Below are 142,915 nucleotides of genomic sequence, written 5' to 3'. Positions count from 1 at the left end.
CTCATGGTTTCAGTAAAATGAACTGAACGGAAGAATAGTGGAGAATATAACCGAGCTAATGATCAGAAGCATGTCCATATTGACAACAGTTTAAACGTTTCAGGTTATATTTTGATGTTTGATGCTAAGCCTCTCAGAATTAACGTTAGCTTAGAGTGCAGTTGACAGGTGTTAGCTGTTAGCTTGTCATCTTGCTTTTATGAACTTAAAATTGTATTTGTTGTGTGCATTTGATGATAGGTGTTTCACATTCTGAAAACCAAGACTTTATTTATTAAAAATGATACAAAAGCCCTCAAATAACCCAGTTTTCTCCTTAAGTATGACACTCAAGGCTTCATTTGTCCCAAGCTGAGGGATATACTCAGTCGCACAGAATCCCTTAAAAGGCTTCCTTAGTTAAGGAAAGATGTTAACGCATTTGCTGAGTTGAAAGAGATTTTACAGTGAAAAAAGTTTTCATGGAGATTGTTTGTTTTGCTTGGACTCAGGCTTGTGATGTCTGTTATGTCTCACAAAGTTGACTTATTATTGGATAGTGAAAAATGTAAGAAGAAAAGGAGACAAGAAAAACATGTTGGTCAGAGGAGGAAAGGATAATACTTCTGGAGGAACACAATCACAGAAAGCACATCCTACAAAGTAAACTTGATCCCCAAATACCAGATAACAGAAAACGATAATAGGGGGGAAAAAATTGTGATGAAAATTAATTTAGTCAAATCCAAAGTGTTAAATCAAAAGCGTATCCATTGGGTTCACCTGGGTGCAGAACACTGTTCTCAGGGTTGATTAGTTTTTGTCATTTATCACCATAAACTCGGACATTTTGCAGTTAGATAAATGTTCAAGATAGAGTCTAAAGTGTTTTTGGTTGCTAAGGTCTTCTGTGCAACAGTCTAGGGATTCCTTAAATATCAGACCAAGACAAATAGAAAGCCTAAAGTGACCATTTTGAGGAAACTTTAAGGAAAATCTTAACTGAAGGTGCTTTGTGCAACCCGCCCCAGATGTTCACAAAAATCCACAGTAGGATTGCAACAGTATGAAATTTTCACAGTGCGATAGCCGTCTCAGAAAATACTGTGGTGTCAGGGTGTCACAGTATTACAGAATTTATATTATCAGTCAGATTCATCCTGTAAGGGATGAAAACAGAAGGGTTATTGTTGGTTGAACATTTATTTTATTACTATAATTTAAACTTGAAACCATTTTGTTGATGGAAATATGTGTAAAAAAAAAAATCTCCCCTTAGAAAATATCTAAAATAAGGGAGAGATTCTCCATCCAGTTGCATTTACAATATTGTAGATAAACAGGGTATGATAACCATCATCTTTTAAAACTGGTATATCACTGCAACCCTTGTTCACATTTTTCCAGAAATGGGCTGAAGAAGGAAACGCCTATAGTATCACAAAACTGTCTTCCAGCACAGCATAGTTACACTATACATGCTGTTGATTAATTTTGTATCCTTAATTTATTTTCTTCAAAAACAGTCAGGACTGTTATTTAAAGTGATGGCCTGGGGTAAATTTAGGCAAAGAGAGGAAGTTATAGACAAGAGACTGTTCCTTTTACAAGAAGAGATGTATTTAAATACAGTGTCCAAGAGAAAGACAAAGCATTGTTGATATTTTAGTTGTTTATTACAAATTATGACGCTGCATTTTTCCCAGGGAAACATCTTTTTGTCGACCTTTTGTTGTCTGCTCTTTATAGCTGCTTTAAGGTCTTTTGGCCACCAGGTGGTGTTAGGGTGCAAACAGGCACATGAAGAAACCAGAACAGATCTTGCAGCCATTCGTCAGCATTTAACAAGGTTGTCTCCATCCGTCATTCTTTCCAGTGAATGGCCTTTGCTTTCAGTGTTTCTCTCAGCTTTGTACATTTTCCTGCTCTCCTGTCTTCTGCTGGTGTCGCTGGCCTGTTGTCAGTTTGCCTCAGCTCTTGTCAGATCCGCTCATCCTGCAGGTTTCATAAGCTGCTGCTTGGCACAACTGTTGCTCCACATGTGTCTGCTTATGTCACAGACTCTGAGCAGTCACTGTGCTGTGGATGTCAAGTCTCAGGTTCGCTGGGTTTTGAAATAAATACAAGGGCATCTTAACACTAAACATAATTTTTAAAAATGTGACAAAATAGAATATGAATTTTTCCAAAGAGTGAAAATGAATAATGCCGATTTAAAACTGAAAATAAACTAAAGCTGAACATTAACAGAGTCAACGATTTTATTAAAAAAGCAAAAAATAACTGACAGTATTTTTAAAGTATTACCAAACATAATGGATGTATGCAGCTCAAATATTAAGTAGATTTTAGTTCAGTTAGGGGCACTATGAGTAAGTCAAAGCCTAAATGCACGTTTATTTTCTTTGACTAATAATGTACAAGTATGAGTTATAAGCTGCCTGATCTGGAGATTAAACATTAACCAAGTACTAAAGATAGCATTTATTTTGATGTCATCCCTTATAAAAGCATGTAATTATAGGAGTTAAAGAGGAACAACATCGAAATAAAGAATACCAGTATATTATATCCATGGCCCAGGAAAGTTCAATCAATATTTGTGAACACGAGCTACTTTCTCTTAAAGCCAGAAACCGGAGAAGTAAGTCTCAAACTGGTGTATGGAGCTGCTCTATAGACAGTGAATGGGAGCCTTATTTTGTGGACCCACAGACTGTTTGTTTTCTTTATACCCAAATGAGCTTAATTCTGTTGTAGTGTACTCAGTTCTGAAACAGAAATGTGCCCATATACACAGAATCACCTTGACGTTGCACTTATTATTGCTTCCAGACAGACAACTAGCAATTGACCTTTCAGTAAGTCCTGCCCTCGGACGCAGACTGGCCAATCATAATGTAGCATCGGGCCGGCTCAGACCAGGGTCCGACAACAACACAGCTGTGCTCCATTGACTCTAATACAGTCGTTTCAGATATCCTTCATTTTCAGGCTGTTGTTGTGGATTTGGAGCTAAATGTTGTGCCTGGGGCACGTCGTGTATTAATGATACTCGTTACCTGGAGAGGTTGGAAAAAGATATACGTTTCTTCCCTGTTCCAAAACCAAAATCAAACCCTGAAAAGTGTAGGGTTAGCTAGCTAGCTACTGAAGATATAGCCTACTGAATGTATACACATGCTGCTTTTGCTTTTTAATGATTATAACAGTGAAACAAAGACCGACCCTGCTGTACAGGAACCAGTGAAAGGAAGCAGGGAAACTTTGCTGATATTCAACCAGCTCTGTGTCATCACATGAATGTTGTTTGACTTCCCCTGGAGATCTCTGACCGTCGAGCAGCTGAGGTTTGGGTGCTGGCAGTGGCACAGGGTCGAAGCCAAACACTGTTCATCTGCACACATTGCGATGCCACACAGCTGGTTCAATATCAGCAAAGTTTCCCTTTATATTCATTGTCTTGTGTGGCGATCAGCAGTGATGTGGTGGTTCACTTTTACACTGTGATCTGTAGCCTGTAGTTCGGCTTTAGCTTCTAACTATCTTTGTCTTTTTAACCTGTTGTTGCTGCTGAGTCAGTTTGACATCCTGGATATATCCTTCAAACACAGACTGTAGACCCCTCTGTCTGCTTCTCTCTGGAATCACTGTTTCATTTCTCCAAAAATATGATAATATGTCTTCAGGGAGTGCAGTTAGTTACAGAAATGGCGGGGCTTAGCAAAAGGTCACTTGGTTTCACAACCTGACACACTGACACAAGACCCGTTGCCTGACCTGAGTCCGCTATTCTTATCATAACCATGCGCTGCGATAATTTGGTAAGGAAGCACATTTAAAGTGATAATTTTGGGAGATGTCATACATGTGAAACTAAGAAAATAGATTTTAAAATGAAGGTATTTTGCTAGCATCTTTAATGAACCAAAACTTCTGGCACAAGAAGAGACCCACATAAAAAATCTCTATTGGTTTAGTATACTCTATATTTGGAATATTTTCTCTGCTTTGCTGTACTCACTAATCTATCAAGGCGACGGTGGACCAGCAACTCTTTAAAGTAATGCTTACGTTCCTCATTGGAAAGGGCTGTCTGACAGATAAGCTATGAAAATATTCTAAATATAGTGTACACTTAAAGGGATAGTGCACCCAAAAATGAAAATTCAGCCATTATCTACTCACCCATATGCTGAGGGAGGCTCAGGTGAAGTTTTAGAGTCCTCACATCCCTTGTGGAGATCCAAGGGGAGAGTGGGTAGCAACACAACTCCACCTAATGGAGGCTGACGGCGCCCCAGATTCAAACGTCCAAAAACACATAACTGAAAGCACAAAATATCTCCATACTGCTCGTCCGTAGTGATCCAAGTGTCCTGAAGCCCCAACATAAAAAGTTGTTTGGAAAAACATAATTTGAACTCTGTTTTTAGCCTCAATGTAGCCTGCAGCTCTAACTGCCTCTCTGTACACTGCGCTGACGTGTGTGCAAGCGCGCACACCTGATATTTTGTGGTTTCAGTTATGTGTTCTTGGACGTTTGAATCTGGGGCGCCGTCAACCTCCATTAGGTGGAGTTGTGTTGCTACCCCCTCTCCCCTGGGATCTCCGCAAGCGATGTGAGGACTCTAAACTTCACCTGAGCCTCCCTCAGCATATGGGTGAGTAGATAATGGCTGAATTTTCATTTTTGGGTGCACTATCCCTTTAAACTGATTATATGTACTTGACGCAGGGGGTTTTCTATAAGGAAATTATTGGAAACAAACATTGTGATTTGGTTTATACATTAAAGAAAACACACTTATCTTGTTTAATTTCTGTCAGTATGTTCCCCTAAATCCTACACACTGGACCTTTAAGTAGGGTTATAAACAAGCTGGAGAAGGACTTCATGTTCTGGTACTGAACTGAGTGTTTGTGGAGCTGTAAATCTTAACTCCATGTAGAAACACAGTCTGAGTGTTTGAGGAGGAAATCATTTCCTTGTCCTGATACTGAATGGACACCTCCCTCTGTCCACTCCCACAGATGTGCGTGCATATTGGAGTTGGATGTTTCTTTGTAACCACAGGCCTCTTACTGGATCCACGATTCCTCAGAATCTTCTTTTGGACTGAAATGTGTTTCTTATTGCAGGACACCTCCTCTGTGTGTTCAGCCTGGTTACAGAGTACGAGCTGCTGATTGGCGGATTTTATCCAGCGTTAGTTTGGAACAAAATGACTCCTCCTTGTTCCCTGAAGACCAACAGGAATGAAAACACACAGGGCAGGGAGGAGGAAGCACTCTTAAGATGCCACTGAGATAAATGCTTGAACTCTTAAACTGTGAAATCAGGGACTAGACAAAGGGTCACATGTGATTGTTTTGGCTTGGATTAAACTGCTTTTAAAGTTTGCTGCTGATCCCAACATGTCAGTGGAGAAATATGTTGTTGTCCAGATGTATTTGAGGAGTACATATTTCTTGTTGACGATATAGAGCCAGCAAAGAGTGTCAGAAGTGCAAAAGATGCTGTAATTATTTGGCATTTGGAATAAAACTAGTAAAAAGACACCAACTCTGACAGATGTTTGACCTCATCTGTCGCACACTTCACAAGCAATTAAGTCAGCATTATTTTCAGCCTCTTTGAGTTTCAGAATATCAGTTTGCTTGTTAACCTTCAATATAAGTCTGAGCTGGGTTGTGTTGACATTGGCTTTAGCTCTTACAGACAGGCTCCGAGTCAGGCTCAGTGGAAGAGAAATGCCTGTTTGCTTTGGACTTTACTCTGCTACATTATCTACTGACTCCATCAGCTCTCGACATGCAGTAAGTGGCACACACAAAGAGGACAAACCTCCAAACCTGGATGGGTTTCGGTGCTTGCTGTTCCCACCTTCCCCTCACATCTTTCACGTCAGCGAAAAAGTCACGACCCAAAAATAAAACTGCCTGATTGGTGCATCGCTGCGGTCAAAGTTAATCCTCCATAGAGTGAACTTCTCCCTAATTGATGTGGTCATCCGCAAGTTCCTGTTTGTGCTCGTCTTGGCAACATAGTTAGTGTTAAACTGTGGAGTTGCTGTGCTGCAGTTCTCAGGGATCACTTGTCAGTCTGACTGTGTCATGTCTCATTATTTACATTTTCAGCTGATGAATTTGTCTGAGTGGCATTTTTCTGTTTATTCCAATAAAACAGCTGTTTCTGCTGTAAAATGAGTCACTTTGGTTTGAGCCAGAAGATTTTTCCTTGAGCTGCAAATGTTAAAGCTTTCATTTGTTTAGGCACTCACTGAGTGACCTGGCTTTACCTGAGTTTTAGTGTAATTTAGTCTTATCGCCTATTCCTGAAAAAGACAGTTTAGAGGCTATTCCTGTCCAATTGTGGAATCCCAACTACAAGTTTGAACATTTTGAAAACATAAAAGTTTGCATGTCTGCAATCAAGTCGCTCTCTTCTGAGATATATACATTATGTATACATTATAGGCAATGTGTCCGTAAAAATTAACTTGACCTTGAGTCTCAGTTTGAGCAAATAGAGTGCCCTCAGGATGACATTTTTCTGTAGGCAGCAGGCATCGCCCTGGTTCCCTCAAAAAGCCTACGAGATTTTTCCATTGGATTTTGGCCCATTGCAGTAAAAAAGCTTGATGGCAAACAAACGTTTATGATACTTACAGGTTTTGTTCAGCAAGATAATCTTCAGAAATGAACATCACTTTTGGGATTATTTAGGCCCCACATGCATCTGCCAGGAGTAAAAAGCTAATGTTGTGTGTTCATGTTCGGCGCGGCTTGGCGCAATGACACTCTGTAGTCTTATTTAGCTAACTGTGTCTTTTTTAAGACACATAAAACCTTCAAAGTTCATCAGTATTTATTGACGTATTTTTTGTAGAACAAAATCTGAAAGTCTCTTTAGCTTGTGTGAACCACAGACCTTATTTCAACCATCAGGGAGTGGAAAATGCTAATTCATTTCCATGTTTTAGGACTCATTCCTGGGGCACTCTGAGCTACCCAGGAGCTAGTCCTAAAACCTGGAAATGAGTTAGTATATCAGCATTTCTGGTTGCCTCGTCCTTAAGTAATAATAATAATAATAATAATAATAATAATAATTTCCCCTCGGGGATCAATAAAGTATTTCTGATTCTGATTCTGAAGTCAATGGGTTTTTGGGATGTCAACAGTTGACTGTAATCGGTTAACCCCGAAAAATATTTTTGACCTGTTACGTGTGTCATTCTGTAGGTTAGATTTGCTATTGTTACTCTTCAGTTTACTGCACAGTGCCCCACCCGGTTCTCGTGGGAGCTGGCTAGCAGCATGGCTCATACAGTGTTTACTGCTCTTAACACTGTGCCCACCTAAAAGCGTTGAAAAAATTGTGCTCATCCTCTGGTCGCCTTGGTGAGTAAGCAGCTCACATTCGAGCCGCAAATCTCCCTCAGCATTGTTATCACTGTTAGCTCTTTTAGCACTGTTATCAGTTTCTGCACAGCCAGTGGTGCGGACATATGCTAGTTGAATATGATTTAAGGGTTTTGCAGCTCAATTAAAGCAGCCCAGTCACCTGGGCCACCTGAGGGGATATTAAAAGGTGGCCACCATGTTTCCCCAGCAACACCAATGCACCACTGGGACAGCGTTACCAGCAGTAACTTAATTGTGAATGAGAGGTGCTGCTAACTGGCTCCCATTCGACCCAGGTGATGCACAGGGCAGAGCAGCCAAGAATAGCATAAGCTAATCAATGGAGATCAGAGGGTGGGAAGTGAACATTATATTTCTGCATGTTAACACAATCTGTCAGCTTAGCAAATATAAAACAAAATATTAAAATTTCATCACTTCTTAAAGCGTGTTGACATGCCATGCTAAGGCTAACTATGTCAATGGAGTGTTGGACTTACATGAAAGGCCTCTTGTATTTCATGTCATTTTGCATTTTTCTTTGAAAAATGAACCGGTAAGTTACCACTTAATGATTGTCAGGTTATCGAAAATAAATAAATAAATGAAACTGACATACCTCCATACAGCAGTAACAAACAACACATTTTGTTACCATCAGGTTACTGGAATTTAGTTTGAATTTATTTCCACGTTCAAAACAAACTCAAACAAATTTGGGGAAAAAAATGCACCAAACTAAAAACAGGTTTCTCCGTTACAGAAACTAGGTTTTTAAAAAAAAAAAAAAAAAAAGATACTTTGTGCATGCGCTGTAAAAGTATCCTCTGAGATTCATCTGGACCACATGCAACATTCAGCCTGTGGTCACACGCAGCTGTCAGAGAGCGTTGGAGGTGGGTCCCCGGGGCCATATGTTGGGGTCAGAGGGAGAGTCAAACACAGCCCTGTCGCTGCAGTCGGTCCTGGAGAGAGAAAGACCTTTCAGTCAGAAGGACACACACAGACAGCTGGAACAGGGATAAGTGTTTTTGTTGCTGCGTGAACAGCTTGCTGTCCACTGTACTGTGCCTGTGTGTGCTGCCTGTGGTTTGCTTATGATATGTGCACACCAACATCCATTTAAATTTCGACAAATATTTTGATTCTTCTTACGCTGTGAAAACTTGTCATGATCAGGATCCATAGGCCTGACATAAACTCGTATGGCCACAGCTGGTCTTACAAAAGTCTCACAGCCATCTGTCAAGTCTGCAGAGGCTGAGAATTTAATACTCAAAACATAGATTTTTAGTGGGAATATTATTTTAATGTCAGTGTTGTAAAAAGTATAGGAGAATCTGCTTTATGTCACTCCCTGAGGCCGCCATCTGGCTGCACCCTGTTGCATATATCAGGAAGTAGTATCACCAGTGAGCTAGATAATTATCCTGAGGACTGACTTGAGCCTGGAGATTAGCATGTTGTTTCATAAAGTACCGATTGTTGTTCATACAAATACGTTCCTGTAACCTAATTAAAGCCTTTAAAAACATCCAACTGTTATTTTATTAGCTGTAGATATATTATCTTTTTGGGGACTTTGCTAAGTATTGAATAACAGAAAAAAGAAGACAGGATGTAGAGGAAGGGTGACGTAGCCCATATGACAAAGCTCATGAGAGCTTTAAGGCTCTGTGTTACTGTATGTTGTTTATGTAGATACTGTCGTTACCTCCCCTCGAATCATTAGCCATCATTAGTCTCCATGCTACATTCCACTCACAGTAGGCTGCTTATACCATGTAATTAGATTTACATTAACTCTTTATAGGAAGGTTCTTACACACCAACTTGACCGTCAAGGAAACATGTTTAGAGGCTGTTGGAAAAACAGGAACAGCACTTCATGATGTCATAACTCAACTAAGGATAATTTCTCTCATATTTAGAGTTATCTTGGTTTTTTCAGAGGTTTGTCAATTAACTTTCATACTTCCTTTAATTAAGTGGTTATTTTGGAGTCTTTAAAGAAGGTGTTCCCAACCCTATGCAGCTTAAGGCCCACTTCTGATTGTTAAAATGTTTCCAGGGACCACCTTGATTGATACCACTCTCATTTCCCTGCACTAAATATTAATCAAGAGGCAACAGTGAGTTATGTTTTTTTCCAAGAGTGCTTTGTTGTGTTCCGCCTTATTGTGCTGTAACTGGCTAATACTAATGTGCTCTAGGGATGTGTGTGATTAGTCAACTAGATGATTAAACGCTGCTACTATCTCTAGTCTGCAGCAGAAATACTAGTAGGGGTGTAAATCACCAGCTTCATCACGATACGATATTATATCGATTTGTTTGGATGATGATACGATGTTTGCCGATATCACAAAGTCTGTCACGATACGATTTTGATTCGATTCGATTCAGGAGCCTGCGATCAATACGACGCGATAGCATATGCCCATCTAACACAATCATTTACATCAACTCACAAAAACAACCAAAATATGATTTGACCATTTTATTTCTGAGCTCTGTTTGTTGTTTGAGCGGAGGCGTGCTTGCCCAGAAATGGTGACACAGACGTGCTATGTGAATTTCAAAATAAATGTATCTTTAAGATGACGATATGGATCAATGTTTTCATTTTGCATCGATGTAATCGGATTGTTAATCAATGAATCGATGTATTGATGTGGATCGATGTATCGTTACACTCCTAAATACTAGTAGTTTAAACTTATTATTAGAATTATTATTGTATTGATATATTCTTTTAAATTACATATTGTCATAATTTGCACTGAAATGTCACGTCTTCCTTGTCAAATGTTAGGCCCTGTCCAAATACCCACACTTGCGCCCTGAGGTCTTCCCTGAAGTGCACTTGCCGAAAGTGCAGTTGGGAGCGTAAGTGCGCAAGGGTCCGACGCTGTTTAAAAAGGAGAATTGGGACGGTTGTGTACACGTCACTTCCGTTTGGGTCCAGCTGGTCCGTCTCCTAGGAGACGAAATATGGCGTTAGGGGAAATAATGTTGTTCACAGCACTGCTGCTGCAAATGATAAATAGATACAATCAGCGAATGATGAGGAGGATTAGGAGCCACAGGAGAAGGCGGCATCTACATCAGATCCAAGTATTGATGCTGATGCCTAACCAGCAGGTAAATTAAATTAAATTTTACTCTTGAATTCACCTGTTAATAATGTGTATATTAGCTGTAACGTATTTTTTTTACTCTACCATTAACATAGCCTAGATTACCGTTATTCCTATTAAAACGTTTTTTGCTTGGATAAATTGTGATATAAAATAAACTATAAAGACATACAGTAATAAAATAATAATAATTAAAGACACAATCAAAACTGTAAAGTGAAGTGGACTGTCATTCAAACCTCCAGTCAACTGTAAACTGTATATTATTTCATTATTAACACCCTGTCATGTATTATTAAGTCCGAACAGCGTGTTGTTTGACGTTATGTTCCTCTAACGGTTGTTGTCAGTCAGAGTTAACGGCTCGCAGACTCGTCAGTTACCGTTTGAAGATGGTGAGTTGTACCGGCCAGCTGTGTAGTGTTAGGGCGTCACGACACTACGGAGGATTCTGGGTAAAATCCTTCAGCGAAGTGAGGTCTGATGCACACTTTCAGAACGGGTGCATAAAGGGCGCAGGTTTTCACCCCTTGATAACAACAGAAGACAATTGGGACACCCTACACACTTGTGCCCCTTAGCGGGAGCGCACAATTAAGGGGCACAAGGGCTTAAGTGTGGGTATTTGGACAGGGCCTTAGTTTATATAAGATGAGTATCTATTAGCATATAATAAAAAGAACACATTGATCTGTTCACTGGCTCCACAAGTAGCAAGGTTGGACAAAGCTGCGTCTTGTAGAACCGGCACAGTTTGGCAGTATTTTGATTTTATATAGTGAGGTAATGTCATGTTTTGTAGGATCACGTGCAAAGTTCATAAATTACATTGCAAAGTACCATACATTTCAGCAGCTTTTAAAATATGATCTGGTCCTTGGGCAGTTTTTAGAAGTGGGTCTGAAGTTACAAAAGATTGGGAAACTCTAAAAGAATCCAGGAAGTATGAAAGTAAATTAGCAGAATTCTAAGGAAACTAATTTTACTCTAAACCTAAGATAAATTATCCTTAATTAAGTTATGACATCATTGTTTTTATTTTCCAACAGCCACTAAACATGCTTCCTTTATGGTCAGGTTGGTGTGTAAGAGCTTTGCTACAAAGAGTTAATGTAAATCTAATTCAGTAATATAAGCAGCCTGCTGTGGGTGGAATGCAGCTTCAAGACGTGGCTAATGATTCAGAGGGAGGCAGACAAACTACAGTGTCTGCGGTTGTCACAGTACAGAGTAAAACAACATGACCAAGAGCCTCTCTTTTGCTTTGTCATAAAAAGCAGGATATTAGCTTAGCTTAGCAAAGACTGGAAACACAGGGACACAGAAGAGCAGTGGAACAGCACCACACAGGACCATCGCTCCTTTAACATCTGTTCATTTGCAGAAAAGGTCAAGCTCAGAAAACCCGAGAAAATACCAGGACATTGTATCTCAATTTATACCCAAACTGAAATATAAAAACAACAAGTAATGGTATTAGACAGTGCACAAACTATTTCTTGGCCAGGTGCAGTGACTTCTTGGAGACTGACGACAAGATTCCAGGGAAGCATGTTTCCAATGATCCCATCATGGCACAGCGAGTCAAAGTTGAACCAGAAGGTCTGTAGAGTGTGATGAATGTTTTCAGTGGACAGCTTGGGTAATTATTTTACCACTTTGTTGTTTTCTCTACCCAAAAACTTTGGCTGCTCGTGTTTCTTCCCCCAAATGACTTGTTAGCGATGTAGCCGACATCCCAGCTTGATGATGCCAGTATTATGGTGAGGAGCGATGGCCAAAAATAAGATGAAGTTGTAATAACCTGGAATTATCCTTTAAGGGTTCATACGGGTTAAAATAAGGGTTCCCAACCTTTATGAAACCAAATATATCCAGAGTGATATTAATAAGTCAAAGCCGGTCTATTCTAGTTTGCTCTGGTTGATGGTTTCGAGCACGGTTATGTAACTGTAGCACAGTTTCTCAGCCTTTTTACCATTAAGACCCAACACCACAGCAACCAGTGATTTCTGATGAATTGGAGTTAATTAACAATTCATTCCTCGGCTCACCACAGACCCCCTCTACTGAGCCACCTCCCCTAATCGCTGCCTAGACGCCAGCTTGCCTCTGGAGTCACCACACGGCTTATTTGGTTTTGTGGCCTTACCAGCAGAGCAGATGATTCCTCGGGTCCAGCGCCGAGGGAGACTTTCACCCTCTCCTCCTCTGTGAGAAATGCACTGCGGTCACGATGCTTTGTTACTCCCACCGGCTGGAACACTATTGTCATGGAAATCTCTGTTGTGTTTTCCTTGTGTGTGTGTGTGTGTGTGTGTGTGTGTGTGTGTACCCTGCAGTGGGGTGGGACAGACTAAAGACAGGGCCAAGAACAACATAGCGCTGGTCTAATATCACTCCCGCCCTTCTTTCATCCCTCCATCCATTGCACCTCATCCTTCTCCCCTCCTTCACCAACCAACCTCCATCCTCGCCATCCCCTCATCCCGCCTAATGCCCTCCACACACTACGAGGAGAGGCCAAGAGTCTGGACTGGGCAGGAAATCAAAAGGGTGGACCCCATCACCCATTCTTGAAAGCTGGGGGGAGTCATGCCCTCAGATCTGGGTTGTGTCGCTGCTCCGTCCAGCTGATAGGGTGGAGCTCTCCCTCCAGGGTTTATTGTGTCACTGCATTAAGCAGGGAAACAAATTGCATTAGTTCGAAAGCACACATGCATGAAAAATGCAAAACAGGTCTTGGTGTCTTTCCCAAAAAACAAAAAAGCTCCACACAGTGATGATGTTCTCCAAATTGGCAGGCAGCTGTTTTTACAATTTTTAAGGAGTTTGACTCTTTGTTATTCTTTGAAGGCGGGTTTGTGATTAAAGCTGTGCAAGTTCTCCATGTTGATTTTGGAGAATAAAGGCACCAAAACTGTAACCCGACCAGAGGAAGTGTGGCCCTGAGGTGGTCCTGAAGGTGTATGAGCAGGATGAGGCGGTGGTCAGATCGGGTCAGGCCGTGGTTCGGCACACACAGAGACGTGGTATGCAGGACCTAACTGGGAAGTTATTTTAAGAGAGAGCCCTTCTGGAAATTCACTCAGAGCTGTCTGCCTCCACTGCTTTTCATCACCAACGTTGCTATACAGGCCACCACATAACAATTTCAGGTCATACAGCAGATGGAAAAAAAATTGTATTCCTCAAAAAAAGTTAAATTGAACTTAAAAATGTGCACAACATGACAATTTACCAAACAGAAAACTATTTTAGTTTGCAGCCAGTACTGAATATACAACAATAAATGGACAGTAAAGAGACTCCCACCTAATTTTACATGTCAAAGTCAGTTTACTAGTCAAGGGGAGTTCTGCACAGCCTGTGAAAACTGTTGTATAATGTCTTCCTGTGGCTCTGGAGGAGCTTTGTGATGACTTTTGTAGTCTTAGCTTGGGCTTGGAAACTATTTTAAAGGATTTCATCCCCCCTCTCCCCAATGACCAGTATATCAATTACTCACCCTGTGTTATGTTGCATTTGGAAAGAAAATGTTTGTCTTACATGCCTTCAACGTCACTGAAGAATCCAAAGGGTTGTTTAAAGCGAGAGAAAAGAGTTTAAAGGTACACGATGCAGGATTGTTGGTTACTGTTCATAAACACGCTCCCCAGAGAAAATAAAAGTCAAAGCCAACCCCAGATTCACACTCGTTCGGCATTTGGCCAACCCAGTCTTCATCTGAAGTCATCAAAATCTGGGGCTTGGTCAGTGATTTCTGGCGTCACTCACGGACAAAAAAAGCTGTCCTTTCATGCCGGCATGATACATGCACCCAGCGCCGTCAGGGGGAAACATGGCGGGAAAGCAACGAAAGTTAAAGCGTCAGAAGTCCAAGTAGGGTGGGCAGGAGGGGTGGTGGATGTGTCCAACAACCACAGACTTTCACCCAGGAAGCCAGTGTTTGCTTCCCATAAGACTGTAAAGCCAAACCCTGTTCTTTTTTCCTAAACCTAACCACGTGCATGTTGGCTAAATGTAACCACGTGCGTAACATCTATTGGCGATGCCGTACCAATGTAGTGTGTTTATTTCTAAACAGACTGTATGTAAACGTAAAATTTCCTGTGTATTTTGAAAACAGACAATACATGTAACAGGCAGAACTTAACACGGCGTCCCTGAACATCAACAACCACACACCCAGGGTACCTTGCAGTTCGTGTCTCAACGTGGAAAGTCCATGACCAAATGTTGATATGTTACAAGGTCGGAGTGGGAATGTGTTGTATTTGGCATCACTATATTTTTTTGTGTTTTCGGTGCTGTGTCTCCACGATGCCTGCTGCTTACAGTCTGGCACCTGGTTGCTGCTTTTTTATAAAGCCCCTACCTCACTTGAGTCTCATTTATCCAGTCGTATGCTCAGTCAAACTTACTGAACTGAACTAAAAGTGAAACTTATCAATGCTCTCTTCAAAGCCAGACTCCATTGACAAAAACAACACAGGAGCTGCTGCTCTACTGCTGCCTTGATCACTTAGTTCTTTGTGTTATTCTTTAAACTAAGGTGTTTTAGAGCTCAGATTCACAGAAGTCACACAATAACACCAACAAACTAACTGATTTAGGCGGCGGTAGAGCAGCAGCTTCTGTGTTCACAGCGGTAAAATTACTGTTTTTGTCATTGGAGTCTGGCTTTGAAGAGAGCATAGATAAGTTTCAATTTAGTACGCTGACGGAAAAGGCTGTCTGTTTGGGAAGTACTGAGCGTACGACTGGATAAATGAGACTTGGATTATACTGAAAGAGTTGTGACAGAGTTTGTATACAAATGTGTTGATATAGTTTTGCTCTAATTCATCAAGTTTCTTCCGTTTTGGGATTCTCCATTCACTGTATGGATATGCATGTAAAACAGTGTTAACTTCAGGAATTCAGTATAACACAGGGTGAGAAACTGATATACAAATGGTCATTTGAGAATCAAATATTCCTTGAACAAACTTTTTTACACAACTGGCATAAAGTTTGAAAGATAATCTTTTAGTTTTTTACCCTTAATGCACTTTAAAGTACCGTGGTGGCAGCAAATGAAGCTGTAAACACAACATTGACATGTCACATGTCAAAAAAAAAAGAAAAAGTATAAATATCAGCAAAACATGAGGCATCATTTAATGCATTAATGAAATGTCACCAATGTTAAAAGCTTTTAAGAAATGAATGACTATTTTCTTGCACAAGTGGATAAACGAATCAAGGCCACGAGCTTCTTTGGTTTAACTTTTAAACAGCCGTGTCCGTCTCTGACAAGACATGATCGCAGCAATTGTTTTACCTCGTTAGTGCTTCAAGGGATACACCATGTTCACAAGTATATCCATGAACACTTCTACTGTAAGAGCTCTCTGGACATAACAAACATCAGCAATGTGACTTGTTTACAAAGTGGGTGGATGTTTTCCCTGCTGGCGTGGAAGACTCACTGGGATCTGTCTAATTGCTGGTGATATCTGTTCACAGTTTAGTCTCCAACCATCCTGGAATGCTTAAAACCACATTCGGAGGGAGTGTGGGGAAGAAAAAAAAAGTCACAGAGCTGCAGACCGGAGGGGAAAAATGTTGGCACGCCTCCACAGCCGAACAACCAAAGCAGAACGCTTTTTTTTTTTTTTATCCTTATCTCTTTCCCCTTGCTTCTTGTTTGAGCTCTGACATTTGCACAGGGCGTGATGTGAGCCGATTAACCACGTCAGCCTCCTGCGTTGTATGTGGCGTTCTTGTTTGATAATCCTATCTGGGAGTTGTATTTTCCTACTTTATATTTCACCTTTGAAGTGACTCTGTTGGCTTCACAGAAATGACAAAGCAGTATTAGAGAGTTTTGGGCTGGGCTGCTGGACAAGAGTTTGTAATTACTTTTGTTTTTGTTTTTGGCATTCCTCTCATCAAGCAATGTTTTAAAAGTCAGCGTCTGGGTGTAAATCCTATCTGGTGAAGTAATACCATTCACTAATGGAATATATGACTTATTGTAATTTTTCCATCTTTTGAGAAGATGACCTCAAAGTGAGTGCATCGCCTGACAAAAACTAACGATTATCTCTCAGATGCTAACATTCAGGGCTCTGCATTTCTCTCTTTCATCATCAATAATAAAGTAAATAAGCCAAAATGTCTCACGCAACGTCCCTGCCAAACACTTCCTTCTCATGCACTTTGACCAAGTTGCTGCCTGGAGGAAGCTGACTGGCACTCTCAGACTAAAAGTTCAGTGATGAATGATTTGTCTACGAGAGGATATGCAGAATTTCCTTCCAACTTTTAAAAGTCCACCATTTCAAACCTGAGTCACCCTCTTACCAAAACACTGCGGGCAAAGAAAGTAAAACACTCTGAACACGAGCGATGTTTTGCTGCATGAAATCATCTCTTTTGGAAATATGAAGCAGCACACACTGTACATCAGGGAGTGTTGAATCACCAAGGATGGATGTCTGTGTTGTTGGAATAAAACCTTTTAATCACGCTTGGCTGTATATGTTTCTACAGTCTGATGTTAGTTTTTCAGCGTTTCAGTTTGCTCTGTCCATTTCACGGACAGATTAGAGCGTCCCAGCGGTGGTGAGATGGGGGTGGGGGCAGTTTGTTATGAGACACATGATGGTCGTTCCCATGTTAGTTTAATAAATGCATTTTTCCTCCTAAACTGAACACGAAAGTAGAATTTTTATTGGCCTGTGCAACTATAACATATCTGCGGGGCTGTGTTGATCAATATCAGTGACCTGATGATTTTTTTGGAGCCAGTTTCTGTTTTTTGGATTTCAAAACTATTTTTTTTGGCCTGTACTCTATTTGAAAGCAAAACATCCTTCCCACTTATAGGACTTGAAGTTGCAGGACACAGTGTAACAAGCAGGCAACATGATGCATACCGTTCCAGTTATAAAGACATAGGCAGTCCAAAAAAAGCACGGTTTTTATTATTAGCATTATTTAGCATTGCGATTTGATACTGTCAGAACGACGGCTTTATTCAAACATTTCTGCAGTTCCTGTCATTTCTGAATCTGTCATTTCTGTCCCATTGTAGTCATGGCCCAGTTCCAGTATAGGCTACTCCTTCTCAAAATCTCAAGGCACTCCTGTATTTATATCTGTGCACAATAGCTTCTATGACGTGTTATCACTTTTATTACTACATAAGACAATAAAGATTTTGTGACACTGTGTTTTGTTTTGTTTTTTCTTTTGGTGGTAGGTCGTCTTCACTGGTGCTTTGTTGTAAATTGCTCTGTACAATAAAGCGATCCATTGTCCCACTCAAGGCTTTCTCCTTTAAATGTTATCACCCCTCACACTTGCTGCCAATCAGCGCTTTTGATGTGTCACACACTTAGGATTCCCACATGCGAACGGCAACAAATACGTTCCTCGTGAAGGTTATTTTTATTTAAATTTAATCAAATTACATTTTTTTGCATCTTTATTAGGAAATGGGTGCACACAGCATACTGATACAGTCAATCAAAAGTTCATTAATAACTTTTTGTACAGGCCCACTTGAATATTGCAATAATAGGCTAATGTGTGGTTATCACAAAATCCCACTGCACACCTGGGTTGCCATCACAGTACACCAGTGTGCCACGGCAAACCATTTGAGAACCACTCTCCAAACCATGAGCACTGAACAGACACAGAGTTTAATCAGGGTCTCCTGTGAAGTGTCTGAGGAATGGGACAGTGCATGGTGAAATCATTTTAACTGGACAGAGACATTTCTATGCCAAGTTAAGTATGTCTGACAGCGCTCGACAGTGTGAGCGTTTCACTCGCATTTGCGACTAAAAATAGGTGTGTGTGAACTGTAAAAAATATTTAGGGCCACATGTGCACATATAAAAATCAGCCGAAGCAGCCTATATTTTTGTCAATAAAAAAAAATGATAATCTAACCCAGGGACGGTTTTTGCTATGGGCAATGTGGGCGACCGCCCAGGGCTCAATCTATGTGAGGGCGGCCTCCAAAAAAAACAAAAAAACAAAAAAAACCAAAACTCGCCACTTTTCTAGACTACCGCTCATTTCCACGTCAAGTTAGTGGAGTGGGCACTGGGGTGCCCCCATTTATCACGTTTCAACCAGCAGTAGAAAGGAAAGGCGAATCCTGGCGGTTGTGGGTTGAACGGGAGTCACAGACAGGAATACAGCGGAGGCTCATAGTGCTCTGCGGCGCAAGAAAATGGCTTACCAGCGACAGAGAAGTCCGACTCCGGGTCCAGTAATTTCCTCTTTCATTGGTGTCATGACTGCCCAGTAGTACCTGGACAACCGAGCCATGGCGGCACACAGGTATGGCGCTGTTCACAGACATGGGTAATTTTGAAAACAGGATTTTTCCCTCCTGCATTCTCAAAAAAAAAAAAAAAAAAAAAAAATCCTGTCCACACAAGTGTTGGCCAATCAGAAACTGATATTCCTGGAAGGCCACCTGGAGCAGTGACCTCTGTAGCGTATTCTGACACCGCTGTGGAAGAGTGACTGTACATTTATGTGTTAACGTGCAAGAAGTCCTGTTAAACCCCTGTCCCACTGCACAAAAACCCACTAACACCCACTAACATCTGTCTTTTTTATGTAATGGGAAAGGTTTTAATCGGCATTCACACCGGATCAAATGATTCTGCAGGAGACACAGGTATTTATCAGCTCCAGCTTTGATCGGCATTGATAGGAACACCTGCGTGAACATGCTAATTTTAGCTCCTTTATTGGTAAGATGCAATTATGCACCACCACAAATACAGTCCGTCTAGGCCCAAGCAGCGCTCAAACATTGATCCAAATTAGTCTGTACAAAGTTTGAAAGAAACTCTGAATACATAAGAGATATACTCAAAGATGTGAAGTTTTCACAGGCCTCTATGCTGCTACTGTTAACCGACCTGTTCTCTGTCCGGCAGAGATGTCAGATGTGACACACCAAAATACTTTCACATACACAGAAAGGCATACTCATCTGCTGCAGATCTGTGTACGCAGCTCTGGGTCATTGGCATTGGGAAAGGAGTCTATCGTTCGTTTTTAGCAGGCTTTCCCATTTTCAGAAAACCCACATACATGCACTAGTTTTGGTGGAAAAGGGGTATTAGTAAAGTTAGAACCAGCACTATTTTTGGTCATGTCCACCATTGCACAAGATGTCACCTCATTTGAGACACCTCACAAAGGAGATAACGGCACCCACTGATTGAACATTGAAAAAGGAGTTTCTGAAAATCTAAAATCTGAATTGAGTTTTACAAAATCAGTTTTCAATATCAGCAACCTGAAACGCAATTTATGTGTGAGTGCTGTGTTTTCAAATTTACCCGTGTATGTGTGGAGATGACCTAAGGGGAGACACTGGCACTTGGCCCATCAGTTAATTCTCACACCTTTTTTCATGGAAGACATTTTGATGGCACAGGTGTAACTAATAACATTAATAATGGCTGCATTTTATTTGGGTGTTAAGTTTTACAGGCCCTGGTGTTTGGCATGCTGGCTTTGCTTACTGTGACACTTACATGGAACAAAGGCATCATTAATGTTTCGAGTTACACCTGTGCTGGTCCTGCTGTTACAAGGCAAAATGTGTGTTGTGTAAATGGCCACTTCAACTTTGTGCTGCTTCGGGCCAGTTTGGTTTCATATGTAATCACACTGCATCCAGAATTCAGTTTATATTCAGTGTCAACACACCCGAGGTTGTGGCTCACATTCCATTTAGCTTGTGTGAATGCTAGATAGGGAACATTCTTCATATCTGCAAGTTTCAGAATTGGGAAATTGAAATGCCAAGACACACAATGCTGTTTTCATCAGCTGCTACTGTGTGATAAACACAGATTGCAGCTGTGTCATTCATAACTTTCATTGTTGTGAAGCATTGTGTAAAGTCAGTTTCAACATCAACGCGATGAATGAATCATTGATCATTCTTCTGACATTTAATAATAATAATAATGATTGAGATTTAAATACGATGATGGTTTGTGATGATTTAGTGCGGAATGACAGCTGCTCTGGCGCTGTTGGAGAACTTGTTGATGATACACAGTCGGTGAAATTGCACTTTCTCTGCCGTATTTCTCATTGACAGGTCTAATGAAAAGTGGAGGATTACAAGTATCGATATGCAGACAGATGTTTAAGGGTGTTTCTACATCTGTGACAAACTGTGTGTGGAAATGGGTCTGGTGCATGTTCACCCAGCCCTACAGTTAAAGAGATTTATAAAACAGAATCTGACACACAGCTTTATAAATTTGACAGAAAGAATGCATATGCATATATCTGCCTTTATGTGTACAGTTTAAGTAGTGAATTTACACAGAGTTTTATGCACGTGGCCCCAGGAGAAAGAGAATGAACATCGCTCATTAGTGCAAAACCGTTTTCTCATTTCTCAAATGAACTCCAGACAACAGCCGGAGAAGCAGGTTGGAACTGTCCGGGGTTGCCCTTACACACAGGTAGCACACAACAGGAGATTGTGGCGTCAAACGTTTTCTCACTTGATGGAAGTTCTCTAGTTGGTTTCAGCAATGGTTGGTGCCCTTGAGGAGCGTGCCGGACACAGGAGGACATAACGCAAAAAGTACTGAGTCTCACGCCGTTCCTTGAATTTGTCTGACAATTTCAACATCAGCCCTCACCGAAAGAAGTTCCCGAATCTCATTGTACCAACTTTCTCTCAACTTTATCTTTATTGGGCAGAATTAAACAAACACACGTTTCCATTATTACGTCTTTTTTTTTCTTTCCTGAACAAGACACCAAGAGTAGTCTGTAAAGATCTCCTGTCCCTCTCCTCCCTGTTACATGCCAGCTTCACCTCGACTTTCATCCACACTTATATTCAAACCCACACCTGCTCATATGTGTCTTCATCCACCTCCTCTATCCATTGCCCGCCACCCCTTCATCAACTTGCTGCAGTTATCCAAGGAACAGAACCATCCGGAAACAGTGAGCTTATACAACCATTGGTTGCCCAATAAAAATAACACCAAAACATTTAATATATAAATTGAACATTATCGAACAGAATTGAACAAACAGGAGGAATGGCAGCATTCAAAATATGCACACAAGTCTCACACAAAGTCTGGTCTTTGGGGTTTTATTAAGTCAAGCCACCTTGACCAAGGTCAGTTTCTCCATGGTATATATTTGGTGGACTATCCAGTCTTCATTCGAGGGAGCCTTGGGCTTCAACCACTTGCGAGTTATGGCTTTCTTACATGCAGCCAGCAGAGTTGTCAAGAGCGTTCTACCTTTGGAGTTTATCTCTTGTGGAATATTGCATAGATATAAAACAAAATCTGAAAGAGATATTGGTTCCCAGTTAGACATTTTTGTTGGTGTCTTTGTGTAAATGGCTTCTTCACCCTTAGATGTTTTTATTCTTACAGCTTTGCACCGGTTGCATGGTGTATAGAAATGCATCAACACGCCCACCTGCTCATTAACACAATCAGACACTGACTTTGTATATTATGTCACACTTTGTCTGGCCAAACTGATTCAAACATTTGTGTTCTCACATACAGCTTCTCTGAGTAAAGTTCAGTTCTGGGTTGCAAAGGAGTTTAAGAGAGAAGAGAGAGAGGTGGCAGAGAGGAGGCTTTTGGATCGGACAGTGAGATAATGGTTTTTTGTGGCTTTTGTTTCCCAAAGCAGGAATGTTGTTTACAAGGATTGGACAGCGTCTCAGGAATGTAGACTGTGTTCTAAAGGAAATGGTTGTTGTCTCCAGAGGGAGCTTCTACAGCTCTGGCTGCAGACCCAGAGGGGAGAGGTTGACAGGGACTTAATGTGTAGCACAGGGAGCGTGATGAACTGTTCCTTTCCCATTAACAGACAATGTGATCATATGACATACCTGTTTACAGCCTCACACGACCAGAGCTCAGTTTTCATTGTGATATTTATGTGTGGGAGCTCCGTCTGACACAAACCAGATCAGCTAACAATGGATATTTCATCACTTTCAATAACAACATGACTTGTTTTCTCGTGGAAACATCATACACAGCTTTTTCAGGCAACGTATAAAATAAGCAAAATGAGCATGCGACTTTATGGCCTGAATGTTGGATTTATTGAGAAACTAATTTTTAAACTGGAAGCAGTGATAGCCCAGCAGCTGGTGTGACCCTCCAGTTGTAGGAACTGAAGGAAGGGCTCGTGTTTAATCGTAAGTGAAGAAGAAAACTGTCGATCATGTGTCGTTCAGCCTACTTGACGCGACGTCACAATCATCCGCGGTGGGTTTAGGGTTGGAAACGAGTGCTTCTCATTCTAGCAGTGCTCAGCCTCCTGTTGAGGATCCTTCTGAAGCAGTTGGTGGATAGACGAGAGCGGCGCTGGTTAACGGTTTTGCTGTTTAGTATCATTCTTGTAGATCACAGAGAAAAATAGGTGGTTAGAAGTCGCTGTGAATGAGCAGTTAATGACTGATGACTGTGAGGGCGCGTCCGTTTTACTAATCTGAATTCCCTGTAGCTCAGCGGGTACAGAGGAGTACCAACACAGCACAAAACTCCTAACGCTTTATGGCTCAGTGCCTTTTATTGAGGTCTATTTTAAACAGGATGCTTTAATTTCTTCCAGATTTAATATAGGGTTGGTTTTATTGTGCTTTTTGTATCTCAGTTGCCACTGAAACATACAATCATGAAATGATCTTTTTTTCCTGCACTGTGACTTTTGCATCTTGACTTCGTTTGCTAAACTGCACAATAAAGCATATTTATTAGACACATACTACCCCAGCATTAAAAAAGCAGTATATCATAATAGTTTAATGAAATCCACTTGGCTTACAAACAGTGAAATGACCCCTCGTCTCCAGCAAAGATTAATAATAGTCACTCCCTACTGTATTTTTCATCTTTGCAAGAGGCCAATTGCATCATTCGCCCTCATCCTCTATCCAGTATTTTCCTCTTGACACTGCTCTTTGCTCTTCACAAAACACACTTAATATCTTCTGTTTGTGTGTTTTCCATCATTTCTTTCATACATGATCAACCAGGGTCGAAGGCGTTTTTACGGCCACCTTTCATGCTGACAGGATGTGACTATTAATATCCAAAACACAAATCGTGGAGGCTGGCAGTTATATTAGATCCTGCAACACTTCATCACCTCAACAGCTCATTAGATGAGCATTCTCTGGCAGATGCTCAGACGCCTTCAGGTTGCAGGATGTGATCTGGAATTTCCACGACTTCCAAGTCTTTACTGTTGCCAGCAGTCCCAAAAATGTTAGAATCACTTTTTATGCTCATATTTGCTGAAATACATGGACCATGGCAACCCAACATGCATGTGCTCTTATATACATGCACCAAATGAAGCTCTGTGTGGAGGAATTTGGTTCAGTGGAAAACAACAGGAATATTCCAGCCCATTCTTATTTGCAGGGTGTGAGATATGGCAGTTTGGTCACTGGCCATTAGCATCTGATTCTGACAAACAGTAAAGAGTGGGCAAGTCTGTCAGGCGGGTAGGGAGGAAGAGGTGGTGGATGGCTGAAACAATCACAGGCCTTTCACTGAGGAGACCAGTGTTTGTGTCCTGTGTGAAACCAAAAGTCAATGTTCACATTCACATCACATGACATACGTGTCACATACCATCACACATGACACTTGACAAACTAGTTAACTTACTTTACATTAATTCACAAACTTACTTATTCTAACACAAACCACGATCTTTGTTCTAAACTTGACCAAGTAGTTTTGTTATCTTAACCTTAAGTAGTTTTTGTGAAGAAATCTACATTTTTATTTTGAAAAGACACTATGCATGTAACAAGTAGAAATTGAACCACCATCTCTGAACGTCCAGAACTGATGCTAGAGGGGTAGCGTCATAGTTTGAAATGTAGGACCGCTGACCAAGCATTTGTATTTGGCGAGTTGGGAATATTTTTATTCAATTTAAGATCCAATCGTCCTCCTGCTGAAATCAGGTGACAGTGAAACTAAGAAAACACTGCTTGGTCTGGAGTGAATGTCTGTCAAATATACAACTTAAAACTGACTTTGCCATGGTGAGATGACAGCGGCTGGCTCGACAGCAGTGTTTTGGGCTGGATTTGACTTTGGAACGAGATTTGCGAGCATGGGCAGTCGTCACACTTGCCACAGTCCACAAGGTTACAAAAAATGGGCCGTACGCAGATGTTCGCATAGGGACCTTCCCAGACATGGGTGGATGATGACGTTTACGTCACGTGGACTAAAGCGGACCCTCATGGGTTATAAATTAACTGAAATGAATTGGCCCTTACTGTTGTAATGTTTCGTACCCAAGTACACTTGTGTCATCATATGCGTTGCATTTTGTTGTGCTACAATGTAGAAAAGGGCACCACAGATGGGCACCATTGTCCCAGTGACCATCATCAGCAGGGACCAGCAGAACAGTGAGGCAAAGCTCTGCTCTGTCTGTTGGGTGCGGAGCTAAATGCAGGTTGAAGTCAGCAGCTAAGCCAGGTCTGGGTCTGTGCTGCCGTCTGATATAGAGGCATCAGTAGTAAACTGAGACCATTTCATAGCCGCTTAAAAACTCCTTGTAATTGCATTGAATAGTAGTCAGCTTTCATATTTTGGTACCGTTGGTGTTCACATCTGATGCGTACGGTACTGGAGTACACATGAACCATACTTGAGACAACATTTTCAAATGGACTTGTTCACAGATCGACCTAATGTGTCCACACTAATCCAACTGGACTTAAGGCTCAAATGTACCAGAATCTAGGCCCAGGTTCTTGATGTGAAAGCCCCTTTAGTCTTATAAATTACAGCTATAGATTTTTTTAATGAGCATATAACGCTGGAAAAATACAAATACCTCTACCGTTGCCACTGCTTGTAAACTTTTATGTGCATTTTACCAGTGGAGACATTGTTGTGACAATTCATTTCTTAATCCAGCAAACAAATGTGTCTGGAATAGAAATGTAGTTTAAAAAAGCAAAGGTGAAGGAACTTGATGAAGCTTTATAAAGATACAGAAGTGCTCAGATTAGAATTCCCACCACTGCAGTTTCCATGTGATGACACAGCAGTACTTTTGTCTTACTCAATTAGAGACTGTGGTGCGGATGTATCAGCAGCGTTTTGTGTCCTGGCATAATTCTTTACAGGCCTTGTATTTGTCTGATGTAAGCCTGAACTGTTCTCTTTATTTTCCCAGCAGCCCCTGCAATTTCCACAGCTACTTCATGTCTGACTCGCTTGCTATCTAAAGATCTTTGGATTTCACAATCTGTTCACTTCTGCAGAAACAAGTCTTTACCATGTGACCTCCTGAAAACGCTCAGCAGAGAAACTATTCAGGCTTACACATGAATTACCTGTCCGGGCCTGTGGCAAGGAAAAGATTTCATCACACACACTCACACACACACACACACACACACATATACATTCACAGCCCAATTAGACATCTGCAAAGTACCAGAATTAATGTATTGCATGCTTTCCTCCCAGCTACAAATCGTGTAAGAGCAAACAAAAGCAGAGATCACAGGGTGTGTGAATGTTCTCAGCATTTAAAATGCACTCTGATGTGACCACACTAAGGCAAATGAGTTAATGAGTATTTACTATTGCTATTCACAGTCAAAAACCAGTCAGAGGAGTTTGTCACACCCTGTGTTCTGATGTCAGCAGTGGTGGACAAAGCACTCTTTTCAGAGTAGAAATACACTGTTACAAGTGTGAGTCAAAAAAAGTAAAAGAAGAAAAGTATTGGCGTCCAAATATAGGCTGCTATTTGCATCAAAAGTAAAAGTTATCATCATGCAGAATGGCCCATTTCAGATTTGGGGATCCATAAAGTGTCATCTTCAGTTAATAAATAAATGTTGTGTAAAGTAAAAAGATCATATTTGTCCCTGAATTGTAGTGGAGTAGAAGAAAAAGTACCTTAAAATTGTAGTTTTTAAGATAAAGATAAAGATGGTCTTTTAATGATACTGGCTGTAGGGCTGCCAACAACTAAGAATTTTTGTAGTCGACCAATAGTCGTCATTGAGGGCCATTAGTCGACTAGACGTCTACATGTTTACGATATCAATTTAATTAATAAATTATATATTTTGGGTGGGGCAACACAATGGTTTGAGTTGAAGTTGTGAGAAAGAATAGTGTCAGTAACATTGTTAACACTAGGGCTGCCACGATTAGTCGACTAATCGATGACTAATCGACTATTAAAATAATCAGTGACTATTTTAGTAGTCGACTAATCAGTTTGAGTCATTTTTCATAGAAAAGTACTATAAAAGTACCCCAAAATACTCTTACTGCAGCTTCTTACGTTCAGATATTGGCAGCTTTACACACTCTCCCATGACAGTGAACTAAAACCCTTTGGCATGAGTACGAAACAAGACATTATATGACGTAATTTTGGGGTTTGGGCGAGACAGACCGACATTTTTCAACATTTTAACACATTTTTTGATGAAATGATTAGTCGACTAATTGAAGAAATAATCGACAGATTAGTCGACAATGAAAATAATCATTAGTGGCAGCCCTAGTTAACACTGTGCTACATTACAGAGAAATACAAAACCGTACTAATGAACCTTCATTAATATAGGCCTATATTTTATCTACAAGTGCACGTCACACACACTGAGCGAGCCGCCTGTTAATGACGCTGTGGGCTAATGGGCATGTAGCTACTTCCATGTTTCAGATGATACGTCATGTTTGTAGTCGACCAATGAAGATGAGTTTACATATCACCTACAACGGGCTTGCACAGACTTTTTTTTTCCAACACAAATCAACAGTGGATACAGAAATGCCATTGCAAAGTACTTTCTACAACACAAACGCTTAATTAAACAGCATATATGAGGACAAATTGAGGACAAATAACTTTGTTTACCATTCACAATGTGGCTGTGCATCTTCGTTGTGACGTCAATTCTAACGACTTGGTCTACCTGGACCTTGCCCGAGTTTGATGACGAGACCTCCGGGTAGGATGGGTGTTCTTTTGTACCTTTCTGGACCAGAAACCGTATCAATCCCGGTTCTGGCTACCATTAGAATGCAGCATAATAAATGCTTCCACTGGTGTGTGACGTGATGCAAGCTTGGCCATTTTTCCACAGGGAACAATATGGCAGCTGGATGGTAACAAACAATCTCAAATTACAGTTAAACAGTACACTAAAATATGTTCCTGAAAACATTTCAGGCAAGAAAGCAGTAACAGAGTCTTGGTTTATGTATTTGATCAGTACTGCTTAGTTTTACATTTTGATCTCAGTTTTTTCCGCCTCCATTTTCATAATACAGGAAACAGTTTGGCACCCACGTCCTGTTCACAAGCTCTTGTATTACAGCCAAACAGTGCACTAAAAAATGTTTCTGAAGACAGTTCCAGTGAGAAATGGGCAGTACAGTGGTTTAAATTTAATGAGCACCACCTAGTTGTACAATTTGATCTGAGTTTGAGAGAAATTTGATTAACATCTCTCTCCCTGGATTTGCTTCTTTACTCTTTGTGTCCATGTTGACAGGCATACGAAAATGCGGAAGTAGAGAAATGGCCCTAGAGCCGGCGAAAGTCTGCTGGAGTTGAGCAGGGATCTGGGTGCTGGTAAGATGAAGAAAAGTTCATCACAGTTCATTTAAACACACTTCTCACATTATTATGATACAAACTTGACTGAAAATTAGCAAAGTATCCCTTTAAGTTCATACTTGATTAAATGCACTTTTTTTCCCCACCACTGGGTGTCACATTAGCATACGGCCTCACAGGGAGTGATCAGTGGTTTAGGACTATTTTCACAAGTAAAATATGATGCTGGCTCATGAATTTGGTAAATTAGGCCATAAAAACAGTTTCCTATCTATTATCTGTGGAGCCGCTCCAGGCTGTACATCAGCCTGACTTCTTGGCTCTCTGGTTTTTCATTTTGCCAAAGAATTGTTCATGTTGATAAATGCTGAGTGGACCATCCTGAGAGCAAATCGATGAGTCAGGATTTAAATGTCTGTTTTTATTGTGCAGCAGGGAGAACAGAAAATGGGTATTTCGTGATACACCCAGTCCTCTGTGGTCAGCACTGATGTCACTGCTGGGTGACAACCATGTTGAGGCTGTTGTGACATGATCAAGTTGTCAAGAGACCTTCAGAAAATAAAAGTCCACCAGAAAAACATTTTATTGGGACTTTCCGGAAGAATGTGGAAGCATTTCGGGTCCAACCCACTGGAATGTCCTCACTCATAGCCAGGCAACGTGTTAGAGACCAGCCTTGCTTTGGATTAGTAAATAAGGTGTTTTTGGCAACTGTATTAGGTGTGTTTAAGAAAAACAAGTGTTAATATGAACCTGAGATGGATACTTGCATCCACAGTGCCCTCCAGGATTATCAGATCAAACATTCAGTGTAACAGTAAAGCCAGTGGAGACGTGACCTTTAACCTCAGAGTGCAGCTTTGATCTACACAGAGCAAATTCTGGGTGGTGATGCGTGTGAACTTGAGTTTTGATTATACAAAGCCAAACACACGCTAAGTGGGACTGTCGATGCCAAGCTGAAAAACCATATTGACCATTCAGTGGCTTTAATCTGGAATCTGGGTAAAATAAAGCACTTGAAATGCACTTTTCTGATCTGTCTGGACAATCAGATGCATCTGGAACCAGTCAGTCTGACGTCTGGGTCACCCCTCCCCCTCAACAAAGTGTGGGTGGAGGGCAGTGAGACAGAGAGGTGAAGGAGGGTAGACAGAAAGACAGGCTCAGACTTAAATACAAAGACAGTGATGTAAGAAAAGTGTAGCCTAGTTAGCCCACAACGAAAATTACATAATGTCAAATGGGAGACTATGGACAATGCTTACATGGAGGATGACTGGAAAGAAGCATTGGATTGTGTTAGAATAATTTTCCCGGGCAAAAGATTGCGAGAAATTCAATATAAAATTTTTCATCGGCTACACATAACCCCAGTCATCCAAAATTAAATGGATTTTAAGCTTCAGTGGAGCTTCAGTGTTTCCAACAGTATTTGTCAAATACTTGTGTGTCCCTTTGTATCATTATATGTCCCATCTCTTGTCCTCAGCAGCAGTTTGATACTGGCGGCATGGATAAATGATCAGTCGATCTGTTCACAGCTGATGAGATCAGATCAGCGGATAAGAGGAGCAGCTGCTGTGAGTGAATGCAAACTTTTTGACCCAGCAGAATCAACGGTAAAGTTTCACTTTTAATGCGCTTGATGTTCTGCTGCTCTGTCTCTGCCCCCAGTACACTTTGTGCTCTGACACTTTGGTGCCATAAATAACCAAACATGCTTACGTACATTCGAATACCTGCTAATGAACAGTCCAGGCTTGTTACTCTCAGTTATTTTAGATGTTACAAGAGATTTGGAACAGCAGCAAAGAACCATTTGCTATGTAAAATATAGTGGAATAATGGCATCATGAGCAGAGAATGAAGTCAAAATCCTTCCGTTTGGGTTGTAATCCGAGCGTCTCTTTTCTTTGTTTTGGTAGTTGGGCCACTCGCACTTACATGTTAGTACATGGGGTGTACCGCCATCTGCTAATGACATGCTAATTACTGTTGTTCTGCACTGTACTCATAAGGCAAGTGCTGCCACCGTGGGTCAGGAAAGGTAACACTGTTAGCTCTGTGAACATAGTTGCTGTTGTTAGCACTGCTAGCTGCCACCATTTTAGCTCAGCTACTGCCATGTGTGCTTGTGAAGTCAGAGGGGAGATTGGTGTGCAGGGAATCCCAGCTCAGACTCTAGTCCCCTGCATGCTGCCTCTACAAGGGGGGAATTTCATGCCATTATGCCACTTCATTGTTCTGTATAAAAGGCACAGCGGTGGAATGGATGGACAGGTGCGACGTTTTTAGGATGTGTTATGTTTGTGACCCACCTCGGTACATTTAAAAAGTAGGTGGTAGCGGTTAGCAGCTATCTCAAAAAAGAAAAGCAGTAGCCAAACAGGTCTGCAAATTGTTGTGACAATGAGGTTTGGGAGCCCCTTACCCTCGGAGCAGAGGACGAGATTAGCTGCTATATAATTGGGATAGTAAATTATTGTTGTGTTATTGGTTATACAGTGCTGCTGACGCATTTGTTATATTTCACAGTAGGGGCCGATGCTGTTGTGTCACACGTCATGTCTGTCACTCCTCTTTTGCTTCTGGGATGCCAGTATGCTGTGTAAAATCACACACTGGAACAGCATGATGCCGCCAATGTTTATTTTTTTATAAAAATGCAAAGGTGGCATAAAGAAGGGACTTCGTTGCCGCCCCATAGCACAATATCTGTGTAAAAAACAGCCTCTGAATGTCATATATAGCACCTTTAAGAAGAACTGGATTAGTCAATGCTCGTGCAAAAAAATCTGATTACATTGAGGGTTCAGCAAATGGGTGACTGGGAATGACTCTGAGTTCTCTTTCGGTGTTTCAGAAATTATTAAAAACACATCTCAACTCGGCAGTGGCCATGTTTTCATGAGTTAAAAATCCCCTTAACCATGTTGTTGTCATCTGTTAATCAAACTATTAGCTGACGCTGACTGTATTTAAACAACGTGAGTTACACTGGCTACAGCTGTATACTGTGTACTGTTTATTCTCTAAGGGCTTTGATTCAGGATGAAGAATGAATGTTCAAGTTAAGAAGAAACATGACTCATTTGCTGAAAGACTTACTTCCCCACACGTGTCAGTTTATAACAGTTTATAAATAGAAGTTCGTATTTTCTGGATCTGTTTCAAATTAGTTTCACAAGTGACAGGTCAGCGTTTTATAAAAGTTTCTTATGTCAAACAGGCTGAAAAATTGAAGCATTCCTATTGCAGAAAATCACACTTTATCAGAGTTTTTTTCTTGTGAAATATTTCTGCCTCTTCAGGGCTAAAAAAAATGTTTCAAATTAAACTGAGAGGCTAAAAAGTTTGGAACCTCTGCAGTAAGGAGGTGTCTGGATAATCCCATGTGTCTCTGCATAAAACCGAATTAGAAAAACTCTTACCATGACCTCTCTGGAAGGTCCAAATTAGGCTTTTACATGATTATAGATTGCCTATATCTGTACTTCAGCGAAGGGACAGTAATTACCAACAAAGAGTCGCAAAGTCAGGATTCGTCTTCCCCAAACTAACTCACAAATCTGGTTTGAATGTTGGCTTTTGGCCCTGCTGTGACGCTGGCCCCAGCAGCAGGGAGGAGGAGGGATTACCAAACCCACCATGTGTGCTGATTCGACCATCTGTTGCCTTTGTTTCCTTCACATGCTCGAGGAGGAGGACGCTGTAATCCTCTGCACCGTAGAGGTCAAGTCCATGTCAGTCCAGCCAGTCCACGAGTGAGATAACAGTCCTGTCTGATTCATGAAAGTGATAGCAATGACAGATATCCCTTTTACTACTGTACATACATAGCACATACTTCAGGGGAGTTTATACAAGAGAGTGGGGGAAATTTGAGGTTTAAAAAAGTCTTGTGTGATTCATGTCTGCAGACAGCTGTACTGCTGCTGGGACCTAAATGCTTCTGTGCTCTGGAGCTCAGACTGATTTTTCATTAAGGGAAACAAATGAGCACTCTGGGTACGTTGTGTCCTCTGAGGTATCCTGCCGAGGGGCTGGAGGCGCACTTTTTCTCCCCAGGCTATGCAGACATGCTCCTTTCCTTCACTCACCATCTTGTTTTTTTTTTTCTTTTATAGACATCTGCTGGCACTTTGGGCCATAACGCTTTTACCATGTGCCCCTGCAGCAGCAGCACTGCAGACCTGAAAGAAGAAATCCTTTCCCCTTAGACGAGCCAGGTGAGTTGCTTTGGGAGTTTCGGGCACGAGGAGAAGTTAAGAATGTGCTAAGTAATGTTAATGTGACTCGCAACATGACGCTCAAGCATGACGGGACCAGTAGCAACAGGACATTTTGAGTTTTTTTTTAAACAATTTTCGCACCACGCTGGACCTGTTTCAACAACTGTTCCCTTCTCCTGGAAAAGAGGTAGTTAGCTCATCCAGGCTTCAGCTGTGTCTGATGGAAAAAGCCTAAAAGGAGGCAAAGTTGACCGGTTTTCATCTCCCCCACTTCCTCACTCACACAATTTGGGTTGCTGCAGAGAAGTGCACTGTTAGCATTACTTTGGCAAGGCCTCAAGGTTTTGGAACTTTTTTCCAAGGTGTCATTTTACTGCCATTGAGGCCTTTTTGCTTCACTAATATCCTCTCATAGAAGTGTGTGGCAGACAAACTTAATTAGTCTGAAAATCTGTTTTCACCACTCTCATTAGTGCGGTGATTTATGCTTCAAATTTAGATTTTCATGCCTCTGTCAGTCTTGGGTTTCTGACTGAACTTGCTGACGTTTCCGTCTGGCACATATCATTTAGGTGACATCACCTCACCGCTCCAGTTGCATACCAAAACCTGAGAGAGTCTGAAACATACCATCAGACACAAGCTTTGGGTTCAAAAAGAAACATCTGGATCTTTTTTCTTCTTTAAGTTGAAAAGGTTGGAAGTCATCAAGTGCATCTGTAACTGACACTAATACTACTGACATACAGTGGAGCAGCTGCAGACGCTTTGCATCAGTATACATCAACACAACTGAGAGGAAGTTTGACTATAAAGGTACAAAACAGTATGAAGGCACCTGTCATAAGGGTTAAAACAGAAGAAGGAGCTACGTATAATGAGATCTATGCCAGCACCTCATTCACTTTAACAACAGAGCTGTTGATTCAAGCTGTCCAAATGAAATGTTTGCTTCCGAAACATCTGGAACAGATTAAAGGGAAAATCCAGGGTTTCACTTTAACGTATTGTGCTAGGCTACAGTTTGGCATCCATCAGCTGTCTCCAAGAATTAATGCAGCAGGAGGGCCTCACTCATATAAGGAAATTTTCAATAAAAATTTCCTTAAGCTAAAAGTTAATATCAGAATGGGTGTTAACTGTTTCTTGGAGGGTTTTCCTCAAGATCCTCCAGATTTCCTCAAAACAGCAAATATTGTGGCTTTTAGACAATAGTGACTAACACATGCTGTCTGATGAGTTACAATAACTAAGCAAGAAAATATAGGAAACAAGCCTAAGGGCCCGATCTTACACAGCAGCGCCCCTCACAGCCCAACTGTCATTGTTAGTTTCAGACCGATGAAGTTGTTATTTTTGGGGCTAGTGCCCACTTTGTGTAAGTAACAAATGTACTTACACTCCTCATTTGCATAAAGATGTCCATTAGGAGAGATGCTATGCGCATTTATGCACAAGAAGCAGCATAACTTCAGTGATTATTTCAGAAGCTAAAAGTTTAGTTCTGTTTCCTCTGTCAACTGTATAACTAGTTTGTAGTTTTGCTGCTTAAATGTCCAACGATATTTGCTGCAGTGACATCACTGTTCTTACTCTCAACAGAAAACCACCCACTTTGCAGAATCCACCATGTAAATTGCGGTGCGTCAGATGCAGACATACGTAGCTTTCAACAGAAGTGGGAGATGACCCTCTGATTTGTTGAATCTATGTAACATTCAAAACACACCTATGCATTTTGCAAGTGACTAAATACAACTCTTCCTGTGCCTTACTTTGTGCCCTGATAATGCACTGTTGAACGAGCAAAAGTGGAGCTGGACACAGCCTACATACACTGCACCATGCACTATAAACTACTCTCACTGGCCACTTCATTAGGTACACCTTGCTAGGAGTAGGTTGGCCCCTTTTGCCTTCAGAACCACCTTAATTCTTGGTGTCATAGATTCAACAAGGTGCTGGAAACATTCCTCAGAGATGTTGGTTCATATTGACATGACAGCATCACACAGTTACTGCAAAATTTGTCGGCTGCACATCCATGATGTGAGCCTCCACCACATCCCAAAGGTGCTCTATTGGACTGAGATCTGGTGACTGTGGAGGCCATTGGAGTACAGTGAACTCATTGTCATGTTCAAGAATCCAGTTTCCATGCAGACATATGACTTGTAGACTATAATCAGACTACCATCTGAATGTGGCAGCAGAAATCCAGACTCATCAGACCAGGCAACGTTTTTCCAATCTTCTATTGTCCAGTTTTGGTGAGCCTGTGTGAAGTGTAGCCTCAGTTTCCTGTTGTTAGCTGACAGGAGTGGCACCTGGTGTGGTCTTCTGCTGCTGTAGCCCATCTGCTTCAAGGTTGGACGTGTTGTTGGTTCAGAGATGGTCTTCTGCAGACCTTGGTTGGAACCAGTGGTTATTTGAGTTACTGTTGCCTTTCTATCATCTTGAACCAGTCTGGCCATTCTCCTCTGACCTCTGGCATCAACAAGGCATTTTCACCCAGAGAACTGCTGCTCACTGGATATTTTCTCTTTTTGGGACCATCCTCTGTAAACCCTAGAGATGGTTGTGTGTTAAAATCCCAGTAGATCAGCCCGTCTGGCACCAACAACCATGCCACCTTCAAAGTCACTTAAATCACCTTTCTTCCCTGTTCTGATGCACGGTTTTAACTTCAGCAGGTCATCTTCACCATGTCTACATGCCTAAATGCATTGAGCTGCTGCCACATGATTGGCTGTTTAGCTATTTGCATTAACAAGCAGTTGAACAGGTGTACCTAATAAAGTGGCCAGTGAGTGTATGTGCTATAGATGGTTTGAATAGGTCCTTTTTAAGAGTCTACAGCCATGCTAGCAGCTCTGTGAGGGTCTGCTTACTGTAAGTAAGTTAGTAGAATTAATTGTTTAGGGAACATGAATATCTGCAGCAAATTTCACAATAATCCATTCAGTAGTTGTTTTGATATTTCACTCAAAACCCAAACAGTCAGCCTCTCTGGTGGCACTGCAGGAACAGTCCGGATCACAAACCTCTGTAGGCTTCAGCTTGTGGCAATCATAAATGTCTGTACAAAATTTCATGGCAATCCATCCAGTAATTGTTGAGGTATTTCAGTCTGAACCGACTGTCTGACAGAGCAATGCCAGCCGCAGCATTACCATGGCTACAAACACAGTGAAAAATGCTCTCTGGTCAAAACATACAGATAATAGACCTAACAGATTGCCTCTTCCAACCCGACCTTGGATCTGATGTGAAGAATGCTGCTCTACTCAGACTTGTAGCAAGACGTGTGTACAAATCCGTTCGTGTGTCATTTATTTTGGTGTAACGTCACTGTGTCAGTATGTTTACGTGTACACAGAAATTTGGATAACAGCTCCTGGCTGTCCTTGTTTTGGTTATGTTCAGGACAAACTGTTTGTGTGTGTCATCACATCCTGCTAATAAATATCCTGATGCGTTAAGCATGGATAGAAAAAATACGCCATTGGTGCTCTGACTGATAACAACGGCTCGTGGAAAGCATCAGTGTTGCTTTCAGTTGCTTTTTTTATACCTTCAATGGGAGTTATGTGGGTTATTGTAAATAAAATATGACGCTCACATGTTCCAAATATAAAACAGAATACTTGAGTGGTCCAGATTTGTCTGCCTGGAAAGTAACTCACAGTGTTGCTGCACAAATCCACAAAGAAGAGACAGACAGTAGGCGATCACCATCATTACTTTTATTACAATTTTTAGGTCCCCTTCCCTTAAATCAAGTGACAAATTACTTACTGGAAAATCACCATCTGTTATTTCAGAGACTGAAACTAAAGCATAGAGCTCCTGCAACTCGCCCGGTCACACATCCATGTTGAGAAACAGTCACCTGTGTGAAATGCCTGGCATTTAACTTATCATGCAGCTTTGGAACATGAGAGGAGAGTGTCATTAGGAAACCAGACGGGGGCTGCAAGCGCTTCTTTGAAGGGTTTCTCACTCTTTCTGTTGCACCTTGCACACCTTTCTTCTGCCCAAAATCTGTCGTTGCCTTTGGTTTCCTTTATAGTTTCTTTGTGGAATGTTGGGTTTTTTTGTTTTGTTTTGTTTTGTTTTTTGGTTTTTCCAAATGCTCTCTTCACATTTTCCTCAGAGTAGAACAGATTCAATTACAAAACCAGAGAGCACATTCAATTTCACTTCAACCAAAACAGAGTAAAAAAGGAAGCCCGGTAGAAAATTTCTGACTTCTTTGGTCTTAGAGAAACTGTGATGAGTGCAAATGCTGACAGAACTTTCAACAAAAAACAATGCTGAAATATCACAAGCAAAGGTTTGTTCAAAAAAATAAACATAAACAACACCACATTTAGACTGCAAAGAGTTAAAGGCTGCAGATGTGGACTGAACAGTACCAGTAACTGAGACACTCATAAGTGAGTCACACACAAACACACACGCACACACACACACACACACACAGGGACCATTTGTTTACTGAGAAGCCTGCAGTCTGAATCAGCACTTTCTTTTGTTATGAGAGAACCATAATACACCTCTAATCTTTAATTCTGAAATTCACCAACACCAGGCAGAGATGTCACAAAATAAATTTTCTCACCCGCACCTAAACACACCACTGAGCGATCAAACCCTCTTCCATCAACACTGGAAATTGCTTCAGGAGAAAGTCACAAAACGTTTCCTACACTTCTTGAGGTAATGCATATAACTGCAATGCAGACTCCACATAAACCTCTAAAGTTAACACGATGCTAAAGATAGTCTCGTCAGACCGCAAGTTGCCATGAAATCTTTCTCTTGTTAAACAGGATGAGTAATGTTACTGGAACAACTCTTATTTGGGAATAAACACTCACTCAAGCCGTGAAGAGTGGGACTCGAATCCTCAGAGTCACTAAAATCTTATTCAGTGAGTAAAATTAGTGCACTCACAGGCGAATTCACAAAAAGATGGCGCAGCTTTTGTGGCCGCAAATAAGACTAAATGAAACCGTGAAATTCTAAAAGGGTGACATGCAGCTCTAACTGTGCCGAGCAAATAGCATGTTGGTGCTCCTGTGCTGTTGGCATGGATGTAAATTACGTAACATGCATAGAAATTTAGCCACCTAGTATTTCCTGTTCCTCTGTGATGGGGCACAGGCAGATCTATGACGTATCCCTGCTAGGACCTTAGCAGGTCCTTGACTGGAATGAGATCCCCTGACATGATAGACAAGTTATAATGATGTATCTGTCCACCAGGCAGTGCAGTGATTATGGAAGCTGAAGTGGTTTATTGCAGCTGCAATCAGCTGATGAATCAGCTGTCCTGTACATTCCACCAAGGCAAGAGTTTCAGTGCACTGGTTTTTGTTTTTGTCAAGGAAGTGCCATCTCATGGTGACACCCTGAGAATGAATGGGTGTGTTTACAGTGGAATCTAGTCACGAGATGTCAGGAAACAGAAAGAGCTGGGCAGATTCTCAGTGGATGGGAGGTGACTGGCAGCCGGCTGGCAGCCACAAGGCCGTCACTTAGGAGGGGCAATTCTAGGCGGCTACATCTGTACATTTGATGCCCCTTTTTACACAAATTAGCCTCCCTGCCAATTCACAAAGATCCGTGCTAGTTACAGTGAAAATATTAGCATCTTCAGAGAGTTGGTGATAACTGAAGCTCATTTAGCAACACATTTACTCATTCAATTCATTCGACCGTGTCACATATTGACGCTTGGTCGTGGACTTTCCACATCAAGATATGATGTTCAAGGCACCCTGGTACATGTCATGTTAACTTCTGCCTGTCCCATGCTTTGTCTGTTTTCAAAGTATACGTTTGTTTTCACGGGAAATGTACAGTTTGCACACAGTCTCTTTCAAAATAAATGAGCTAAGTTGGTACATTGTGAATGGACGTTTTTTTCCTTTTACAACAAACACACATGGTTACATTTAGCCAACGCACGCAGGAGGTTGGGTTTAGGCAACAAAAGCACGTGGCTGGGTTTAGAAAAAAGAACAGGGTTTGGCTTTACAATCCTACAGGAAGCGAAAACCGGCATCCTGGGTGAATGTCAGTGGCTGTTGGACCCATCAACCTCCCAAATGCCCCATTCAGACTTTTCGCCCTCTTCACTTGCATTGTTGTCCTGCCATGTTTCCCAATAATAATGATAATAAGGGATAATAGTAATGGCAGCAGGTCGAGTATCATGCCGAGAAGAAAGGACAACTTTTGTCGTCGGTGTCTGATGCCGGAAGTCACTGCCCAAGCACCAATATTCGATGACTTCAGAGCGATACCGGGTTGCATTTAAAAGGGGTGTCATGCCCAGCACTCACCCAAATACACTTTCTCTCTGTCATATCTATATTCCTTGCCTGAGGTTTAGAGGAATGCCTCCTCACCTTGCCAGTCAGGACCTGTCACTTACATTTTGAAAATTTCAGTTTTCTTTTTCTCTCTGCCTACTGTGTTCTTGGTGCAAAGGCAACATTTATACTCTACTCTACTATACTTAAAAATCAGATGCAAAAAAGGGCAAATTGCACTCACTTGTAACTCAACTTTATGGGAGTGTTTGTGCTGTAATATCGTTAGCACAATACTGTATCTTTTGAGAATCAGACCTTGAGACAGGACAGATAGCAAGTGATGCGTGGTTCATGGTGCCATCAGCGGCTGCAATCCATTCTTTGTGCATTCGCCCATAAATGTGAAAAACTAAATATAAAATGTGATACATCACTGTGATCACAGCTGAAGGAAGAGCAAAAACATGTAAGCTATGTATTATTATTTAAGGAAATGTTCAACATCTTTAGGAAATAAGCATATTTGCTTTCTTGCTGAGAGAAGATTGATGCCACCTCCATGTCTGCAGGATAAATTTAAGGCACAAAGGCAGTCACATTAGCTTAGCATAAAAGCTGGAAACAAAGGGAAACAAAGCTAGCCTGGCTCTGTCCACATGACTAAATCTGCATCCCAGGACATTTAAAACTCACTGATTAACACGTCATACTTCGTTAGTTTAATCCAAACAAAAAGTCAAGTGTAAGAGGACAAGTTGTGGTTTTACAGGAGGTGACGTACTGTAATATTGTCATGAGTCATAGCCCCAGGAAAAACCACAAATTGACATTTTTGCTCAGATTAAACAAATGAAATATAACATTTTTAATTGGTGAGTAATACAAGCTTTGAGCAGAGCCAGGTTTGCTGTGCCTGTCTCCAGGCTTCATGCTGAGCTCAGCTAACTATCTGCTAGCTGCAGTTTAATACTCAAGAAAGCAAATAAGAGTATTTCCCAAAATGTAAGAACAATTTCTTTAAGTTATTATGGGTACAGTGCAGAGATAATCTGAATGATATAATGTGGCTTTATATGTTGTGTTGTTTTAAAATACTTGATATGAACATTAATTTGTACTGTGTTTTGACCCAGACTACATTTAACAACAGGAAGAATTTGGTCTTGTGTCAACTAAAAGATTTAATACAAGCACTGAAATGCCAAGTTGACATTCTGCCTCTACAACCAGTCAATCCACTACAACTATGCGACTACGTTTCATACTGGCTGACTAGATAAACCCACTGCTACATAAAAAGATATCATTTTTTGTTTTCTGCCGTGGAAAAGGGAACTGATCAGCACAGTAGTCGACTCATTTCACTTGCTCGCCCACACATAAACACGCCCCCACACAATATGACCCACTAGTGTATAAAAACATGTGCAAACTTGTTTCTAAATGCAACTCATTCGAAATAGTTTCCCACAAGCCATGCTACAGACAAATGGTCCATTTAAAATACTCCATCAGAATGCCTCAGATCCTTAAAGGCACTTACTGCGTGACAATCATAAAAAAGAGACATCACTGAACTGAATTACATGGTATCAGTAAGTCTTCCACGTGGTGCAAAGTTAAGAGAGACATTTGTGACTTGCACTGAGAGATACCAGAGAAACTGATGTGAATTTCAAAGCAGTGAACACCTGAGCAAGATGAGCACTCAACAAGATGATGGTGAAACTCCACTTCAGTATGCAGTGCATACTTTCATTTCATGGTCTGAAGAGTAAAATCAGTGACATCAGTAAATCCTAAAATGCTGCATTACAAAAAAAATGGAATGTTAAATGGATGTTGGTAAATTCACCAAAATATTGTGTTTGTTTTCTAGAAATGTAGACATTAAAGGAACAGTGTGTAGGATTTAATGGCATCTAACGGTGAGGATTGCAGATTTCAATCAGCTGAAATTTATCCCGTATGCCAAGCATGAACTCCAGGTTAGGGGTCGTACGCATGCTGCACTTTTTGTGCCCTCAAACTCACCGTTTTCAATGTAGACGCACAACAGGCGCTCAAACAGTAGCTGACCTCTGAAATAAACCGAGTTCAACTTTGAAATGCAGTACCGCGCACCGCATGTCATGTGATGAGGAACAACCAGTCACAGCCGACAGATATCTTTCCCGTCTTATGTAAATATCAGTCTGCGATAAATATGGAAAAGTTGATCATGTTAGTGCAGAGCTACCAGAGCTTTACATCTGTCCCATCGACGACAGGCTTACATACTTATAAAGAGCACCTGGAAGAAGATCAGCTCTGCACTCAGGATCTTTAGGTAAACGGGCTGTGATATGGTGCTTGCTAAGGTTGCCTAGCAACATCAGATGCAACCTGCCACCGTGCTCTTGAAAGCTGGCTCCCAAAAAAGGCACAAAAGTAGCACCCGTTCCGTAGCACGTTTTCGAGGGGGTTAAAGACGTGGCATGTGTACACCTCTTACAATCACTGTGTTGTTTGTTGTTCAGGAGGTTTTTACCGGGAGCTGAATTATCCACAAAGGCCTCTCCAAAACAAATGGACGCAGGATTTGAACTGGTAAAAACAGAGTAAAGCAGTTTTGGCTCATTGCAGAGAGGCTGCTTACTACGGTGACCAACACTAAAACGTAGACGGCCCTATCCGGAGTCACTGTTTGGTTTCTCTGGGCTACTGTAGAAACATGGCACACTCCGTGGACAAGAACCCACTCCCTGTGTAGATATAAACGGCTCTTTCTATGGTAACAAAAACACAACGATTCTTATTTTCAGGTGATTATACACTCAAGAAAACATACTTGTTATATTATATTCCGTTTTTGCCAACATATCCCCCTAAATCCTACACACTGGACCTTCAAAGGTAACTTGAATCAGTCCCAGGAGAAGCCAAAGTGCATGATGTTATAGAGAAGGGGACATTTTCAGAACAGAACCCGTTTCATGGTGTCACACTAAAGAACAATCAACTATAGATTCGCTATGAATCTGAAACCTATATTCTTATTTTAATGTTACAAACACCTTAAATTATGTAAAATAAACAATATGCTGTGACACTGCCTATGTGATGTGTATTTCAGAAATAATAGGTACAGTAGGTTTTTTAAAAAAAACAAAAAAAGGAAACTTTGAATCCATCAAAGTGAAAGACTGACCGGCTTTGCACGTCTTTCCAGTAACTACTGTTTCATTTATTTAAGTCTTTTCAAACTGAACCAAACAAAACGCCTTGATAAGAGTCAAGACTTCGATTACTCCTTTTCCGTTTGTCCTGTGTTTTTTGGCATCTTGAACTGGGCAGCAGTTCGGCGTCCTTACAGACAGTCATACATGCGCAGGGTGCGCTCCAGTTGCTGGACAACACGCTGGTAAAAGGCTATCTGCTCGGTGAGGTAGGCCTGCATCATGTCTTTGAAGTCCACCTCTCGCTGCTGATGGAAGTGGGTCATCTCTGCCTGGAGGGCAAACCCAACCGTCCGGCAGCGTTTCCTAATGCCGTCTGCCTCGTCTTGGTCCATCTTCCCTTCGTCACTCATCCGCTGGCTCTCCTTCACCTTGGCAAAGGCACCTGAGTCAAGATGAAAAGATATATTGTTTTAAAAACTGTAATATTTTAAACACATTGGTGTCATTTTTACCTCCGTCAAGAAAGTTATGTTTTCGGTTTGGTTTGTTTGTCTGTCAGCAGGATTACAGAGAATCTACTGGCCTAATTTTCATGAAACTTGGTGGAGGGCTGTAGCATGGGCCAAGGAAGAACTCATTAAATTTGGAGCGGATCTGAACAACCTGGTCTCGCAGAAATATGTGAAATGACCACAACCTCTTAAAACCACATTTTAACTGAAAACACAATCTTTTTCCAAACCTTACCAAGTAGTGTTGGTGCCCAAACTCAACCGTGTTGCCACCGCGTAATTTCAACACAATAAATGCCAACACCATGCAATGTAGTGCTCAGAGGTCGGGGTCACATTGGACGAATCATAGGGCAGACACGTACTGTAAAACTTAAATTAATAGCCTAGGCTATTCTTTGCTGAAATCACTGAAATCAATGGGCCTGTATTTGGGACAAGCTTCTATATGGGACAGGCCTTTAATTTGATTTACACGCTGTTGCTGAGCAAAGATCGCGAAGTACAATGAAATTGTTTATTTACACCAGTATGAATATTACTTGTGTAAAAATGAGGCTTCAGATAATAAATCAGTTATGAATCATTTATTTGATCTCGTTCCAACAGACAGCACATCAGAGAGAGACTGAGTTTTGCCGCTAAAGGATTAGTACACCCAGCATACTGACACAACACACTCTATCCTGGTAAAACAATACTCACAACTTGGATTAATTTTTTAGTAAAAACCCTTGTGATTCTTTTGATCTGAGGACCCTCATGTACTAAAGGAATGTTAATAACTTACAGGGTAATCAAGGAATAGACACATAATTTGAGACAGCCAACAACCTGGTTTTGTACATCCGAAGAACTTCTATTAAAAAAAAAAAAAAAAAGAACTGCTTGGTAACCAGACCAGGCGTCTAATTGAGACTGAGAAATCTGTAGCCACACCGGGCTAGTAAGAGGGACCTGGCGTTTAATTGGGACTAGGCTTTTAATTGAAGTTTTACGGCCACTTTTCGTCAATATTGCAAAGAGGGCATTTGGCTCTGTCGCAGGTCTGCGCTTTATAAGTGCTTTTCTAGTTAGTATACTGTTATGGCACAAACAGTCAGCTGGTTTAAGGCCATCAAAATGACAAGGTTCACTTTAGGTGACGCAGATAGTTTCGGGTTTACTTCCTAATTTTTTTCTGATGTTTCTGCCTCCATCCAAATACAACAAAAACATATTTTATCATTTACATCTAGTTGGTAGGCATGTAAGAAGTTTTGGTTTCATTTTTTACTTCTCAAGATTTCTGCCTCCATCCTAGTTGTTTGTTTGTCTGTGCCACTGACAACATCGTGTCTTTACAGAAACATTATGTACTGGTTGTTCTGTATAATCCACTGAACACAACCGTTTTTACATAGGGACCACTTTCTACCAAAATATAGTCTTTCAGAGAGCTGCTGAAAGTGCAGCTGCTGACTGTTGTTAAATTTAACTTTTTATACAGTTAGCACCACAAACATTTCTATAAATCTGATTTCATAGATATTAAAGCGACAAATAAACTGGGCAAATATAACCGAAACCATTTGATCTAAGTTAGAAAATATGTTTGTTTTTTGCATCTGGTTGAACAGACATGTTAATGTCACCATCAACTAAAAATTCACTATTTTCAGGCAATGTAAAACTTATATAGCACGTCCCCGTAAGATGTTCGCAATGATAAGCTCATGTATGGAGTCACTAAAAAGCTGTAAAATGTGAAAATAAGGATAAAAATAAAAACCCTAAAACAAATGTTGTAATAAAATTTAAGTATAGTTAAAAACAGTCTCAGATTTTTATTGCTCTTTGGGCTTTGGGTGGGTCTGTGTTCATGTATGTTCTGCTATATGAAAAAAGCAAACTGCCACAGTAAAGTTATACCAATACCTCCGCCATGGTTCTCAGCAGTAAAGACCAACATCGTAACTTTTCCCCCACTGTAAAGCTTAACGCTTGATTACTTTCTGTTTCAGTGCATACCAAACGTCTAGTTTCAGTATGATGTTGTAACCACATTCATCCAGACTGAACATGACGTCACTTTCCAAGGAAGAACATGGCAGCCTAATGGCATGTGGCCGCGCTGCATTTCCCATCAGATTAGTGAGTCTCAATCTCACACAAGCTGAGCTTGATACCAGTAAGAAGACATGCACATAAGCTAACTAGCAGGATGAGTTTGCACAAGTTTGTTGTTATTTCTTTAATGTATCTGCTGCAGCGCTCAGGTTTTATCCATTAACTGTATCTGTGAGTTCATGCCGCCCTGGATTTTTCATGGAATTCCTGGCAGAAGTCTGGGAAAGCATGAACAGCACTTCCAGTCTGTTCCAGCAAGGAGGCGTGTGGACTACGGTCTGTGGCGGTGACCTACATTCATGTATTCTGTTTTCCACATGAGAGGAGAATGTGCATCACCAGATAGCATGTCTGTGGGACATAAAGGAAAGGCTCTCATGGTTGTGTGTATGTGTGCGCAGCGGGGGAATAATAGAGGGGGTTGAATCAACATTTTTGGATCTGCTATTGAAAAATCTCATCACAAAGAAAACTTGACATGTTCTCCCTCCCAGCTAAATCTGCTCTCTAAATTCATGCAAAACTATACTATTACAGCCACAACATACACGCCACAAAAAGACTAACTGTGGTTAAATATAAAGCAAGGCTGTTTAGGTTTCCTCCTATTCTAAAACCCACTTCTTCTTTCAACATGTTCGGCCCAACTAATGCAAAATCTCATCACAAAGAGACCCTGATGTGCTCGTCCTTGAAGCTAAATCTGCTCTCTGATGGATGCAAAACTATACAATTAAAACCGCAAAATACAAGCTGCAAAAAGAAAAGCTGTGTAAGTTTCCTACAATTCTGTAAACCAATCCCTCTGTCTCACTGTAGGCTCTCTGTGTCTTTTCACCGAGTTAACAAATGCTCTATGATACATGGCCAGTGGTCTGGAAAATCACCAGATTTGTTTATCTTGCCCAACCAGACTGGCTACCGCATGTTTTATGGCTGTGGCCGGAGAGAGATTTGAACTATTTCACATGTGACAGCTTCATGGGTCTGTGCTGGGAAGATATTAGCACTCTGTGGGGGATTAGGAAGGAGTGAGAGGAGAGGAGAGAAAAGGACAACAGTGTGCAGGAGAGCTGAAAACACAAATAAGGTTTCTTTAGCAGGGTTTCTGCAGAGTTCACCAAGTTAAATTTAAGACCTTTTCAAAACCACACAGAATGCATACTTAATACCTGTTTCATGATCGTACCTGCCAAAGTGTGAAAGACTGATGGAAAACCAGAGGGGAAAATATGGCTGAGAATTATTTATTATTATATCACTTTTTTTCAGTAGTTCCCAGCAGTAAAGTAGTTCCTAATTATATAATTAATCCAATCAATGAAACCTGGACTTGTTTCAGAGGAATGGATGGATCAACCAATTTAAAATGATTAATGTCTTTATGTTCATCAAGGGGACAGTTCAGATTTTTTTGATGTGGGGTTTTATATTATCTACATTAGACTGCAGTTGGCACGCCCCAACAGGCAGTAGTAGCAACACAAAAGCTGAGCAATGTACAGCTGTGGAGGTGGGGGGGGGGGGCAGTGGTGAAACATATTTTAGCTACCTAAAAAAAATCATTACTTAAGGTGTAGTGTATTTTCCTAGTCGACCAATGGGACCATTTAGGACCATTAGTCCACTAGTCGCCTGGTGTGAGAAAGAATAGTATCAGTAGTAGTAGAAATAGTATCAGATGCTGTGGGCTAATGGGCATGTAGCTACTTCCATGTTTCAGATGATACGTCATGTTTGTAGTCGACCAATGAAGATGAGTTTACATATCACCTTGGGTTCGTCCTTCACCTTCTCAAAATGATCCCACACTTTGGATTTCCTGCCCGACATGTTATTAACTAGCCTGTGGAATAACCGCAGGTACCAGCCCTGGAAATTAACCTGACTCCTGTCTGACTGCTGAGCGTGGACACTTCCTGTGTCTGTCCTTTCAAATTAAAGTCACACATGGTCCAGTCATATCGGTTTTGATTTATTTTGACAAGGCACAGCTCCTAACAGAGTTTCACGTTTGTTTGGTTGGTTGGTTGGTTGCTTAGTCGCAGAAAAAACAAAAACAAAAAAAACCCACAATGATATCTTGCAGGCTAATGACCTTTCTGGTCGGCTGATGTTTGGTCACCTATAAGGGGGCAGCCCTATGTCAGACAGCCCTTTGCGACAGGGAACTGAAGCCGCTATAGTGCTCTCTTCAATGCCACCAGACTTCAATGACAATAAACAGTAATTTTACCTCACTGAACACAGGAGCTGCTGGTCTACCACTGCCTGGATTGTTTAGATTGTTTGTATTATTGTATGACTTTGGTGACTCTAAACTAACTCTTTTAAACACCAAAGTTAGACAATAACATAAACAAACAACTGATTGAGGCAATGGCAGACCAGCAGCTCCTGTGTTCAGTGAGGTAGAATTACTGTATTTGTCAATGGAGTTTAGCTTTGATGAGAACATATATAAGTTTCACTTTCAGTTCAGTTCCCCGTCAGAAAGGCTTGTCTGACAGCAAGATAGAGTGGTGAAAAAATTATAAAAAAAGAGCCTACACTTAAACTCATATTCATTTTTTAGGTGACTAAAATACATTTTGTTACTGTCCCCGTCCATAGCAGCACATTGTTCAGCTTCCATAACGGGACTCCTGTCTACTTCTACAAACTGGGGTTGTGCCAACCACTTTAGGTAATATACTGACGACGGTTAAGTACCTAAAAAAAAATCCGAGCTATGCCTTTGAGTTATTGCCAAAATCAACATTTGTGCATTATGACATGTTGAGCTTTCTAGTGGGATATAGTGATGGTGTTTGCTACAGATCTGATGTTGCTGACTGAAACTTCCCACTTTCAGTTTAAGTATGTTCATTAAATTAGGCACATTTCTGCCTATGTCAAGCACGAGAAAATATTTAAGACTTTTTCATACCTTCTGGGCCTTTTCTGGGGAAAGTGAATTCAATGCTTTCAGTCTTTTTAGCCCTGCAGACACCCTGACTAGTTTAATAAGTCACACAGTATGTGTGTGTGTATGAGACAGGGAGAATAAGAATGAGGACGGTCGAGAGTCATTATGGCCACAACCCTCTGGGGAACTGAACTCAGGCATCTGCTAAATTCCCCATTACCACAGCCCGAGGTCACTGTGGGATGAGTTCAGGAAGTGCAGCACTTCTTCTGTACGTCTTCATCTATCTCCTATCCGTCTGACACAAACATGAAATTGAGAACGTAAGTCCCTCTTTAAGATGTGTGTGTATGTGTTTACAGCATGTGTGCTTGTAGTTAGTGTCGATGACATGACAGCCAGCATTATTTTTCTCCACAGATTGCAGATTCCTCTCAGATCCAAACTTTAGCACACAGCAGTTTTAAGACGAGTGAGTCTAATTTTAAGTTATTCTCATCTGGGACTGTTTCCAGTCACTGCCAATTAAATCATTCTTCCTGTTTAATTCCTTAAGTGGAGGCATCATTAAACTGGAGAGGAGCCTCTTTAGTTGAGCATAGTTTGTATAAATCAGCTGACCCATTATGTCTATGTAAACAGGTCACAGAACATACCATGGGCTGATAGGTGGTGTGCTAGTATCAACTTTAGACATGTCCTTTGGTGTAGTGGGTGTGTTTAGGAAGTTACATGTAACGTGACTTGGGCCCAATCCCAGTACACCCCTTGCCCCTACTATTTTTTGCCCCTCTGTTTTGTACATTAAAGAAGGAATGTGTCTCAAATCACATACTTCCATTAGTACACTTTAATGTGGCGCACTAATTTCAACAAGGTAGTGTCACACAGCCATTTTGCATTTACCAGAAGTGACAATGGCTTATTTTTCACTGCCTCTTCTTCTTCGTCGTTGCAAACAGACAGTGGAGCATTATCGCCAACACTGTCTCCACCCACACATAAACCAAACTTATGCTACAACGTCAATGCTCATAGCTAAGAGCAAGTTAGCTAGCTAGCAATTGCTAATGTTAGTTAGGAAGCCAACGTTAGTTTGATAACGAGTGCTAACATTAGCAAGCTAGCATTGGCACTTGCATTATTGTTTGTGGTACCAAATCATTACAGACCCAACAAACATAACTGATGGCTTCTATTTAACAACAGCATTGGTACTTAGTGCAAAATTGTTGTCCCAAGCCGCCATGTCAAAAGTTGATAAGTTTGCTACATCACAAAATGGCCACCATTGAGTGTGAGAGGTGTCCATCACAGGGTCGCCAACTCTCACGCATCTGGCGTGTGACACACACATTCACCTTCCATCTGACGGTCTCACTCTGCCCAACCAATTCTCACGCCAGCGACGAACGCTGGAAAAAATGCTGGCAGCTGTGTATTTTAAATTAATTTCAAACAGCCGTCGCACCGGGTGGGCGGAGTTGAAGTTTGCAGCCAGACTTCAGAGAGAGGAGAGGGGTAGACTCCGCCTGACCAGCATACCGATTGAGTGAAATGGAGTGCAGCCAAATGTTTCTGTGGAAAACAACTCTCTGATTGCCCACCTTCCTTGTCCCTCCAGGTCACCTTGGTGAGTAAGTGGCTTCATTTTGAACCGCAAACCCCTTTTGACAAAGTTCACTGCTAACAGTGATAACATAGTCAACAATGCTAAAGGGATTTTACATCTCAATACTGAGCCACTGACTCACCGGGGCGAGCTGGTGATACTAGCGATAATGGCTAACGCTTGCTAGCTCCGACCAGACCCAGGTGGTGCACAGTGCAGTAAACTGTCGAGTAGTAACCTACAGATCAGCATGTGTGACCGATGAAAAATAACCTCAGTGGTCAACTGATTAACCGTTAACTGCTGACATCTCTAGTCCAGACAATCGCAAAAGAAGGCATGTAACCCTCTAAAGAGAAATCACCACTGAAGAAGACACAAGTGTCTGGCAACACCTTGTTACATTTGTTTGTGTAAATGCCAGCATACCAATGACAAATCAGGGTCTTAAAGGGTTGTCCCATTTCATAGGGTAAGTTTTCAACAACCACCCATTGTAACTCTGTTCAGAGAGGCAAGGTGGCACTCAATAACGAGGGGTAGAGGTAAAAGCTGAAATGATTGGGCCCTGATTTGTCAAAATTGTCAACCAGATGAAAAAAATACTTTTTAAAATAAATCTCCAACTTGGTTCTTGCAGTATGATAGCTCATGTCAGTGCTGGAAATAGTTAAGTCTGTTTTCCTGGAAAGTAATTAGCCCTTTTAACCTCTTCCTGCAAAAATTATTATATTTTCAAAACAAAGCCATGAGGAAACTGTTATCCAGAATGACCTTAAATGACCCCATCCTGACAAATTAAGATATGCTCCTCCAAAAGCTGTACTTTCTCTTTAGAGGTTTAGTTGAGTACAATATCTAATTTTCCAAATCATTACTTATTGCTTCACAGTCCCCTCGAGGTGTGTGAGTCTGACAGTGAAACAGTACAGTACAGCCACCAGTGTGTAATGACTTCATTGCTGCAATGCAAACCGCAAAACACACAACACCCTTTTTTTCCCTTCAAGAGTTGGAACTGGGCTAAATTTCCCTCTTAAAAAGTAAAAGGAAAAATATTTGGCAGGTAAATTGCATGGCGCTTTTAAATATAAGATATGGTTTGGTAAACCAAGTGACTGAAAGAGACATTACTCATGTACATTGTAACACTAGAATACAGTCAAGTTTAAATACTGCAAGTCTGAAACCCTTAAACTGCTTTATTGTCCAAATACTGACGAGAGCGTGGCATCGCCTGGTATTCCATTTCCAGTTTGCGTAATCAGAGTGAGTCAGTGTACTGTAAAACAAACTAAAGACTTCAAACACAGGAAGGACTAACGTGACGGGGAAAGATTAGTGGATGTTTTCTGCATCGGACAGACGAGTAAACAGAAACATTTCTCAACTGAGGACAAATGAGGCTTGTCACCACAAAACACTGACCATTAGTAAAGGGCTGTGAGTGTGTATGTGAGTGTGTGTGTGTGACGTCTGAGTCAAGCACCACAGTGAACTGATGAGACTTTTGTTCTCTGTTGACCTCTCAGAAAAAAAAGTCAGTGAAAATAGCAACAACAACAAAAAAGGCTTCTTTCTGAAACATATTGACCTGGTCATCTCTATATTCCCAGGGTCCTGTGTTCTTGAAATAAATCATATAAGATTGGTAATTGCAAATGAATGAAGGGGAGATGGACATTTCAAATGAGAATTAAATGCTAAATATCTGTTCAGCCATTGAACTTTCTAAAGAAAGAAAAATGGTGTAGATTTCAAGAAGTATAACATCAGTAGCCTATAGCGTATAAGTGGGTGATTTCAACATACTGACCCAGGGAAATACACATTGTTGAGAACATAAAACCTTTTAAAGGTTTTGTTAATGCATCAGTTTAGGAGGATATAAAACTAGGGAACGTAGGGACCCGAGGAACATAGATAAACCCCCATATTGGCAATACAAAATGTTCCCTTAGCTGAGGTCAAAGCAGAAAGTGGCAAAAAATGCATCTGTGAATCTATGTGGAATGGGTGCTAGAGGCTTGCTGACATAAGTCAGGTTTCCATTAATTGTGCGATTTTTAAAGAGACCTATTATGCTTTTCCTTATTTTCTGTGATGTATATAATGTTACAATGTTGGATGTTCATATTTATCAGTTTCAAAAATGACGTAAATATATGTAAAAGTAATCCCTGTGATCAAAAACCTCAGATTTGAATACTGTGTTTCATATGTTTTCCTACTTTCCTCAGAACGGCTTTCTTTATATGGTCATCTGCTTATGTTGACATTACATAGCCTACATTGCTTCTTGTGGCTACATGCTAACTAGGTAAACAGGTAAACATGTGGTCTTTTTCTGCAATGTTGTTCGTTTCATCCTGATTTTGGATCATATCCCTGCTGGAATGTGCACGGTTGTGTTTAGAAGATTTTATTGGTGATTTTTCATGGTAGAAAGTGTAGCTATATTCTGTTACTGTCATTCCTCAACTGCAAGTACACTGCTACACATAGCTAAATGCTAATGTTGGGGAAATATGCAATCTTGGGGCCGATGGTTTTAATTTCTCCCCGAGTTCCAATCATATTACAGTTGTTGTGAAGATGTAAAGGCTTTTATTGTTTTGGGGGGGGTTTCACAACAGAAAGGGCCGCTGTGTAACCTTTTTGCTTTAGTTTCCAGGTTGAAGAACATTTTTCCTCGAAACAGTGTGAAACAGTGTGCAACAAGGTTTGAGGTACATTTTCTCGTTTGATGGGTATGTCAGAGGTTAGTGTCTGTAGGCAAACCCCAGAGATCTTGCCTCTGGAAGAAGAGCGGAAGAGCCCTGGTTTCCGGTTGTAGGCTGTTTGTAGTCCGCGTGATATTGACCAATCACGTTTGAGCCAGCTGCAGTTGTTGCCAGGTTAAGCGGTCCATGCGGTGAACTAACGAGGCGGAACATAATTGGCATCACTGCAAACTCTGAATCCATCGCAATGGTTCAGCATATTTACTTATATATAAACGGAAGTTGGAAATGGAAATTCGCCTCCTCCTCCCAAATCAAACCAGAATGCCAAAAAATCGGGGGTCTGCCCCCAGAGGCTGTATCGCCGTCTGCCGGAAGTCAGACGCCGAATACAGCCGATGGATTCCGAGAATGGTCAAAGGTGTACCCAATCAGAAGCAACGTTTTTACAAACCGAACTCTGGTAGATCGCTTCTTACTATACATACTTTTCACAACATTTTGTCGGGGCTGAGCGCAGCCCTGGAAGACCTGGAAATGCTGACCAATCAGAGCATACTGGGCTTTTTCAGGAAGAGGGCTTAAAGACACAAGCACTAAAACAGAGCGTTTAAGACAGAAGGTGAATCTTATGTTCCAGCAGAGACAGTATGAGGAAAAAGTGTTTTTGAAGCTTAAAGTAAATAAATATATTCTACTAGAAACCCAAATACAGGTATGAAGCTAAAAAGGAGCATCATAGGTCCCCTTTAAAAGTGGAAATGACTGGGCCTTCAGTCTATAAAGACAAGAGAGATCAAAGTAAAGAGGCCACTGACATAAAATCTTGATGGAGGAGAGGAATGGAGAAAAAGCAATGAGGGGAAAAAACAGGACGAGATGTGCAGAAAAGCTGAAAATCTGAAAATAAGAGAAAAGGGAGGCTTGAGAAGAGAGGAGAGGAAAAAGAAAAACTGAGACACAGCCTCAAGAATGCATGACAGGGTCAAAAGGACTCTGCGATATCTACCAGTGTTTAATGTGGGCCTTAAAAGCCCAGAGGATCCACAAACATGACAAAACCCACTGCTGAGTAAGCTAACAGTAATATTGTTTACACCAGCCAATCAGATACACAGATAAAAACAGAGCCGGAGTTTGTGTCCTGAGCTGGAATGTGCTCCCAGCCGATTTTTGCCATCTCAAATATCCTTTGGCCATTTATCTTCGGGGCTAATTGGCTACGGGACACTGAAACAAATATTTCCAATACTTTGATTTTTTTATATTACTTCAGGGTTGAGGAATGTTCAAAACAGCACCACCCTCTCAAGCCTGCACGGAGAATTAGTTACCAGAAATGCTTAATCTCAGTGATCGGGCAACTGTGTCTGCACGCTCGATAATTTTCTGTGCACATCTACGACTCTTTGACCGTGACTGCAACTGTTACACTCACAGGAATAAGACGTGAAGCTTCCAAGAGCTCCAATTGAAGATCCTAATTAAAGCCATGCAAAGAGATGTTCAACAGATGTTCTTTCTTTTTTAAATGTGTACAGTGAATCTGATCTAAAACTATTATATACTTAAGTTTCGCACAGATGGTGTTGTAAATCCACGCTCCTGTCAGACATGTTCCTATCAAGATGTATTTGTTTATGCTCAGCTCTGATCTTGAAGGGAAGCGTTATTAATCACCCCTAATAGCCACGCATTTATCTCAGCGTTCCTCTGCAAAGGGATTTATTTCATCCCTCTTAAGCTCAAGTTTCATACATTTGTACAAAAAAGAGGGTGTTGTCAGTGAAATCAAAAGTTGGACTCGATTCCAATAAAGAATATTTGAGATTTCCAGCTGCCATGTGAAACAAAATGAGCTTCATTATGTTGGCTTTTTCAAACTCAGCCAGCCTCACCAAGATCAGATATTTAAAAAAATCTGTCATCACACATCAAGTAAAAGAAATAATCATGTCAGCATTAACAGTGACATCATAATCCATTTGTATAACTTATCTTTATTACGCTAAGCTTTGTGAGACAAGAGTTGTGATGTCCTACAATCCCTCCAGGTCTTTAGGCTTTCCGTTCTGTTTCTGATTTGGACATTCAATTAATTTCAGTTTTGACTCTTTTGTTATGAAGCAGATGTATCATTTCCTCTGTGTGGTTGCTCTGTGACTTACGTCTAACTGAGGAGTGTTGCAAGAACTTGAGAGAGGCAGTAAAATAAAGAAAAATGCAAGATGTCCCTCTGATGAAAGATGTCTGGCTGATCAGACTGTCAGCTGTAATTGGCGACACAGTGCAATGTTGATATCCAACCTCAACTGACACGTCCTAACAAATGAAATACTCGGTCAAATGACAAGGGCTTTCCATTGTCCTAACTTTTACGATGGTGTTTTTCATGACACAAGACCAGAGAATGCAACAGCTAACAATGCTCTCCTCTGAAGGATGGCGTCTCCATGCCAACCACAAGCATCGCGTCAGCGCTACCATGACTACAGCTATGTTGGCAGACACCCAGACCCTCTCTGACAGTTTAAGCTTCATTCCTGTCGAGGGAGGGAAAAGATTAGCAGAGTGGTGGGGTAAATACTCCCTCTCAACTTGACACTTGTAGCAAGAGAGAGACAAGGAAGAAGAAGTTTTAGTTTAGGGTTATTTTAGCTGCACTGGAGTTCAACAGACAGAGCCAGAAAAACAATTACTGTGTGAGCTAAGTGGTGACAAGATGCCAAAAAATGGATTGATCAAAACATGAACAAATACAGATGCCAATGACTTCTATTTTCCATTTATTCACAACAATCCAAGCACTTGGAGACTTCCAAAAACCACTTTCCTGTTGGCGGGTCGACGGGGAGTGGAGCCTATCCCAGCATGCACTGAGCACTGCGTAAGAGGCTGGGTACACCCTGGGCAGGTTGCCAGTCTATCACAAACATATGGACTGGAAAAAACCCATTCACACCTGCAAAGCATCTTCAGGTTTTCCAATTAGCCTAACCTGCATTTCTTTGGGCCTGAGGACATCTGTTCAGACAGACAGAAATAATAACAACATAGTACTGACCTCTAATGTCTCATTTCCACTACATGGTTTATCTTGACTTGACTCAACTCACTTGTAGTACAGGGCTTGGGCATTATCAGAGTATTACGGTATGGCAGGGTATTAAGAACTTCTGTTGGTATGAATTTCAACAACTGAAAAATACAGACACTCCGCTTTCTATTAAACTGATACGGAAATGCTGTATTGTAGTGCACAGCACACACCACCAGAGGTCAGTCTCTGGAACAAGCAGCTGAACTGAGATGGATGGCGAGTGCAAGTGGTGAGGATAACGTTAAAAAGCCTGGTACCCCCCCAGTGTTTGTGAAAGTCTCAGCTTATTGCTATAGAGATGCTGCATGAAACTGGCTTCATCTTCAATGTGACACTGAATGCTTTCATCATCAACCAGAGATCAGCAACATCTGCATTTCGTCACATGAACAGCTTAGTGTACGTAGTGTATGGTGTCGTTTTGTGGGGTGCCATTTTTTTAAGTCTGAGCCGAGTGAATAAAAAAACTGCAGCTGCTATTGAAGACAGCTTGGCTGTTTAAAAATGACAGGTTTGTGAGGGATGTCCCGTGTTGGTACGGTTCTCTCTGACCAATCAGGGGTCTGCAGTGTTTTAACTCAACCCTCTATTACTGGCTTAGTTCACTTGGAACCTCGACCAAGATGGTACCAAAAAAAAATAAACAGGTACTGTACACAGCTTTTGTTAATGGAATACCAAGAAAGAGCGAGCCGAGTCAAGCCGTGCTGTACCATGCGGTGGAAATGGACCATAAGCGTACTTGGCAGGCTTTCAGACTGAAAATAGTTCTGCCTTTAAGCTGTATTAATTAACGTTTTGGCCACTGGACAAAACATCTGAGGTATATCTATTCACACATCAGACACAGAGCAACAATAGCATCCATTATCTCTGTTGGAATGTCAATGGTAAACTCTTAATCAGTTCACCGCCTAGATTACTTTTGACCAATTATGTATGTAAGTCTTTAAGGTAATTCTGCTACTCTTCAGTTTACTGCACTGCGTGTCACCGGGATTTATGGGAGACAGACAGACAGCTGCATTAACCGCCCACCCTCCAGTCTCCACTGGTTAGCTAGCCTTGGCCATTCTGCACTGCACACCAGCTAGGTTGGATGGGAGCTAACCAGCAGCACCACTCATTTGGTGATTACCACTGATAATGCTAACCCAACAACGTTACTGTATAAATATTGTGCCCACCCTCTGGTTTCCCACAAGGTCACTCTAATGAGTAAGCTGTTCAGTTTCAAACTGCAAGCCCCTTTTTAGCATCACTGTTAGCTCCATTAGCAGTGTCAGCACAGCTAGTGGTGCTAACATAATTAACAATGCTTAAGGGGTTTTGCAGCTCAAAGTTAAGCCACCCACTCACCATGGCAACCTGGAGGAAGACTGGAGGGTGGGTATTGAAGCACAAAGCATTAAAATTTTACCTCCTAAAAATGGATAGCACTTTGAATTGTGGTGATAAAGCTCACTAAGTCAATTGAGCGCTAGCCCAAAAGGAAAAGCCTTTTTTTTTTTTTAAAGATGTGTTTTTGGGCATTTTGCCTTTAATTGATAGGACAGCCAAGTGTGAAAGGGGGAGAGAGAGAGAGAGAGGAGATGGCATGCAGCAAAGGACCACAGGCTGGACTTGAACCCGGGCCGCTGCAGCAACAGCCTTGTTCATGGGGTGCCTGCTCTATCCACTAAGCCACTGATGCCCCAGTTTGCTTTTTTTCCCCTTAAAATTTAACAGCATAGCGGGGCACCCAGTGGCTCACTTGGTAGAATAGGTGTCACACGTACAAAGGCTAAGTCCTTGCTGCAGCAGCTGCAGGCTCAATGCCAACCCATGGCCCTTTGCTGCATGCCATGCCCTCTCTCTCCCCCCTCACGCTACCAGCTCTCAAAATATCTACTATCAAATAAATATGAAATAAAGACAAAAATGCCCCCAAAAAAAGAAAGGAACAGATTAGTTGATGGTTAATGGGTGTCTGGCTATCAGAAGCAAAATAAATTGAAACTCACATCTCTACTCTCCACCAACTTGTTCAGAAAAATATCTGTCTCTTTAACTTTTAAATGCTCCACTATTTTCTCCAGCTAGTGGCTAACTGTCTGTTCACCATTAGATGCTGGGCAGGTAGCCGGCTGAATGACACTGAAATGCCCTCGGTCCTACCAGGAATGGGTGCATACATGGACTTTATTGGCTAATTCAGTCCATGCCAAATGACGTTTCATTGTGTTGATGTAAAAGCTGAACATTACCCAACTTGGCACGGCTCAGGCACCAATGTAGTTGTCTCATCGAAATAAACAAGGAGGCTGCATTTGTAACCCAGGGCTGTTCTTTGTTTGGATGTGGCCTTGATAGCTACAGACTAATAGGTTCGGCTGTGTTGTAATTGAGGTCATAGCTTGTGGTGATGTTGCATCGTACACTGGAAGATAAAAGGAAAAATGGCTTTGTCCAATTTAAGTTCATGAGCAGGACAGAATATATATATATATATATATATATATATATATAGCTATTAGTCTTTTCAAATATAAAGACTATAAATATATATATATATATATATATATATTAGTCTTTTCAAATATAAGCTAACTCCTCTCTTACCTCATGCCTCTTTCAGTCTAATGACACTGTACCACACAATCTGTGGTTCTTTGAGAGGAGGAGGGAGGTGGCGGTGGTAAAGACCGAGTTCTTGGAGACATCTGTAATCTCCTTCAGTGTGAAACAGCAGTGCACTGGGGCCAACACAGACAGGAATGCAGAAGCATGTGGATACACAGTGTGTGTGAAGAAGAGGGCCTAGCCTTTGTCGAGATTTATGAGTACGCAAACAGGAGAGAGAAAACATTTGCTCTCCATAGTCACCACAGGCAGAGACGGGGACTGCAGCCAACAAAATAACATACAATCAATGTTCAAAAGGTGCCATAACTGGGCCACTGCACGCTCCTGAAACCCTCGACTGGTTTCACAGCCTTCCTGCTGACAGTGCTGTATTTTCCTGTGTGTTGTAACCAGTGAATGGAATGTTAATCTGTAGCATGTTTGTCAGACAATATAAATACAGCAGCACTTTGAAATATTAAACAATATTGAGAGCTGTTCAGACAAAACACACAGAGACACTCCACAATCCCAAAACATAAAGTAAGACGAGCCTCTGTTGCAAATCAAGGAGACATTCGACACATACATTTCCTCAGAGCTGGCGACAGAAAATCTTTTCCTTCGAACTGATAGAGCCTGCATGTGTGCTGCACTGTGTTGCCATATGGAGGACAACTAACCTCTTGTCCAGATTAAAAGTCTGGCTAGCGTGCTGGAGGCGTCCCAGGGGAGCTAGCTCATTCTCAAACTGAATAATGCTCTGCTCTGGATCACAGAAGGTTTTATCCCACTATCAGCAATAGCTGAAGTGAGAAAGACCACACTGTCTATACTGAAGAACAATCTAAATGCCAAAAAAAAATGAGTCAAGATAAAAGGAAAGCAGCTAAAGTTTGGTACATTTTATTTTGAAAAAATGCACTGCAGATTACCACAGCACATTTGTCACGACTTTTGTTTTGGTTTTATGTCACTTATGACCTTTTACTTCAGGATTCTAAACTGCAGTTACTCCAGTGTGGCCTTCTCTAGCTAAGCCACAACTTGAAGTTCAAATTTAATCATCTTGTTTTGAGTTATCCGCAACAAGCTAACTGTAATTGTTGCTGTACTTTCTTAAAGTGAACTCCAAGACTCAACATGTCATTCTGGGGGACACAGGTGATGCAGATCCAGGTCTCCTACAGAGCAAACGCCTCAGATTTCATCTTACACAACGTGTGATTAGATCAGATCAGACTGATACCCACACTGCAGGGCGGGTTGGTTTCACTCTATTGTGGAGCCTTTTGTGTTAATTCAAAGCTTCATGAGGTGGTTTTGTCTCAGATTTGTGCCTCAGTTGTTGCCAGGTACAAAAACTACAGAACATGATATCTGCCTCACTCTCTCGATTAGCTGACACATTAAAATTGCTGTCAACATAACTTTACTTCAAGAGAATACACGTTTAATATTTAAGACTAGATTGATTCCAGACAATGGGTATGTTACATTTGCACGATATTATGTAGCAGAGACATTAAAACGTGGTTAGGGTTAGGCACAATAAGCATGTGATTATGGCGAGGAAAAAAATCATGTTTTGGCTCAAAGCCCAGACACACCAAACCCACATCAAAGAACTGGTGGGGACAAATGCCGACTGTTGGCTTATGTCACCAGTGTCTTGGTCAAAAAGTTGCAACTGAACACGTCACAAAGACTACAGCCAACTAGCACCTATGTTCTGCGCCTGACTCTAGATAGCAGCAGGCCATGGTAGATGGTATTCAGTGTTGGGAAGATTACTTTTAAAATGTAATAGGTGACAGATTCTTAGTTAACCTGTTGTTACAACTAATGTAGTAAGTAATTTAACTGTTTTAAATACTTCATCAAAGTAATGTAACTTATTATGTTTGATTAGTTTTTGATTACTTTTTTAACAAATGTTGAAAGCTGAAAAGTCCTATAAATATAAATTTAAACCAGTCAGTGTGAACCTCACAACAGTGCTCAGCACTGTCAAACTTTTATTACTGATCAATGTAAAAACAAGATGGCAGCCATCTCTATCAAGTCTGCAGCCGATCTCGACACAAAAGTACTCTGGAAATCCAGAGTTCTTGCGAGAGCACAATTTGAATTTGCACAGCGAGTCACTCTGGCAATCAGTAATGATGCTCATTACCCATGCTGTTGGAGCCGAGCTGCACCAATCACATCGGTGTATCTGATACAGGCGGGCCAGAGGCGAGCTAAACAGATGACGACAGCACTGCGACAACAAAGTCCAGAATCAGTCAGTTTTTTGAAACGGCTTTGGCCGCTACAATGAACGAGTTAGACTTGGCTTTTTCTCTAAAAGAGGAACAGAAGACGGCGCTCGAATCTTTCCTTTGCAAGAAGGACGTTTTTGTTGTTTTGCTGACCGGATACGGCAAGAGTCTAATCTACCAGTTAGCTCCACTGGTAGCTAAGCGCTAAGTATTGTTCTGATTGGTCGTAGTGTTATCCAATTGCGTGCAGTATGCATGCTTGGTGCCACCCCTCGAGTTGGGCCATTTGCATTACTCATAGCCAGACCCTAAATCTTTCTAGATTTGGGTCTGGATTTCCAGGCTAACACAAAAGTGGACAAGGTCCAAAACCTGATCACACTGTATGGTTGAAACTTGTTGATTTTACTGTTATCCCATTTGAGGACATTGGGACTTCATCATGATCTTATTTGTGGACAATGAGACTTAATTATCGTTGACAACGTTTAGTGTTTTGTACTTATCAGGTCCTACTGATAACAAATTCGCTGGGAAAAATTAAAAATGCAAACCAAACAAAAGTTTGGGTCTCAGGAGGATATAATGAAGAATATAGATTGTTATAATCTACATATAAGCTTTTTACCCTAAGAAATATATTGGGGTGAAACCCTTGTATAATTGCCAACATTTTGATTAGTATATGTAATTTAATTACACAGTTTTTCTCAGTAACTGAAACAGATTACACTCACATTTATTTTGTAATGTAATTACATAACTCCATTACACTTACTGTAAGTAGTAACTCCCCAACACTGTTTGTATTCGACATTCAAAAAGGGAAACCGGAAGACTGACAGGATGGATTCAAGATGCTAGTTAGCCAGTTAGCAAATTAATACCACAACCCCATGCTGAAAGAACAAATATTATTTTCCGTGTGCTATCGAACAATAACACAAATAGTTACAAACTGCTTCTGCTTGAGGGCTTTAAAAATAATCTTACCCAATATAATGAGTTTGTTTTGATCTGACACCCTTTTGACTTCAGCTGCTTGTTTACGCTCCTCTTCTCTGTTTCTTTTCTCATGCACTGAGCTGGGCTGCCAATCAGAGTGATTTCATTAACCAGTGGGCTCCGCTGTGCCTGATGCAGACTCAAAATGCTGAATTGGCCAAAGAAAAGCTCTCAAGGGTTGACTTCTTTTTTTTGTTTTTGTTTTTTTGTTTGTTTGTTTTATATATACTTTATTAATCCCCCTGAGGGGAAATTCAATTTTTTCACTCTTTGGCATTAACACACAGGTCCGAAAGACACACACATGCACAAACAGGACCTAAGCATGCACAAAGTGGAGGGATGTCAGAGTGAGGGGGCTGCCTTGGTCAGGGGCACCAAGCAGTTGGGGGGTTCGGTGCCTTGCTCAGGGGCAAAAGGAGGTGAACTGGCACCTCTCCAGCCACCAGTCCATGCTCCATATTTGGTCCGGACGGGGACTCGGAGCAGGCGACCCTCCGGTTCCCAACCCAAGTCCCTATGGACTGAGCTACTGCCGCCCCCAATGGTAAAGGACACACTGCAAAACTAGGACAGATGACCATCAGCGGCCCAACACTTGGTCCTTTTCAGCCCTCTAAACAGACTCAGAGTAATGACTAGGCATATTTTTTGCGCATACGTGAACACTCCAAGAAAACTCTTTGCTTTAGAGACCCCTCTGAAGCAAACCAAACTCAGACCACCTCCCGAAGCGTGGTGTAACGCTTGCAAGGATGCAGGACAAGAAGTAGTTTTAGTTTGGTCCACAGAAGATACTGCACATCTCCAAGTGTGGAATGTAGAATACATCAAACAACAACAGTCTACAGCACAGAAACACTAAGGTTTTCCTCTGAGAGCAAGAGGCTTCATAACTGCACTGCATCAAAGTATAAACAAAACTACATCAATATATATTATATATAGTGTGAGTAGAAAGAGGGCTGAGGCCCCATCAGACCTGAAGTGGAGTCTCTTTTCTGTTGGTCCACTTTTTGGTCCATTTTAAGAGGACTGTGTTTGGTTTGTTTAAAAAGGGCTATATGCGAAAACACCCTTAGTGTGTCAGGGCCCTAAAAATACTCAGTTTTGGTGGCACAATTGTGGCAGGAAACGCAGCCATGTGAGTAAAGTACAACTGCTTTCCATGGCACTATACCCACTGGAACAACAGCTACACGTCATTTAAAAACACCCATGTTTGGTGGCTAAAAAGCCAGTGAATATGCAGCAATGTCTTGCTAACAAACAACTGCTTTTGTTGTTTGCTGGTCTTGGACAGTTGTCTGCAGCCTGGTAGACATCTCACCTGGGTGTCATGTCATCCACCATCCTCTCCACCTCAAGATGACAGTCCGCTCATGTACTGCATCACTTCAGAAACACTGATATGATGCGTATAATACACACACATGTAATGTATTTGTAGTTTGCAGAAACAACAATGCATATGAGTCAGCACAATAAATTTCAGAAAACAGGATTACCAAGGAGTAATTGTAACAGGCAGTGCAAGTGTAGCCAGCAGTGCTCACATCTGCTCACACTAAAGCATCAGAGGCCCTTTTTTGAATAACAGTGCTATGTAATGAACCCTATAGATCAAGACTCTCAATTGTATTCAAATGAGATCAAGGTCTATGGGATTAAGTCTGGCAGAGGTTCAGAGTACAGCAGAGCACAGCTAAGAGTCCACGCCTTTGGACCAAACTAGATTTACTTTCTCCATTATTGAAACCAGGGTGCTGCCCAGACAGACAGTTCTGATGTGGATGTCTTAAGGGGAAAACATGAGGGGGAAAGATGAAAAGAAGAAGGACGCAAAGAGGATAACAAAACAGACAGACCAGTAGATTGAGCAACAGTAGAAACCAAAAGAGAAGAAACTCAAAGATCTGCGGAGTAAAAAGCTGAAGTAGGACAAAGAGAACGAGATAAAGAGATGTATGAAGCACACCCTGACAATTTTCTGACATCACCCCAAACCCTTATCCTCCCCAGACCCATTTTATCAAGGCCACATGCAGCCCCTGCCCAGCACCACAGCTCAGAGACAGTTAACATTCCTGCAGTTCACATGCTCACCAGGATCACTGTTAACAAAAAAATCAGCTCCTATAGAACTCAGTGAAGGGAAAAATCAGGCAGGAAAGAAGCAATGAGGACATGAAGAGGAGGAGGAGTGCACCGGAAAAGGCTGACCTCAGTTCTGTGTGTTCTGAGTGTTGCCACAGCTGTATCTGGTTCAGCAGAACACAAGTCACATCAAGGGGAGTTATCTGGACCAGCAGGGAAGACTCAGCAGAGGGAAAAGGTCTCTGACTGCACAAAAACACTGCTGCACAACCTCCTCGGGCACTGTATTTGTTGTCTCTTTGCTAAGGTTGGGTGCCGTTTTACAATTTTTTATGCTGTTTCCAATAGCTTCAGCGCAGGTATGAAAATTATACTTTTCTTAAATACCTTGCTTTGAGGAATATATACATTTTATACAGTCACTTTTTTCATTTAACAAGTTAAGCTTTGAAAACACAGCCAGTTGCACAAGGTATCGCCTACCTTAAATAGTCCAAACTTGCCAAAATTAGGATTTAAGCTAGGGACTATTTGATTAAAGAGTAAGTAAACAACACCACTAGGTATTTGTTGTTGACTTTTAGTATCAATATAATGACCAAATGAATGAATGAATGCCAACTCTTTGAAGTAACAAGGTTCAATACACAGCCTTACTCTTGGCAAGCATATGGAAAAGCTAGAATAAAGTACTGGCCAGCTAAGTTGCAAAAACAAAAATGCATGAAAAAAAGCAATACATGACAGTACGTTAACAGCATTTGCCACAAGATTACCTCATTTATTAAAGTAGAGTTCAGTTGACTGTTCCCAGTTGGTCCAGCCACAGGTCCAGATTTCTCCTTAGTCATTAGTTTAGGTCCACACAGTTTATTATATGAAGCATCATACTTGCATTTGGCCATGTCGTCAAGCTAATTTGCTGTCATTGGTAAGTAGCTAACCCTTGGTCACTCACCACTCACTCTACAGCAGAAAATGGCACTTCAAAATAAAAGCTCTATGCCGGAAATTCACTGTACTTCATAATACATTTATTTATTTATTTTTTACATATGACACATTCGTGAGTCACTTGCTGTCCACTCAGAATGAACCCACGGCCCACTTTTGGCCACGACCCACTAGTATTAGATGTTGCAAACAATACCTTTGTTTTATTGGCATGATGCACACAATTGACCTGTACACACGATATATAACCCAATCTTGCAGCAGAAATGTTTGGATGTACAGATCCATTGAAATTTTGCATTTAAACAATGCTGTGGTTAATGCGTGGCTAAGTTTAGGCACAAAAAAAACCCTGAGGTGGAGGAGCCCTTCTGTGCGGAGTTTGCATGTTCTCCCCGTGGGTTTTCTCCGGGTACTCCAGCTTCCTCCCACAGTCCAAAGACATGCAGGTTAATCAGTGACTCTAAATTGTCCATAATTGTCCATGTCTGTCTCTATGTGTCAGCCCTATGATAGTCTGGTGACCTGTCCAGGGTGTACCCCACCTCCTGCCCAGTGTCAGCCCCGCAACCCCCAACAGGATAAGCAGTTACAGAGAATGAATGAATGATATGATGTATATGAAACGTACAAATGTAATGTATTTGTGATTAGCAAAGACGTACAATGCCAACATTTTCTTCTAGCAACCGGGCTGCAATATCCCTGATCATCTCCTTTAAAACACTTCTGTGCATCATCTTTTATGGATTAAAAAAAATTCCTTCGTGTTAATATAAATGCCCAACATGTTTGCAAAAACAACAATGAAATACCTAATTATACTTTATCTCTTTTCTCTTCCTCCTAGTTTTAATAATGTTCCCTTCTGCGACGCCAAGTGACTTTTGATGAACAGTGTGGCTACAATTGACTAAGTGAATGGTAAAACAGGCTCAGTAGTGTCAGTAACACAGCAAATTCCAACTAAAGTTTGCCAAAATTAGCCACCACAGGCTTGACTACATTGAATTGAGCAGGCATTATTGCTTATAAGCTGAACTTTTCATTTGAAGCAGAAAGAACATGTTGTTTCTTCTTTAAAAAGTTAGTGTTGTTTCAAAGTGTCAGTTTGCCAAAATTAAAGAGAGACATATTTTTCTACTTAACCCAGTGGTGCACCGCCAAGCAGATATTTTTGGGATATCCACCTTTGTCATCCCAATATAACAAGAACGAATGGAATTTCCTGTGTGGTGTTCCAAGCATTTAGAAATTAAATTTCAGAGCCAGATATCTCAAATCTTTGGCACGTCACAGCCTGACACCACCAAGGTTGAATAATAACATTCACTTTTTTGTGATTTGGGCAGACTGAGCTTTTAAGATCATTCAGATGGCTTTGTTTTGCTCATTTATCGGTGGTGGGAGTAACTGAATGTAACTAGCTGAACTGTATCCCAGGTGACCTCTGTGATAATGTTTGCCAGCTGTTTGAAGGAAGATAACATTTACCAGTGGTAGCAGCCCTTTCCTTCCTCTGTAACTAACTCCAATCAGCTGATACTGTTATTTGTCTGAGAGCTGACATAGAATGCTGATATGCCACTGCTCTCATGGGCCAATCTAAAAAGGCTGAGAGGAGGAAAAAGCCTGAGTTGCAGTGCAGACCTTGGCAGAGCTAATATTCCACCATGAGGTTTATGAAAATCAGCCGTCACAAACACAGCCATCACAAAGTATTCAAATCAGGAATGTACAGTTACAGGGAAATGCTGTGCTTTATGATTCTGATTACTGATTAAACACCAATATGCTTTTGAGAGTAAAATAAGCCACTGGCTCCAGTGAAGGAGCGACACTTTGCAACAGACATAACAAGTGAATTTCCAACATTGGCTGCTTATAGCATCTCTTGTCACTGTGGGCATTAATGCTATCATTCACAGATGTAAATACTGATAATGCTCAAAAGAAGCATCACCTTGCTAAATTTTGCCACATTTATATGTGAGAGGTATGTGTGATCTTTAAAGTAGGTTTGCAGGAAGTGTTGGAGACTCCAGTGTGACCTGTATCATCCTATAAAAATAGTGATAACAGAACTCTTTCTCGGTTCGTAGAAACCTTTGCATCTGCCCAAAACTATGTTTGGAGTTAAAGATAAAATGGGCATTTGGCATACAGTATGTCTTGACGATAAGACCACAAGGAGAAGGATAGAGATGTCAAGACAATTGCCTCTGAGAACCCCAAATTAAAAGACCACAGGAATGACAACTGAACACCAAGGATTTAAAAACAAGCTATCTTAAAGACAACTACTAGGCTTGGGAGTATCAAGGTATTATGGTATACCAGGGTATTTAGAATTCCTAAAGGTATGATTTTCACTACCATCAAAAATACAGACACTCCTCTTCCTATTAAACTGATACGGAGATGCTGTATTGAGATGATGTATTGTAGCGCACCACACATGCCATGACAGGTCAGTCTCTCGTGATGGAAAAGGCTGCCGAGCTGAGAACAAGGGTGACTGAGATTGGTGAGAATCTTAGTGTTAAGAACTCCCCTTTTTATTGTGTCTAGGAGGAACTAGGAATGGTCGTAGTTCTTAGGACTTTTTTAGTTCTTCTTTTAGTGTAGGTACTGTCCCAGCACAAGAGGAATCATGAGTGATCTAAGTGTAGGGTGATTGTCAAAAAAATTAGCGAATGTAGCACCAGCAACCGCCATTTTAAATGCTATTAAAAACCTGTTGGTCATGTAAACCAGTGGTTCCCAACTGCTTCAGCCACAGGTCAAGATTTTATCTTAAGTCATCACCTCAAGGTCCACACAGTTTAACACATTCAGAGTCATACTTGAGTTGGGCCATGTCGTCGAGCTAGTTAAGTAGCTGTCCGTTATTCTCTCACTCTACAGCAGGAAACTGCACTTCAGAATAAAAGCTCTGTGCTGGAAATTCACTGTAAATGAAGTGTGTTTTTTACAAAATTGACATGTTCACGAGTCACTTGCGGTCCATTCAGAATGGACCCGTGACCTACCCTGGAAATCAAGAGTTCTCGCGAGAGCACAATTTGAATTTGCTCAGCAAGTCACTCCGGCAGTCAGTAATGATGCTCATTACCTATGCCCTTGGAATCGAGCTGCTCCAGTCACATCGGTGTATCTGATATAGGCGGGCCAGAGTCGAGCTAAACAGATGACAGATGGCTTTTTCTCTAAAAGAGGAACAGAAGACGGCGCTCGAGTCTTTCCTTTGCAAGAAGGACGTTTTTGCTGTTTTGCCGACTGGATCCGGCAAGAGTCTAATCTACCAGTTAGCTCCGCTGGTAGCGCTCTGGATACATCACCCTGTGTATTGTTCTGATTGGTCGTAGTGTTATCCAATTGCGTGCAGTGATATTTACAAATGCATGCTTGGTGCCGCCCCTCAAGTTGGGCCATTTGCATTACTCATGGCCAGACCCTAAATCTTTCTAGATTTGGGTCTGGATTTCCATGCTACCCGTGACCCACTTTTGGAATGCAATCCACCAGTTGGGATCCACTGGTATAAACAGACAACAGAAAACACAAACAGCAGCTCATAGTAGGGAAGACAAGGGGTAGAAAACAAGGACAAATGAACTGAAAGTAAAGTATAGGCTTTAAATATATGTGGCGGGGGAAATACAACCTGATTTGGACTTGCAATACCATCAGTCAGCTTACATCACTTCAGCGTTCTTATTAGCGGTGCAAATGCAAACAGAAAAAAAAACCTTTGAAGGTATGTAGTTCTCAGGGAAGCTTCACAGTGAGTGGTTCCTCTCACGAAGTCCCCAGAACTATTTGGTCAGACAGTGCCTAATGTCACACATCCAACAATGACTTCTATCTCCAGCAGCTCAGCTTTTAGGCCACATCTTTTCTCCTAACAAATACTGTCATATACTGTATATCCCCAAGAAGTATCAGGAGGCTATATCTTATTCAGTTTCATTTTGAACCTTAAGATCTAACAGCAATTTTGAGGAACGCCAGCATCAGAGTGGCTAAGATAAGCTGATAACATATCTCTTACACATAAGCCACACCCTGTCCGTGTTACTCAGGTGTCCTTGTCACATCATGGCTGTTGGTTGTTATATTGCACTACAACAAAGCGCCTGCCTATTTGTCTCATCAAAGTTTGAGCAGAACGTAGAGCTATTTAAGGTGAACCCACAAAAAACCACACACCCAGTTTTAAAAAGAATATCAATGGTAGTTCTGCAGCATCGCTAATTCAGTAAATAGTTGAACTGAAGGAGGTGGAGCAGGTGACCTCAGATGCTGTAGGAAAACACTCTGACCTAATATTAAACTCTACACACACCATGTCTCTGTGTGTGTGTGTGTGTGTGTGTGTGTGAGATGCTGGAGGCAAAACCTGACCTAATCTGTCATCCATAACAAAATAAATCACACAGATTGTGAAGCAAAACGTGATCACGGGCCGTCAGCTCGGTTTGTTCCCATTGGCAGACACTTTGTATATTATTATTAGTAACTACTATTGAAGCTTTTGCAACACCAGCGCAGCTGCTGCTTGTCTCGACTGTACAGCACTTGGTTGTGTCTGGGTTCGTTGATAACCTGCTTGCCCCTCTGATAACTCCTATTTGCTGTGTCATGAAGAGCTTGTTATGTGGCCTGATGGCTAGAAAAAGGAATGAAAACCAGATGCGAGGCTGCGGATACATCCAAACATCTGTGTTGATTACGGATGTAATTATTAGTATGATTTTTTTTATAATTTCCCTGTAATAGCGTTTGCATGCACGATGACATCAATGACATCTCACACATTTAATCTACTGGTGGATGATTTTACCTTTCTGTAGATGAATAATGTCGGGGAAGTTGCCCAGCAGGCCTTGGTAGAGTGACAGCTTGTCCAGCATATGGAAGAGGTCATACTTAGGTTGCTCTGCGAACATCTCTCCAATGTTCTCGTAGGTGCGGCCTGTATGGGAGATGGCGTTGTTGAGGGCCTCGGAGCTGTGGGGAGGGTCCAGCATGAACGACTGGCTGATGGACTGGAAGGCATTCCCCAGCCGCTGGAACTCCTTCCTGAACCCACCCAGGTGTTTACGCACCAGCTCCGAGGCGACGTGCGTGAGCTGCATCACACTGTCGTCCATCTTCTTAGCGAAGGCCTTGAAGGTGTCGACGCGCTCCTCTACATCCTGAAGGTCCTGGTGCTCATTGGGGATCTGGAGGGTCAGCATGAAATGGGCACCCACCATCTCATCTTTCTCCGCTCGTCTCTTGCCCAATTTCCACTGCTTGTCGTCAGCGCACATCAGAAAGTGTTCAAAGCCTTCGTACTGGGAGAGGACTGGGTGACTGGTCATGTGGTTCATCCACAGTATCAGCCGTCTCTTACGTTTCTCGATGAAGTCTTCCTCGAATCGCCCCGTGGCCTGCTTCTCGGGCAGGTGAGGCACAGAGATCACAGTGAACTTGTGCAGCAAGCGGTTGTACAGCCAGTCAAAGTGTTTGTAGCGTCTGTAGACAGGACGCCCAGTGTGGCTCGGCGTGACCCTGTATGAAATGTACGTCTTGATGCCCTTGAACTTTGTCTGTTTTGTGGGGTCTTCAATGGAGCAGGAGAAAGGCTGTGGATTGTCCTTCCACACAGGCCCCACGGGACCCATCTCGATGGTGTATGACTCAGCTATCTTTGCCATCATGGGCACGTCCCCCAACACGAACGCTTCGACCCCTGAGCGCACAAAGCTGGAAAATCTGTTCAAGTTCCTGCCCACCATGCTGCCTTTCCTCGAGCTGGAGATGCTGTCCTGTCTCTCCATGTGCGGCTTGGCCCGGTAGTGCACATTGGGGTTGTTGGACAGCGGGCTCTGATGGGCATGTCCATTGGCTCCTGGGCTCCTAGTGTGGTCACCATCGTCCACCACCGTTGACCTGTCGTCCCAGTCGTCCCAGTCATCATCGTCGTCGTCATAGTAACTCTGCTGCAAATGCAGAGTGGTGTTTGGGGTTGAAGGGAAGTAGGAGGAGTCATTTCCTAAAGATCCCGCCGGGCTTATGGAGCAGTCAGTCACATTAGAGTTGGAGCGAGTGCGAATAATCTCCACATAGGACGCAGGGAAGAGACCCCTCTCCCCTCGGCTGTTCTCCCCCTGAAACCAGCCGTCCACCGACTTCTCATCGAAGATAACCAGTTCCTCATTCTCCTGGATGCTGATCTCCTCTTTGTTTTCACTCAGGAAAGTGTAGATCGCTTTGGCTTTCACTGACATCTTGATACTCCAGCGGGTCCGAAAGCAAGAAAACTTCTACATGCACATAGTGCCTAGATGATGCTGCTGCTGTCCTGATGCATGCTGTGTTGGAAACACTAGCTCACTGTAATATTTAAACTCATCTCAAATTACATGGCAGCTGTCAGATCAGGTGTGCAACAGCAGAGTATGACTTATGTAAATTTAATGATCTGACGCTTGGTAAGTCAACAGTTACGTAAAACTATTACACCAACAAATGAGTCTAAAACAAACCTCCTGTGCCCACGAGCATCCTCAGCCCATTGAGATTATCACTCTGTTGTCTTACTATCTAATATGTGTAAAAGTCTAACAGTAACTTCAGGCTATAAACGCTCTATAACACACAAACTTCCTCATAACACAAGGACGCTTCCTCCTTTCCTAACACAACAGGTTCAAAAACAAAACTGGTTTCACAACGGAGCTCCTCCAAAAGCACCGACGGTGGCTTTAATCCTCAAAAACCGGACTGCAGCTTCGCCTTGTTCCTTTACCGGACACTTGTTTCTCATCCCGGAGCCTAGAAATGATCCTCGGTGCAAATATCTTGAAGACAAAGTGGTCCGGTGTGGAGAAAAACAGAGGGATGAGTAATGGTATCCCTGTGCATTGTGAGCCCGCTCCGCATTCCCTCACACTGAAACTTGCTGCGTTTTCCTTGTAAACAGGTTCCTGCGCATCTTCAGTCGATCCTTGAAAGTGGAGGAATAAAAGCAGAGTCAGCACCCAGACAGTGTCCTCCTGCAGAGGATCAACACACAGCACAGCTCTGTATTGTTTCTTTGGGTTTATTCCTGAGCGCGCTGCAACAAAGTGACTCTTTCCATGACGTGACGCTTCAACAATTGGAGGCAAGTTCGCCTTTTTTTCATCAGCTCCTTTATACTCTTTGTGGAGCAGAAACTGGCTCAACACCGCCCTCAACAGGACAAACACGTTATTACAACCTGCAGCACAGATTAGGCTGCAGCTACTCAGGCTGCAGATGATGATCATGACTGCTGTATCAATCAGTCAAACTTTATTTATATAGCACTTTTCATAGAAGAAGAATGCAACACAAAGTGCTTCACACAACAAAAACAAAAACAATAATATTTTTCACCTCTTGAATGTAAATATTTATAACTGCTACTCTTATTCTATTCTTGTTTTATTCTATTGATGTATATATTGTAGTTAAACTAACACTTACAGCCTCAGCACAGTGACGATATATATTTTATTTTTTATATTTTAATATCTTAAGTACAAGGGTTAACACTGCAGCATAATACACCTTTTATTTATATTTAATGCATATTTTCATTTTTCATTTCTATTTTATTTTATTTTATTGCTTTATATTTAAATATTTCTTTTTCATACTCTTATTCTTACTTCTCATAATTCTCTATTCTTTACATTGGAGCGACTGTAACAAATCATAATTTCCCCTCAGGGATCAATAAAGTATTTCTGAGTCTGATTATGAATCAAACTGACTTCTTTAGTGAAATCCACCAGTATAATACTTAAAGTTATAGGCTACAAACTTTGTTCATATTCCAAACAGAACATGTTTAAATTCAACTTTAAATTTGTGTGTATTTTGCACTATTTCATATTCGTAATCAAAGTGCTTCTGAGGACAATGAAACTAAGAACATCCCTGAAGTACAGTTTTGAGGTACTTGTACTTAAGTATTTTTGTTTTATTTACATTTCAGAGGCAAACATTGTACTTTTTACTCCATTACATTAATTTAACAGTTCCCCTCAAAGTTTGAGGTTTTACAAATCATCTGATCAGTTTATAATAAGTATTATCACAATTAATAATGTATGTCTTGTTCTTGATTAAACCAGTGGTTCCCAAATGGTGGGTCATGGTCCAAAAGTGGGTCACAGATCCATTCTGAATGCACCGCAAGTGACTCAGGAACATGTCAAGTTTGTAAAAAAACACACTTCATTTTGAAGTCCAGTGAGTTCCTGGCACAGAGCTTTTATTCTGAGGTGCCATCTCCTGCTGTAGAGTGAGTGACTAACAGACAGCTACTTGACAGAGACAGCAAACAAACTCGACGACATGGCCAAACCCAAGCATGATGCTGAATATATTAAACTGTGTGGACCTTGAACTAATGATCAAGGAGAAATCTGGACCCTGTGGCTGCACCAGTTGGGAACCACTGGATTAAAATGTCCAAATGTAGATTATATAAAAGAGTTCAAATTAATTTTACTTTGACCAACCATGTTGAAGTAGACCCACTGCTTATAACTTAATACTTACATGACCATTTTGCACAATGAGTAATTTTACTTTTAATACTTCAATGATAACAATTATGTATTTTACAGGTAGTGTTTATTATGTGGTACTGCTACTTTTACTTAATGATCTGAGTAGTTCTTACTTACATACCTGCACAAACACAGTGGTGGAATGTAACTGACGCAACATGTACTCAACTACTGTACATCAGTACATTTTTGAAGTACTTGTACTTCAGTAATTCCATTTTACTTACTGGCCCACCTGTTTCTTTGTACTCCTACTCCACTACATTTTGAGGGCAAATATAGTGCTTTTTGCTCCACTGCATTTATGTGATAGCTTTAGTCAGAAGTTACTTTGCAAAATATGAATAAACTAACAAATTATGATATATTTTTATGGGTCAAACTACAGTGTTTAAAGTAATTAAAAATGAGTCCCAACTTAATGCAGCTGCAACATCATTGTCATTCTAATGTCCAATATATAATATGCATTGTTCTGAAAAAAGTAATTCTCCAATACTTTTGGTACTTTGCGAGTATTTTTACATTGTTATATTGCTACTTTTGCTTTAGTAAAAGATCTGAATACTTCGTCCACAGCTGCACACACATAAATGTAAGAAAACATAGAAATCACAAGTCCTTCAATAGACCGCTAACTCAGTATCTCTGCAGAAGTTCGCTCTGGCCAAACTCCGGGATAGTTCGCTGCTGCAGTCGGCCAACTCAAACTCGCCGCTGGTGGGAAAGATGACAGTGTGACGTTTCAGCAGCAGCCTCCCTGAATGTCCACGGTATCTATTTAACTAATGATGTTATTAATGCTTTTATCTGAACAAATCTGCTGTCTAATACGTGCTCTGGGCTTCATAATTATGTGTAGCTAGTTGGAAATTAAAGCGGTGACGCTAGTGTTGCTAACGACTAGCCGGCTAACTGTATGCTAGCAGGTTTAGCACGATGCTAGCTGCTAAGATGACTGGCTGACTAGGTGCAGCGGTAGCTAGCAGCCTGACATACAAGGGTCACTTTTATTATATTTTATCACCTATTTTAAAAGACGTTTGTTGTCTCGGCGTTTTACGAGTGCGGAGATTACAGCGAGGTGGCTAAAATGTCCTGTAAAACGGACAATTCGTTAACAGTTATATGATGTAGTACTAGCTACGTTACACTAGCTAAGTGTAACTTTGGGATTAAAACTCACTAACCAGGTGAAGTCCCCTGCTTCTTCTGTGGTGCCTAAACAGTATCTGAGGAGTTCCTGGTGGAGGGCACAGACATAATAAATGTTTTAAGTATATGAGTACATGATCCGATGTTGTCAAAGACTGAGAGGTTATGTGATTGCATGTTTACAGTAGCTCTGCTATATAGGCACACTGTATATTTTGATAATCAGTTCAGTTAGTCTATAAAGCTTTTATGGCTTCAGCTTCTCATGTCTGAGGATCTGCTGTTTTGTGTCGTTGTAAATTGCATGTAAATGGGTTTTACACTGTTGGCAAAACAAGTAATTTGAAGACATCACCTTGAACTCTGGGAATTTGTCACTTTTTTCCCTGACATTTTATAAACTAGACAAATATTAAAGATAATCAGTAAATATAATTTATTGCGGCACTGATTCATACATTAAAAGCAGTAAATGATATTCTGATATTCATGAACCTGTGTGCCATCATGCAAACGTCAGACAGACTGGCAAAGGGCTGAACTGCCTAAGAAAATGACACCTTTGTCTCAGATTCATAAAAGGCTATCATGTAGTATTGGTGCTTCGACAGCATCACTATTATAGTGCAGTATCGTTCATCCCATCCCTCGTACATATATTTAATTATGTCCTGGTCGTTTTCACGCATAATTCAAAGGAGTAGATTCCATCTTGTGAAGGATCATGAGTAAAATGGTCTCAGTAAAAATATAAAATGCAAACCTCTTTCAAAAACCTGTTGGAGTTTGTGCAAAATTAAAATGCCTTTATTTTACATGGCAGTATGTATTTAAAATGACCAGTGCTTTACAACAGATATAGGTCTTCTTCAGCAGGTCAACACTCTACAGATTAGATTAGATTATTATTTATTTTGAACATGTAAACAGAAATGTCATAAGAAACAAAGCAAACAAAAGATTCTCAACACAATTTCGCAATTTGGGTTTACATTTCCGTAAAGGAGTGGGAAAAAGTACATACCTACAGATGATAGTCTCCCCCTGCAATGAGCCCTTTACAAGATTGAATAAGCAAAGTAAAGTACACCTGAAGTATCCAAAGAGCACCTGTATGTGATCACACAAAGACCCAGCAGTGTTTCTGCCCTGTTGTCCTCTGGCATCAGTGCTGTTCCCAAAGATTATGAATAACTTTTGACACTAATAATGGCTCTGTTTTCCAATTCAGACTCGTGTGATACTTAATTGAATTCATCAACCACCTTTTCTCACAGTAGAAGCAGGTGCATTGGATTTACTGTCTCGATAAACTTACATGGTTGTATTGATTTTCCAGAGTCCCCATGGATGACCTGACCCAGGCCCTCTCGGCCAGCTTTGCTGTGTCCAAGGAGCCCAACAGCACAGCCGCCCCCCACCCTCGGCTGGCCCAGTACAAGAGCAAGTACAGCGTGCTGGAGCAGAGCGAGCGACGGCGGCGCTTCCTTGACCTGCAGAAAAGGTAAACATCCTCATATTTATATTTCAGTATTTGACTGTGGAGTTTTCCATTGTTAGTTCACAGTATGAAGCCTGTTCCTTCTGGATTGGAATTTCTCCAACCTCAAGTCACGACTCTAAATCTTATCTATCTAATCTAATCTTATTGTAATACATAATATAAAGGTTTTCTGCCCTTCACACATCTGTACTGTGCCATGAACACAGTAGTGGTGTTTGAATGACCAACATACCTTGTGTACAGGTAAATCACACAGATGTTTACGTCTTTAAAATAATGCCATAGCGCATGTATCTGAATGAGCCTTTTTTTCCATCGCTAATTTCAGTAAAAGGTTAAACTACGTCAACCATGCGCGGCGTCTGGCTGATGGGGACTGGACAGGGGCAGACAGCGATGGAGAGGAGGACATGGAGAAAAAAGAGCAGGGGGAAAAGGAGCAAGATGGCACCACAGAGGAAGAAGAGGGGATGGAGATCGAGAGGAGGAAGCTGCCAAAACATTATGCAAACCAGGTCGGTGTTTGATGTGTTATTACCCAGATATATTATTTGTATTCAAGTGTGAAAAGCTGCTTTGAGATTCGATTTGAGATTTGAGATTCCACGATAAAGCTGCAACAGCTTAGCTCTTTTTCATAGAGAATACAGAAAGCAAACAGTGGCGGCATAATGCCCCAACAGTGTGTGATTTTAGATTGTACACTGGAAGCAAAAGAACCAAGATGTGTAACACTACAACACCAGCCTCTAGTGTGGCATGCAACGCACGCCTCGGGCAGAGCTTTAAAACAGTAACAATAGAATAACATGGCAGTAACAATCTTTTACTGTCACTCAGTACGTTTACATGACACTTGAAAAAAATGAATTATTGCCTTAATATGACTATAACTGGACAACTGAAGTGCATGTAAACGCGTTACTCTTACTAATATCGGAGTTCTCCAGCTCCGATTAAGACACTCAGATAATGCGATTGGAATTCGATTTTCTCAGCATGTATACACCTTAATCGGAGTTAAACTAGACAATGCATGTGCGCATGCTCCACACCCCCCGCGCTGGCGTATGACCCCAGAACAGACAAGACATGCTATTGTTGTAGGCCTCCAACAGCATACGGCGTTCTTGTCTGCCTCTCGAAATCACCATGACCACGAGGGATAGCGTGCACCTTATCTGCACAATCAGTAACGCGTACATTACGTACGAGATGAACAAAGCTGTACGATTATCCATCTTGCTGTTGTTCGAAAATGCCGGTCTGCCACCTGACTCCAGTTGTTTATTATTAAGTGACATAATAGGTCAACCGGAAAGGGGGCCGTATTAATCCGCTGAAACGACACATATCGCCACCTAGTGTTGAGGAGGAGGACACATTCCCGTCAGTAATTCGATTTTCTCAGTTGCATGTAAACTGGGACAAGGACAGAAGTCCGATTAGACGCCAAAATCGAATTTTGAGCATAGCTCGATTAAGCTGTGCATGTAAACGTAGTGACTGTTATGTAGCAGCAGATCTCGTCTTCTGTGAGGAGGGTAAGGAGCCCCTGGACCTCATTTTCTTACCAATATGCTAGCTGCTAACTGCTGCTAGCTGCTTTTTAAATCTCCTGGCAGTGAGTCACACGCATAAAACACATTTATACTTGTGTGTCAGCTCTCTGCAGAGCCTATGCACGTTGCCTGCGCCGTTGTGTGTCTGTGTCACTCTGCAGTTACACCTCCAAAACATTAGTCGTCGATGGGGTTTCTGTGAAGTGCTTCAAAGTTAAGTTGATTCAAAACACACATTAAACACACATTAAACATGGCTTAATGGAGACAATTTCAAACACAAGTACACAAATCAGCTTCACTATAACTCACAGCATTCACAGACAAACACTTGTCTTTATCTGGACACATTTTCCCCACAAATACAACATCCTAACATTATTAGCATAAGCCTATGGCATTTTACTTTGTAAAAATTAGCCTAGCAGCTAGTGGACATTTCCTCTACTCATGAAGCCAGGGACAACAGCAACATTTAACAAAGGTAACGTTACAAAATTCAGCTACATTACAACTCACAAGGTTCACTGACAAAACAACTGTCTTATACTAAACACATTTTCCAAACAAACAACACGCTAACGTTATTAGCGCAAGCCTATGGCATTTCGCATTGTATAAATTAGCCTAGCGACAAGCGGAGATTTCCTCTGCTCATATGAAGCCAAAAATGCTATTTCTGTGGGGGCTTTATTGTCTTCACAATTTATTGTTTCTTATCTGTGAAATCAAAGTAAATAAAAGCTTTGTTTCCACTGAGGGAAATGCAATGTATAGTTTCATCTCTGGGGAGGTGCATGTCAGGTAACAGCGGAGGGTATGGCGCAGAAGTATAAATTCCTCATAACACATCAACAAAACCTCACACTCCTCCTGTCCTGCCGGCTGTCCCTTTTTACACAGATAGCAATTTTGAAGTGTTACTACCCCTTCTTTGTGCTTGAAGGCGAGACAACTCTGCCTCCCATTCCATAATTATGGCATTTATACATAACGGTAAGGCGGAATAACGTCACAACATTTCTGCCTTAGTTGGCCATGTTCTTTTCTATTGCATTCTTCATCTTAGCCAGCAGAGGGAGCCAGAGTTTACAGAATGATGGCCGAACAAGCTTGTTGAATGCCAACAGATTGGACATTATCATTTTTGGACTTTTTTAATGCAGTGTTGATGAAGATGAAATTTAGATTTGCTTTTAACAAAGTTCCTCTTCCTCCTCAGCTCATGCTGTCAGAGTGGCTGGTGGATGTGCCATCAGAACTGGACACTGATTGGCTGATGGTGGTCTGTCCTGTGGGGAAAAGATCTCTCATTGTTGCCTCCAAGGTGAGAACCTGTCATTGCTTTTCTATGATGTGTTACTGCAGCTCCTGAATTTCTGTATTCAGCAAGGAGTAACATGATTATTTTATGGCACCACATTGATAATTCACCACAGAGCTGTCAATCAGACACAAATGAGATTCTACAAGCTGCTTCTTACTGGCTTTTGAACTGGTTTCCATCTTGGCTGTTTTTTGATGTGTCATCTTCCAGCCCTGATGGAAAGTCTCACCACTTTCAAAAACTTGATTAACATAAACAACAGCCGTCAGGATATTTCGTAGTCTGGATGCACTGTCACGACTGCGCTGAATCAATATTATGAGAAGATTATTGTACTTTGCATTTATTGCTTGTAAATTCAGCACTGCATTCCTGGTATGGAGAGGAAGACAGGATGAGTTGTGCCTGTGAGTAAGATGAGCCATCCTGTCTACACAACATGAATAATGTGGGAAGAATTCTCCTGAACCTGTCGGAGAGAGCAGTGAACAGGAAGTAATTTCATTATGAAACCATAAAGATGTGCTCTCATAGTATGGCATGAATCATAACATTATTATTTTTTAATGTATTTTGAGTCTGAGTTGTGATGTGAAGCAGTTTCATTAAAATAAATCAATGCAGTTGCACATATAGCAACAGGTTGCAATTGTTTTCAACACTCAAGAACATCACTCTGCTACATGCCCACATGAATATAACTCAATAACAAAAACTGGTTGGCCGTGAATCTAAAGAAGTGTTGAGAAAATCGAAGAACAAGAAGTAGCCATAGTGCATTGTAGGGATGGGAATCGAGAACCAGTTCCTGTTAAGAACCGGTTCCAACTAGTCCAATTCATCGACATTATTAGCTTTTATGCTTAACGATTCCCTTATCGATTCTTTTCATTACACCGAATCTATGCTCGTCAGTCAGCAGCCCGTTCAACAACAAAGAAGATGTAATGGTGGAGAGACAGAAGCGGTCAAAACCGTAGCTTCACTTCAGCTGTTGTTAGCCTCCCTGGAGCTGCTAGCTCGCTGTGGAGCTTCAGCGCATCCCCGCTCCAGGTGGACGGCGGGCGGGGCGCTGTTGTTGTTAGCCTCCCTGGAGCTGCTAGCCCACTGTGGAGCTTCGGCGCATCCCCGCTCCTGTTGTCGGATTTCATGGGAACACCAAGGATGGTAAGATGAGGGCAGCTGAGTTGATTTGCGCGCTATTTGTTGTTATAATATGCTGGGCTAGCTGCGTTAGCTGCCTCACCTGAGTTAGCTGCACTAGCTGCGTGGTGTTGACACACTCAGGCTGGGGATGCTTTTTTTCAAATCTTTCTCATCATCTTTCTAAACTAGACCATGGCTTTAAGGCTCATAATAAAACGTTCTGAAAGCAGATGTATTGGGTTACAGACAACAGGAGGTGATATCATTAATTCATAGGAAGAATCGATAAGGGAATCGATAAAGAATTGGATCGATAAGCAGAATCGATAAGGGCATTGATATCAATAAAATCCTATCAATTCCCATTCATCAATGCACTGCATTGTGTCAGACCCAAAGCAACACAAATGTTGTAACACCTGTTGTATTTAGCCACAGTGTGTCTCGTCACTGATGTGGAAATAAGAGAAGTTCTCGTCATGCTGACATAACGTGAATTATGTCATTAGATTGTAATACAGGAACAAAAAGAAAGATTATCAGAAAGGGAAGGATTTCTGTCTCCGTGCTGGAAAGTTTTCACTTGTGTAATATTTTATCTCCCGCTCCAGGTGCATTCAGCCCACAGACCAAAGGGTTTTTCTCATTTCTGAAAGTGTTGTATCTGTAGCCCTTTTTAGATAGGAATTGTGCAAATTTGCAGGAAAGCCCAATCAGTCTTCGTTCAGCATTGGCAGTATAAAAACAAAATCAGGGAGTATGGCAAAATGGTGCCTACCTACTTTTGTTCATACAGAATGTGGCTTTTTCAGGGCAATGGGGGGCGTGAGCAAGTAACAAAACGTGTAGCTCAGCATGCGACGTAACCAGTGACATGGGAGGGAAGCCGCGGCTGGTCAGTCCTTTGGCGATTCTCTCGTAAGTTGGCCCGTCCATCACCGTCCCTGTCATCTGATGGTTAATGGCCTCTTCGTTTGCGAGGACAAGGAGGGCGCGCAATTCCTTGTCTCCCCAGTTGCTCATCTTTACAGTGTCTGTCAGGTTTGCGTTTCCCTCTTCCTACTAGCTGCTCACTAATTCCTGCTATCAGCTGTTTACTGTTTATCCATCGCCAGTGGGTCACACGTGCGGCGTCATCAACAGCTCCTCCCACAAGTCATCAACAGCCCCTCCCGTTGCGGAAGGCCGCCTCGGTCTGTTTAAACTAAAAGGGTTTCACCAATATGACTACCCTACGAGGCAGAAAATTGGGCACCTCGGATCAACTTGCCAGTCCGGCTCTGTGTGTCTAAATGCTCGCAGCGTGCCGGCAAAACGGCCCAACATTCGCCAGAAATCTGGCAGTGTAAAAGGGTCTAATAGCAGTGATTCCAGGGCTGTGGGCCTGCCCTGAGCTCTGAAGCTTTAAGGAAACAATATAATTTGGTATAAAGGCTGAATAATAATTATAAATTCTCTCAAAAAAAAGTTGTGCAGTAATTCCTTTGAATTTTGCACGCTCTGTCTGTTCTGCAGCTAACAGTTATTTTCGCTAAACCATTTCCCCCTACAAAGGCATATTGTTTTTAATATCTTAAGTACTAGTGTTAAACATTTTAGCATATTGCACATTTTTATTTCAGTTTTATTTTATTACATTATATTTACATACCTATATTTCATACTCTTATTCTTACTTCTTATAATTCTCTATTCTTTACATCAGAGTGACTGTAACGAATCACAATCTCCCCTCAGGGAACTATAATGTATTTCTGATTCTGATTGCTGCAGTGGCTAAATTATAGTATATATAGTTACTGTACTCTGCCTTTTTATTACCTTAAACAGCTTTATAGGTAATGCAAAGGTAGTAACAGAGAAGAAATTAAGCAGCCCCCAAGTATTATTCTGTAGTAATATTCATTTCATCAGGTTTGACCTAAGTTAAGAATATTAGACATGTTTATCACTGATCTTGCTCTGGTCATTGTTACGTCAGTAGTTATTTTGTCAGCATCATCCTCATGTTCACCATTAGCTGTAATGAGCTTACTGGGATTTTCCTCGGTCTGATAGAATCCCAAATTTCCAGGAACCCGAGGCCCGAACACAGCAACAACATTTACTGACGTTTGCCCTGGGCTTTGTTGTTACTCCCATTTTTATGCCATATTTTCTCTTTTAGATGAGAGATTGAATCAGGGAATTCTGTCACAAGATGAAACAAATATCCAAAAGTTTAAATTGAATCAATTTTAATCAAAATTGTAGTCACTGTGCTTGTTCAGCAGTGCCCAAGAGGCAAACTGGCGCCTCTCCAGCTACCAGTCCAAGCTTCAAACTTGGTCCACACGGGGACTTGAAGCAGCAACCCTCCGGATTCTAGGCCAAGTCCCTGTGGACTGAGCTACTGCCGCCAATTAGCTACTCGGCCTTCTACAAACACTACATTGTTATACAGAAACTTGCTAACATGAATGCAGAAAAAAACAAGATATTGAGGGTGTGAGAGATTGTTTCAGAGTTCCTTCAAAACATTTAACTTTTATTATTTTCTTAGTAGCCCCCAAATAACATTGAATTTCTCCTTACCCCACCAAAAAAAGTTGTAAATTTAAAAACGGCAGTTTGGATGTAATTTACGGAAGCATACTGCATTCACTCGACAAATTTAAAAAAAAAAAAAAAAAAAAAACAGTTTTATTGAGTAATTTTTTTTTTATTTTTTTATTATTTTTTTTTAAATTTTCTGTTTTTTCAGTGTGATTTTTTTTTTTGTGGCACCTTAAGACTTTGCAGTTGTTCAGACGAAAAGCCCATTTAGATCTGCTGGACATTGCAGTGTTTCTCCAGAATCAGGTGGACACATATGGCAAGCTCCATGGATACAAGATGATGCATCTGAAATGCATTCAGGCTGGCTACATGGTGACTCAAGTAAGGGGCCTGCGTAAACTCGACAAACTAATGATAACACCATCTATATGACTTAAAGACAAGAGTATCTCCCAGTGTCTCAAACCCAAAACAAAGTAAAACTGGATTAAACTAAACAAGCGGGTCATGTTTGCTTCCATTATATTGAGCTCTCAAGAAAGGAATGAAAGCATCTGTTGTTCTATTGCTCTCTTAACTCAGAAAGAAATACTCAGAAAAACAGAAAAAAATACCCCGAAAAACAAACAAAAATACCACGAAAAACAGGGGGAAAAAAATTACAAAAAAACAGAAAAAATTACTCAATAAAACAGATTATTTTTAATTTGTCAAGTAAATGCAGTATGCTTCCGTATTAATTCAATTCAATTCAATTTTATTTATAAAGCCCAATATCACAAATCACAATTTGCCTCAGAGGGCTTTACAGCATAAAAAAAAAGGAAAATAGGGAAAAAAAACAGGCAATTTAGTGGCAGCTACTCAAGCTCTGTGTTGTAGGGATGGGAATAGATGAGGATTTATTTATACCAGTGATAATTATTGATTCTGTTCTATTTCCTTTATTCCTGATCAGTTTTCTGTGTGGAAAAAAAATGTAGATCTTTAAAAGTTTATAGCATCAATGCAACTGTTTTATTCATCTTTTAAAATAGATGAAATGAGAGAATTTTTGTACAACATTCTTCTTCATGTAAGTTTTCTTAGTCAAAGAAAAAATCTGCTAAGCCTGCCTGTGACAGGATATTTACTCTTTTTAACAGACGTGCTGTTCAGCTGGGAAGCAGCAGCACTTGTGTGTAGTGTTAAATACAATTAAAGCCTGTGTTGTTGCAAGATGTGTCACCACATTGCTGGTGTTTCCACACTTACTTGATATGATAATTTTACAGACATTACGAGCAGCACTGTTGTCGTTACTCGTGAAATGAAGCCACAGTTCGGACCGTCTCTTCCTCCATGTCTCTTCCTCCATGACTCTTCCTCCGTGACTCTCTCTTGCTGCAGATGCATAAGATTGACGTCATTGTTTTGCAATGTGTTGCTGTCAGAAGAAAATGACACCACTGATAAAAAGGAATTGATAAGATCATTGACATACAATTCCGATGGATCTGACAATTTGTTTCTCAACTGGAGCCAGTTCTTGTTTCTCATCCCGACTGTGTTGCATCAGGAGAAACCTGTCAGTCAAATTAGATGCACCTCCAAACACTCCCCTCTTTCAGCCTTCCTCTAGTTTAGTTTCAAAATCATCATCATGACATAGTTTATTAGAAATGAAATTCTCTGTCAGATACCTTCTTGTTAAAAAATAAACCTGAGGTTTTCCAGTTTACGTTCTTACAACTCTGCATGTGTCTTTCTGTGGTGGTGTAAATGTAAACCAGTCGCCTCATTTACCAGGTATTGTGACAGTTCTGTGGTTCATGAGTAATGAAAAGGGTTGAAAATGCTTATCAGCATTAGATTACTGGTAACTCTGGTACAACATGCCCGTCTAGTCATACTGGCTGTAGACTGCAACTTTCCTCCGTGAGCACACAGGAACCTTTGTTGTAGCAGTGTCACTCCACACCCTGTGATGCAACCATCTGTATTATCATAATGACAGTCATCTGGTTCCTCATTTCATTGTTTTAGATCTTGACCTCATTGACGACAAATCTCTAGAACACCACAGCACAGCACTCGTTATTAAACAGAAGCAACAGATGGTTTCCGTTGCTCAAGGAAAAACTGAAAGAGACAGGTTTCATCCGCCTGTGAGCGCTCACATTTATTTGTCAGAGTTACCCAATGAGACACTGCGATCTTTGAAAGCTCCTGAGCAGCTCTGTGGGAAGTTAAGGCAAGAGGCAAGAGTTTGGGGTTTGACAAGTGTTCAGACCACCTACACCTAAAAATCCCATTATTCTCATGACCTGAGCAGGTATAGTCATCTAGTTGTCTTATGAATTTCAGTCACTCATTTCTATTTTTAAGTGCATCTAGGGAGCTCCAAATACAATATGGCATAAAATAGGATATGGGCTGGGCAATAATTCAGTAGTATTGTCCTCAGACTTCCAGTTAGAGCTCCACAATTAATCCATAAATTGATAACTGTTAAATTAATCGCCAACTAGTTTGATAATCAATCTGTTTAAGTGATTTCTTTAAATTAAAACAATTCGAAATTTTCTAATCCCAGCTTCATGGTTTATGCTTAAATATTTATTGAGTTTTAGTTTGTATATACAACCGTGAGTGTCATTTATAACAACATTCTTTCCACAGTCAGAATGGTAAAGGAAATAAATTAATACCTGTCATTATCCATTACTCAATCATTTGTATTTCCAAGTTACATAGCTTTGCAGTTATTAGCTATTGCATATCCCAGAATTTCTTTAATTGTAAGAGTCAAATATTTGGAGAATTTGTGTAGCCTGTGACTGATTCCAGCTTCTTAAATATGGATAGTTTCTGGAATCTCTGCTCCTCTATGACAGTAAACTGAATATCTTTGGGTTTTGGACAAAACAAGACACTCAAGGACTTCATGTTAGGCTTTGTGAAACACTGTTTTTTTTTTTACATTTTAATTGATAAAATAACCAATAAAAACAATCATTAGTTGCAGCTCTAGTTTCAGTGAGATCATGTTGTGATGATTAAATTCAGTTTAATTGCTTTTATGTCAATGAATACAATGAAATTCGATGCTCAGAATAAAACAACTCATTTTAAAGTAATAAATTATAAAGGATAAATTTTCATTCATTCATGCTCTATACACACACTCACACTGCCCACACATGCACACACATTTGCGCACACAAGCCAACATGTGTCGTGAACATAAATTAAGTTAAAATTATTCGCTTAGAAATAAATAAATGCACACAAAAAAATAAATAAATAAATAAGCATACGTGGCACTCAGTAACATGTAAACTAACAGAATACTTATTAAAGAGAGCCGCTTTACAGTGTGCTGAGCTGCTGCATGTACATGCACCACCATGTATCCCCTAATCAAGTAATCGTTTCAGCTCTAGTGGTGACAGTATCACACTGTTTTCATTTGACTAAATTCTGTTGTTCAAAGTAATGATTCGAAATCAATTGCAATTCAAAACTAAAGAAATGAGTGTGACGCAGTTTATAGAACATCACTTTCATAATGTTATATAATTTTTCCAGTGTTTGCCACGTCATAAGTCATCAGCCCTAATTTTAAGTGTTTTGGTTTCTGTGAACATTTTTCCAAATCATCAGTTTATCATTATTATAAATCCCCCATGACTGTTTGAGTGTGTGTATTAGGTGACCTTTAGTTGGGCTCAGTTGGCAGCTTTCAGAAGCATGTGTCACGGTGGTGTGGGTAGAGTAGGCGTCCCATATACGAAGGCGATTCTAGCCTTCGCCGCATGTCATCCTCACTCTCTCCTCCTTTCACACTTGGTCTGTCCTGTCTGACGGGCAAAAAGCCGCCCAAAATAATCTAAAAATAAATTAAAGCATGTTCACGTAGTTTCACAGTGTTGTGAACAAATGCCTTTATAAGTATGTGGAGCAGTTCTCCAGGTAGCACTTTGGAGAACTGTAGTGGGTACAGGATATTTTTTTGGAATTTTAATTCATAAAAATATTAGTCATACGTAATTCCTAAAATAATTTTAGTTTATATTACTGTATGTTAGGGCTGCCACTAACGATTATTTTCATTGTCGACTAATCTGTCGATTATTTCTTCGATTAGTCGACTAATCATTTCATCGAAAAACGTGTTAAAATGTTGGTCTGTCTCGCCCAAACCCCAAAATTATGTCATCTAATGTCTTGTTTCATACTCACGCCAAAGGGTTTTAGTTCACTGTCACGGGAGAGTCTGTAAAGCTGCCAATATCTGAACGTAAGAAGCTGCAGTAAGAGTATTTTGGGGTACGTTTATAGTACTTTTCTATGAAAAATGACTCAAACCGATTAGTCGACTACTAAAATAGTCACTGATTATTTTAATAGTCGATTAGTCATCGATTAGTCGACTCATCGTGGCAGCCCTACTGTATGTGCAACTTATCGAAAAGATGCAGTTCAAGATACCTTCAGCGTTGTCTTAGTGTTACTGCATGATGACAAGAATTTATTGAAAGTTTCAAACATACCAAAAGTTGTGCTGGTCGAGGGGTACTTTTGGTGGGGGGGGCGGATACGTTTGAAATAACCATCAGAAAAGTAGCACTGATGAAGGAAATACAGTCAACTAGCAGAAGAAAACAAATCATCCAGTGTTCTGATCTCTTTGTCACCTTTTTTAATATGACTGACACATGAACACCTCGCACATGAAATGTCAAACTCGGTCAGATAGTTCAAATAACAGGGTGGCTGACGTGGCAGGAGTTGTTTCCGGAGTCATGTAGCGCCTCTGATTTTGACCTTTTTTTTTTTCTCTCTCCCAAGGGTTCCACTGCAGCTTACACCAAAAGCGGCTACTGTGTGAACCGTTTCCCCTCCCTGCTGCCTGGTGGGAACAGACACAACTCAGCCATGGGAAAAGGTAGGAGGGCCTGTTGTATTTGGAGTGCAGTGGTTCACTATGGTGGCCAGTCAGGGTCATTTTAGCAACACAAGAACGTATTCCACCAACTGTAGGTTCTCCCATCGACTCCCACTCATCAGTTACTTGGAGTTTATGCAGTCGTGATTTTAGTGAAGAGATTTTTGCAATCTTAATGATGTTTAAAGCTACACTATGTCATTTTTAAGCAATTGTATAAAGTTATTTTTTATATACCTGTCACTATAGCCTCAAGGTGGCACATGAGGCAGATAATCTGTGCTCCTCTGCCTCCTCATAGAACTCTGAATGGCATTAGCAAGAATAATGAAAACAACCAATCAGAGCTGGGGGATCTCTAATGCTGCTGACAGTTATATCAGTCACTGCTTGTGAACTGTGGCAGTGCTGATCACATATGAAACAAGTAGGACTGCCCTCTAATAGTCGACCAAAGGTTAGTCGACTAGAAAGGTCTTTAGTTGGCGAGATTTCATTGGTCGCTTAGTTGCAGGAAAAAAAAAACTGAACAAAAGTGAAACTCTATTAGGAGCTGCGCCAGTCAAAATAAGTCACGTTAATTTCCAGGGCTGGTACCTGCGGTTATTCCACAGGCTAGTTAATAACATGTCGGGCAGGAAATCCAAAGTGTGGGATCATTTTGAGAAGGTGAAGGACGAACCCAAGGTGATATGTAAACTCATCTTCATTAGTTGACTACAAACATGACGTATCATCTGAAACATGTCAGTAGCTACATGCCCATTAGCCCACAGCGTCATTAACAGGCGGCTCGCTCAGTGTGTGACGTGCACTTGGAGATAAAATATAGGCCTATATTAATGAAGGTTCATTAGTACGGTTTTGTATTTCTCTGTAATGTAGCACAGTGTTAACAATGTTACTGATACTATTCTTTCTCACACCTTCAACTCAAACCATTGTGTTGCCCCACCCAAAATATATCATTTAATAATTAAATTAATATCGGAAACATGCCGCGACTAGTCGACTAATGGCCCTAAATGACGACTATTGGTCGACTACATAAAAGTTTAGTCGGGGGCAGACCTAGAATCAAGAGTCTATTACTGTGTTGCCTATTTCTCGCCTTAAATGTTTTCAGAAACATATTTTAGTGTCCTGTCGTACTGCAGCTGTAAAATGAGAACGTATTGGGCATTGCTTTATTTCGGCTCAGCTGTTTTCAACATGGCAGCCGGGTCACAAGCTTTCTCTACAGCTAAACAGGACGTAAAAATAAGTTTATGAAAACATTTAAGGCAAGAAATACTTGATGTAGTAAAATAGTCTTGATTCAGTGCTGCCTAGTTTGAGATCACTGACGACTGCTAATTCTGAAAATGTTCTGTGCTTGGCCAGAGTTTCCCGTCTAAAGCCTGCAAACAGAGCCAAGCTGAAGTGCAGAAGTCTGGTGTTCTCTCAGACCTCTTGAATTACAATGTGCTCAAAGTTTATTATGAGATTTCTGCTGAAAGATGCCAAAATTAGACTGCTTACCTGGGCTTTAAGGGGAATTAAAAGGAAAAAAACTGAAAATTAATGGGGTCAATTACAGCAGAGATATGACTCAAACATCAAGCAGGGAGTTGATTTTGTTACTATGATACACTTCAGTTTTTTTGCTGTTTTTTGACTTGTGAACAAGTTTGTTTTTAGTCGTCTTCTAGTTAAACCGTCGTCTTATTGCCTTTTTATTTAGTAAATAATAGTTGAGATAATAAGGGATTTTAAGTTAGTTTTATAATAGTGTATGCTGTGTGTCCGTAAATGGCCCTTTGTGTTTGCCCCATGCAGACTACACGATCCTGGACTGCATTTACAGCGAGGTGGACAGAACATACTACATCCTGGATGTCATGTGTTGGAGAGGCCACCCGGTCTACGACTGCCCGGTAAGACTGGCTTCTAATCCTCCAGCGATCCAGGAATGCTTGTCTAATTGCTTAAGTAGCAAAGTCTGGGCCACAGATGTGCTTTTTTTGCCACGTTGCCCATCTCATTGGCTCGGGATCCGAAAAGGAGGTTTTTGTTTACAGTACTTGTTTTCTCATCAACAGACTGAGTTCCGTTTCTTCTGGCTCCAGTCCAAAGTCCAGGAGACGGACGGCCTATCAGAAATCGCCAAGCGCAACCCCGTGAGTTACAGGAACAGAGCCTCTTCATGCCCCATTTTGTCCCTCCTAGTTTTCAGTGCTCAGTATTGTTATTTGAGACGCTGCAACATGTTTATTCAATCTGAGGTTTTCTGCATTTTGTGTTTGTTGTGCTTTATGCCTTGCTGCACCTTATTTCCACATATGGTATAAATAAAGTCCCAAACATGAACCTCCTCAGGGGGAAATGAGACAAAGGGAAATTAAAGGCAAACTTCCATTACCGTCTTTGGTACTAATTGTGCACTAAAGTGATTATTACACACAAATCTTAAAGATTACGGTGCTTTGGGGGAAGCCTGGGTGAACTTTGAGTCCAAGTTCCACCTCTTAATCTTCAGTGTTTTTGTGCGGCGGAGCCCAGCAGGAGCTAAATCAGGCTTAGTCCTCGTAGAGTAAATTCGCCATTGGAAAGCAATTTCTCACATTTGACAAGAAGACAAATTGTGTTTGGAACTAACAACGTGGTGCTCTGGTTTTGTTTGGTCCAACAGTTCCGGTTTGTGAGCCTCCAAAGTACAGAGTGCACAGCAGAGCTGATTCAGAAAGCCCTGGCAGCCGAGTACAACTTCAGCGTAAGAAATGTTCTCCTGTTCTGCAGCCATTTTCTGCTAACACATCACTGCTGCACCATGCAAGTGGTCTTAAATGCTAAAAATGCTGTGATGACTTTTTTGGAAGATAATCTTTTAATGAAACGCACACAGAAAAACATTTAATTCTGAATTTTTGGCTGCAGGTGGATGGTCTCCTCTTCTACCACCGGCAGACTCATTACACCCCCGGCAGCACCCCTCTGGTGGGCTGGCTTCGCCCCTACATGGTCTCCGACATCCTGGGCATAGAGGTTCCCGTAGGAGCCCTCACAGCCAAGCCTGAGTACGCCAGCCACCAGCTGCAGCAGATCCTGGAACACAAGAAAACATCAAGTGAAGTCCGCCCAGCCAACAGAAGCGGAGGTTATGAGTTAGAGTACCTGTCCACCCCGACCCAGGACGGTGGGGACACTCTAAACTTTTTAAATCAAAAGCCAATCAGGGAAGCACACATGGAGATCTGAGTGGGAGGCTTAAACGAGATGCAAATCACTAACTCCAAGTGGCGGCAGCCCACATATGGCTCTTTAGAATGTCTGCTGAATGGTGTTGCAGATCTGACCAATCGCAGAGCATGGCTAATTCTAATCCGGCACTGCACAGGACGCCCTCAGAGTGCAGATTAGTAGAGCTCTGCCCTATATGTGTTTTTAAATGGCTAAAAACTCTGTCACCTACATCATGTACCTGTTGAACCCCAAAACAGATCAGTTTCTTTGAGAGTAATTGCCCAGTATTCAGCCGCTACAATAACTCAGTCACGGTGTGTTGCAGTCTGTTACATAACACCATGGGCAGGCACATATGATCAAAAAATAGGACAGGAGGTTTCACATGAGAGATACACTGCAAAGTGCAGCATGGTAAATGTTGTGGTGAAGCGTTGTTTTACTGCTCTGCACTTTTTGCACTTAAAACACATCTCACACACCAAACGTCCACGCTGCTATCAGCTGTTGGCAGGTTTTCTGCATCAATCATTGTTGCTTACTCAACAAAAAATACTGAATTTTGGAGCAAACTACGACTTAAAGCAACAGAAATGAGGGCTGCACACAGTGATGTGGAAGGTGAGGTGTTGCTGACTGGTCAGACCCTGTGAGCTGCGATCTTTGAACAGCAGCAGTGACATGGACTTTTACAGTTTAATGTTAAATTGCTTTGAGGATGTTTTAAAGCGTATGTTTCTAAATAAATTGATTTTTTTATTCGCAGATACTCTGTTTACTGTTTTTTTCCACGATTATTGAAGAGTCCATCAGGGATCCTGCAGCTTAAAGCAAGATTTAAGACTTTTTTAATGCCACTTAGAATGACATTTAAGACCAATTTTACAATAACTAAAAAAAACATGGCCTGACATCAATTACATTTAGGGTTAGGATTAGGACGGTCTTACTCAAATATTTACTGGAAAATAAAACATGAGGTTTGGGGGGAATTACCTGGCAGTTGTTGGCAAATTTCCCAGCCATTTTGTGTTTCTAACTCTGCATATGGGATTCCACTACCTTGCTTCCGGCGAGCGGAGTTCGGAAAAACTTACTGCATGAAAATAGTTAAAAGACTTCAAGAAAATTGTTAAAAAATTATAGCATGCTCATTTAAACGGACACCTGTTGGACCTCTTGGTTTTGGAGGGGATGCAGTTAAAAGTATTAAACCACTTACAAATATATACATTTAGGAAATGAACATTTAAATTTGGTCACTCAAGTCCATTACTAAATTATGATTATTTGATTTATTTTATTTTATTTAACCTTTATTCAACCAGGACGAGATTGCGAGACCTGGCCAAACAAAACACATTTGAAGTGCAACAAATACATCGTATAATTAAAAAATCTACAATAAAACAACAACTATTCAAACATAGTGGCCTCTCAAGACAAACAAGCACATGTCTCTGTCACCACATTCTTTATGATGCCCTTCAATTCATCAAAGGATATGAGTTTCTAATCATTGATCTTTTTTAAGATTGTTCTGTGTCTAAGGTGTCCATGGTGATAAAGCAAAGTTTGATCCATAAAATAAGGCAAGAAAAAACTAAATTTCATATAATTTTTTTATACAGTAAAGTTAAGTGGAAATTAAGTTAAGAAAATCCTCTTCAAACACCTCAGACTTGACGGTACATGCTGATGTTCCAGTCTATGGTAAGATGTGACTCATTGCTGATACCAGTGCTCATCAGCAGAATTCATGAGCACCTCTTCCCCTCTGCGCCGAGCTTACTGTGCCATTTGCGTAACTGAAGAGCTGGGCGGAAACAGGAAGAGACGTGAAAGTGTCTGGCAGGGTTGTGAACTTGTGAGGTTTCAGCGACCTGTGCCAACACGTCCTCTGAGAAAGAACACCTAAGACCATCGCCTCAGGTTATCAGATCTGGGCTGTATGAAGTAGTTTACAATCTCTGAGGAAGGGAGGCAACCTGGTTTTCTTTCTCCCTTTTGTTGCCCTGGTTTTAGTGAGAATAGTAAAGTACTCAAGAAGTTGTTTGTGGTTCTCATCAGAAGTGAAAGTTTTTAAATTCAGTGAATCTGTCTCCACCTTCGACATGCTGAGGTCTATTTTTGTGCAATTAGTATTTTGCCTTAGCTGAGGAAGTGGTGGTTTAAAAGTAGCTGAGGAAGTAGTGGTAAATTTAAAGCAACTATCCACTCAAACTATTCTAATTTCTTTTTAGCAGCACGGCTCTACAGATGGTATCGTCAGTCGGTCAGTTCACTACTTTGGTCCAGACTGAAATATATCAACAACTATTAGATGGATTGCTGTGAAATCTTGTACAGACATTCATGGTCCACAGAGGATGAAGCCTTTGGACTTTGGTATTCCCTGACTTTTCTTCTTGAGCCAAGAGTGGATCCATGTTTTCACTTATTCTGTAAAATAATGCCAAATCAACTTGATGGGATTGGCACATTTTTTGTACCAATGTTTATGATCCATCCTCATGACTTTGGTGATATCCTGACTTTTCATCGACATGATATTTGTGGTTCTGGGTGAAATGTCTTAACAACTGTTGCAGGATTTGCCATAGCAGTGGCTACAGACATTCATGTCCCCCACAGGATGAATAGTAATCCCTTTAGTGATCCCTTAGCATTAGGGCTGTGTATTGGTACTCAATACCTTAAAGACAGCCTCACGTCAATGGAAACCAGGCTAATCGCTGTACGTGAAGAGCCTGGTTTCCATTCACTCTGAATTTTGTCTGGATTCTGGTTCCGGTCTAGAGAGCGGATCCGGAATTCACCAAATTCACCAAAATAAAAGTGTTCACCAAAGTAAAACTTTAAATTCTGGTGCATCATCGATTTACAATAAAAGAGAAAGGTTAACTTAATGGCTTGGGGCTTTTCTTGTAAATTATATTCTTTAAATTAAAAAGTTTCACCGCATTTTTATTAGCTTGGTGCTTTTATTTAGATGGAAAGGCGCATCCACCAAATTCCGGATCCTGTCTTTCTCGCCCTGGTTCCGGTTCCTTACCAAAATGGCCACTAAACGGCCCCAGACTACCTTAAAGATATCAGCCCAAAAAAAAAACATTACCAAGTAGTTTAAAAACATCTTTGGCCAAACGAGACCTGCATTTGATTCTTTATACACCAGGGGTCTGATCCCAAACCATCCTGACTCCCCACCGGATAAGTAAACCTGCCCTTGCTGTAGTCTCTCGAGCAGCTCCCCTCCTGGTGAACATTAAGTTTAATGTCCGCCTGATAAACACGAGGTAACAAACAGCAGTAGCAGCTGACATCCGACTCCGAGCCCCTGAGCGGTCCCAACAAACTCGCACCCTAACTGAAACGAAACTGAAATTTCTGATTATTTTATTCACTTAATCAGTATTCCTATTGTTTCTATCTGGCTGGTCATCAGTTACTTGAATGTGCTGTCATCATGCAGTTTGCAGCTCAGTCAATGTGACGTATCATCTGCTGTGCAGAGGATTGTGGGGCAGAATAGCAAGAAAAGGATGCTGGCCTGCATACTGCAAAATCGGACCAGATGTAGTAGAGCATCCTGGTATTTTTGGCAACCTGAATTTGACATACTCTTTATTGAGACATACTAAATATTTTCCTGGCATGTTATATATTATGGTAGTACGGGTATTGGAACGCACAGATATTGTTAAATGGGTGTACAATACGACTGAGAATGTGATCTAAGGGGTTAAAAAGGCCTTTGTCTCTTCATCTTGACTTCTGGGGTCCTAGTGTTGGCACTGGTGTAGTAGTTTTAAACGATACCCAGCCCTACTTTACATTTTACAGTACGTAGCACCAGTTTTGGCCAATGAGGAAATACCTGCTGAACTGACACCCCCTTCCACCTCGGCTGTACTTTAATTTAAGGCCAAATGATAGCAACACTCAGATAGTAAACATTATATCTGCACATTATACCTGCTTACAATATATATAATAATTTTATATATATTTTTTGTCCTAAGTGCAGATAAGACACATGCACTTCAGGACACACTGCTATCAATGGTGCGGAATTTCTCCTCAGGGGTATTAATAAAGTAAATAAACTTAACTTAAACTTAACTTAAAGATTTATGCTGGCTGAACGGTACAGGATTTTGTGTTTGATCAAAGAGTATGCACCTCTTTCCAAAAACATCAACATAAATGTCCAAAAATAACACAGTAAAAAACTGATTGTAGAAAAGGCGTAGTTATTTTACCACTGGCATCTTCACTGAAACGCAGACACGTACACGTTGTATCTTGTGTTCATGCCACTACTCACATTTTCTGCCCTGGAAAGAAAAAAATCTTGTGTTCTTTTGTTCTTGCTCTCATGCTGGTATCACTATTGCTCTCACCACCTACACGTCACATCGACAGGTGAAAATAACACGTTAACCCCCCCCCCCCCCCCCCCCCACCTCTGTGGGGGATTGTTGTAACTCATTCTGGGAAACGTAGGACTGAAGTAGAGGAAGGTGCACAATGCAACTGAAGGAAACTTTGCATACCACAATTACAATATCTGATCACGCGATAATTCCTGGAAAGCATCGACCATCACAGACTCATCTGTAACAGTAATAGTAGACAGTGTTTAGTAGTATCAGGTTATTTGCTTTTTGGTGACATGTCAGTTCAGCCTAAATGTAGAGAAAGCATGTGGTTTGTGATAGATCAGATTAAAAGTAGTAGAATTTCCTCTGGATGATACTCTAGAAAACACAATATGAGCAATGTTTCCTTGTGGTTTTATAATCTCCCGTTGTTTCAGCACATCTGTGGTAAAAACGTGCAAATACAAATTTCTTTAAAAAGCTCCAAAGTATTTTCGTCTTCCAGACATACAGTGTTTGAGAACAAGATGTTTGACAAATGCATTTCATCGAGTACAGTCAGATGTTTTTTTTTTTTTTCTTTCACATTCAGTCACAGCTAAACCGAGAAGCCTGTCAAAGAGAGCAGAGTCAGGCGTGTGGTTACTGCAAGAATTCAGCTATTAGTCAGCAGCAGCACCGATCACTTTCCAGGAACTGAGCACCTGTCAGTCCTCAGTTACACTCTTCAGAGAACGCTGTCTCCCACATAAGTATGTGTGTATACATGCATACGCACACGCACACGCACATGCACACGCATTTAATGTCTGCTACCACAGCCCTGTCACAAACCTTCTAAGGGGGCAGATTTGTGTTTCTCCTGTACAGACATATGATGTTTAGCTTACATGGTTGGTAACCACTCCTGGCATTAATGCTGCAGTCACATGTTCTTCACGTGGTTCCATTCCCAAGTTGGAAAGTCATACTTCCAATTTTGGTGTGTTCATGAGCTTTAAGTCATGATGCGGAAACAAAATGGGCCCTGCGAAGATGTATTTTATTGCTCAGAGCATTTATATTCATCCATCCATTTTTATCCGCTCTTCCGGGGCTGGGTCGAAGGGACAGCAGGTCAAGCAAAGTACCTCAGACATCCCTCTCCCCAGCAACACTTTCCAGCTCCTCCTGGAGGACCCCAAGGTGTTCCCAGGCCAGATGAGATATGTAATCCCTCCAGCGTGTTCTGGGTCTGCCCCGGGGCCTCCTACCAGTGGGACGTGCCCGGAACATCTCTAATAGGAGGCGCCCACTTCTCAGAGAATCGCCACCTTAACATGGTGGAGGGGTTTGCAAGCCCCCAACATACTGAGAGCGGTGTTGTCTGGGGCTAATAGGCCCTGGTAGGGTCTTCTAAGGCAAAGTGGTTCAGGGAAAGGAGTCAGACTAAGAGCGATTCAGGAAGACCTTGATGACACCGCAAATTCGGACACCAGGGCCCTCCCCTGGGGCCAGACCTTGGGTTGGAGCTCGCTAGCAAGCGTCTGGGGCCTTGGGCCACTGGGCAAGTTTGGGCTCAGCACCAACACAGACAGGGACAGGAATCGGGGTCTGGTGCGTTGTGTGTTGGGTGGCAGGCAGGGACGGTGCCTGGGCATGCTGATCCCTGGCGTCACAGACTGGCTCTGGGGAGCATTTACATGACACACTGATAACGGTTTGAAACTTTCAGGCTTGTGGCTGCACCAGTACATCCCTAAAACTAAAAAAAATATTTACCTGACTCATGCTAATATATAACTTTCTAACTAATCCAGGTCACTCTATGTGGACAGACACAACCTAATATTATATCACAAATAACGTGAGGAGCAAATTGACATGCATTAAGTGAATTAAAGAGGAACTTCACCCATTTTCAAAATTCATACATGTTATTCCTGTGGTCTGAGACAATCCAAAAATATTAGTAAATATGAACAACTTTCCCCCACATAGAAGAACCAGAGTGCTAAAACTGTGATGTCATGAAGTATAAAATCTGGAGCTGCTCTATAGACATGAATTTTGAAAGATGTTATAGATGACACTAGAAGCAGCCAGGGGGATGTTCTGAGTATATGAGAACATTTTCTGTTTCAGAACTGAGAACACCATGACAGAAAAAACTCATTTGGGTATAAAAAAGAAACAAAATTAGGCACCCATTCATTGTCTATGGAGCAGCTCCAGACTTTATACCCTATGACATCACAAGTTTGAGACTGACTTCTCTGGTTTCTGGCTTTAAGAGACAGCAGCTCATGTTCATAAATGTTGATTGAACTTAACTAGACCATGGAAATAACAAATTGGAATTCTTGATTTAAGTGGTGTTTCATCAACCAAACATTCACTTTGTCTGCCATGTTTCTGCATATAGCTCCAGAATTTTTGCCAACTTTCTAAGTTTTCTGACTTTCTGACTTTCAACTTGAAGGGGTGCCCATGTGAATTTTCCCAGTCAACTCAGGAACTCCCAGGAACTCATTTTCTGATTATTCTGACACCACATGGATGCAGGTAATGTCTAAAAACAGAAAATAGTATGATGTTGGTCTGTAGATTCACACAGGACTGTGAGGGTGGCAGGGTGGTGCAGTGGTTAGTATTGTCACTTCACAAGAGGATTCCTGGTCCGAACCCAGGGTGGAGTTTGCATGTTCTCCCCGTGTCAGCGTGGGTTTTCTCTGGGTACTCCAGCCTCCTCCCACAGTCCAAAGACATGCAGGTTAATTGGTGACTCTAAATTGTCCGTAGTTGTGAGAATGTGAGCGTGAATGGTTGTTTGTCTCTATGTGTCAGCCCTGTGATAGGGTGACCTGTCGAGGGTGTACCTGCATCTCGCCCAGTGTCAGCTGGGATAGGCTCCAGCCCCCCTGCGACTCTCATCAGGATAAGCGATTACGGAAAATGAGTGGATGAATGAATAAAAACTGAGGCACCACCTCATGCTATAATACTGATTAAATAGTAATTAAGATTAAACCACTTTCGTGTTTGGCTTGCCATTTTCCCCATTTCCCAATCTTTGTGCTAAGCTAAGCTAACCAGCTGCTGACTGTAGCTTTAAATTTAAAGTGCAGACACAAGAGTGGTATTGATCTTTTCATCTAATTCTTGGCAAGAAAGCAAATACTTCCCAAAATGACGACCTTTACTGTGAAGTGTTCAGTTATATTTTCTGGCTAGGAGTCTGGTTCAAAGCCTTTTCACACTGCCACAATACAATTCTGGGGGGAGTGATACTTAATTTGTTTTTAACTTTCTGGTCGGAAACAATTAAATTTAAGCATCTGTAGTCTGAGGTCCTCTTTAAAACCCACACTCTCAGACACCATACTGAGGACATGACCTCTTCCTTGTCCTCTGGTAGCTACATGACCCTGAGTCCACAATGTTTTGCTAACGTTTCTTCTTAAAACCCAGTCAAATGTGATTTTCATGCAGCCTTGGCAGAAATATTTTTAGACTTATATGATGCCTACAGTGGCTCTAGTTGACCCAGAGGCATCCACACACTGTACATTATTTGTGGAGCTATGAATAACTTATCTTCCTTCTCAGCTTTGACTAACCAGCACAATGAGCTCCAACAGGCCTTCATCTCTGTACATGTTTGATCCACTCAAAGATTTTTTGTCAGGGCTGACATGACATAGGCAGGACTACAACTTCACCAATCACATTTTCCCAAACGACATGATGTCAGAGAGTTTGACAGGAAGTCTATTGTTGTCCACTCCCTTTTCCCCTTCAGTTTTCAAGCCAGACTTTCTCACGCCTTAATATTTACAGTTCGTCTATTGTGGGATCTTTTTCTGTGTGTGTGGAAAGAAAATATAAACAGCATGTGAATGTACCTATAACTTCAGACCTTGTCTCAAAAGGCTTTTTCTCCTTCAGCTGCACGTATAAAAAGATACCTAATGTGAAGGTTAACACACCGTTTAGAAGGCTTACCAACTTCTCACACTCTCTCTCTCTCCATGTTTTGCATCAGATTACTTTTACAACCTCATTAAAAACACATCAAGATATGAATTGAAGGCCATCAATAGTCTTGCAGGAAGTGCAGTCTCCTCACTGCACTTGAACTAACTTCCCTTCTGAAATATATCAGCAGCATATAATATTTCTGTTGAGACCTGCAGGGTGTCTGGGAGTCATATTACAGTGACTTTATCGTACTGTTGGGTGTTTTCTGTTTCCTATGATGTCATGCAATTCCTGTAAAGTGTACTAGATTATGATGTAGCCTGGGGGGATGAATGACTCGAGAGTTTCACTAATTAAATTGCTATTCTTGCAACCAGCTATTGCGGAAGGGCCTGCTCCTATTATTAGTTATTTCCTCTCACTTTATTTCATGCATAAGTAATGTGCAGTGATAATTTGGAGAGTGCTGTTGTGATGTAGACTTATAGCTAATGCACAGATGTGCACACAAACAGTCTGTTTTAAATTTAGACTACAGTGGCCGATTACCAATATATCAAAGCTCCCTTCCTGACGTGTTTTAAGATGTAACATGCATTTGTATAATATGTTTAGGCATACCTATTCTCTCTCAACAAACTGAATACACAAAAAATGTTTACTTCCAAAAGTTTAAGTACTATTTTCCTTACAGATTCGGTCTAATATGTGCACATGAGGCTTTACATGTCTGCACCACACCTGTGTAAGTTGCATATTTGACCACATTTTGCTTCCAAACTTGCAGTGATGTCACAAAGGCATGCTTGTAAATGCATTTCTTAAACTGAGACTTAAAGCAACAGTTACACATTTTTGGAAATAACCTTATTTGCTTTGGGTTAGATGGAAAATTGATACTTCTTTCATATTTGTTTATTGAAGGTCTAGTTTGTAGCCATGGATGGATTACTGAACTGGCCAACTGGGCACCGGCCGAGGGGCCTTTACCTGCAAAATATTAATTGAAGAAACCCATACCAACCAAGAAGAGATTCAAAATGGTCACAAAGAGACACAAAATATCTAGGTGTCTCATTTATAAAACAGTGCATAGGATCCCCACTAAAATGTACATACGGACAAAGGCCAAAAATTTTAGACAGTTCCTACAATCTGGCTTCCACCTCACCATTTGCATCGCCAATTTCCCGTCTTCAAAATGTTCGTAAGCATGGGTCAAAGTTTCTCCCAGATCTCCTAGATCACAAATTTTCTGTGGAAAGTGGCGTACGCCTCTTTCAGGCCTTGTTTTATGCTTACTCAGTGTTTATAAATGAGGACCCCAAGCCGCTTAATTCATCCATGGTCTTTGCCCAGGGGCCCATTGTCTCCTAATCTGCCCATGATGCGTCGGATTTAGTGGCATCTAGCGGAGAGGTTGTAGTCTGCAAGTAACTGAAACTTCTCCTGTAGGTGAGCGACGGTGGCCAATGCAAAAACATGAAAATGTATCTCTAAATTGACTATCGGGCGGCATGGTGGTGTAGTGGGGTTGCCGGTTCGATCCCGGGCATGGGAGCCCTTCTGTGTGGAGTTTGCATGTTCTCCCCGTGTTGCGTGGGTTCTCTCCGGGCACTCCGGCTTCCTCCCACAGTCCAAAGACATGCAGATTGGGGACTAGGTTAATTGGTAACTCTAAATTGTCCGTAGGTGTGAATGTGAGCGTGAATGGTTGTTTGTCTCTATGTGTCAGCCCTGCGATAGTCTGGCGACCTGTCCAGGGTGTACCCTGCCTCTCGCCCGATGTCAGCTGGGATAGGCTCCAGCCCCCCCGCGACCCTCAAGAGGATGAAGTGGTTAGAAGATGAAGATGATGAAATTGACTATCTAGAGCCAGTGTTTGGTTTGTCCGTTCTGGGCTACTGTAGAAACAAAATGGTGGACTGGCAGAGGAGGACTGGTTATATGTAGATATAAACGGCTCTTTCTAAGATAACGAAAACAAGATTCTTAGTTTTAGTTTACTATACACGAATAAAAACAGAGTTATGACTATTATATACCACTGCTGCCAATATATCCTCCTAAATCCTACATACTGGATCTCAAATATAAAAATACAGCGGACTATTTCTTGGCTCTGAGCAGTTGCTAGGCAACCAAAGAAGACGACAGGAAGTTGTTAACGTAACTCCCAGTATAGAAGAAACATAGACTGTATAAAATAATGGACGTAGTCACCGTGACGTCATCCGTCCGTTTCTGAAGAGTGGATTTGAAGCTCAAAATACTCCGCTCTGGACGTCGCCATCTTGGCAGTGCCTGACTCCGCCCAACTCCCGGACAATCAAAAATGGGCAAAGAGGTGGGCCAAAGGAAGCCTGGCTGCCTAAACACGCCCACCTCGCTCGGCGCTGCTAAGTTAGCTAAGGCTAACGAGCTAGGCTAAGAAGCTACGAGGCTAAGAAGCTACGCTACTTTGGCTAGCCCTGTGGTGTTGGCTGCTCCCTTGGTGCCAGCTCCCTCACGAAACTTGAGGAAAGTTGAGTTTAGCTGAAACTAACGTTATACAACAAACTTTGAAACAATGATTCAGCTGTTATCTTAAAAAAAACGCTTTAACTTTTTTTTTAAATATATAACGCTAATAATTTATTACACTCATTTTACTTTCATATGCACAGCGTGGATCATTGGTGACAGCTATGTCCGGCGTGGTGTCCAGAGAGCTGCAGAGACCTTGGGAAGCACCCTCAGCATGCCGGGCGTCTGTGTCTGCTGGTTTGGCTGACTGCAGTGGGGAGGCCTTCTCTCCTTCTTTTCGCACTCCCTGCGAGGAAGAGCAGCACCAGATGTCCTCATCATCCACTGTGGCGGCAGTGACATGGGGAAGGTCAGCAGTGTCAAGAAGCTGGTCAGCATGATGAAGGAGGACCTGCACCAGCTTCACCTCCAGCATCCTGGCATTAAGATAATATTTTCTTCACTGGCCCAAAGATGCAGGTGGGAGGCTGGTGGCAATCCAGCAAAGATTGATAAGGCCAGGAAATGTGTGTTATGGCTACATTCATAGTTTAAATGGTGCCATAATTGAGCACCCTCACATCAGACACATTCATCTCACACCTAGGGGAAATTATATGTTTTTAAGTAAATTAGTTAATTGTCTTAAAGACCACCTCCAAACGCAGTGAACTGCTTACTGTTGGCAGTGTTACTGCTTTTGAATTTGGCCTTTAGGACACATTTTGTTAGGCCTGATCATAGCCCAGGCTATCATGGCTAATGTTGAGTTTTTGATATTCATCTATAACTTGTTTAAAATTTCAATAAATTCTATTTATATTTGCACTCCTTTTGTCTTTGTTACTGACTGAATGTTGTATTTCACAATCAAATCTGACTGTCAATTGAAAGGACAAACAAATCATATACTACAGACAAAACATTAAGCATTAATGTTTAACATTGTCACTGACAAAAAATTAAGCTGTCCATTTCTGTGTGGGCCTGATTATTTTAACTTTGTACTTGAAGATAACTAAGCATCTTACACCCAGCAGCAGAGCCTGAGAAGATTTTGGAGAGTAACCTTTGTTTGCTGCTCTGTTAGAAGTCTAGTTTTAACACAGAAGAATGTGACTGGATAAAGGGCTCAAAGTGAAAAACAAAGAATTAGCTGGACACAATAGTTTTGAAGCCCCCAAGGAGGTATCACTTGTTCGCTTTGTTGCCAACTCTGAGAGGGTCTTCCTCAGGCAAAGGTACTGTGACGTTTTTATAGTGAGGCAAGCAGAAAGATAATCAGCCAATTATGTGTTGCTGGGTTTTTTTTAGCCTCACTATATAAGTCTCAATACCGAGCAATACCCACAGAACCTTCTCATATGTCACAACGTCACAAATAAATAATACCTCCTACGGGACTTAAAACTATTCAGCGTGCACATATTTCCTTGTTTTTCACAAAAGGAGGAGACTTTCTCAGTGAATTTTCTTCATTTGTCTTAAAGAAATGTCCAAACAAAACCAGCACATAACATCAGCTTTTCATTTTATTTTATTTTTTTACATTCTGCTAAGATAAATGCAAACTTGGGTAAATGTTAAGACATAATTGAAAACATTAAGATGCCATTAATAACTATTATATTTTGTTAAAGGTTTAAATCACCACTATATTTCCAGTCATCACAGAAAACTGATGAAAGACAGCTTTCAAAAAAATTGCTTTTACTCTAAATTTTGTCTGATCCACTTTATATCACAAAAATTCAAACCATTTCACAAACAGTTTAACAAAATTAAGTCAAAGCTTGCATTCATGAAAACATCCATTTTAAAATGTTACAAAAAGTACACATGAAATAAATGAAAAGATTTATAACAGTAATTATAAAACCTATGGATTAATCTTAATTTCTTGTTAAACAACCTCTTTACTGTGAAGTAAATATCACATTGGCCGAGGCGTTGTAACTCTCCTCAAGTGTCCTACATGAGAGAAAGATAATAGGTTAAAAACACAGATAGAAAACATTGACTACAGCCTGTCTTGGTTAAAAGCCCACTCACCACCAAAATGATCTTACTGCTGAGTAAGTGGCTGTCATTCATAAAATAGTTTTGTGTTTAAGTTCTGTAGATATTCAACTTTATATCTGAATGTGATTTTAAATTTAACTGTACTATCAAGACAAGTGGAGTATGAATGTACAGTATGCAATTCATCCACATTAAAATAATTGTTGCTATCAAAAGGACACTGAACTGTTACCAAAGCTCACTGCCACTGTGGAATCATGCTATGTTCGGCTGTCTCATTATGAGAATATTTTTTCCATTGGTTCTTCACAGACTGTGTGTGGGGAAAAAGGTAGTAGTTCTCACTTTGATAAAGGGTCTTTGCATAAAAGGCACTAAAATGTTAAAGTTGGTAAATACGCGTCATGTTCCTTGATTAATAAAATCTTCATTTGGCCTTTTGCATCAGGGGAACACTAAACTGCACTGGTGTGTCAGTAATTTCACCTTATCAGGAATAGTACGGAGCAAGCTGTGCCCTAATTGAGTACTTAGTAATGTATGACAATTAGTAATTTATGTAATGCATTTAAATGTATTATGGACAATAATTCATCATTTTAAACTAATAAGTTTCTTGACTCTTTGTGAGGTACTGTATAAAAAAAGGTGTCTTTATCCTGGAGTCAGTGCTGAAGTGATGACTCTCAAAGTGTTCACTGCACAGATGGGAAGTCTTGTTTGGAGTCCAGTTCTGTCTCCTCATGTTGAGTGTCCACTGGTCCAGTCTGTCTGGGTCACCTAGAGGAAAACTTTACACAGACAAATAGGTATTAAAAGTAATATATGTGTTAGCTACCTACTTCACAGACAGCTTTACATGCAAACAATACAACTTAACTTACTTCAATGTTTAACAGATCATAATCAATTTATTTTAGCAAAACAAAAAGGTGGTGGCCATCACAGTCCTCATATTCTGTCTGTGCATTATCTATTGTTTAAGCACAGGCCTATATCATACACTAGTCTTCTTAATATTTTATATGTGACAGTCAAATGTCACATTAGTTTTTTTTCAATCACGTTACACAACTTATTGTAATTTCACACAGTTCGCCACTTTTTAATTTAAATACACAAGTATAGCCTTAATGTTACGTTAACGTTACACTGCTCATATGACAACGTTAACATTGCAACACGTTAGCTAACTAACGTGGTGGACCTTTATTTTCAAACCTCACACAGCCTCAGCCTTTTGTTCAAAATATTCTCCCCCTAAATGCCTAAATCCTAATACTTCTCTGTCAGGCTCTGACTTCGATGCATCCCCGGACTGGCGTCTTGCTCGAAGGCTAAATGTTAGCTGGCTGATTAGCTAGTTAACGAGCTAAGCTTGTGTTGTATCGTGTTGTCTGTGGCTCTGTAACTTGATGTGGATGTTGCTGCTGTGATACAGGTCGCATTTGAAAATGAGACCTCCGGTATCAACGTGATTTTACATGTATTAAATAAAGACTTAATAATATAATAATAAGCTGACAAGCTGACAAGCTAGGTGGTGACCGCTAATTAGTGCTAACATATAAACATAAATAAAATAATACTAGAATTTCAGAATTTCACTTACCGAAAAACCTGGAGCACAGACTTCTTGGACGGTCTGTTGGTATAATTAGTCGAACAGCAAGCCATATTACTCCAATATTTGCCTGAAAAATTATCCGAAAGGCGCAAACACGGCTGAGAGGACAGGTTCAATGCCTTGAACATGGGCACGAATTGGCTGAGATGACGCCGAGCAGACGGCCGAGTCGAGGCTCAGCTCTGCAGCAGAGCCAGCAGCTAGTTAGCATGCTAGTTAGCCACCTGTGATGGTGCGACCTGTCAGTCAAAGTGACCACGCCCTTAATTATGCGCAATTTCAAACCTTAATAACATTTAAACGGAAGAGTTAACCCCCAACTTAACTATAGAGACCAAAACCATTTTTTGTACCAGGCTGTAAACATGTTTATTTCTGCTCTAAAGTTGGGCATTTTAACATGGGGGTCTATGGGAATTGACTCACTTCCGGAGCCAGCCTCAAGTGGACAGTCAGTGAACTGCAGTTTTTGGCACTTACGCATTGGTCTCACTCGTCTCCCCCGGAGGTTGGGGCTTGAGAAGAAACAGTGACAATACACAGCCCAATAAAGTTGCGAATTGTTTTTTTATTTTATACCTCAGTTTTTTTTGACATTATTACGCAAACAAGATATATAATATTAGTAAGTGAGTTTTATAAGCGCTTGTCCGCGGGTTATTTTGCCTTTTGGCGGAGCCGGGTTAGCTGTTTCCGGTCGACAAGCTAAGCTAACCTTCTGCTAGCTTTAGCAAAGTTAGCTTTGTATTTAACTGCCGTTAACAGACAAATATCTAATCTAATTCTTGTCAAGAAGGCGTCTAATTTTTAGTTAAAGGTAAGACTAAACTCTGTACATAAAATTACATTAGCCTACACATTTCTTCACAGTGACTATTAAACATTAAAGTGAAATAATGTTAGCTAACGTTATATGAGCAATTTATATTTATTTTAATGTGTAGGAGTTTTAGTGTTAATGTTACATTGCAGTTGGTGTCCGTTATTTCCGTTTTACTTTATGCATATGGCGTCCTGTATTTCACAGCCCCCTCATGCCTCCTCCAGTTACAAACTGACACTCAAAATGGTGATTTTCCTGTTTGGTTTCCTATTTTTATGAATGAAGGCGGAGGTCGTGAGCTTTAGCCATTTTCTGGTGTTAGCCACCAGGGGGTAGAGCAACATGCAGAAAGAAAAGCCTCCAGTCTCTCTCGCTGTCCGGGGCTGTGCGTGTGTGTATGTGTCTCTCACAACATAAAGGCGACGTTCACGGCTTAAAACTTGCAATTCATGGCATGGAGGAGTTAGCGGGCAGCTGCAGTCCTCTGATCTGTGTAAGGTTAGGTGGTTTAGCAGCAGATCATGGTCTGAACCCAGTTATCATCGAGCCGAAGCAGATCCTCGTCTAGCTGCCCGAGGGTTGTCCTCTTTTTTCTCTTCCCTGTCCTCTTTTTCTTCTCCTCGGTGAAATCCGATACAACATCAACGGGGTTTTATATCTAGTTTTGTCTGGCAGATTCAGGCTAATTGTCTTGCATGTTTCGCAGTCAAACAGCACCAAGAGAGAGGAAACATTCAGCTCGTACTGCAGCGATTCAGATGCCTTCAACTTTGAGCGAGAGGGACAACCCCTAAACCCCGTTTTTACACGAGGGACAGACACACAGACATCTCCGTCATCTTCCACTTCATGAGAAGGACGCGTCTCGGTAAAAGGTGATCAGAGAACCGACGGGGGACCATGGCAGCTACTTTATCGGTGGAGGAAGAACAGGTAGGCCCTGAACAGTCTTTATGCTTTACACTTCTTCCTTTCTGTGTCTCACAGCCCTGAGTGTTTCCAGCCTCGGCCCTATACCTGGAGGTATTTTGGCCCTGAGCATTGCGTGTGTGCGCACCGCAGCCAGTGGCGATGGCAGTGCGCAATGGATTTGTTGCGAAATGGTCCTGAATGCGGAGCGGAAATATTGTATCGATTTCTAGCGCTTTATTGCTCTCGTTGCATCACTGTCAGTTCCTCTCCGGTGGCTGTTGAGCTCAAGTGTTGCGAAATAGGCCGAGCTCGCCTTTATCAGCCTCCACAGATGTAAAATAGTCATTCTGGGGTCTTAAGAGGTGTTCATTTGTGGGCACAGACCGTGATATTACACCGGGGAAGGGTTTTCGGGAGAGTTGGAAACGCTGTCTGGCTCCTCCGGGGAATGTATACAGAAGAAACTTGGTTTATACTGTCATGCCAGTAATGTGGCGTTTAAATATTGAGAGAAGTGACATATAGTCACATATTTAATCCAATTCCAAGAATAGGAAACGCACATTCCTTCTTTTTTTGGTCTTATCAAAGCCTACATGACTTTCACCCTACTTACTATAATGTGGGATGCTTTATGTAAGCCTAAAAAGCTGTAAACTTCATTTTGACAAGTTTCCCTTTTTGTTACATTCATCCATATAAAGATATTAGTATAAAAACTTAAAGTATACCATAGGCTTTTGATCTTACAGTTTTGTCAAGTCATCACATCACTTAGCTCTATATGTTTTAAGTTGTATGTTTCATTTGTTTGCTATCAAAGTTAATTTGAAAGAAAACTAGGACTGTTTTTGGACTTTTTTTAAAAAAAAAACTAAGAAAAATACTTAAATGATTGCTCAAGTGTTGCAGACTAACTGATATCTCTTCATCAGTTGAGTGAATAATCATTTCAGCTCTATACGTGCTTTATGTCTCATGGATTCAGGCCCTGAAGACACACTTTCTTTCTGAATTAAAAGACGACATCTGAATCTTCCAGTTAAACCCGTATTGCTAAACTTGTATTAATTAGTGTACTTTAAATCCACAAAGTAGCAAGCACCTAGCTATGACTAATGCAGTCGAATACAACCTCAATGAAGGTTTTAATTGTTGAAACTGTTTGTGCTGATCGAACTTCATGGTCGTTTTGGAGGCTGTAGCTTTCTGTGCTGCTGCATTGTGTTGTGTCATACTGAGGAAGTGTCTATAATATTTTGTACACCTCGTTTATATCAATGAGGGTAGACCACAAAGATGAATAAAAACCTCTCTAAAACAGTTTCTACAAAAACTGAACATTATAACCTTCATGAATGTAGGAGTCACTGCAGGACTGTTGTGTCTGAATCTTTCCAGCTAACCCAGGATTGCTAAACTTGTATTTATCAGTATACTCTAAATCTAGAAAGTAGCACGTCTATAACGTACACTTAGCTGTGACCAGTGAAGGTTTTAATTTTTGAAACTGTTGGTGCTGATCCAACTTTATGGTTATTTTGGAGGTTGTAGCTTTCTAATGTTTTGTCCAGCTCGTCTATATCAATGAGGGTAGGCCTTAAAGATGAATTAACGCCTTTCTCAAACAAAAACTGAACATAATAACCTTCATGAATGTAGGATTCATTGCAGGACTGTTGTAACAGACTTTATTAGTCCCTAATAAACTGGCAACTTAGTGGACACTATAGTATTAACCTTGGTTGTTTGACAAGCTGTACCAAACCATACAGAATCCAATACAAGCAAACAGACTGTAGTAACTGTTTCTGTGAGTTGTTCATTTTGCTCTTAACAGAAACAGGTACTGCAGGGAATTATAATCAAGTTTCTGTATCTAGATGTTGAAGCTATGTATGATTTTTTTTTTCAACTCTTCTTCTGTGGTGCTTTGGTCATGTGCGTGCTTGCCTTCTCTTCCCACTGCCTCCTCTCATCATCTGGCCAGCAGAAAGCCTTATCTGGCTACTCTATTTCCTGTGTGAGCCAGGGCCCCCGCTAGGGTACCGGACGCCCTCATTACATCCACAGCCTTGTGGGGGGTGTTTGGGTGGATTGTGTGTGTGTGTGTATGTGTATGTGTATGTGTGTGTGTGTGTGTGTGTGTGTGTGTGTTTTGCAGGGTGGCTCTCTCGGGAACATACACGGGTGTAGTGGAACTTCATTCTAAAGGCAGCTGTTAAAAGCATTTCCACTAGACTCGGGGGAAGGGGGGAGTTTATGAGTTACAGAGTGCGTTTCTGTGTGTCTATCATGTGCTTTAGAGAAAATGTGTGTGTTGTTGTGCTGCCTGTGTTTGTGTGTGTTGAGTATACTCCCAGGAAGCAGCGGAGTGAGAGAAATTGGGGAATAGGGAGAGAGTGACGTCACTGACTTCCTGTTTTGGTATTGACTCGTGCCAAATGGGACTCGCTGAAGTGAAGCAAAGCCGCTTGGCAACAGCAGTGCTACATTTGTAAATAGATTAGCATGGCATCTGTAATCAGATAGATTCTGGAAAGACGATGTCAAGGGCAGCCATGAATCCTTTTAAAATATAATGATAAAGAAGTGCATTAGCCCTGTCTGCAGGATGGAGGTGTAATCATGATGCTGCAGTAACCCCGCCACTTTCCATAACCTCTTAATAGAGTTTCTTTCTGCTGAGACATTAATACAGTCACCATGTACAGTATGACTCCTCCTGGCTGGAATGTGAATACAATAGACATTATGTCTATACTCAGACATTAATGACCAGTTCCTGTTACGTAGGATTATGATGGTAGTAAGTTAAACATAAAACAAATCCAGTTGTGTGCCAGTAAGCCAGTACGTACAGTACATTTCCCTGGTACTGATGCATTCAAATGAAATGTCGCTATTAATAAAAAAAGATTTACGCTTGTAATCAACAACCAAAAATATACACCATCAGGATGGGCTATAGCAGTGGTTCTCAACCAGGGATCTGGGGACCTCCAGGGGTCCTTCAGGGAGTCCTAGGAGGTCCCCAGAAACATGGGAAATAGTTTTATTTTCACTATTTAAAGGTCCAGCGTGCAGGATTTAGTGGGATGTATTGTCAGAAATGGAATATATTGTAATAAGTATGTTTTCTTTAGTGTATAATCGCCCGAAAAATAAGAATCATCCGAAAATAAGAATAGGCGCGTTTTCATTACCTGAGAATGAGCTATTTATATCTACATAGGGAGTGGGTCCTTGTCCACAGAGTTCGCCATGTTTCTACTGAATCCCAATGCTAGCCTTAGATAGGGTCATTAGTGTTTTCACATCAACCACTGTCGTGAGCAGCCTATACACAACGAGATGAACAGCACCAGAAATACATATTCAACTGCTATATTCAGTATATTTAGCGGTTTAAATCACAGAATGCTGAAGGAATCCTAACCAGGAGTTCATGCTTGGCACATGGGAGAAGTTTCAGCTGGTTGCAATCTAAATCTAATGCACTCCTTCTTAAATTCAGTGTAGAAGTATGCAACAGTATGAGTCTTCACGGTACGATAACCGTCTCAGAAAATATTGCGATTACAAGGTATTACAGAATTCACATTATTACCAGTCAGAATGACGCTGAAAGGAATGAAAACAGAAGGGTTATTGTTGGTTGAAGAAATGTTTTATTAATATAATTAAAACTTATCAAAAATCTCAACATGTAGATATTTGTGAAAGCATTAATAGTCAACCCTCCAATATTGTCGCAATATCAATATTGAGTTACTTGGTCAAAAATATTGTGATATTTGATTCTCCCATATCACCTAGCCCTCTTATTACGTATGACAAAGAAAAGCATCAAATTCTCAGTTAAGAAGCATGAAACCAGCACGTTTGGCTTTATTTGCTTCAGAAAATTACTAAAACAATTACTCAGTTATCAAAATAGTTGCCAGTTAATTTTCTTGTCAATTGACTAATCTATTAATTGACTAATCGTTGCAGCTGTAGTTTATAACTATACAATTCTGGTCTTAATCATATCTGACAACCAAACTCTTTTCAGATGGAGGTCCATGAGGAGGATTCTTATAAAATGGCATGTGAATCAATTGGGGGTCCTTGACACAAAAAAGGTGGAGAACCACTGGTCTGTAGAGGTTTATCATCACAGTATAGGTAGTTTTTCATTTTAATAAACAAAATCTTGTGGAAATTCAGTTTAGAAGCTGCTTTTAAAGACTGTTTTTGGCTAATCCAGTGATTTAAGTACTTGACAGATTACGTCGATCTGACAATTAGTCAAATAATAAGTTAATCAAAAGAAATTATCTGGCCAAAATCTTAATTGAAGTTACTTAATGTTAGTTTTTTGAGTAAACATGCTAAAAAAATAACTGGTTCTGGCATCTCAGATATAAATAATTTTGGTTTGTGATAGAAAATGGAGTATTTTGGGGTTTTATACTATTGGTCAGACAAAACAAACATTCTGCAGACTTCTCAGTATTTATTATAATGTACTGATCGGTAGTAAATTAGTTAACAAGAGAATGATTTCGGACACAGCTCTGTCTCCCTGTGGCAGCAATTTCTCTCTGACGTCATAGTCCTCTGGGTCATGGTCTCCAACCCTTTTGGACTTATGGACTTGTTTTCAGGGCTGTTTGGCAAAGAACCAACTACAACTTCATCCACCAACTCGCTGCACAGCATGTTCTTACCCCAGTGAACATAATCAATTAGCTATCGACAGTCATTGTCAACACCGCCAATGAACAGCCCCCGACAACAAACTGGATTATGTAACGTCAGCTGTTTATTGTTTAAAATGTCTCACTCAGCATTTGAGAGTGACAAACTGAGGACGTAAAGACAGCTGAAGTGGTGTAGATTTAAAAAAAAAAAAAAAAAAAGACTAATTCTGTACTTGCTCTGGCTTCTCAGTCGGTTTAGATTCACGTCAGGCAGTTTTAGCCAGAATTAAGTGTTTCAAGAACTTCGAGGAAAATATCTCCTGCCATATCAGATCTGGAGCGAGTCAAGCAAATATTTATGCATCCTCCAGGAATTGAATAAGTCACTCCTCCGCAGCGAGTCGTCCAATGCAGTCTGGTGTGCTATCATGAAAACAAACTGGTTCATCCTCAAATTCCACTCTGGCGGATGTGGCCCCTAGTGCAGAAAAACCAAACAAGACCGGCTTCTCCAGGAACAGAGGGTCACTGCCTGGAGTTGGCAGGCTCTCCTTAAAAGGCTAAGAGAGAAAGAGCAGCTGTCAGACCATTGAAATCTTGGAAACCCGAGTGTACCTGACAGCAATCTGACAGGAAGTTGTCTTTGGCCAACACCGAAGGATTAACGCTTCACAGTGCAACAACAAAGAGCAGACGGCCCACATTTAGTGGAACTTGTGGACTTTGTGTTAAAGGGTGGTACCGCAAAATTTGATTACTCCTCTGATAAAACAGTCCAGAACTTTTTTATTACCATAAACAACTTTAAAATAGCGACAAAAACTGGAACAATGACTTTTTAGATCAACAGAACTATAAGCATCCAAGCAAAACTGTTTTTCCTCAGAAGAAGACCTTGTTGACCTTTTCACCAAGAGCATTTTTCTGAAGTAGCTCCGGGTTTTATGTCTTGTTGACACTATATATTAGTTTTACTGCAGGTTTTTCTGTAAATAATTCACAATGCACTGCAAAAAGAAACTGTTTTAACTTACAAAAAAATGTGTCCAGGCTGCCTTGAAATTTTAAGTTGACTGAATTTAAGGAGACAAAATGACCTCAACTTGCCTTTGCAAATTCAGTCAACTCAAAACTTTAAGGCTGCCTGAACACTAATCTTTTTATTTTAACTGGGTATTGGTATTTAATACTTTTTAAGGTATCGACCAAAATAACCCAGTACCAAGTAGTAACGAAATTTCTCCAAACAATACCCACATACGAACCTTTTTTGTACTCTAGAATAAAATGGCTATTTCTGTGGTGTTGCTCGCAGCCAGTTACATTCTGATTGGCCTGCTACAGCAGCAGCTACAACCCACACAGTCTGTGGTGTGGTGAAGCTGAGTGCAGTGTATTTGACTGAGTTGTTTTAACAGTTATTTTATCATTTTAAAAAAATGTGTTAGTGATGTTAAATCATTTGGATCTTAAGTAGTGGTGGTGGCATTTTGCACAACTGAATGCTTCCATTCACATGATGGGTGTTGGATGAAGTTTTGAAAAAAGCTTTCAAATGAAGCACTCGTAAGCACTTTTAAGGATATTGGTATTGGCTTAGGACGTTCCTGGCAACTAATTTCCCTGTTGACTAAACAAAACTTTTAATTAAGACTAGTTGACTAGTCTAAAAAAGAGAAAACACTCAGAAAACAGTCAAGATTTAGCACAATTTATTGTTAAGTATTTGAAACATTGTCCCAAAAATATTGCGTTTAATTGATTATACGGCTAATCACGCATATCCCTAGTATTGGCATCATGATATTTTAATTATACAATACCAAGCTCTTGTAATAAGACAAGTCACTGCTCCATACAGTATCTTTCTTCGTCAGCCTTTTTATATTTGTTTTGTTTATTAAGTTAACTGAGCTTGATTTCGCACCAGTCCAGTTGAACCAGCTTGAGCCAAACCCACTTTTAGAGGACAGACGACTCCCGTCAGGAAGTCGGCCACTGTCTTCAATTGTCTGAAGCCCTGAGTCATCTTCTTCATGATTTCCACCAGATTAATGGCACCATCTAATTGCACGCTCACTAAACTCCCAGTGCCTCAATAAAAAATGTAATAAAAGGGAGAGATGTTTAAATACATTTTGTGAAAGATGTCTTTCACCTCTCAGTGGTCTTCTTCTTTAGTGAATGGAGCTGGCTAAGCTGGAGCACCAATGTTAAACACTTATTTTATTGTAGGTTTAAAGATGGTCTCTGGCAAGGGATTTGGATGGCATCCTTGATTTTGACTTTGACCCTTTCACAGTCGGTGCTCTGACTAGTTGGTGTCACAAACGCTCCATTGGCAAAGAAATACTTTTCTACACATGTTCCCAAATGTCAAAAATGAACTCAAAGTTAGTGAAGTTATCTTGGACTGTGATGAGAAACCTGCTCACACAGTAAAGCATGGTAGAGTTTTCTCTCTATTCTGTCATAGAAATGCGCCCAGTTCTCTCAGTAAAATATGTCGTTATAGGACCGTAATGTGTAGTTCATTGTTTAATTGTGAGGTCTGAAACACGTACCAGTCAGTTCACGTTTAAATTGTCAATGTTTAATGCCAGTATTGTAGGATCTGTTTGAAATGATCAGAGATGTTTCCTCTACTGCACTGAAGAGCTCAGGATTCAGAATAACACCCCTCCCCATGAGAATCGGATATGAAACGACCTCAGCCCTGTCAGGTGCAATCATCCCTCATCCCTTGCATGTTAAGGCATCTGAACAGAGCAGAAGCTGCAGGCCCTCCTGTCTGTGAAAGCACTGGCTTTCCTGAGGAGAGACAGTGGCATCCTGTCTCGAGGCTCAGCGCTCGTCAGTGATCGTTTTGTATTCCTGAAGAGCCGTGGACTCCCAGAACTTGACTTCCTGTCTCCCATGCATGCCCCACCACTGCTGTGTTTTACCAGAGAAGCGGGACCCTGTGTTTTGAAAGTGTGAGCTTTCATTGCCTCCTGTGTCGCCTTTTGACGATTCACTGGGTGCTGACTCGCTAACTCTGCGGGTGCTGAGGGTGGTGGGGGTGGGTTCCTGAGGGAGGGTATAATAAGAGCAGAGGGGAGGACAGGAAGTCTCTGAAAGACTGCTGGCTAAAATGGATAAGTTATGTGCAAGATGGATGGAAGGCTTTTATAGTAAACGCACATTAAACACAAGTGCAGAGTATGAGATGAATTTGATTGGTTCTTTTTTAGATTTGAACCAGTGTCTGAACATTGTGTTTGATTAAAAAAAAGAGTAAAAATAATTTCCATGTTTTGTAAGCTTACTTTTCTCTGATTAAGTGCTGTTACTTTCAGGGCCCTGACACACCAAGGCAACAGTTGGCCTTATGTTGCCTGAATTTATGTGGTTGTGTCCTCCACCGTTGGCGCTAGTCGGCCCTTGTTGGCCCTTGTCAGCTGTCGGGCAGATTCAGGATGTTGAATTGAGGGCGGAACCCATTGGTGAATAAAATCACTCTGATTGACAGTTCACCTTAGTGCACAAGTAGAGAAAAAAAGGAAGTGAGGAAAGCAAACAAATGGCTAGAGTCAAGAGAGCGTGAGATCGAAACAAACTTGTTCTGTTTAGTAAGATAATGTTCTTAGCCACTGTTTGCTTTAGCAAAAATGTACAGTAAACATTGTTTGTTCTTTTAACATTAGGTTGTGTTGGTTATGTGCTAACTAGCGTCTTGAATCCATCCTGTTGGTCTTCCGGTTTCCCTTCTTGAATGACGAATAGAGACTATTGCTGCGTATAAATTGGACTTGTGAGCTCATGTTTATGACGTGAGAAGTCGTGAACACGAACTAGTGAAATCACAACTCTCCAAAAATTTCCATTTAAGAGGTTGTGAATACCACAAGGGGCCTTCATATGGACTCTTCTTATGAACATGGTAAACACAACCCCATATGAATGCAGCATATTACCTCCCGCTGGTGTGGAGAGTTATTTCATCTCACAGAGATGAGAACATACATGCTCGTTGACCGTTAGCTGTAGTCTTTGCAGTGCTTTCAAGTGCAGCTTTTTGGCCAAGATGACATTTTGGTGAGCCTCCTTCTTGAAGTGACTATAATAAATACTCTTTCATTGCACATTTTCAGCCTCAGCAGGCTGCTGTTTTCAGGATACACCCTCTAAAAACTCACTGACGCTACGCTCTCAGCTTGAAATTGCAGACAGACACAAGCCCTTTCTACACTGCCAGATTTTCTGCGAATGTTGGGCCATTTTGCCAGCAACCTGTGAGCGTTTAGACACACAGAGTCGGATTGGCGAGTTGATCCGAGGAGCCCAATTTTCCGCCTCGTAGGGTAGACATATTGGCGGAACCCTTTTAGTTTAAACAGACTGAGGCGGCCCTCTGCAACGGGAGGGGCTGTTGAAGACTTGTGGGAGGAGCTGTTGATGATGCCGCCTGTGCGAGCCACTGGTGGTGGATAAACAAGAAACAGCTAATAGCAGGAATTAGCGAGCAGCTAGTAGCAAGAGGCAAACAGAAACCCGACAGACACTGTAAAGATGAGCAACCTGGGAGACAAGGAATTGCGCGCCCTCCTTGCCCTCGCAAACGAAGAGGCTATTAACCGTCAGATGACGGGAACGGTAAAGAACGGGCCAACTTACAAGAGAAATGCCAAAGGACTGACCAGCCGTTGTTTCCCTCCCACGTCACTGGTTACGTCACACACTGAGCTACACGTTTTGTTACTTGCTCACGCCCCCCATTGCCCTGAAAAAGGCACATTCTCTATAAGCAAAAGTAGGTAGGCGCCATTTTGCTGCACTCCCCGATTTTGTTTTTATACTGCCAATGCTGAAAGAAGACTGATTGGACTTTCCTGCAAATTTGCACAATTCCTATCTAAAAAGGGCTACGGTTAGCAACTAGCTGGAGAACATAGAGGGACATTAAGTGGCTGAAGAGCCAGATTTGGTGAGTTGGTGGAGACCAAAACGGAGCGAAAAGAAGAGTCAGTGTTGGACTTGAATTCACCAGTTTGTGCCTATGTTGTTCCTTGACACTGTAATTAAGCAAATGTTTGCTAACATTGATATTTTATCAACCTTAAGGTGATACATCAGTTATGTTTCCTCAACGGGCTAAAACAAATCTGTCACTGCAGGTTTTATATACATTACACTTGATTTTGTGAATAGCTGATGCAAGATTGAAAAAACTTTGAAAGAATATAATTTACTTTACTCTCAGTAAGACTTAATGTGGAACCAAATACTTAAGAACAAACACTCAGTTGTCTCACTAAGTTTTTTTAAATGTAATATGTGGGTCTGATTAGTGCCACGTAATCACCAGTAATCCATCATAATGTCTGTCGTCATTTTTAGCTCTTTTCCACTCCGCTCCTCTGGGGTTCTTTTCTGTGGCTGCAGCCAGATTTCACAAGAAACTAATTAGCATCTGCATCCTGAAACATGTTAGATGCACATGTGTAAGTTTTACCATCACAGAGTTTGATGGCCAATTAATCATGTTTTCCCTGCTGAAGGGGGAGAGAGAACCAGATTTGGGTTTGGGTGACAAATCAAACCTGAAAGCATCATAAGTTCATTGCCATTAGTTTCATTCTTTCACCAAACATCCTTTTGTTATCAATGAAGAACTGTTTTATTAGCTTTATCTCAGCACTCGACTACGACATGTGACTGGCTTTGCTGCCAAGTGCTATTAAAAGTCCGACAGTGTTGCCCTGTTATTATTGCAGCTTCATGACATAAACACCAGTTCAGCAGGATTCCAGCTTCTCCTCTCATGCTTTTACATTCACTTTATAAAAACTAAGTGAACATTGTAAGCTGGTTGTTTTCTTTAACTTAACAAAATATCCTGTTTATCTACAGGCTACATGCATCACTCCTCAGTTTTACTTGTTCTTTTTAGCTCAACTATGCACTGTATTTTTTTTTTATTTTTCTTTCCCTTCACAGCTTTTACAAAGTGCCAAAACTTGCCCCAAGATAGCTGCGGGTAACACACGAGATGAAACGAGGAATAACTTGTGTAAAACCAATGGTTTTGGTCGGCTACACAAATTACAGTTCACACATTGAATTTTGTACCTCCCTGTGTATATACATTCTGTAAACACACCCGCAGTGTGAAACACTACCATGGATGTCTTACAATTGCGTCAAATATTCTGTGAGGCTGTAGATAGCACTTCCTGTGAGGATGTATCAAATTTAAAGCCCAGTTTCACTTCCTCTCGTTTGACCCTTCGATTGTGGGAGAACAAAGTTTGTGACCACATCTGTGTCTGTTTCAGGCTACCAGGCAGTTTCTGGAGGAAATCAACAAATGGACCAGTCAGCATGGAGTGTCACCGTTGTCCAGGGAATTGGCCGTCAAGTTCCTCATGGCTCGCAAGTTTGACGTCCTCCGAGCCATCGAGCTATTCCACAGCTACAGGGTAAGAAAAGAGAGGGGAATCATTTAGATTAAAAATAACTTGCAGCTGCTCATTTAAACAAAACAGTTCAGCAGTTGTGACGTAGATCTCTCTGGGGCAGCCATATTAAAAGTCCTCATCCCTTAAACAGTGATTATGTACAGCTGAAAGTCCATCTAAACACAATCCATCAAACAGGAAATTCCCCAAAGTTTGTGCTGGATTTTGCTCCTAGTATGTAATGTTTGAAGTCATCGTATTAATTGACTAACCAAGTGGGCAGCTCACACAGATGTTCACACTACTATCACTTCATTAACACATATGAACGGCTCATCAGGTCACAATTTAGTTGTGCTACTTATGGTAACACCGACTTTTAGGCTAGCTACAAGAACGTTTTCTTTGTGAATTTTCCAGTTTTTATGCCTCTGAAATTTGCAAATTACAATAGTAGTCTTAGTTGGTCATGTATAAACATTTTAACCCCTATTACATTTAATAAAATGTGCCAAACTACGTAAGGCATCAGTGTGAAATGAAGAAATTTGCTTTGATACAAAGTGAGAAAAGATCCTGTTTAAGATCGAGATATCTGATCAAAGAATAAATAAACAAGCTTATCATTTCACGGCAGCTTGAAACACTGGAGATTTTTCAGTACCAGATGTTGCCAACACAATTTGGTTGTACTCATCAAGTATTTAAGATGACGTGTGTATGATTTAGGGAGATTTGGTGGCATCTAGAGGTGAGTTACAGATTGCAACCAGCTAAAACTTCACCCGGTTAGATTTCCTTCAATGTTCATTGTTCAAGTTTTTATTATGAGCTGAATTATCCACAGGGGTCTCTTCCTCTCCAAAACAAGCAGACCAGGCAACTAGAACAGCTAAAAACAGTATTTCATCAAACAAATCAGTGCATCGTCTACACTGTTCAGCATTTCGAAAATTGAAGGCTCACAAAAACAGTGCATCATGGAGATCTCCGTGAATAAAGACATACTCCATATGTTGATAAAAACGGTTAATTCAGAGCTAATGAGAACCCAGCAATTCTTATTTTCAGGTCATTATACACTAAAGAAAACATACTTACTACTTAATACTTATTTTTATTAGGTAGAGCGGGTCGTCCACCAATCAGAAGATCAGCGGTTCCATCCCCAGCGCCTCCGGTCTGCATGTCGAAGTATTCTTGAGCAAAATACTGAACCCCAAATTGCTCCCGATGATGCTTCCATTGGTGTGTGAGTGTGTTAGAAACTGAGTAGCAGGTGGCACCTTGTATGGTAGCCTCAACCGCCAGTGTGTGAATGGTTGAATGTGACTCGTAGGGTAAAAGTGCTTTGAGTCGTTAGATAACTAGAAAGGCACTATACAAGTGCAGTCCATTTACCATGTGCCATTCTGCAAATATATCCCCCTAATTCTGCACACTGGACCTTTTAAGTTCCCCTGTCATACTAAAGTTATGAATGTTATACACTGTGCAAACGTGCAAACATTTTCCTTTCTGGGCCTCAAATAATATCACAGTATTGTAGGGTATTTTTCCAATATCAATATTCTTGATGATATGAAAAAATACTGATTCATTATAAATGTAATAGTTTTTCTTAAGATATTTGGTAAAAACTGAAAAATAGCTCTCATTTCTGTAGTTTGTAAACAATAACGATAACTCTGAGTGAAATTCAGATTTTGTATAAAGTATAAATAGTGCGAAAAACAAACAAATTTAAAGTAAATATCTAAACAGATGCCAAATACAAAAAATATACCCTTGTATCTATATACTATAGGGAAGAAAAAATTAAATTCAGGCACTCGTGCGTGGCACAGGAACAAATGCATTTGAATTAAGTTAAAAAGCTGTTATTCAAAAAACATGGCTGCTTACATTAAAGCACCGACAAGTTTTGATCCAGAGGTCTTTATGAGGGTGCTAAAGGGTGGATGGGAGTCATTTATTCTTCCCATCTGTCTTCAAGAGCACCTGCATTTTTTTCTTGAGTCTCATATGATAAAGACAGTCCTAGAGCACACCAATACCTCGTTCTCCAAAGTAGGATTTTTTTTTATTTTTTTTTAATCTTATTCAAAATGATACCCCTATTATCGTGAACAGTATGATATGGCACACCCCTGTTTCTCAGCTCAGCTCAAGGTCATGAAGGGAGCCCTCTGTGACAGTGACGTTAATGACATAACCTTTCAACAGGTTCCACCAAAGTTACCAAACACCCAAAGCTGCTTGCTTTAACATCATTGGCCAGTTAGAAAAGCTACAACATAGCCAGCGGAGTCAAATGTCATTATATGGAGATAATAGTTTTAGATGAGATGCTGACTCATCTCAAACTGTGTGTTTATTGGAACTCAGGTTATTTTGGTAAAAATATTTTCCACCTTACTGTGGAACCTTTAATTTAAGAATCTTTCTATCTCGTCAGTCTGAACACTTTTTCTGTTTCAACGTTATCATAAGAATATACACCCACATTGGAACAATCTTATCTCATTATACTGATCATCAGCCATTATTTCCACAGAATCAGTCCTTTTACAGTTTATTAACCTCTATTCGGATGATTATGACACGACGCAGGGTCTGAAACGAGTCACGTTTGAGACATAACTGCAGTTTATCACCTTTGTCATTACTTCAGATGGAAAGAAATAACTGATGACATGTTTTAAAGGACAGTGAATAAAATCAGAACAAGATGCAGAAGTATTAAAAAGGCCCAGAGGTAGAAAGGTGGAGGTAGTGCTTCTTCACCACACCCACAGCGCAGCGCAGTAACACAAGGCCCTTTTTTCATTGAACAAATGTCTTCAGAAGCCCAAGCCAAGGGAGAGATCACCTAAACAGATGCACCAAAAACCTGGAGCCAAACACACACACACACACACACATACACACACGCTGAATTATACACTGGGGGGATATTTCAAGACGCAGCATGCAGGCTTACTCAGCTTTCCAGAGAGCTTTGAGCTTATCACGAAATAAGTGTTGGGTTGTCGTCAGAAAAGCTTATTTAGTTGGTACAGCTGAGGTTATGAGTTATGAGGTTAGATTAAATGAGGACCATAAAGTTTTACAGGGAAGGGTGTGTTGCATGCAAACAGTATTAAACACAGTGACAGCATGTGTCTAATGTATGTGTGATAAGTAAGACAAAAAGTTGGAATTCTAGTGCTTGTTTTTTGGGATATTTTGTGCTTTCTGTGAAGTGTAAGAGGTGAACAACAGCTCTCTATTGACCAAAGTTTCTACTTTGTTTGCTCTTAACCAGGAAGAACAGTAAACTGAAAGTGGACCAAGTTTAAAACAGGCACTACCTATAGCTGCCAGCTGTGTATCTATAAGTATCAGCTATAGGCGACATTAAGAGGCCGCCTGACTGTGTGCCACAGCGCAGCAGAGAAAATGTGTCTCTTCACTACATATCACTGAAATAGCAGTTGGTGACCTTGGTGATATTATTACCATCAAACCGGAAAATGATGATCAAGATGAAACCTCCAGGGCAGCGCCGGCGGATCAGACTGCAGGTCTCATTTACTTTATGACCTGAAAATAACATCTAGATAATAACATAATCAAGGCCTTCTCCTCCGAGCCACGTAATAACTACCAGGGAGTCGAGGATAATGTCTTATTTTTTCCCCTAAATGGTCTATACTGCTGTAAATTTCATCCCGGCCAAATCTGAACATGCAAAATGGGGTTTATCTGCTCAAATCTGCTCTGGTTTATCCACCGCAGCAAACGGAAAGTTCACAGACGTCTCTCACAGACTCTAATTACCTGAATAGCTCCAAGACGTGGCAGGATTTTTACCACCTACCTTTTAGTAACGACGCTTCAATCACCAAGGTGGGTTTTTTATTTCTGCAACGAATAGTTGGCCCGCATGAACACGACTCATTTGTGAATGCCTCGACTGTGACTTTGAGAGGGATTAGTCTCCCCCCTGCCACGCCACAGTTCATTTAACTCGGTTTAATGCTGCGTCAGCGCCAGGACAGAGGCTGGGGACAAGTAATTTGTCAGAACAAACTAAGAGGGAAAGTTTCCAGTGAAGTGTTTGTTTGGTCGAGGGGGGATGTACAAACAGGCCGGGCTGGCATTCAGACTAATGTGGCTGGTTGTGTGAGTCGGACCTGGCATAAAAAAACAGTGTTTTTTGTATTTCACCATGTATTGAAACTGCTGCACGAGTTGTTTTAATGAATCAAAGCACTCAGATTAAGTGGAACATTTCCAAGAAAGTAACTTGTCGTTTGAGTGAAGTTTCAGTGATGCAGTAACTTGTCGTCAGCGTCAGGTTGACAGGTAGAGATTCCAGAGAGACAGTCCAGCACATAAACCACCACCTGTGAGTCATTTAGCTGCAACCAGCAACCCTTGAGCTCACTCTGATGGTCCGGTGGTCGGTTTGTTGTTTGCGCGGCCACAGTCAGTTGGCAAAAAGGGGCAATGTGTTGATGCATGCATGCACTTGGTCGCAGCAATTGCGAATTCTTGCTTGTTACACTTTAGTTTTTGTACAGGTGAAACAAGCAACGTATAACATGTTGATTAATGTACTTTAGAGGGGCTGGTCGGTAGATTTCCTTGGTTCTAGGTCCCATTTTTAACTTGTCTACTTGTCAAACATTTGCTTTTGTTTCAGTGTCATCAATCATTCTCTAGACATGTCAGGTACACATCTTACAGTCAGATCTTCCTGAAGAGCTTACATTACTCAGAATATGGCTGCCCTCCAGCATAATATATCCATTATGTTTTTTAAACTGCTGATATCTTCACATGGTAGTCTTTCATTCATATTTGTCTCCAATTACCAATAACACATGATTAATTTAAAAAAAAAAAAAAAAGAAAAAACAAGTTTAAAAACATGGAATAAGACAGCCACAGTTTCCATCATGTCCTCTCTATCAAATAAAAAAGCCTTCATGAAAATCAAACTCTCTATTAAAGAGACAGTTCACCCCAAAACAAAAAAAAAATACAAATTGTTCCCCTTACCTGTAGTGCTATTCATCAGTCTAGATTATTTTGGTGTGAGTTGCTGAGTGTTGGCGATATCAGCTGTAGAGATGTCTGCCTTCTCTCCAATTTAATGGAGCTAGATGGCACTCAGCTTGTGGTGCTGCAAGTGCCAATACATTTGAAAAACTCAACAGCAATGTCTCTTTCCAGAAATCATGACCTGGTTACTCAAGATAATCAAGAGACCTTGTTGTGAGCAGTTTCATGTAGGAACTATTTTCTGTCTTCCACACTGCATCCACCAACCACATCCCTGTGCAGAAGGAAGCGCGTACTAGCTCCTGTAGCACCACTGAGCTAGCTAGCTAACATCACAGCTCAGCCCAGGAGGACACCATTAATGTTTACATCTCGTACTGACAAGAGCACGAGCCTCTTGTCCTTGAGTATATGCACTCTGTTGTGGTGATGCAATCAGCAGGTGTAGTTCACTAGAAAGAGTCATGAATTCTGGAAAGAGACATTGCTGTTGAGTTTTTCAAATGTGGGGTTTTTTTTGTTTTGTTTTGGTTTTTTTGGCGTTTTGAGCACCACAAACCGAGTGCCATCTAGTTCCATTATATTGGAGAGAAGGCAGACATCTCTACAGCTGATATTGACAACACTTGGCTACTCACACTAAAACAATCTAGACCGATAAACAGCACTACAGGTAAGAGGAGAAATATGTATATTTTATTTTGAGGTGAGTCAGTCCTTTAAAATTAGTGTTAGTGAAACTATGGGGAAATTATTTTGAGTTTTATGACTTCTCCTTCAGGTAGATCATCCTTTATTTATTACTAGTTATTGCTGAGGTTTATTTGTATGCTCCGTCATCATAGTTCAGGGCCCGCATTATTTAAAAGCCAGAAACGGTAAATACAACGGTAAATGGTAATGACACCTCCCATGCTCGGCTCTCAGAATGAGTTCAAGAAACTCCCACACACCCTCCTCGGGGGGTGGAAAAAGGAATGGAAACTTTGCCGAGAGGGATCCTCCTGGCAGGAAAGTCAGGCGGGTACTTCTCCATTGTTCACAAAGAGCTGTTCACCTCAAAGTGACGGCCTGTTATAGTTCCTCCGCAGCCTGACTTCACCTGCTGTGATCTGTTTTCTTCAGGAAACACGTCTGAAAGAAGGAATCGTCAGACTTCAGCCTCAGGAAGAACCTCTGCGCTCGGAGCTGCTCAGTGGAAAATTCACTGTGTTGGTAAGAGTCATTTAAATCTCCTCTAGAGTTGGCATTTTCTTAGATGGAAAAATCCAGCGTGATGTCATATAGAGATCAATTAAAGGATAAGGCAGGAGATATTCTGTAAATTCTTTATTATAAACAAGTCAAATGAAAAGACCAAAACCAGCCCTGAATCAATCCTACTTACAAGTGCTGTCTGTGTATTCAAAGTTTATTCTTCTGTCCCATAGTCCTCCATTTCACACAGGAACACACTTTTGAGAACGGGTTAGTCTGCATTAGTAAGATGCCCAGTATACATAATGCCGGACCCTCAATGAGGTCTGTTTTCAGTATAACGATAGTACATTTCACACCGTTTCACAATCGTGAAACATATGGACCAATGAGCTCTTTTCTTTGCATCTCCAACAGCTATCATCCTCCCTAAGTCCCAGCCTTGACATTTTCTATTATCATTATTCTTAAAAAAAAATGGGGAGATAATAACAATAATGACACTAATTCCTAAAACAAATACAAATACACTTAAAATGCTCACTAATAGCTTGCAACAAAAAACAGTTGGCTTTTAAAAGAGAATACTGTTGTAGTAGGTCATAGTTAATGTGGAAGAGAATTCCAGAGAGTAGGAGCATAGTGACTAAAAGCACCGTGAGCTGATTGAGAGTTGATTTTAGGTGCAATGAGTCGACCCTTATTTGATGATCTCAGGGATTGTGAGCAAGACGCCGTGTGTCGCAAACTGTGGTTAAAAACCCCAACTGAGTTGCACATTCTGAATGTGCAGTATACATGACCAAAGAATGCCTCCAAATCATGAAACATATTGGCATTTCCCTCATGTCTTAATCAGGAAAAAGCCTATTTCAGAATAGCTAAATGGAAATATGCTGTTTACGTGAGCCGTATTAAACTTGGAAAATTAGTGTGCATGTAAACCTAGTCGCTGTCTTGGTGTCATGTATGCTTACTAGAGCAACTGGTGCAGTCACAGGCTCCAGAATTTTCCGTAGTTATCGCCTCAAGGTCCACACAGCTTCATCTATTCAGTGTTATACTTGTGTTTGGTCATGTCGTCCAGTTCGTTTGCTGTCTCTGTCAAGTAGCTGCCTGTTAGTCAGTCACTCCACAGCAGGAAACAGCACTTCAAAATAAAAGCGCTGTGCCAGAAATTTACTGTACTTCAAAGGAAAGTGTGTTTTTTTACAAAGTTAACATGTTTGCATGTCACTTGTGGTCCATTCAGAATGAGTCCATGACCCACTTATGGACCGTGACCCACCAGTTGGGAACCACTGCACTAAAGCACCAAATGTGTATTAATCCGCAGTTTGAAATAGTCCCCAACAGACGCACCTTAACTCTGTTTTGAGTAATGTTTGCTCAAAGCTATAGCACCCAGCTGTTTTAGGAAATTATATGATTACATATAATAATAAAATTGAAGCTGTGTACTCATGACCTGTTTTTATAGGTTTACATCCTCAGTAGAAAGCAGTGGGCTTGTGTCAAAGGTGGGGGAATCAGAAAGTATCGAGACAGGCAGTGTTGGTTTTGGTGTTTTCTAGTGCTGTACCCAGATATTCGGATATTCGAATATTCGTTTCTATGGGTAGGTATTCGTTATGAAAATTTGGTATTCGAGATTTGTTTTTTAATTTAATTTTTTTTTTTTTTTGGTGCTAAATGTAGTCTTTTTGTTGTTGGTAAATGTAGGTTATCAATAAAAATCAAAACTTTTAAATTCCATTGTTAAAAATGTGAAAATATAGTATCGCCTACCAACTGAGCTTGTGCGCACAGCAGGCTTGAGCGCATCCGTCTGAGGCTGTGGATCAATGCCAATTTAATATGAATTATGGAACCGTTTTTGTCAACGTTTGTTTCCCCTGTTTTGTACAATAAATTATTGTTTAAAGTTTCAACAAGTTTCTTTTGGAGTGCGTAACACAAGTGTGTTTTGAAAATGACCGCGGACTGTCACCTGCTCAACGCATCAGTACCTTCAGATGCCATGACAGTAATAGATTATAGATTAATAGATTATAATAATAATGTCAAAATATCATTTACAGACCGATTTAACAGACGATCACTGCTGCCCGACCCGCAGGTCCATTTGTGGGTCCCGCGGCTTACAGGTTGACCCGCGCATCACTACTCAGCTCAGTCTATAAAGGCTGTACACACAACAGTAAGGCTATAGACATTATATTCTATTCAGGCCGGCAGAACCAGCAGCACATCGGCTCTACAGTGCACGGCACTGCTGATTAACCATTTTATTGCAGCACAGAGGGTCTGCCAGCAACCAGTTACTTGCAGAGGCTTCCTACAACTTGTTTCAACGGTTCCGATTTAATCAGAAGACAAATTAAACAGGATGACTAGCCAATGTGAAAATCAAAAGAAAGCATAGAATAATGTACTGAAGGAGACTGTTGTGCCATCACATTTTTTTATTTTTTTTTTTTTTGTGGTTTGAGAGCAAAGATCCGGTCGCCGCTGTGCAAAACTCTGAAATACAATTAGGGTCCGAAAAAACCCCGGAGGAGTGCTTCGCAAGGAGTCTTTGAAAGGAGCCGAGCCTGGCGTAAAACCGGAAAGAGCAGGCAGCACAGCCACAGCTGTTGCTTATCACATTTTCTTTTGCTATTGTTTAAATAACATTGTTGCTGTGCTTTTGGTCTTCAGTAGAGTTCAGTCAAACTTTATTTATGTTGCACTTTTCATACAAAAAGAATGCAACACATTCACAAAGTGCTTCACAAAATATATAAACCAGTGAAAGGATCTTAAAATAAGAGGCAGGTGTTGTTATTGCATGTAATGTGTGTAATGTCACTCCGACTGGAAATGAAAATTAGGACAGTTTATGAGGTATGGGAGCTCGGACAGAATGATAGAGGATGAAACATGCTTCAGTTCTGTACTGTCTCTGACAAAGCAAACAGAAAAGCTTTTCAACATGTTAAGTTTGTTGAGTTGTCTCACTTTGGATGTTTTTCCTCCTCCCTCTGTGTCACCTTTCAGAAATCTAAGTTCCTCTGGACTTGTCAAGGAAGTAGCTTGGCTTTAGGATCAATAAATCAATAACTCACACCTCAAAGGATCCCAACCTGCTAATGTAATGAGCTCACTTTTCATTCACAAGGTTTTAGGGTTCAAACTCTGAATGCAGGCTTCTATAATGAGGACTTAAGAGGTCCTTTAAGGGTGCAAGTTATTGACCGACTGATGTGCCAAGTGGATTTCCTTTGCCAGATAAATTTAGCCCTTTGTCAGCCAAATCACAACCATAAAAGATGCCCCCACACACACACTCCTGCGTTTCCCTTCTTCCTTCCCCATTGACGTGCCACAGCGGCATTGATGCTGCACATCCTCTTGTCTGACGTCGGAGGTCTCCAGCCTCAGCAGCGAGCTTCATATCCTGCCTGAGGTATTTTTAGCCCCCGTACCCGAGAACACAGGCTTATTTGCTTACAAAGGACGGTTCCGTGGTATCTTAGGTCAGCGGCTTCATTCAAGTGAAGAGTTTCTGGCTCTCCTGACACCAGCAGCCTGAACACCCTTATCAAACCTGAGAACACCCCTCAGGTTTGATATGAGAAATATGTTTCATTTTCCTCTCAGGGTGAAAACAGAGCTGTAAGACCTGCAGCATCATTACTGAAGAATTGTTCCTCCTGTTGAATGGTAGACAGCCCTTTTTGGCAGCCTGCCAGTAACCAGCATATGAACTTAAGTGCCCTCCTGTGGTCATTGTTCATCCTTCATTTTTTGCAGAGCTTCCATTTGGCTGTCTCTTTGTCACACTTAAAACTAACCCCAGTAAACAAGTGGCTAAAAGTACCACATGATTTCTATTTTTAAAAAAACACTTCACAGTCAAGCCGCTGGTAACATTTACTTCCCAGAAATCATAATTAATGCATCTAAGAGAAATTCAATGGTAGTTAATGGAGATGCAGAGAATTAAACCCTTCAGAAGACAAAATAAAAAAACTGTAGTTTCTTGTTCTCAATAGAAACATGGAGCTCAGTGTTAGCTGTCTTGCTTTGTGAATAGTGAAAAGGGGGTAAACGTGTCACACTAGGTTGAATGCTGATATAAGTTGTGGTGTTGTGTATTCCAGAGTGTACGGGATCCTTCGGGGGCCTCCATCGCCTTGTACACAGCCAAACTTCACCACCCAAACAAGACAGGCAACCATGTGGTGCTTCAGGCCCTCTTCTACCTCCTGGATCGGGCCGTGGAAAGGTGAGGACTGGTTTTAGGATGATTCCCTGAATATAAGAGAAGTTTAACAAAAGACCTACTGTTTTTAAATTATGAGCCTGATGTTATCTGTCCAGCTTTAGCTTTGGAATCTGATGCAAGATTTTACTTTAACTAGAAACCATACCAAATATATCACCCAATTAAGCTCCAAGTGGGTCAGTTTCCCTTGAGGGAATCCTGAGTATGTAATATTTAATTTGAATATTTAAAAACAGCTTTTGCTATTGTGACTTCCACTGTATTTGAAATTATGAGTGTTAATTCAACGTTCTGTCTATTTGAGGTGTCAGGGGAGGAAAAACGTGCACGTACCTTCATAAGTTAGCAGTTACTTGACCTGTTTGTTACAAAATCCAAAACATTTACAGAGAAGAAGTCTCGTTATTTTTCCACCTTGACCCTATTTCCTCTTGTTTTATATCTAAGTAACTCATGGGAACAACATTTTGTTAAATTGGTCTCGTATTGAGTGACAGCAGCAGGGATACAGGCTGCAGTGTAACCACTTGGGGCATGTTCGCACCCTAATTTACATCCACTGACTGCCACTGACAGGCTCAATGCTCATGCTCTAAGTGTCTGACAGCATTATGGAAAGGATCCATGCAGAGAACAGACCTTTTGTTAAAGGGTAAGATCCTTTTTGTTTGACCAGAAACGGACCCAAAATCACCATCACTAAACTCACTAGACTCCTTTTAAATAAACAATAATTTCAGCGTGTATAGAGAAAGAATATTGTCACACCTAACAGAGGGAATTAAGGGTTTATTTCGGCCAAACCAGAGTTGATGATTGTTGGAACAGTGAAAAGACAAACTAAGATGTACCGAAACTTTCGTCCATCATTAAAATTTTCAGAACAGGTTCGATTTCCTGTGTTTTTCACATCCGTCAGAGCCTTTAGAGATGTTTGACCAAGAATCAGTGAATAAAATATGGCAGCGGGACACAGCGGCGACAAGACAGAGGAATAGGGTGCACAGAATCATTTCATAACTCTGATAGCTCACGTTCAACAGGTCAGATAGTAATATTCAGGTGGATGATAATAATGAGGAAGAGGATGTGGACCACATAGAATGGGTAACTCCAGTGGAGAGAGGCAAAGGAGGAAATGTGTCTTTTAATTTTGTCACGTATTATGAATGTTCACACCAAATTGAACAATACAACACATCAGAATCAGTGTGCAAGGTTTCTGTGCCTTTACTGTTTATTTGAATGGCGTCTGCTGGGTTTGAGATAGCGATTTCAGGTCTGTTTCTGGTTTAACTAAGGACTTTACCCTTTAACAAAAAGGTCTGTCTCTGTAGGGATCTTTCCACAGGTTTTCAGACACTTCCAGTTACAATCTGAGTCTGTCAGTGGACATAAATTGATGGTGCAAATACGCTCCAAATGATTACATTGCAGCCTGTTTCAAAGCTCCTCTCAGCAGCAAAAAATGTTTTCCTTATCAGTAACTTAGATACAGAAACACAGGAAAACAGGGTCCATGTTGGAAAATACAGAGCTTACCTTTGAAATTCTGTTTGCCCGCAGCTTTGAGACCCAGAGGAATGGCTTGGTGTTCATCTACGACATGGCGGGCTCCAACTACACAAACTTTGAGCTGGACCTGAGCAAGAAGATCCTCAACCTGCTCAAGGTTAATTTTACAGTGCTGCATTTTACACAGACACATACATGTGTTAATACATGTACAGAAAAAGCCAAAGAAAATGAGATACATAAACCTGACAAACGGTGTAATATTGTAGTGTAATATTCACAAGAACAGATGCAGATTTACTGTAAACACTCCCACATATATTGGAAGAAAATGTGTTGAATTTTCTGCTGTTGTTGAAAGTGATTCACTCCTTTCCAGGGCCAGGTTAATACATAACTGTTGAGTTATGTCCTTCTTCCTGTGAAGAAGCATAATGATTAAAACGAGGTTGGCATCATTACAGGATTTAGTGCTCGTCCAAAGGGCAAGATGAATGGCTCAGCGACTGAGATGACAAGCATAAGAATTATTTAATCCATGCACCTTGGCTGTGTAATACTCAGATGAAGGCATACTTGCAGGTACCTGCCAAAATAAGCACCACTCTGTGTGATTTGTACTTTTAGGATCTTGTAGTATGTCATATGGAGTCAATCGCACAGACACTTATGCAGCCACATCAGCATCAGCGGCATGTATTTGTGTCCACATATTGACCTAAACATTGACTGTAGTCGTAGAGCTGTGCTCAGTTAGTGTAAACAGCAGTGCCACAATATAATGTGAATGATAAATGAAAGAGGGTGAGCTTCTGTGAGTGTGCTGTCCAAGTCCAAGTATTACGAGGATAAGATGAGCACATGACTATCATGACTTTTCAAAGAAGAATGAAATCCCATTGAAGTCGTGCTGTCTTTCTCCACCAGGGGGCGTTCCCTGCCAGGCTGAAGAAGGTGTTGATTGTTGGGGCTCCTGTTTGGTTTCGAGTGCCCTACAACCTGCTCAGCCTGCTTCTCAAGGAGAAACTTAGGGAGAGGGTAAATAAAAGTTTTCTGATACTTCCTCCATGTTCATGATGCTTCTTTTAAGAGGATTGGGAAAATTCTGTTTAGTTTATGTAGAGTGGTATTGAGCAGGCACTTCAGTGTCATTGATTGTTGCAGGTGATCATTTGATTAGGGGCTTCTCTCTAACCACTAATTCTCCCTGCTGCCTCATATATCACCGGATGTTAATGCTTGTATCGCAGGAGTCGATCACCCTGCCACATCACTGTCCCTGAAGAATTTCATTAGTATGGATTTTACAGTCACCTGATGCTCTACTGTAAATTGTGTTTCAGTTTTATTCCTGCAATCAAAAATAAATAAACAAAAAAAAAAAGTAGTTTCAGCCCTCCGTTAAAGGATACCAGAGGTGTTTAAATGCTTATGATGTGAATTTTCTCTCCTGACTCCAGGTCCAGATGGTGAAAATGGCCGAACTCCGCCAGCACCTCCCCAGAGACTGTCTCCCCCAGCACCTCGGCGGCCTGCTGCCTCTGGAGTCATACAGCTGGAACCAGCAGCTGCTGGCGGGCCAGAACGGCCAGGTGGACCCAGTGGACGAACTGGTGGGCATCCCCGTAGAGGACTCTTCCATCCACGTCCCCGGACCCGAGTCCATGCGTCCACAGGAGCTGCTGGTACACCTTGGCAGGCTTCAGCGCTCAGGCATCCATCAAGAGTATGAGGAGGTCCGCAAAGAACCGCCGCCCGGAACCTTCCACTGTGCACAGTGAGTTTACTGCAGCATAGTATACTGTGTATATACACATAAATATCTGCTTTAGGGTTAACATTTGAAGCATCTTTACATTGCAAACATGGGATCATTACAACAACAAAACAAGGGATTAATTCACAATGTTCAAACTTACTATTTTCTCTAAAAGAAATCAATTAGTTTGCTTTTTCCCCGGACACATTTTTACGCAAGGAACAATTTCATTTACACTCTAAAACGATTGTCCTACATAGGCTACTTGTTTTTATTGTACAAAATGTTATTTTGTTCTAAGTTCACAACACTAGCAGAAGCCGACAAACTGATACTCAGTATTTTAAAGTGAAAGAGTAAATTGATGGAACCGGTGGACTCTAGTGTTGTCTTCGTTGTGTTGATATGAAGAGGCTCAGACCGTGAATATCTTTGGAGGAGATCTCCATTTATTCCTGACATCTCTGACAGCAAGAGGTAAAAACAAAACCCTCGGTCAATTACGACCATATAACTCGAGACCACAAATACACAAATTACACAAATTAAGTGACACAGGAATATATTAGCATATAATACAATGCGTTTAATCTGAAAAATAAACTTACGTGAGCGGAATCTGACAGAGAAGGGAAGGGGGCTTTGCTGTACCATAAGTATAAATTAACCATTTCTTGGGTGATCTGTGTCTACACAATGACAAATTAATGAAAAATTAAGGTAGAATGAATGTTAAATTTTAAATTAACTTACTTCCAGGATTGGATCTAAGGAATTTATAGTAATTTGGCCTTTTTAACAGTAAAAGTAACTGTAATGTGGTGAAACATTAGTACTGCTATCGGTAGATTAGTGGTTAAATCATCACATTTAAACTGGTTGAATTATACGAAATCTGAGTGATATTTTGCAACCATAACTTTATGTAACCCATTATTTATTTCATTTATAGTGGTTTCTACTGAAGAGTGAAGACACCATCTTAGTTGGTTTTGCTTTTCATGTGCTTATTGTTATAACATAATTACAATTTTTTGATGGCCCCCAAACATTTTGAAAATGCCCCCATTTTTTAGACCGTGGGGGCCAAAATTGCCCCCAAAATATTTTGTTAATTTCATACCCTGATTATAAGTATCCAACAACATTATGGAAAAAACTCTACAGAGTCTGCAGCCTTGCTTTTGGACCCACTCCTGAGAAGGTCCATCTGCGGTGCAGCTTGGTGTGGCACAGCGTGTCTAGACTGACAATGGAAACACAAATCGGTGCGGCATAGCGTTACTCAGCGTGGCCAAGAGTGACAATGGAAAAAGGGTATAACTCTTGAACATTTCCATCATTGTTTTCCTGCAACAAGTCACCTCTTGCGAGATTTTAGAACGGGACTTTGGCTTGAATGAGACTTGGTTATGCACAAAAACAAACAGACCAGCGAAAGGTCTGGACAAACACTTAATCTCTTTTTAGGGCCCTTTCCGTAATGTTGTCAGACACTTATAACAACGATCTGAGCCTGTCAGTGGCAAAAACAAGCTTTTAGTGGACCTCCATTCATGATGCCAAGTGCCTCGAGTGATCACACTGCAGTCTGTTTGACCGCTGCAGTTGCAGCAGTCTCTCTCAATACTGGACCAGTTTCAAAAATTGTTGTCTGCATGAGTCAATTAGACCCAAAAACGTGAATCAAACAGCGCAGAATGAAAAATACTGAGGTTTCCCTTTCAGCATTGGTGGAATCTGGCTGCCACATTAAGCGTCACTCATAATCTATGGTATTATTTGCCTTCAGATCAGCCTACAATCAGGAGAGGAATCGCTATGGAGACGTGCTGTGCCTTGATCAAACAAGAGTTCGTTTGAAAGCCAGGCGGAACGAGGTTAGTGCTTTTTAATAATCTGCATATTACAGTTGTCATTCATATGAAAAGAAAAAGACTGCCAGTTCCATTCATCATCATCCTCCGCTGCCAAGTAATGTGCCAAGCTTCAGCGTTTTGAACGACTGCCATGCTGCCAGTATTCAGATGTACAAGCTGATATTTGTCCAGAGAGTGTAACCAGAGTATTTTCATTCTGCTGTGTTTACTCCGCTAAAATAACTGAATACACTGTCAGCCCCGTGTAGACGACTCAACTGTACTATCTCATTCAGCTTAGCACAGTCCACCTTTTAGTGTTTCCCTTCCCTTAACTGACGTGATGTCTTTATAACAAAGCTTTGATGTTCCCACAGAGATCAGACTACATCAATGCCAGCTTCATGGACGGCTACAAACAGAGGAATGCATATATTGGTACTCAAGGTATGACATCTCACACATATTTTTAGTCAGTGTTATCTGGATTATCGTAGAAGTTTAAATCAATGGTTCCCAACTGGTCCAGCCCTGGGGTCTAGAAATCTCCCTAGTCATTAGTCCAAGGTCCACACAGTTCAATATATTCAACGTCATACTTAAGTTTGGCCATGTAGCCGAGCTAGTTTGCTGTCTCTGTCAAGTAGCTGTCTGTTAGTCACTCAGTCTACAGCAGGAAATGGCACTTCAAAAGAAAAGCTCTGTGTTAGAAATTGATTTGTGAAATATAGCAGTGTGGAGCCATTTAGCAGGAGGTTAAAAAGGCAGGATGCTGCAGAATTTTCTCAAAATACAGAGGTACTCTTCCTCACGCTGACAGAATAAGCTGTTGGACCTGCAAGTACTGGATCTGCACACAACAACACACTGAGGTTAATTTTGTGATTAAAGAGTCGTTAGCAGTAAATGAAGAGTTGAGAGCAGACGAGGGGTCTCAAGTTTGTTTTCTTTATTAGTGTCTGGTGCGAGTGGAGCTAATTAGGCTGCTGTTCCATGCAATCAAATGGATGTGCTCCATTACACTGATCGCTGACTGAACTGACGTCATTTTAATGTGCTTTGTACTTCTGTAGGACCGCTGGAAAAGACCTACGGTGATTTCTGGAGAATGGTTTGGGAACAAAATGTGCTTGTTATCGTCATGACAACCAGGTAATTTGAGCTGATTTTTGAAAAATCTAGATTAAAAGATAATACTTGTTTTTGAGTCGTAAAATAATGCCATTTACCTTCTTTTAAGACTAGTCAGGATTAGATCTGTAAATTAAAGGGGACCTAACGTCAAACGGATGTCTTCTAGCAGAAATCTGATCCAAAATCAAGAAAATATTAACATCAGAAAATAAGATTACATATTTCCCTGGTGTTAGCATGTAGCTTCATTTAGCACTGTAGGCTCCATTTAGAGTCATAGTTACTCGTGCTTATTCGTACCACAAGCCGACGTGGCCTACACACGAGACTCAGCGAATGCCCTTCAATCCATCCTGTTGAGTGTCCTCACATGCGACCCACCCCTCAGGTGATCACCCTAGGCACTGCGAGGATACTACCCTGTCACAGGTAGCGGGTCTTGCTGAAGAAACTTCAATGGGAGGAAGGAGGAGTGATGAGGTTGGAGTACCTCCACTCAGTGTGTCTCCCTTCTAGACCCAAGGACAGTCAGGACCATTACCACACGCTTGACATTTGCACGCCAGCGCTCTTGGGTCTGACTAACTAAAAAATCTGGTCTGTTGTATAACCTCCGAACGTAGGGTCTGGAGATCAGGTAGAACACCCTACCCTCCAGGTTGACTCTAGATCCAGAGTCTGGGAACCACGGTTAATTAAGCCATTGATGCTTATCACGCTCATCTAGTGCCTATCCATGCCACAAGCCAATGTGGCCAACACACGAGACTCTGCGAATGTAAACATTTGCAGTAGTGTGCCTGGAGTAGATGACCTTATAAAGAAATCTGGCACGCTATGATGTCATAACACAGTAGAAAAAAATTGTAACACTATGTATAAGACACAAAATATGTAAAAGCATAACAGGTCCCCTTTAAATGTATTTCATCCACTATGTCCTGTCCCTCTCCTGCAGGACAGATGAGGGCAGTCGGAGGAAGTGTGGCCAGTATTGGCCTCTGGATGAAGGGGGGCAGGAGGTCTATGGTCACATGGCAGTGGTTAACCAAAGGGTGGACCACCACACCCACTACAACCACACCACCCTCGAACTGCACAACACTGAGGTACAACCTTTGAGCACTGCAAGGATTAATGTTGCAGAGGAGGAGAACAACAAAAAGCATACTGGTGCATACTGGTGCATACAGGCTCAGTGGAGTCAGATGTATTGGCTGGCTGTAGTGAGATCCATCTTCCCCTCTTTATCCGGGTCAGATAGCAGCAGGATAAGAAATGTAGCCCAGATGCCCTTTTTAAACAAGTTAGATTCAAAGTGTTAATTAGAAAAATTTAAAAGGTGCAGGTAGATGGGGTTTTTTAAACTTTGCTCAAAGCCAAGCTTGTTTCCTGTCTTTACTTCATGGTAAGCTAAGCTTAACACCTGCTGGCTCCAGGTTTTATATATATAGCGACATAGACATGAGTGGTATTGATCTTCTCATCTAACTCTTGGCAAGTAAGCTTGTTTCCCATAATATCGAACTATCCCTTTAATGGTGCCATATTTCAGGAGCGTAACAGACAACAAGCATGTAACTAAAAATATGTTTAATCCATTCAGACATGTGAACAGAGACAAGTGAGTCATTTCCAGTACCTCAGCTGGCCTGACTACGGCGTTCCCACCTCGGCAGTGACTCTCATCGACTTCCTGGGAGCTGTGAAGAGACAACAGAGGAAAATGGTGAAGGCTTTGGGACTTCAGTGGGCAGGCCACCCACAGGGACCCCCTATAGTGGTCCACTGCAGTGCAGGGATTGGGAGGACAGGTGAGATCCTAGAGATTGTATTCTTTTCAAAATATAGCTTGATGTCTGATAATTGACATATCACCAGCTGTGTTTCCACCAAAAACTTTAGGCATAGTACCCTTGGAATCGATACTTAACATGTATGGACAAAATTGTCAGACACCCATTTGTGAAGTTAAATAATGTGCCTTGGGTAATGAGGTTAACACAGAGTGGATAAGATTGTAAACATTTAGACCAAATTTGAACACAAGAAGCCTCAATTTTGCTTTTTTTTTTTTAAACCGTATTAATGATTGTGCTTTGTTATCAATAATTATTTTCTTAATAAGTGTCTCTACTAACGAGCCCTGTTGTTTGTAGGTACCTTCTGTGCCCTGGACATCTGTCTGTCCCAGTTACAGGACGTAGGCTCACTAAATGTTTGCCAGACAGTGCGACGCATGAGAACACAGAGGGCCTTCAGCATTCAAACCCCGGACCAGTACTACTTCTGCTACAATGCCATTTTGGAGCACGCCCAACGGCAGGGCCTGCTCCCAGCCAATCAGTGAGCTTCAGCCCTGACTTCCCAAATTAATCCATGAGCCCTGAGATTTCTGCAGCCAATCTGTTAACCCCGAGCTGTGTTGTGTGACCAATTCGTGAGCCCAGGAAAGTTAACTTCTTCACAGAGGCTGACTTCTGAAAGTAGGCCATCCTTCATTGGCAAGCCAGACCAAGACAAGACAGTGACGAGCAAAGGCCTGAGTGTTTGACATTATGATGTTTCAATGTGATAACATTCTCGCTTCCAACAATGTGACATTTTGTTTACGCCGAACATATCTCAGACAATACATGGCAGTGTGAACAAACTGCTCCTGTGTCGCGCAGTTTTGTGGTCTATGGTCAGACACATTGGGCGGAGTGATCGAGGAAATGTTCATTAACCTTTTGTTTATTTATTCGCTACTTTAAACAGATGGTTTAGGGGACCTTTAAAGGAGCAGTTCACCCCAAATTAAAATCAGTAACCACTCATCCAATGTCAGTTAAAATCCCACCGTTGGATTGCAGAACAGTGAAGATGACCTTTTTAAATGCATTTCAAATTCTCCTTAAATGCTTAAGTTAACATGGCCATTGTGTGCCAAAAAGGCATGTTACTTTTTACCCTAAAGCTGCAGTGGAAGGTTTATTTGCAGCCAAATAACTGTCCTATGAACATAATTACTGTACACAGACAATATCTTGGTCAGGTGCATGGTGTAAAAATTAAACGCAGATGAGATAGACCCACAGCAGCTAACGTTATGCTTTTAATGCACAAATTGTGCTAATTAGACTTTTGAAGGGTAACTGTGATATTTTTCATACTGGATCCTATTTTCCCATGTTTTTGTTTGTAAGTGACTAATGGGAACAGCATTTTTTGAAATTGTCCCGGTACTGAGCGAGAGGGCTGCAGCCATCTGCGGCGAAACAGGCTGCTGGTGTGCAATTCCCCATTAAGGTTACACTGCAGCTCCTTTGCTGAATACTGGACCAATTTTAAAAACTGTTGTTCTCATTAGTCACTTAGACACAAAAACATGAGAAAATAGAGTCAGGGTTGAAGAATATCAAACTTACCTGCTAAAGGGGAATTTATACTTGTGTGTTGGCTCTTTGCAAACCCTACGCCGTAGTCTACGCTGCCTACGTGATCATTTATACTTGTGCCGCTCTGCAGTTACACCTCCAAAACACTAGCTGGTGTCTGGGTTTCTGTGAAGTGCTTTAAAGTTTACTTGATTCAAAACACACCCAAAACACACATTAAACATGGCTTAGTAACAACAATCTCAAACACAAGTACACAAATCGGCTTCATTATAACTCGCAGCATTCACAGACAAACACTTGTCTTTATCTGGACACATTTTCCCCACAAAAACAACATGCTAATGTTTTTAGCAGCACAAGTCTATGGCATTTTACATTGTATACATTAGCTTAGCAGCTAGCAGACTTTTCCTCTGTTCATATAAAACCAGGGACAACAGCAACATTTACCAAAGGTAAAGTTAAAAATTCTGCTCCATTACAGCACACAAGGTTCACTGACAAAACAACTGTCTTATACTAAACACGTTTTCCAAACAAATACAACATGCTAACGTTATTAGCACAAGCCTATGGCATTTTACATTGTATAAATTAGCCTAGTGACTAGGGGAGATTTCCTCTGCTCATATGAAGCCAGGATAAATCACATACAAGACTTAAGATGCTATTTTTGTGGAGGCTTTACAGTTTATTGTTTCTTATCTGTGAAATTAAAGTAAATAAAAGCTTTGTTTCCACTGAGGGAAATGGTTTCAGCTTACAGAAATAGACAGGAGTTCTGTGTCGCTGCAACGTGTAGTTACATTTCTGGGGAGGTGCACGTCAGGCTACGGCTTAGGCTCTGTACAAGAAATAAGTTACTGACCCGATTTTCATTTTGGGGTGAAATGATCCTTTAGCTAAGCACACCATTTTTAATTCCAAACGATCTCCACTGTTATGGAACAATATAAGGTTTTAGTCAGGTCATAGTTTTTTCACCTCCTGTGTCCAGGAAATATTGTGTAGTGCATTTTTAGCACATGGTATTTGTCACGTAGATGGTACGAGCTAGTCTCAGGAGCGTCATACTGAACACAAGGAGGTGAAACTGCCCATCTTGTTATCAAAAACAATTTAGTTAGAAAGTCTTTTGCCAAGAGGATGTTGTATTCCTCTGAGGTTTCATGATGCATTCTCCTTTGCCTTACTGAAAAACCCTGAACCGCTGTGAAGAGGAGTAAAGCACCTCCGTAATGGCCGATACATCCCCTCTGTGATCATTAAATTGCTCCATGTGAATTCCTCTTTAGTTCTTTTTTTTGTTTCTGTTTTTCCATTGACAGCCTGACCTTCCATCTCACCTAAATATTGAGATTTCCTGACTTGCAGCACAGACAATGAGCAGTGTTTTCGGCCGCCTTCGCTCACTAGCAGTGCCATCATGCTTCGGTGATTGTGGGAATGTATCGCTTAACGCCCCCACATATGCACACGCACACATTTAGAGCAGTCTGCAGTGACTATGCCATCGAAGCGTACATATGTGTACATCTGTGGAAGTCATCGGTTAAGACCTCATGAGTAGTGCAATACTTCTTTTTTTATTTTCTTTTACACAAATCATGTCTTAGCACTTTTAAATAACGATTTTCAATGTGCTCTGAGATTAGTCATTGTAGAGATAGGATGCGACAACACCTAATACTTAATTCTGTAGGTCTACATGTGATGCTGGGATAATTGTTAAATTTAGTGATGCTAAAAACACATTGTGACAATTTGATCTCACTGTAAACATCTGCGTAGAGCTTTATTGGGACGAATCAAGAGGATTTTACAGGGACGCCAGAAATGAATGATAGACTAGCTGAATAAGCGTGCACAAACCTGTGCCTACACCCTTTAGAGTCCGTCTTGGGCGACTGAGAGTCTGAAGTGTATTTTTCATTCGTATTGTGTTACTTTTAAGTTCTACAGACTGTGGTTGTAATCCGTGCTTTCATCTGGTCCCAGTATCTTGCCATTATTATAGAGTACATGTACAAAACCTGAGTGTCTGTGTGTCATACGTTGCATTATGTTGTTGCTGGGTGAAAAAAAAACGTGTTCTTTGCTACAGAATTCATATTGAATTTGCTTGTAGTGAAGCATTTTTTAAGTCTGCCATCCTCATGCACTCTGATTTTAGAATTATTTTTTTCCTTTCAATGACAGACGCAAAATGTGCCCTGTTTTATTTTTCTATTATTGTATTCAACAACTGTTTTCATACGATTACCCAGGATATACAGTTATCTACATTAATTTTATATTTGTTCTATTATAACCTGTTACTTTATCATTCGTATGACTATTGAATCAAGCTATACTGTATTAAATACAAACTATGTCAACAAATACATCTGTTATGGTGGGTGTTCTTTGGCTTACAACACTGATTTATTGAGTGCGTGTGATGTTTGCTGAGTTCTAATCAAGAGTTTGTTGATTATGTTAAGTGTCTCATATACTACCATACATTTATTAAAACTCCTCTAAAACCAGAGTGTATAAAAAAGAATAATAAAACGTGAAGAAAGGATGCACTGATATAGGTAAAGATAAGTAGTTAAAGTGATAACAGACTTTTCAACTTTTCCCCCGTAGCGTTTCCATGTGGTGTTACTGTTGGCACCGCTGTCGCAAAGACAACAGGATCACTTTCCATTTTCCACAGTCAAGCAGCTACCACAGTTTCCGCAGGTACTTGGGTTGTTCCACCATCTGCCATTTCTGCCACTAAGGATAGTAACTTAACAGAACTTACACTGATACTCTTTGGTACATGGAGTTAGCTGCCGATAGCTATTTGGGAAAACAAAAGCACTATCCTCTTCCTGTTTTGGTTGCACAATGCTTTATACACTTTCTTAGCAGTGTAAATTGAGTCTTCATTTTCCCAGGGGTTTGTACCCATTGGCAGACAGAATTGAGCCTTTGCTAAGTCCTGCCCTCGGACGCAGACTGGCCAATCATAACGTAGCATTGGGCCGGCTCACACCAGGGTCTGACAACAACACAGCTGTGCTCCATTGACTCTAATACAATTGTTTCAGATTTCCTTCATTTTCAGGCTGGTTTTGTGGATTTGGAGCTAAATGTTGTGCCTGGGGCACGTCATGTATTAATGATACTCGTTACCTGGAGAGGTTGGAAAAAGATATGTTTCTTCCCTGTTCCAAAACCAAAATCAAACCCTGAAAAGTGTAGTTTCAGCTAGCTAGCTAGCTACTGAAGATATAGCCTACTGAATGTTGCCTACAGTGAAAAAAAGACCGACCCTGCTGTACAGGAACCAGTGAAGGCGATGCATCACTTAAAGCTGCTGATAAACACCTACAGGTCGCACAAAACACCTTCATTAAGTTTGTAAAGAGCTGATGGAAACACAGCGATGACTCGAAACATCCCAACTCGTTTTATTGTTTGTAGGTCTCTCACAACGGTCCCCAATGGTCTGCAGCTTGGCAGGTCTCTTGCCTTCATGTCATGCCATCCACCAGCCACCATCCCCTCCACCTGAAAACTGACAATGCCAACATTTTCCTCTGATCAACTGGGTTTTACTTTACTGTTTTGGTTCACTCTCACCACTCTTAACTTCATTTACAGCTGCAACAGGCAACTTTTTCGGCAGAAAGGCTCTAAAAGCTGCATATTTCTCTCAAGAGTTGGTGGAGACCAAAACAGAGCAAAAAGGAGTGAATATTGGACTTCTATTTGTCACACATCTAAAATCATGACTCCAAATGAAATATCTTGTGTCAATGGACAACTGTTGGCTAACACCTTCACCTTAACTTTATGAAGTGATAATGTTGAGTTTAAATCTTGCTCCGCTGCTCCCAAACAGCCAAACAAATCAATGAGTGCAGGCTTAAATAATTAGATCAGTGGCGATTGTCATTTCAGGCTCTGCATAGTTGAGACAGTGGATTTCAAACTGTCGACACATCCTACACTGAATCTAACCTATAAACCAAATGCATCTCACATTACAAGGCTTGGTAATGATTCCCAGTCATCTCAGCCGACAGATGAAGGTCCAAACATCTCTTTTCTCTTGAAATACAGAGCCAGTGGTTTCAGTATCACTCCTACACTGCTGCACACACTCAAGAAATACGGTGAACTTAGCTCGACTGTGGGGTTTGCCAACACAATAAAGTGACCAGTGTAAGCAGGAGCATTGAGAAGGGAATACCCACAACACGATGTGTACTCCCAATATGTTGAAACACTGCATCAGAGAAGCATGCTGGGAGCTGAGTTCAGCAGCATGTGGGTTTGTCTTTCTCAACAATGCTAATTTTTGGGTGTGGTAGGATGTCCCCAGGGCAAATTATTACTCTCTGTATGTTGCAGCATAAAGCTCATTGAGAGGGAGATTCAGTGTGTGCATGTGTTCATCTCATTTTACACTGAAGCTTTTTGTCAACACTGTTTTCTGTCCTTAGCAACATTTTAGTATGAATTTCTTAAACTTTAATGATGACGTCTTAATGGAGCGCCTTTAAAAGATCACTGTGATCCGGTATTACACGTCACTGCTTCACAGGCCCTCAATCCTACACCTGATTATATGGTCATATGGACTAAAACAGAACAATTCATTTGAGATCCGAGACCTCTAATCATCCTCTTCACCACATCAAACAAAGATGGTGACACCAAGAAAACAAACCTTGAATCAAGATCTCTGTTTTTTGTTGCTACTGTTCAGCATTTTACTGCATCAACTGAGGACTGAGTGCACAGAGAAAGTTTGGACATCTATCAAACTGAACATTTAACACGAGTTAATGTAATAGTTTTTAACTGAAAGTGTCATGAATTCTTCATCTTGAGAATTTCGACAGAAATATAAGAAGTTAAACAGCATTTCTTTAATCTTGGACAGCTCTTGGACAAATCTGCTGTGGACAAGTCTCCCTCTATGAAGTATCAGTGTTTGGATCTGCAGGAAAGGACGTTTTCGGCCTTCTGAACATGAATGGAGCTGCTGCATCAAGTATGAAATTAGAGTCCTGGGGCTGATTGCACAAAACACCTCAAGTTAAGACTTTCCTTAAAGTCCTAGTTAAGGTTTCTTCAAAGTAAAATCAGTTGCACAAAACACCCTGAAGTCGTCTCCTTAAGATGTTCACTTAAGTATTTATGGTTTCCTCCTTGCATTGGTCTTATACTTGAGGAATCCGTAGACCTTAAGTTCATGGGCCAAATAAAGGCAAATTTGAACGCAGGTGGGCCGGACCAGACTAGTAAATGGCTCGTTGTTTTTGGCCTTGTGCTCATGCAGTGTATCTTGTAGCTTAAGTCTAACCAAAGCCTTTGAATATGTTTTTGTACCACATTAAATTCGCAACCTCTTCATTCAAGTTACCACACTACAAGAGAGACCTAATTCAACACATCAGGTCAAGAGTCGTAGTCATCAATTTGAATTTAAGCTCAAGATGCTTTTTAGCAGCATCAAATTCCACTTTTATACTGTGTCTAGCGGTTGGAGAGCAGCCATGATAGTGTGACAGCCCATGTAACATCCTGAGGCACAGCAGCCTTAAAGAAGG

General features: G+C 41.0%; 3 protein-coding genes across 3 annotated transcripts; 2 read left to right on the top strand and 1 right to left on the bottom strand.

Annotated features, from left to right (window-relative positions):
- Window positions 1–36,168: 36,168 nt before the first annotated feature.
- On the bottom strand, window positions 36,169–71,338 carry snx33 (sorting nexin 33). The gene is made up of 2 exons (XM_049573564.1): window positions 68,659–71,338; window positions 36,169–42,366 (listed from the first exon to the last, which is right to left on the bottom strand). The coding sequence occupies exons 1-2, from the start codon at window positions 70,088–70,090 to the stop codon at window positions 42,113–42,115; spliced, it is 1,686 nt and encodes a 561-aa protein (XP_049429521.1). The 5' UTR covers window positions 70,091–71,338; the 3' UTR covers window positions 36,169–42,112.
- A 1,722-nt stretch (window positions 71,339–73,060) lies between these two features.
- snupn (snurportin 1) lies at window positions 73,061–90,555 on the top strand. The gene is made up of 9 exons (XM_049573570.1): window positions 73,061–73,179; window positions 74,901–75,065; window positions 75,394–75,580; window positions 77,850–77,954; window positions 86,472–86,568; window positions 88,387–88,484; window positions 88,650–88,727; window positions 89,240–89,320; window positions 89,485–90,555. Exons 2-9 carry the CDS (start codon window positions 74,908–74,910, stop codon window positions 89,803–89,805), a joined length of 1,125 nt encoding a protein of 374 aa, XP_049429527.1. The 5' UTR covers window positions 73,061–73,179; window positions 74,901–74,907; the 3' UTR covers window positions 89,806–90,555.
- Window positions 90,556–104,962: 14,407 nt separating this feature from the next.
- ptpn9a (protein tyrosine phosphatase non-receptor type 9a) lies at window positions 104,963–139,703 on the top strand. Its single transcript, XM_049573563.1, has 14 exons — window positions 104,963–105,106; window positions 105,819–106,045; window positions 117,030–117,173; window positions 123,330–123,419; window positions 127,547–127,671; window positions 129,238–129,343; window positions 130,114–130,224; window positions 130,647–130,963; window positions 132,738–132,825; window positions 133,182–133,251; window positions 133,878–133,956; window positions 134,897–135,047; window positions 135,545–135,752; window positions 136,098–139,703. Exons 2-14 carry the CDS (start codon window positions 106,013–106,015, stop codon window positions 136,286–136,288), a joined length of 1,713 nt encoding a protein of 570 aa, XP_049429520.1. The 5' UTR covers window positions 104,963–105,106; window positions 105,819–106,012; the 3' UTR covers window positions 136,289–139,703.
- Window positions 139,704–142,915: the final 3,212 nt, after the last annotated feature.

Source organism: Epinephelus fuscoguttatus, linkage group LG4, assembly GCF_011397635.1.
Source record: "Epinephelus fuscoguttatus linkage group LG4, E.fuscoguttatus.final_Chr_v1".
Taxonomy (NCBI): Eukaryota; Metazoa; Chordata; class Actinopteri; order Perciformes; family Serranidae; genus Epinephelus; species Epinephelus fuscoguttatus.
This window is presented reverse-complemented; position numbering and strand designations above follow the sequence as displayed.

Excerpts from the sequence above, each read along its gene's own strand:
- snupn (XM_049573570.1), top strand. The coding sequence starts at position 74,908 with ATGGATGACCTGACCCAGGCCCTCTCGGCCAGCTTTGCTGTGTCCAAG. Across the intron at positions 77,955-86,471 it reads CTCTCATTGTTGCCTCCAAG|GGTTCCACTGCAGCTTACAC; the intron begins GTGAGAACCTGT and ends CTCTCTCCCAAG. Across the intron at positions 88,485-88,649 it reads ACCCGGTCTACGACTGCCCG|ACTGAGTTCCGTTTCTTCTG; the intron begins GTAAGACTGGCT and ends TCTCATCAACAG.
- ptpn9a (XM_049573563.1), top strand. The coding sequence starts at position 106,013 with ATGGCAGCTACTTTATCGGTGGAGGAAGAACAG. Across the intron at positions 106,046-117,029 it reads TATCGGTGGAGGAAGAACAG|GCTACCAGGCAGTTTCTGGA; the intron begins GTAGGCCCTGAA and ends TGTCTGTTTCAG. Across the intron at positions 135,048-135,544 it reads TCGAACTGCACAACACTGAG|ACATGTGAACAGAGACAAGT; the intron begins GTACAACCTTTG and ends TAATCCATTCAG.
- snx33 (XM_049573564.1), bottom strand. The coding sequence starts at position 70,090 with ATGTCAGTGAAAGCCAAAGCGATCTACACTTTCCTGAGTGAAAACAAA. Across the intron at positions 42,367-68,658 it reads CATTATTCATCTACAGAAAG|GTGCCTTTGCCAAGGTGAAG; the intron begins GTAAAATCATCC and ends ATCTTGACTCAG.